Below are 140,788 nucleotides of genomic sequence, written 5' to 3' on the forward strand. Positions count from 1 at the left end.
ACCTTCATGCATCCGAGCCCGATAACCATGGAGGCTCCAGAAGCGCTGTAATGACCACGTCAGTTAATGTAAGTTGCCTGGGAGGAGCAGGGGCTGAGCTCAGAAATGGATCTTTCTCCTGGTGTTTCTGCACTTCAGTGGGAAAGGAAGACTTTTGTTTTGTTTTGTTTTGTTTTCGAGGTGATGCTGCTGTTGATTTAAGCTGAGAAAATGAGCCTGATGGTAGAAAACAGAGTATGGGTGTGCGAACCCCATCCCTCGGTGCTCTAAGCGAAAGAGGATAAATACACAGCGGTGCGGCTGTGTCAGGTTCTCTAACCAAGTAATGGGATCTTCTCTATGGAGCAAAAACCCCAATAATTTAGTTTGTGGGTTTTCTTGGTGTATGTATGTATGTGTGTGGGAGGCTGGTATGTTGTTGTTCTTTTTGGTTTAGTTTTTTTCTTTTTAAAAAAGGCTGCTTTGGACAGCAGGTCAGGCAAGGCAGCTTATTTGGCTTTTTTTTTATTTATCCCGAATTTTAGCTCAGATGCGATACCTAATATTTTGAAGACAAATGTGACATGAAATAGGATCTCTCCCATTTATAGACAAGCAGCTTGAGCTCTTCCCACCTGCCCGTCCTTGAAGGGCAGGTTTTAGAAAATGGAAGTTTTGCTCCACCTTTCCCCCACGGTCCCTGCAGGGTCCCAGCCTTTTCCTCTTTCTTTGACCAGAGCTGGCACTTTGCAGGCAGTGCCCATTCCGCTTCCCGCAGCCTCCCCTCCTCTGCCGCTTTCAATAATTTATCTGCAGGAAACCCATCTTGCCAAGGCACCAGCCCAACACGTGCCAATTCCCTGGGAAAACTGTCAAAAAAAATCAGGAATAAAAAAAAAATAGAAAGAAAAAGCCCTCTGTGAAATTCATTTTGGTTGGAGGCAGCTCCCAGCAATCAAACGTATTAGTCGTATTGTCGGCATGCGGTGGTGGCATTAACCGGCTCGCTCAGCGCACGCTGGCGTTGAAAGGCTCATAAATGTAATGAAGTCCCTTTGACACCTGCTCCTCTCCACACTTTAAGCGTGAGCCATTGGTCTGCAGGGAACCAGGGCTTTAAAAATAGAAATTATAGTAATTGTCTGCTGTGTTATTGGGAAGATTGTAATAAACGTGGAGCACAACACCACGGTGCCATGAGCTGAATGCTGACAGGATGCATAAATTGCTCCAGGTTTTGATTTTTATTTTTTTCCCTCTCCAATCTCGCCATCTAACAAATCACATAAATCACTGTGTGTTAACGCTGTGTTTCTGGAGGGTGGGATGGATAGAAGCACTTGGGGACCTGTCACCCCTCCCCTTTTCAGCCGCGGTGTCCCATCACCTGGGGACATCACTCTGTCCCCTCTCCCTGCCTGCCCAGCAGCCTCCCTCCCTCTCCACCACCCCCAAACTCAGGGGGGACAAAAGGGTCCCCAGCTATTAGTGCATCCTCTGAGAGGGATGGATGAGGACCCCCAGCCCCTTCTGCTGGGTTTCAAGGCGCATATGGGGCTGTGGTGGGACATGTTATGGGTGCGTTGTCCCCTCGTGTCCTTCCTGTCCATTGACCAGGGGGAGCATCCACTAATGTCCTACCTCTGGAGGGTTTATCCATGGATCCTCCTCATTTAAGGATGGCGCAGGAGCTGGATGGATCCCCCTCCAGATGGACCTTGTTGAGGATACTCCAAAGAGCACACGTCAAAGAGAATTTGTGTTTAGTACAGAAAATCCGGGTTGGGAATGGTCCTTCCCACCTGCTGCATTCTCCCTCCTTCCTGTTATCCCAGGAAGAAATGTCCCAGCCCATAATATTGTAATAAAAAACAAATTGCCTTGTTCCCAACTTACCAGGCTCTGATCCACCTCCCTGCTCACTCTCCAACCTTCTGCACAACCCTGGCATTTGCTGCCGAATGAACCTGCCCACAAGAGCATCTATTTTGAGATGTAGAACCGGCTCCTTGACCAATTCAGCAACTTCATTGACAAGTTTAACAAAATCCCATTGCTCTTTTTCTGTCCATGTTTCTTTACCCCACTGTGGAGTCTCCAGCTCTCGCTGCTCCCACCCTGGGCACAACCTGATTTCAAAGCCCCCGACGCTGGGACACAGAGCCCATGCTGCACCCCAGAGGTGGCTGCACTTCAGCCTTCTGCTACCGTGTGGCATGTTGTGATGTTTAATTAATATCGAGCTCTTTGAAGTCCCTGATGTTACTTATTCATGCCCGTATTCCCTGCAGACCCTCCTGTTTGATGTCTGTGTTGCAGGGGTTATTTAGATGCAACCCTCTTTGTGTCAAATTGAAGCGGAGAGGTTGCTCTTTAGGGCACTGCATGAAAAGTCACCCTTCCCAGACACAAAATCAGTTTGGTTGCAAATTCAGAGATTTCTGAATATCTGCTGGCTACTCACCCAGGTGCTCACAGCACTTCTGTGGTGTAAATCCAGATAAATCAGTTCTGGCCCTAATAAGCAATACCTCAGACATAGCTGTTTTCTATCTTAGGGCATCACATCTGGGTGTTTGCCCCTGTGTGGTACCCAACCAGCAGAGAGTCCTTGTTGTGTCCCAGCATGTGGAAATTAATTTAAGGTTGCTAAATTTGAGCACTGTGGGTTGAATGGTAAAAATCGATGCAAGAAACCTCTGCTTCAAAAATGTGGGAAAGATTTCCCTGCCACCCGGGTATTCGCACAGAGCAGCAACCACGGGTGAGGTTGTCCTTTAACAATGATTTTCTTGTTATCTTTCAACAATTATCTTTTCTTTCCATTCCAGATGAGTTTAGAAAATGATGATAAGAGAGCACGCACGCGATCGAAGTCTATCAGAGGTGAGCAGCTGGTGATCCCGCAGCGCGGGGATGTTTAGACCTGAGCTCCCTGCACTTTGCTTGTTCCAAATAAGCTTTGATTTTTCACGTCCAGGCTTAACTCTAAGTTATGCCCACTGTCTCTCCACCAAAATTTGTCTAGGAAACTTTACAAGTCCTCGTAACATTTAACCCTCATCCACTACACCCAGGAGTAGAAGAAAAAAACAAGTGGGGGTGGGGTGGGGGGAGAAAAACGCCTTTGCATGCTTTGCTTTAGGGGAATCGCAATCACCGGAGCTTCAGATCAGTTCCTGGGGCTTTCATCACACACACTCTGGCAGCAGCTTTGAAGTTGCACATCTGAGAGCGCATGGCAGAAGCTGTGCGTGCTGGAGAGGCAAACAGGGTTGTCCCTGGCAGGGACGTGAGGACAAATGGCTTGTTAATGGAAAGCTTGATTGCTGTTTATTTTCCAACTTTAAAAAAAACGTGCAGGTCTGTCTTTGGGTGCTTTCTGTCTGGGAGAAGGTTCTGGTACAGAGCACAGGGTGGCACCTCGGGTGGTCCCATTGCCACGTGTGATGGTTACGGACTGGCTTCTCCATTCTGTTTCCTTTTTGTGGATGTGGATTTGATGAATTTTAGAGGTGGCTGGAGGAGAAAAACAAACAAGGCTGGCTGAAAAAACACAATAGCCACAGGGACCGCAGCATCACCACACAGCCGTGCTGGACACCTCCCTTTGTCCTGACCCACCTTCCTCCTTGCTCTTTTCAGCATCCACATCTCTTTAAAAACAAAACCCAGATGCTGCCACTTGTGCTGAAATGAGCTCAGCTATTTGAGTTTCATCGCTTTGTTGCACATACATAAAGGTGCTTGCTCAGGTTGCTAATGAGTGTGCCCGGATTCTATTTATTTTCTCGCACCCTGCCTTCCCCACACTCGAATCTGGATTTCTTGATGTGAAAAGGTAATTTATTGCATACACCCTGGGACTTGCCACTGCCTCCAGTTTGTTGAAGCTTGTGAGTCATCCCACCGGGAGCTGGATCCCAGGAAACCAATTAGCTCAAACAAATTGAGCAAACGTGTTATGGTTTTTAGCCCAGGCAAATTTAGACTTGTGGGTATTTTTTTTTCCCCCCTGATTATTTGGATTTCTGGCTGGATGTAAGGTTTCAGTAGCAATGAGCTGTTGTTGTACGTTTTTATTTTAAGCAGTGACATGTCCTCTTATTCACAAGTGGGGAATAATCCCTAAAATCCCTACAAACTGTTGTTGACCCTAAAAGCCAAGTAGCACATCCCTATCACGTGTCTGAGCATAGTCAGGGGCTCCCACATCAGTTCGGTGTGACAAGGAGAGAAAAACGTGCCTGTGTATGTTAGAGGTAAATGTGGCCACTGCAGCAAAACAGTAGTGAACTGTGCAAACAGTAACTGAGGGGCATATTTTACAGGCAGACATAGAGACGAAGGCACAAGAGAACTCAGTCTTTTCTTAAAAGTGTTAGAGTCATATGCATTTGTATCACTATAGCTCCATGGACTTTGAAGTCATCATGTATTTAGAGAGAGATGTGGTCTCTGCTGCAGCGAACATGCACTCACATGCTTGAAATTAAGCACAGCCATGAGGATTTACAGGCAGGATTATGATTTACCACAGGCTGGCATGTAGTAAATGATGGCAGGATACATTTTCCCTTTCTTTCCCAAATGGGATGTCTGAGGAGGCAACAGAAATGCAGCAGCAGGCAGGAGAAGATCCCCAGGGGAGGGGGATGTCTCGGGGGGCTGAGCATCCCTCTTGTGTTTTTGACCTTGTATTTGTTTCCATTGCTGTGTCCTGTCCCCTCGCCCAGTGCCCACGGAGCTCATCGGCCAGGAGGTGAGGTAAGGACCCTGCTCCTCGGTGCCGGGAGGGAGGCGGGGACCTGTGCTAGGACTGGCTTGGGAACTGGGAAATAAGGGGGTGAAGGGCTTGCTGAGGAGCTTATATTGGTGGTACTTGCGTCCAAGTTCTTGGGGCACCACTTGACAACACACATCAGAGGAACCGTGGGAGTTAAAGGGATGAAAACACAAGCTCTGGATGGTTCACATTAGACGCTCTAGCCATCCTCTGACCCACCTTAGGTCTAAACCCTGGCAAAACCTGATGCGCACCTTTTGTGTTGCAGGGTCGTTAGGAACAACATCCTAATAAGCAGAGTTTCTTCTCTATGTATTTTGCATCCTCTTGTTGCCCCTAAATGATGTTGTCACATCACTTCTTGTGCCAGATGCTCCTCCGTTGGCCCTACATCCCCTGTTGTGTCACCGAGCTCCTGTTGTCACTCAGCAGCGCTGGCATGCCAACAGCAGCAGCCAAAAGAGCCGGACCAAGCCTCTGCAGCCCAACAGAGTTTCTCTTTATAAATATCAGCCTCCCCCATCCCTAAGCTCCCTTTAAACCCTGCACAAGGGCTTACACAAGAGGTAGGAATCTTTAACCTGGACTGGCACTAATAGCAGGGGATGCCTCTCCTAGCAGCCTCCGTTTGAAAGCCGTGTGTGTCAAAGAGTAATTGGACCTTATCCAACCCAATTTCAGAGCATTTCTGCTCTTTCGCTCTCCCATTACTCCGGAGAGGCAGGAGGAATGAGCAGTGGACAAGCCACTTCTTCAACTTTTATTGCTGAACACTTGAGCGGAGGTGGTAATTGGAGCAGGTGACATATATAAGGGGCAGGACAGAGTGCTCCACAAAGCCATCTCTGCAGCTGTCACCTAATTGCCTGATTAACTGGACGATTAATCGACTAATTGGAAGCAGAGCATCGTCTGCATAACAATAAGAGGCCCTTTTGTCAAGCATATGAAGGCTGAGGAGGCGGGGAGAGCAGGTCGGTGTGGTGGCTCTTTTGGGGAAGGAGAGCAGCTTTAATGGACATTGAAGCCGTTTTCCCCTTTTGGGACTCCTGCCAAAATACATGAAACCTCCCTGGAGGAGACCGGGGACTAGAAAGCCTGGCCATGTTGAGCATCACCTCTGTGCTGGTGTTTTCTAAAGGGATTAAATTAACCCACCAAAGCCCGAGACATCCCAAATCACCACCTGCTTTGGAAAACCTTGATGCTGAACCACCTGGCTCTTTCCTGCTCACTCTTTAGTGCAGGCTTCATTTCACCACCTCAAAAATGGGATGGGGGAATCAGCCTTAATTGATGCAGGAAAACTTATAAAAACCTGTAACGTCTTCATCAGAGCTGCTCTTGTTCCCCACTGAATATGGCCTTTTTCAGGCAAGTCACTGGTAACATAAACATCACTCTGTCTTTTGGTGCAGAGTCATTTAAAGTGTGTCTGGGGCTGCTCAGGACAGAGCCGCCTCAGTCAGGGCTGAGGGCAATTAAAATTAAATAAGACTTTCAGATCATCAGCAGGGGGAGCAGCAAAGGAGGGAGCTCCCTCTTCTAATCATGCACGTTAGCGGGATCAGATCTTTTTGTGTATGACCTGGGACGTTTTGCTCAGTGGCCAGCAGGACCCCAGGCATGGTGGGGCTCAGGTTGTGTGCACACTGAAAAATTTGGGAGCTGTTCCCTGAGTGATGGCATTGGAAGATGCTCAGGATCTTGGGTTGACATTGGGCCATGAGCAAAGGGGACAGCAGAAAGGGGGAACTTTGTCTTGGAGGGGCCAGGAGGTGCAGCTTACAGCTACACATCCACCTCATCTAGAAATTCATGTCCCCTTATGAGACATGCTGCTGTCACTTACCCTCTTAGCTTTACTAAGCTAAAGCAAGCCAGTCTCCCCAAAGCAATTGTTCAGTAGCCCTTTCCTGTCCCTGTTTTGGGTTGAATTCGGTTCTTTGAACGCAGATTTGACTTGTGCAGGGTGTTCTGGGGAGCTGAGCCATTAATAACTCACTGGTGCACCCAGAGCTGCTGCATCGATTAGTGCACTTGGATCCTCCTCATCTTCATCTTTCTGCAAGGACTGAGCTCTCTGCTGAGAGCAGGAATTCTGTGTCCCTAAAGCCTGACTTAGCACTTGGTACTTATTTAATATTTTCCTGTGTCTTTTACTCCAAGAATAACAGGCTGGCCAGATGCCCTCTGGGCTGGCAATGCCTTCTCCTTTTGTACTGTCATCAAGAGATTTCATTAGTGCTTCCAACTTCCCGGGCTGAGGGTGATACGGTGCTAAATGAGGTTATTAATCCTACATGACTCCAGGATTCCTCAGACGGCAGGCAAGTCACTTGGGCATCCTATAATCAATGCCATAATCTGGTTTTGCCAGAAAATGTTTGCTTTAATGCTTCTTATCTGAGGCCTTTATAGCTCCCGGAGCTGGGACTGATCGTGGCTGCAGGGGAGGTGTGTGGCCCCATGCCTAGGGATGCAGCGAGCAGGAACATGCTGCCGAAAGCTCCCTGGAAACCTTTAACTCATCCTCTTCTGCAGAGCAGCAGGAACAGATGTAGAGATTTGGGAGATCTGGTCACATAAATCCCATCTGTTCCCCCCAAAATTAGGTTCTGAGGTCGTTTTGCAGGTTTTTGTCCTGGTGTTCTCCATCCAACGTACTCTTGCTAAAAACTTCTCGATCCATTCCCAGCCTGCTCTTTCCAACAAGCCACCCATTTCTTACTGTAAAGAATCCCAGTTCCCTGATAAGCCATCAAACCAGTGAAAAGCCCATGTTTTCCTCCTGCAGCAGCAAAAAAGAAAACTGCAGAGTGGCAGTGGGGAGGCAGGGTGCTGTAGTTGTCTGCTTTTTTAAAAGCTTGCTCTTACACATGCAAATCTTTAATTAAACATACTCATAAAACTATAATGAACCGTTCATCTAATTAAATGGGGTGAGTCATTTCATTAATTTTTAGCAAACTGCAAGGCTGCTCTCCTGCCCTCCTCGCTTGGAATTCAAAGGGATAAGCTGAACCATTTGCGGGGAATTATTTTCCCTTTTGCGGTTGTTTTGTTCCTTGTGCACAGGATCTGTTTAACTGACCATAGTTTATACACTTCTAATTAAAAATGAATTCTCCGAGTCCTATTGCTGCTCTTGACGGTTGCCTGTTTCCCTCTCAAGCTGTCCAACCCCAGGCTGTAACGGCTCAGGACACATCCGTGGGAAGTATGCAAGACACAGAAGGTGAGGCTGGGTCAGAGGTATCTGGGGTGGAAAAATGCAAGAAAGGAACCCAAAGACAGACATTCACTGGAGAGAAGCTGGTTCAGAGCATCAACCCAACCCACCTGCCCCAAATCTGCATAAAAGAGCCCATTTTATGATAGAATCATAGAATGTCCTGAGTTGGGAGGGACCCACAAGGATAATGGAGTCCAACTCCTGTCCCTGCACGGCACAACCCCACAGTTCACACCATGTGTCTGAGGACGTTGTCCAGTCTCTTCTTGAACACTGTCAGGCTTGGGGCTGTGACACCTTCCTGGGGAGCCTGTTCCAGTGCCCAGCACCCTCTGGGTGAAAAACCTTTTCCTAATGTCCAACCTAAACCTCTCCTGGCACATCTTTTCTGTCTCTCCATCAGTCCAGGAGGGATCCTGGGGGAGCTGCTTCCCCAGGCTGCACAGAACCTTCCCACACACCCCAAACCAAGGCAGAAGTACCCGGCTCAGGTGCCTGGAGTTGACAGGAGCTGTCAGCAGGCAGAGATTTTGGTCTGCTTGGTGCCTCTATGGACAGGGAGGGGAAATGAGAGCCTGCTGGCTGCCTTGGAGGCTGTGCCAGCCTTAACTGATGGATTTCATCTCCCTGTAATGATGGAATCGGAGCAGTTGGTAGACATGTCCCAGGGGCTTGTTCTGCATCCCCTACCTGGTTTCATGATGGCACTTGTGGCTGTCACCAACAATGATGCTGGGAGCTGTTGGTCCTGCTACTCCCTGGACAACCACTGCCCGTGGGCCAGATGGTTGGAGTGAGCTCAACATCATCCTTGCGCTGACTTCTGAGCAAAGCTGACGAAGTTGCACAAAGTCAAGGTCTGAGAGCACATCTTCTGGCCATGAACGGTTCAAACAGATAAAAATCTGGGTTGTTGGATAATTATTTTTTTAGTATTTGTGTATTTGTCCCCCTTGCTTTTGCCTAACGGGTTCAGATGCCATAGCCGTGCCTTTCTCACTCAGCAATGCCTCCTCTCTGCTCCTTGATCCCATCTGCAGTTTACAAAGCTGCCCTCTGGCAAAGAAGAGGAAACTTCAGGATGTGGAGACCGAACATCTGGTGTCAAAGAGAAAATCCCATCCACTCAAGCTGGCCTTGGATGAAGGCTACAATGTCGACAGTGATGGCAGCGAGGAGGCCGAGGTGAAGGAGGAGTCCGGCTCTGAAGAGTCAGAGGGGACGCTGGAGGAGGACGAGTCAGAGGTGGTGGAGCAGGAGGAGACCCACAGCCCCGAGCCGGCAGAAGGTACTTTATCGTTATTGATTGCAGATGAATAAAGGGCAGAGAGTGTTAATAACCAGGAGTTATAGCTCCTCTGAGTTATATATAGGATGGGTCCTTCCATTATTACGTTTGGTGGAAGCACAACAGCAAAGCTCTGGTTAAGCTGAGAGGGGACATGCACAGATTGTCTCCGGTGTCCTAAAAATGAGAGTTTTTCCATTGAGGATGCTCCCTGGGGAAAGACCCATGGAAAGCACAGAGGAGGTGGCGGTGTGGCTCAGATGGCAGTGGGGACGGCGGCTGGGCTCCCACCATCGGTGCCTTGAGGATCTTGGTCACCTCTCCCAGTGCAGGAGTGACAGGAAGAGGAACTGGGGTCCAGCTGCTGTGTCAGACCCTAGTTTGGAGCCCCTGGCCTGGGGAGCACTGGGAACAAGGGGGGCAGGTGGCTGTTGGTGGTTGGGAAGCCATGAGCATCTGAGCCTCGTGAAAGCTTCCACGTGGAAATCCTCTTCCTACCTGCTGTTCCCAAGTGCAATAAATTAGGCTGCTCCAGGGGTATAAGAGCCAGGCTCTGGTTTCAATTAGGCTTAAGTAAGACAATGAGCTTCTATAATTACTTTATTTTCCTCCCTTTTAAAAATTTTCCTCCTTTTTTTTTGTTTTTCTCTTCCCTTTTTATATTTGCCTTTTTCCTTTTTTCTATTTTCTTTCTTCTTCTTTTCTCCTTTTCTCGCCTGTTTCTCCTTTTCTTTCCCATTTCCCTTTTTCTTTTTTTTTTTCCTCCCCTCAGAGCGAAGCCCAGCAAAATCAACCCATTACGGACAAAACACGGCAACAAGTACATCTGGGCCCAGCAAGGCCAACTACAGCAGCTATCAAGAAATAATTGCCAACTCCCTCCTCAACCTTGGCCAGATAGCGGAGGAAACCCTCGCCATTGAAGGGCAGCTGCCTGAAGCTGAGCTGCAGGTCTCCAAGCCACCATCCAATGTTGTGCACCTGGTCCATGAGGATGCGGGAGAGGAGCTGGTGGAGGAGGAATGTGACAAGGAGATCATCATCCAGACGGAGGATGCAGAGGAGGTCATCGAGGTTACCAGCGAACGCAGCAGTGAGTTGTGTCCGGAGCACCGGGACGATGCAAACTGCGAGGAGTCCTGCAAACTGCAAAAGGCTGAAGCAGAAGAAGAGGATGAGGAGAACGAGGAGGAGGATGAAGAAGATGATGAGGAGGAGGAGGAGGAAGAGGAGGAGGAAGAGGAAGAAGAAGAGGAGGATGAAGAGGATGAGGAGATGGCTCCAGAAGTGATCTGTGAAGAAGCTCCTCACACTTCTCAGGACACCCAGAAAAGTCACTGTGAAGGGCAGTTCAGCCCGAAGCCCGAGTACTCTGTCATTGTGGAGGTCCGGTCGGATGATGACAAAGATGATGATGCCCGCTCCCAGAAATCAGCGGTGACTGACGAGTCAGAGATGTACGACATGATGACGAGGGGGAACCTGGGGCTGCTGGAACAAGCCATCGCCCTGAAAGCTGAGCAGGTCAAAATCGTGCGGGAGCCCAGCCGGCTGCCAGGAGAGCATGTCAAGCACTTCCAGGTGGATGAGAAACAGAGCAAACCGCTGGACAGCATCCGAAAGAACTACTACGGCAAAGGTACTGGGATGAGCCTTCATGTGTCTCCTTCCTTCCCATCCCCAGTGAAAAAGCTGAATTTTTCTGCTCAGCACCTCATCAAAACTTGGTTGCTTGGGGGGTTTCACAGCCCAAAGGGTCATTTGGCCACAAATCCACAGTGCCCAGAGGGATGGGGACAGAATCACAGAGTGGTTGGGGTTGGAAGGGACCTCTGGAGATCATCATCCTAGAGGTCAATAGTGAATGTGCAAGGTAACAGTGTCCTCTACATCTCGGCAGGGGAATCGCCTGGCTAATTTTTTTGTTGGCTTTGAAAGTCTCAGCTTGGTCAGTGGGGCTGGTTTTAAAATCCAACTGAGTTTTAAAGTGGTGGTAGGAGTCTGGCCACAGCAACACAAGGGACATGGCAGGGGCTGCAGAGTCCCCTAGCCAGGCTGCCTGCTCAGTCACTGTGAGCAGCTCCATGCTCCCAGCCCAGTTAGATGCTAAAATTCACCAATTTTAATTTTTGAAATTTCCAGTGTGATGATTCCACCTCCAGTAAAAAAAAAAAAAACTCCAAACTCAAAGGTTTCTGTGTTTGACTGGAAAAGCGGTAGGAAGCATCCTCAGTGATTTTTCTCCCTCTTTCTTTCCAAATCACTCACCTGCTTCCCACTACCCTTTCCCCACAATCTCTAGATCCCTCAAGACCTGAGAAGCGAGAGATCAAATGTCCAACTCCTGGCTGCGATGGGACTGGCCACGTCACGGGTCTCTACCCTCACCACCGCAGCCTCTCTGGGTGTCCGCACAAAGACAGGATCCCTCCCGAGAGTGAGTACACGGTGGGATAACAGGGGTAGCTGAAATTACTCTGAATCCTTATTTCCTTAGGGGAAATTCACACCTGATGGGTAGAGCTGTCTCAAGGCCAACGAGAACTCCAAACAGTCCTGAACGTGTGAATTTTGTGACTGAGTCCCTAGCACAAGCCTGATGTTAATCCTTGGGGTATAACAGAGTATCTGGCATGGGACAGTGCTTTTCCAAATTGTTCCAGGATGCTTCTATCTGCCAAAGTGTTATTACTCTTCATAGGAAACGCTATGCAGATTACTAAGAAGTTTCTACCGTTCTTAAAGATTTTTAGCACCATCCTGTGGAGAATGAGGTCCCTTCTCTGAAAATCAAAGAGATGCTTTACAAATGATGCCCCCATCTCCAGAGGTGTGTTAAGGAGTTCCCATCTTGCACTGAATGTCACACATTTTTCCCTATTTGGGATATTGCATTGGGGAGAATGGGACACTCTTCTTTCTTGCTGTCCAAATGTGCTGAAGTTGTTCAGGATGCGCAGGATTGCTGAGTCTCCTGCTACACTCGCATCACTGTAAAATTCACAAGGTGCTATACTGAGATTCATCTATTCCACAGAAAATATTTATCGTCATTGTAACAGATTTTTATATATATATATATTTATATATATATATATGCATAGAGAGAGATTCTATTTCTACCTCTCTACCACCATCCTAAATAGCTTTCCCTGTACATATACATAAAAATCAATGTTGTATGTTTATGATAATGGCATAATAGACCAAAAAAAAAAAAGACCCCTTCCTTATCAGAAATTTCAAAGGTTGCAGGCCTGGCATAAACACAGAACTGCAGGAAACAGGGAGAAAGTACAGCTATCTTCATACAAGCTCGAATGCAAGAAAAAAATTAATAAATAACTAACACAAGCTGTGTGCTTTAGAAAGGCTTGCAAATCAAATGATTTTCTTTACTTTTAAGGTCAGCACTGCAGGAAGCAATAATCCTGAAGATTAAAATTAGAAAAAAAAATCAAACAAAGACTAGTCCTAAGGATAAAAGCAGAGATACAACTTCAATCACTTAAAACTACCTGAAATTAGGAGACCTGGCTCCAAACCAGTGGTGGGCAGGAGGGGCTGGGTGGGGGGAAAGCGGATTGCAATCAGCAAACGAGGAGAAAGCCCAAGCTGTGTGCAGAGATGCTAATCTAGTGCTGACCTGAGCACTGCTGCCTTGTAAATCTTTTTTTTCTCTATGCAGACGCATTCTAATTACAGCATTTCACGTTCCCTGATTTCTAGGAAACCAACGTACAAGACTTGATGATTTTGTCTTTTTTTTTTTTTCTTCTTCTTTTCCTCTGATTTTTTATCAAGTTGTTTTTGCTTCCCTTCCCTTCTCCCCTTCCCCTTCTTGCTCCGAAGTCTTGGCGATGCACGAGAACGTGTTGAAATGCCCCACGCCAGGCTGCACAGGACAGGGTCACGTCAACAGCAACCGCAACACGCACAGGAGGTACTGGCTTCATCTTCTTCTCCTTCATGGCCAGGGCAAGGATGGCAGGAGGGCAACCAGCCCGAAAAGCCTTGGCTTTGCTCTTGCACTGGGAGATGGTGGAACTAAGATGGGTGAAGTAGGGATGTCCCTAAGACAAAGAATAATATGTTGAAAGCAAGACAGGGTAGTGATTTCTGGCTGGATAATAGGGCAGAACAATGCTTCCAGGTAGAACTATGGAGCGGTAGATGCAGGTGGAGGTTCAAGGAAGAGGTATTTGGCATTAGGGAAGTAGAGGGTGTTTGGTGAGGGTGATGCTGGTGTGGCACTTGGCAGGATTTCTAGGAATTTCCACAGTATTGGGGCTGAAATTATTGATGAGCTGGGGATTTAGGTCCTCTTGCTGTAGGACCTCAGCCCAGATGTCATCAGGAGGGGACAGAGTTGTGTGTTGGGACCTATAATTATACCCCGTGCTCTGGCTTTGGTTAAACTTGAGCACTTTTACAAATGAGAAGGCTGAAAGTAGAGAGGATTGTGCACTTAAAAGCTAAAAACCTTCCAAAAAGCCAGACTAGCTTGTACTGTGGGGATGCACTCATGAGTTTATCGTTTACCATTCGTTGCACTTGAGCTTAATTGGCAGAGTGTGATGACTCTGCAAGTTCCAGCGTGTTCACAGGCATGAGGTGAGTTTGTGGTGTCCCTTGCTCAGCCATGCAGGAAGCTGCTGGATGCTTCGTCACGGCCATAGCTGCTAGAGGAAAATTGGGGAAATCTGCTTGGTTAGTGGAGAAGCTCATTTTGATGCAGACAGCAAGTGATCGCGGTGAGGATGAGGTTGATCCATTGATGTTGGTGGGTTATGGAGTGAGCTTTGGGCACAACACTTTGGGTTGAGACCCAGCGGATTTGGAAGCTGGAGATGGAGATGGGGATCCCTTGGTGCTGGCTGCTCCAGCGATGCCTGTGATGATTTGGGGTTGGCTGGGAGGGTGTGAGCTCTGCTTGTGAGGCGTTTTTACCTTCCCTGAGCAATCACCGTAAGATCCAAGCTGTCCTGAAGAGGCAGAGCCAGGCTCGTGCCCAGCGTGCGAGCCAGCAAAAGCCATTACAGCCCCTGACGTCCCCAGGCACCGGCGCGCTGGCAGCTGTGCACATCAGAAGTGCAAATGTTTCCCTGCAAGTGCCCCTCAGAAGGCTCCCTTAAAACAGCCTCTGCAAAAGATCCAAATAAATGCAAATCAAAAATGCCATTTAACTGCTAAAACCACTCCAAGAAATCAACCCATCCCCTTCTGCCCCTACTGTGTTCAGCCCCGGGACCTGCCTCCATGGCCCCCTCAGGCCCTGGGGATGCTCCAGGGCTCATCGTGGGGAGATTTGACACTCGATGTTTGGCTGCTTTGCTGCTTGCCAAGACTAAAAGTAAACTAGGATAATGATAATTAAAAAAACCCTTAAATGCAAACACTATTCTCATGGGCTCAGCGCAGCTCTGTGTTGCTGAAATGAGTGAAGATGTTCATGCTCAACCCTCATGCTTCATTTACTTCTCTTTTTTCTTCCTTTAAAAAAAAAATCTATATATATCTATATATATCTATATATATATATCTCCACAGTTTATCTGGGTGCCCCATTGCTGCTGCTGAAAAATTAGCCAAATCACATGAAAAGCAACAAACCCAGTCTGGTGATCCCACGAAGACCAGCTCTAATTCCGACCGGATCCTCAGGTAAATGGGACCACACTGCCCCAGCCCCCCCCGCGGGGCCACGCTGGCACCGGCAGCCGTCACAGCTCCCTCAGCTGCATCTAGATACTGCTGAGCCCTGTTATTATCATCATAGGTCTCGCCAAGGTGGGGAGATATTTAATTGATGATCCCAGGGAGGGCATTGAGGACAATGAATTGCTTCTGTAGCATCAATTAATGCTGAGGCTACAGGCCAAAGGGTTTTACTGGTGAAGCAGAAGGCGTTTGTGCCGATCGCTCTGCAACGCAAACTGCCAGAGAATGACGGCTATTATATTAGCATTATAAGTAGGGTGGGCTCGGGGAGGGGGAAGAGGAGATTTAGGCTACATATAAATCACTCCATGGCAGTTTCGCATAAGTCCACTCGCTATTCTTCCTTAGCCCGCACGTTTCAGAGGAGAGAAGCCTGCCACTCATTTCCAAACCAGTCGCATTTATTTTGTTATTTCACCCATCTCTATCTTCCCGGAAGAAAGGGCTGTCGCATATTAAGGATGTCCCTGATAGATTCTGGCTTCCGTAGCTGATGTGATTCATGAGGCTACAGATGGAATGTAATATGGTTAGTTATTTTGCAACGAGAGCAGGACAAAAACCACAGCACGAGCCCTGAGCAGCGCTTCCACAAAGGCATCCAGGTCTGATTAATTTATTTCTTTGCTCCCCGGGGCTCCTGAGCACCCCAGTGCTTTGGAAAGGCCATTTAGGGTGATTACTTATTTATTTGCAGCAGAGCCCACGCCGGGTGCTGAGCGTTCTGGGCGCATCACGAGGACGGTCCATGCTCCATGGAGCTCCCGCTCCGAGGATTCACTGGTGCAAAGAGGTCAAGGGAAGGAGAATAACAATAAGCCATTTATATACAATTTATATGCAAGACAAATTGATTCATGATAGGCAGCCCAGCATAAGCAGGGCTTTAAGAGGGACTCTGCAGGCAGGGGGGAGGCCCTGGTGCCTTTGCAGTGAACATGCAGCAGGGAGCGGAGCTAAACTGGGGTCCTCACACCTTGATGTGCCATCCCGTGGCATGGGTCCCATCGGTGAGGGATGCCCAAGTTTCTATTGCTGTTGGAAAATGCTGCAAGGATATTGTTTTGAATGGGATGAACACCTTGGTATTTTGCTTAAAAAAGAGAAGGAAAATAAAATGAAAAAAATGGAAAAAAAAAAAAAAGGAATCTAAAAGGTCCAAACCAGATGCAGACTTGCTGAGGGAGAGCAAAAGGGCTGTCACTGCCCCTCTTCCCCAGTAACACCTCAGGGACAAGATGCAGCCATGTGTCCCCATCACATCTTGTCCCCTCCCAACAGCCATCTTGTTGAGGGAAAGAGAAATCACTGTTGTTCATTGTTTCATCCTCAGGCCTATGTGCTTTGTGAAGCAACTGGAGATCCCTCAGTACGGAAGCTACCGGCCCAACATGGTCCCAGCAACCCCCCGGGCCAACCTGGCCAAGGAGCTGGAGAAATACTCCAAGGTCACCTTCGATTATGCAAGTTTTGATGCTCAGGTTTTTGGCAAACGCATGCTTGCCCCAAAGATTCAGACTAGCGAAACCTCACCTAAAGCCTTTAAATGTAAGTTGGGAGCAGGGATGGGATGGGTTTTGCATGGCTTTGGGGTGATGGGGGAGTCCTGGGGCTGAGCTGCTGGATCCATTGCGCTGCTGTGGATCCAGGGGTGAGAAACGAGGCTGGGGAGGCTGAGGTCCCAAGTTGTGCACCTTTGGTGGAGAGAGGAGCCTGTGGCTGCTGGAAAAGCTTTGCTTGGGGAGAGTGGCTTTGGCTTTGGGAAGAACTGCATCGAGTGCTGGAAACATTAATCTGAGCAACGTCTTTAGGTGGGATAAGTTACACAGTTGTCCTCAGTCGATCCCCGTTGCTTTGCAGTTCATATCTATTGATCTGTCTTGCCTCATCTGGCTAAATGGATTACAGTTTTCTTCTCTTCCATCTTCTATATGACCCATTCTGCCCATTTGTCTTCTCTGCCCTGCTCCGCAGCTCTGCTACCTATCGATCACCTACCTCCTGTCTCCCAGCTCTTTCCTAGCGTAGCCACCCACCTCTGCTCTGCACTGAGGACCTGGTGCTGGTTACAACACCATGCGATAAAAGCATGGGGGAAAATGGAATGGTTAAATAAACCCTCAGGGACTGCTGGGGACAAGAGGGAACCTGCATGCGGAGCCAGGCTGCACAGGCTGATGCTCAACCTCCTTCTTCCCTTGGACACCAAATGTGCGCCTGAAGACATTTTTTGAGGAAAAAAACATAGATTTTAGGAGCCCAGTTTGCAGAAGTCAGCAGCCTCAAGAGGGCTTTCTGTCTGGCTAATCCCACTTCCACAATCCTGTTTAATCCTGATGCAGCTGCTCTCTGAGAAGTGCTCGTACTTGAAAGCATCCTGGTTGTTGCACTACAATGCAAGTGCCCTTTATTACAGTACTAAATCTGTAAAGGATCAGACAATGAAATTGGATGGAGGCCAGAGAGCACAACTGCCACTGTCATCCTGGGTTAGGGCTGATGGAAAAGTAATTTGTTTCCCAGCACAAGTGATTCTCTTGCTGAATAGATTGTGTTATTTGCAATATTAGCGAAGAATTTTCAGGGTAATTGTACTGACAAAAATAATTCCAGCAGACCCACTAGGATAATCCTTTCTATTTTTTCTCATCACTTATTTTACTAATTTGCTGATTGCGAGTGTATAAGTGGTAGAAATACTTATGAAATGGAAAAGCATCGCTGAGCCTATGGTGTGAAATTGCAATTGGCATCTCACAATCCTGGATATTGTCAGGTTGGGCTGGTGAATACCCGCACCCTGCCGCAAAGACATGGATTAAACTGGACTCGAAAACATGTAGCCATACACAAGAATAACCATTTGGGCATACCTCCAAAGCGACAAGATGAATATGATTGCCAATCATAGTGGGGAAATCTGTTCCTTTCACTCATAACTTATTTTAAAGAGATCTTCATCCAGAGGGATTTATATTCCCCTGCATGTGTGTGCATAACTCCCATTAATGTCAATATGCATTATATACGCACACAACGAGGAAGAAAGCAGTTCTCAGGAAGATTAGCATTTTATAGTGTCTTATATTATGAGTTTGTAATGGGAAAAATGAAATCGCTTTGCTCTGTAGCCACATCAGCCAGGATTGTCTCGCTGCTTTGCCATTGTCAGGCCAAAGCTTGTGAGTCTTCCCTGGTGAAACTCTTATTGAAGGGGTGGATGTTTTTTTCCATAAAAAAGGGAAGAATGAAATGAATTAGGAATTCGAAGATTTTGCTAATTGATTCAGAATACAATCTTGTGGTTGTTCAAAATCAGATGATCCCCGGTTTGCACCCACTGAAATTACTGATCCAGATGGACTCTGTGTGGGTCAGGACCCTCCTGAATGGGTCCAGGTTCAAGATTAGGGCAAGTTTTATTGTGGGTTAACCCTGGGAAGTACTCGCTCTTTACACTCATAGGGTGTAAAGAGAAATTGTCTCTCCGGGATTGCGCTGCTGCACGGTGTGACACACAGTAACCGTGAGGTGCTGCGGCTGTGAACGGCTGTGTAATAAATCCTGTTATTCAGGCATATTTAAATGATATGTCAGCTGCCAGAAAATCCATATTTCACTGGTGTCTTCACTGGAAGCTCATATTTCATGGCCACGGTTTTGCTATTAATGTAATTTTTTATATTGTAAGTTTTCAAACGTGCTACAAGAAATCTTCCTGTAATTCAGCTCTGCAGATAGGTTATGAACAGTTAAAAAAAAGAGCCAGGAAGATTCTCTAAGCTTTCTTCTTTAACTGCTTCCACTGAGGAGTGTGGAAAACCACGCATGTTTTGGGGACTTGATGTCAGAGGCAGTTAATGAATTAAGTTTTCACACTGAGAGACGCTTTGCACGAGCCACAGCGAGGACCATTCCTATTGCACATCCCGGGCAACAAAATAGCCCATGAATGGCCAATAACCACTGAAACTGCCTATATATTATCTGTATTGGACTGACTTAACCTTTCAGTGCTGCCTGTGCCATGATACCTGAACCTTGTGTTGTTCCTCCTCTTTTTCTTCCAGCCAAACCTTTTCCAAAGGCCTCTTCCCCCAGCCACAGCCCCTCCGGCAGTTACGTGAAGAGCACTTCATCTTCCTCCACAGCCTTCGACTACTCCCACGACGCCGAGGCCGCGCACATGGCGGCCACCGCCATCCTCAACCTCTCCACCCGCTGCTGGGAAATGCCGGAGAATCTCAGCACCAAACAACAAGAAGCCCCCAGCAAGGTGAGCGTGGGGACCACCCCACCACCACGCAGCGGAGGGATTAAAATGAAGTTTGTGATGGGAGAAATACCCCTTTTTTACATTCCTTTTCATTTTAATCTTTAAACACTGAGAAAATCCAGAGACTCGTATCACCCTTTCACTCCCTGTATTGGGTGATGTGCTTTGGAGGAGGTAATCTTGGCTCTTATTGTGTTATGGAGATGCATCATGGTTCAAATTACCCATCTGAGACGAGCGCCGCTCCCAAGCAGAGTCTCAGGGCTGGTTTTAGTTGCTCGCTGGTTTGTATCTGATGCCATTTGAGATTCTCCAGTTGCACCCAGGCTGACCTCCAGCTGTTTTTCAGAGGAACATGGGTTTTCTAGAAGTCCCATATTGCACCCCCAGCCTTGAGCAGATGTCTTGGATGTTGTGGGGCATCTTAAATGGCACCAGATGCCTGTGTTCAAGCAACTGAGTCAAAATGCCAGATTGCTGGTAGTAGAAGAGTGCATTTGCATGGCATGTTTCTGAAATATTTATGAAAGAGCATCCCTTCCATTCTGTTCCTTTTAACTGACTGTGGAGAGGATGGGACGTGAATAACCTGCCCCGCACATGGCAAAAGCCAAATGGGGACAAGATCCCTGTAGGGAATTGCTGGCAGCTGTTCATGTTGGGCATGTTTCCAACCTTCCAGTCCATGGACATTGAGGTGGATGAAAACGGGACCCTGGACTTGAGTATGAACAAGCACCGCAAGCGGGAGAGCACCTTTCCCAGCAGCAGCAGCTGCAGCAGCAGTCCCAGCGTCAAGTCCCCAGATGTGTCCCAGCGCCAAAACAGCACCAGTGCCACGAGCAGCACCATGACCTCCCCCCAGTCCAGCCAGACCTCCCGCCAGGATGAGTGGGATGGGCCCATCGACTACACAAAACCAAACCGGCAGCGGGAAGAGGAACCTGAAGAGGTGAGCAGTGACTCTTGATGCTTAAATAACATCTCATGGGGGACTAAATGCCATGTGTGCTTGCACAGTTGCCCTGTTTGTCCCCAGAACCTCTAGTTTGTCCTTTGAGCATAGGAGAGAAGTATTATTAGCTTCATTGGTGCTATCAGACATCATCTGTGGACAACCAGGAAGGAGGCAGATGCTCTTGCCAAGGAAGATCCCACCACTTGCCTTCTCCTGGCTCTGCAGTGTTTTCTTCATTGTAAATACTTTCAACCCATTGCACCAGCGCTGCTCCTGGTGACGCTCCCCTATTTGCTCTCTGGTTTTGGACACTTCAAGGTGCTTGCAAAGGGCTCAGGGGTGTCAGCAATGCTGCACTAACAGCGATGAGCCTGGGTTCCTTTCCCACCGCGGCTCAGCAGCAATGACCACCACTACAACTGCTTTTTCTGGCTGTTTTCTTGCAGTCAGAGCCTGCCGCCCACTCTTTTGCCTCCTCGGAAGCTGATGAGCAAGAAGTGTCAGAGGAAAACTTTGAAGAACGAAAATACCCCGGGGAAGTTACTTTAAGCAACTTCAAGCTTAAATTCCTCTCCAAGGACATCAAGAAAGAGCTGCTCACGTAAGTTCTGCCTTCTTGGCTTTTCCTTCAAAATGTATAAAACATGTACCCAGCACAGGCAGGCTGGCAGGAGACAAAAGTTGTTAGCAAATACATTTTAAAAATTAGAAGTGTAGTTCTCTTTTTTATTGTGATTTGTCTTATCTAAGCAGTTCAAATGAAAGCTCAGAGAGAAACTCTCTTTTCACACAATTACAGATCATTGAGGCAAAGTACATTCCCATGTGGCCTTGAAAGTCTGCAGCGATGAGGGATCTTTCTGAGGAGCTTGGTGCTCTCAGGATTCATGGATGTGGAAACTTCCTCATAGAGCCTGTTCTCCCTGGTATTTTACTGCAATGATGTTCCTGGCACAGTGATGGAGACTGCCTGATCTCCTGCCCCCTCATTTGGGGACACTGGGCTGAAATGTCCCAGGACAGCCTGCAGTGTCCCAGGACATCCCTGCTCTCCCACATACCCCTGGCTTTGGGCAGGCAGCGTTATCAAGCTATTTTTGTAGCTATAAGGGCTAAAATAAAAAATCCCTTCAGAAAGCTGAAATCTGATGCTTTCAGGGAATAAACTGATTCCCGCAGCCAGAGCTTCAATATTGGCAGCACTGAGGCACTGGTGTTCATGCCACACACAGGCTGCCTTAAGTCTTCCACCACCAAGGAAACCGAGCAGCTAAGTATTTTGAATATCTTCTACACATTTTCCACAATTTTTTTCACTTTTTTTCAAATTTTTTTCAGGATCCTTGTGATCTTTTGGGAACAAAAAAGGGAGGAAAGGGAGCTGAGAGGGAAACAGCTGGTTTATTTGCATGCAAACATATGCACAAGTGCTGCGGTCGGATTGAAGGAGCCAGTGTTTGGGGTCTGGATGAGCCGCCCCAGCCAGACCGGGGGCTCGGGGTGACTGTTTCTTCCCAGCACTGACCCTCCTATTATTGTTGTTGCCCAGTTGCCCGACCCCAGGCTGTGACGGCAGTGGACACATAACGGGAAACTATGCCTCTCACCGCAGGTGGGTTGATCCTTCTTTCACAACTGGGACTCAAAGACAACATTTTAAAATTTTTTTTCGTATATTTTTTGGCCATGTGGATAGTTTGGTTCTGTTTCCTCCCCACCTTCTGTTGCCCCTCCCCCTCTCCCTCCCCACACCCTGGCCCTTTTTCTTTCTCCTTTTTTTTTTTTTTTTTGCTTATCCAGATATTCCATCTCTTCTCTTTCAGCCTTTCTGGTTGTCCTCTTGCTGACAAGAGCCTCAGAAACCTCATGGCTGCCCACTCTGCTGACCTCAAGTATGTTTGCGCTCAACTTGGAACTCCCTTTTTCTTTTATTTTTGTTTTTTCTTCTTTCCACCCTTTTTTCTCTCTCCCCCCTCCCTGGTCCTCTTCCTCTTGCTCTGCTTTGGCTTTTCCATCCCCTCCCTTCTCCTTTCAAAGAGCCGATGAAAATCCGCCTGCAAGGAGCTCTGATGGAGTCCAACCTCCAGCTGCTGCATTGAGAAGAGGTTTATTTTGGGGAGGGGGGATCACGGCAGCGACTGGAGATAACCCGGACCCCTGGCAGGTTTCCTTTGGGCACTGTAGAAATCTGTATGCTATTTTTTCCTGCATTTGACATTTTTTTCTCAAGCCTTTGTTCCCTAGTTTGTGCCACAACCCTTTTCATTCAGAATTTTTTGTATATCTCTCAAGTAATCCAAAGCCTAGATAAAGGCACACGCTTTATTTTTGGGTAGAGACACAGCTGGGAAAACACCACCAGGACACAGCAAAGCCAATGCTTTTGGAGAACCTGATTTTAATGCTAAATTTGAGGAACCATTTGAGATGTAGTGACAGAGGTTCCTGTTCATTTCCATAGGAGTTTGATTTGTGAGGGAATGGAAGAGAGAGCAAGAACAAGCAAACCTGTTTTTGACATTTTCATTCAAATATCTTCCTCTGAATCCTGTTTTGAGCTTTACTGCTGTCTTCCCAAAAGTCGTCATTTTCAGGAGGAGCTTATTCTTCACAGAGGGTTTCCCAAATACTCTCTTAGGTTGCTTCCCCCAAAGAAAGGTTTGATAGAAATTGTATTTAAAATAGATGGAGACACTTGGGGGACCCTGACCCCCCTCCACCCAACCTGAATCTTTGGGGGAAAGCTATTTGTGAATTTTTTTTTGACATCTCTTCCACAGAGCCAGCCTGCCTTTGGAGTCCAACTCTCCCCCGAGCTCCCCACTTTGCTGAATCCAGTTTCAGGATTATTTAGACACCAAAATATTCATAATTATAATTGAGGAGCCTCTACTGAGGGTAAAACCTCATGGAGGACTTCACATTGCACAGGCTCGTAATGAAAAAAATGATAACACCCTGTGTCCTATATATGTAAAAAGTGATGTCTGGAGTCGTAGCAGAGGCAAGTGGGAGCCCCTTTGGTCATTAGGGTGGTTGGTAAAGTCCCAACTCCTTTTGGTGGCCCGGAGGGCAGCATGGGTCTGGAACCAATGTGGGGGCTGATACCAGGAAAAATGTTCATTAACCGCCTGCTACTTATCACAGAGGTGGAAAAAGTAGCTGGATTAGTTGATATTAATAGAATATGCCAGTGGATGGAAAGGATGCGCATGATTAGCGCTAAGTACGCTTAATCATGCATTATTGGCGATATACATTTTGTAAGAACCTCTTAAGAGAGCTTTGCTGAACTGGTGTTTCTCCAACAGCCTTAAAGAATAGCCCAGTGATCAGGCAATTAGTGTTAGAGATATTAAAAGCTCTCCGGAACGGTGCCCATTTCCAGTAAGGGCCCCAAGATAAAGCAAAAGGGCTTGTTCCTGAGACCAAGCATCGTGCTGAGCTTTGCTGTGCAGCATCCCCTACTCCCCTTGGGCATCCGATGTCAGCGCTTTTTATCAAAATCCTCTGTAAACAAGGAGATTTTTGGCCAAAGCAAAGCTTTTTAGTGTTATTTCCCAAGTACTGCTTTTTTTTTCTAGTGAGAATGGGAACAGAGGAGGGAGGAAGAGGATTTGGAGATGATATTACAGATAGTGCAGTCGTACCTTTTCACAACTTCAGATAAGACCATGTCAGTGTTTCTATTATAAATTCTATTTCAGGCGTTAATATCCTTGTTATAAAAAAAGATGGCTCCAGGCTGGAGCATGCAATAAAAGGTCTCTGGAGGTATGATTTGTCTCCAGATAATTAAAAATAAAAATCAAATCACTTCTCTCCCCTCTTTAAAAGTCCTGAAAGGCAAAAGGAGTTTGGTGTTAGTGTTTCTATAATTTCATCCCACCCTGAAGCTAGAACAACAACAATAGTTTTGCTTTCTATTCCAACAGCTCCAAAGTGAGCAGCTGAGCATCTCCCACTCATCCCATGGCAGCTCCGTGGATTTTCTCCCCCTAGTCCTAATCACTTGACTCAAAAAGCCCTGGCTAATTGACACGTCCTCGGCGAGCACTCCTCGCCTCTTGTCCTTGTCCCCATGACAACTTTTATGTCTGCTGCATCACCTACAGCATTCGGAACAGATCTTTGCGCACATGATACTTCATAACCCCACACCTTCCTCGCTCCTGCACCATTAATGATGTGGTGCTGAACTCGTGCCATTATCTTGGCCCCTGCCAGCCTTTGTGCAGGTTTGTGTGATCACAGAATGATTCTCCAGGCTTTGCTTTCAACCACGGCCCAGAGAGCTGGATGCTTTACCTTCGGCCCCGTGATCACGGCTGCATCTTCAAAGTCCCCTTTGTATCACCAGCAGTTGAGGACTGAGGGGCAGATTTTGCACCGAAGCACCAGAAGCTGCTGGTGCATGATGCGTGGTCATCTGGTGATCCCCAGCCCAAGGTGCCATTGTCCTCCTGCATACACCCCTGTCCCTTGCCCATGGTGTTACGGAAGGAGGACACCCAAGGTTCACCCAACCTTCTCCCTCCTATTCCTCCATCAGAGATATCTGCCCATTTTGGACCCTGAGGACCCTCCTGCAGTGGGGTGTCTGTTTGCCCTCAGTGACATTGGCACCCACCAAGTCACCTGAGACCTTCTGTTGGGCTTCCCCTTCGTGGTGGCCAAAGTTGCTTCTTTGTCTAGAGCTGTAGGCTGTATTTCTGGCTTCTTGTCCATGTTTGCATCCAGCCCAACGGCCCTGGGTGGTATCTGCTGTCTCCTTATGGCTTCCTCAAGGTGACAGAGAGTGTCCTGGAGGTCATTTTGTGCCTATTGTCATCTCTTGAGCTGTCCCCTTTGTGAGGGTGGGGACAGAGGCTGGGACCTGTGACCCTGTGCTGGAGAGCAGCCACCCACCGTGCTCCCAACGTCCCCACTGTGTCACACTGACGTTCCTCTCCAAATCCAACATCGTGCAGCAATGCATCAACTTAGGTGCCATGGATATTACAGACCAGACCTTGTTCTTACAGAGGGAGAAGGGGCAGGAAGAAAAAAAACTCCCTCTGTGGTGATGGCCCCCAGATTTCTCTTTGAAATGAGCTGTCGCAAAGTGTCGATCCCCTGCTCATGTCCCCGGGCTAATCCAAGCATCTCTTTCCTCCGCAGGTGCCCTACTCCTGGTTGTGATGGCTCTGGTCACATAACAGGAAATTATGCATCGCATAGAAGGTAAGATCTCCCTTAAATTATTTTCTCTGTAACCTCTTTCTGTTTTGTTTTTCTTTTTATTTTTTTTTTTCCTGCAGTGGGCAGAGTTGTAAAGTTCTGAATAAAACATTAATGTTACTGACAACTGAAGCCTATTTTCATCTCTTTAATCTGACTTCTCTTTTTTTTTTTTTTTTTGATGTTTCCAGCATCTGATTAGAAGCTCCCTTCAACAGAATAAAAGACAAAGGGTCAGATTTTAGCTGATGCAATGTTCCTGCTAATAATGCTACCTATTTATGACTTCTATTATCACTTTAGAACATTAATAGCAGAGATCTGAGCCTTCTGTTTCAACAATTCCATTAAACATCGCAGGCTGTTAGCAGATATCGTCTCATCTAGACACCATTAATTACTGTCCATTTCTCTCAATTTTTTATTATATTTTTTTTTTCTCCTGACTTCTCCTCATGATGTGAAGCTGCAAAATGAGAGAGATCAAAAAATACTGTGCGAAATTCAAGGGAGAGATGACTGAAGCAGGGGAATAGGAAATGCAGTGATTCTGCCGCTCAGACAGGCCTTTCTTCTCTTTTTAACCACAGTCTGTCAGGCTGCCCTCGTGCCAAGAAAAGCGGGATCAAGATCACACCGACAAAGGATGATAAAGAAGACCCAGAACTGATGAAGTAAGTCTGGATGAAACTCCCGAGCGGAGGCTTTTCCTTGGCTTTGGCTCACACAGATTGACACGGGGGGAGCAGCATCCGTCCTGCATCCCCCGGCTCGCGCTGCTCTGAGCATCATCTGCCTGAGCATTTCTGCTGCTTTCCGGGGAATTTCTCCCTGATCCCAATAATGGTGTTGCGATTTTGAAATTTGCTTGGAAAAATCAGGTGATGGGGAGGTAATGGTGTATTTTTTTCTTAGTTGTTTTTGCAGATGTGAAAGGTGGGCTGGTAAAGCATAAACAGTTCCTTCCTACCTGTGCTTATATAGTTCTTAAAAAACCCCACCAGTGTTATAAGTGCAAAATCCCACGTTTATTAGGGTTTATTCCTACTGGGAACAGAGATTTTAAATATCTCTTGGTCTGTCTCAGGAGTTTTATTTGCTGTGAAATCCATTTATTCTGACTTCAAGCAAGCCTGAGCATCACAGGCTCAGGTTTGGGGTCTGTGCCTCAACCCCACACAGCTACAGGACATCAAAGCCTTTATGGCCGGGCTGGGGCCAGCACCGACTCCAGCATCTTACTTTTGGTTAACCCAAAGCATCCCCACTCACTCAGCAAGTGAAGGTGAAGACGGGTGAAAATAAATGTGGAAAAACTTATCAACACCTTCACAGAGTTTTTGGATGCCTGGGAGTGCTGGCATTTCCATCCAAACTCCTTTGGTTCTGCGGGCTGTCCCCAAATGCATCTTTTTTTCCCCATTACAGCCCTGGTGCTGGTCTTGTCCTTGCGGAGCTGAGTCCCTCCGCAGAGCTGGGGTTTGCCCTGGAGCAGAGACTGAGCTGGAGCATAAACTGTTGGGTGCACAGGAGCCCCAGGGGGGCTGCAGGAAACCGGGATGCAGGAGCCGTGGGAAGGCTCTTTAGGAAAGATGATATTTGAGCCATCTGCTCTGTTCTTACTCCTCGGTCTACAGGAAGGAAAGCCTCCTGGTTCAATGAGCCGTGCGATAATTAGCAGGAGTTAGCAGAGTTTATTAAAAATTAAGCAACCTACTTTAGAATCTGTGGGAAAAAAAATCCTGTTTTGGCTGAAATACACTGAATACGCTGGTGGTATCGTAATGCCGCGCCGCTGAGCAGTGACATAGTGAGGGAAAGGACAAGCAGCTAATGCTGCTGTGCAACTGCCAGCTGTTGCACATTTCATAGAATCACAGAACAGTTTGGGTTGAAGGGACCTTCCCAGCTCATCCAGTGCCACCCCTGCCATGAGCAGGGACATCTTCATCAGCTCAGGTTGCTCAGAGCCCCGTCCAGCCTGGCCTGGGATGTCTTCAGGGACGGGGCATTCACACCTCTCCGGGGCAACCTGGGCTAGTGTTTTACCACCCTGGGTAGCCTTGGGGACATGACGCCATTCCCCAAAATCCCATGGCAGGAGCAGGAACCCTGCTCCTCCAGAATGCCCAGAAGGAGCAGAAGATCCTCTGAGATGTGCAAAACAACACAGTGCAGCGGTCCCTTCACCACCACCTTCCCCCAGCCCTTGGAAAGCTCCTGTTCCACCTCCTGCAGCAAAATGTATCCGAAGCAGGTTCAGATGCTCCCGTGGCAGGTTGGGATGCTTCTGGTGCAGGTTCAGACGTGCCTGGTGCAGGTTTGATGTGCCCAGTTCAGGTTTGGATGCTCCTGGTGCAGGTTTGGATACTCCCGGTACAGGTTCGGATGTGCCCGGTGCAGGTTTGCATTAAGGAGCTTTGGCTCTATAAATCCATCCTCCGTCTGCACTGAGTGCATCTTGGAACCCGGCCGAGTTTTGCACATCGTCACCGAGGAGAAAGTCATTTACTCCGTGTTGTTTCTGCTGTTCATCCTTCAAGTAATTTGCTCAAGATGGGATTGAACAGATCACCTCAACCTCCAGCCCAGCCCTGCCATACAACGGAAGCGTCTGCCGCTGCCTAATTGATCAAACGCTACCAATGCTTCCGTTAAATAATAACAATTAAAAAAATATATATTAAAAAGAAGCCCAAGTCAGCTGTTTTGCACAATAAGGCTCTGGTTTATTTTTTTTAACAATGAAAGTGTAATGAAAGTTAAATTAACAGTATAAAATATGTAACGGTTGGACCGTAACGGCTGCGTTCTAACTGCTGGGGTTTGTCTCTTTCTTTCTCACTCTTTTTTTTTTTTATTCCCTTTTCCTCCTGAGGATTCAGTAATTTGCTCGTGATCATATAAAAGCAATGATGTTATGAATTTACTGAGGATCCTGCTGGCAGGGATATTATAAGTGAATTGTGCTGCATTTGCAGCTGATTAAAATTGAGATCAGCATTTTTCAAATTATCTTGGGAAAAGGCTGGGTGTGCAGCTCCCCCCGCTTCTGCTGTCATCTCCCTTTTGTACAAAATATAAACAATCAGGGTAATCATTTCTGCGGCGAAACGCAGCTTGCGATTTGCAGGAGCAGCTCAGCGGATATTTTGCTGGGGAAACTTAAGCCCCTAATTGCTTTCAAACCAAGGACACGGGGTTATTTTTGCCATTTCTTACCTATTTTTCCTCCCACCCCTGCTTTTTTTAGAGTAGCCTCCCTTGAGTAATAAACTTTTAAGTGTATTTATAATTGGCTAGCATCTTTAAACAAATGCAAACCACAGCAGAAACCTTAATAGATACACCGGGCTTTGTCGAATGGCTGAATTTAGTGAGTATATCATTAGATGGGGAGTTTTGTGAGCTTTTTAGAGGCGTTCATCATCCTCCTGGAAATTAGCAGCTTCCACCTCTCACACCTCCCATCCACCCTAACCAGTAAATGTTGGGGGCGGGAGGGTTCATGTGCTGGTTTGATGGTAATTCCCACTTTTATCCCCTTGCGAGAGCAGGTTGATCTCTCAGTAGGGCAAGAGGAGGGAATCACAGAGTCATTTGAGTTGGAAAAGACCCTTAAGATCATCGAGTCCAACAGTTAACCCACCCCTGGCACTAACCCATGTCCCTGGGAACCTCATCTCTGCATCTGCTCAACCCCTCCAGGGATGGTGACTCCACCACTGCCCTGGGCAGCCTGTTCCAATGCCCGACAGCCCTTTGGGGAAGAAATTGTTCCTGATTTCCAGTCTCAGCTTCCCTTGTGCAACTTGCGGCTGCAGGCTGAGCAATGTGCTGGGTTCATTCATCCTGTCTGGTGGGTTATGGGCTCAGAAACCTCTTGGACAATCTACTTACAGGAGCTGGTTTGCAGCTTTTTGGAGCACAAGTTGCAGCTTGAATGGTTCCCAGTGCAGGGGCTGGTCCCCAGGGCAGGGTTGTACCCCAGGGGCACAGACAGTCTTCTGGATCTCATTGACCGTGCTGGTGTAGGGTGATGAAGTTGATGACCTTGGGTTCCTCAGCAGTAACACTGGGCAGAGCCAGCTGTAAATGTGTGATGGTTCAGTGTGAGCATGTCAGGCTTGAGGTAACATTGGGATCCAAAGTCAAGTAGCCCAACCTGCCGTCTTTGCCCACAATGAGGCACCACACCCACAGTTGTAGACACTCTTAGCTCTTAATTTCCCATCTGCCATTTCCATCAACTAAGCCTGAAGCCCAGATGAGATCCCCAATGCAAAGCACTCTTCCCAGGCTCCCTTGTTCCTGCTCATCCCTCATTTTCTTACATCCCTCTTCATTCCCATGCTGTAAATGTTGGTAATTCCCTCTGCCCAGGTGTCCGGTTCCTGGTTGCGTTGGGCTTGGACACATCAGCGGCAAATACGCCTCTCACCGGAGCGCATCAGGGTGTCCCCTCGCAGCCCGCCGGCAGAAGGAAGGATCGCTCAATGGCTCCTCGTTTTCCTGGAAATCGTTGAAGAACGAAGGTCCAACCTGCCCTACCCCAGGATGCGATGGCTCCGGCCACGCCAACGGGAGCTTCCTCACTCACAGAAGGTAAATCCTGGGGTGGGAATCACCAGGAGAGTGACAATATTGCCAGGGACAGTTCCACCTGGTGGTAGTTGATGCTTGAGCATCGCTCAGCTCTTCATGAAGGCTCAGTGTCTGGTGTTTTTGGTGCTGGCCTCAGTCAGTTTGCTCCAAGGTTGGAGCCTCCTGCAGGGAAGAAACGCATAATTGTTTTAATATTGCAACAGTGAGATGTAGATTGGGCAAAATAATGAAAATTAATAAGACAATGTCCTTTTATGAAACGAACTTGGGCACCCCAAACAGGGTGTTTGACACCCAAACCAGCCAGACTCATCTCACTTTCCTCACCTGTCATGTCCTGTCTGTTAGGAAACAATGTGTTTTTAAATCTTTGTTCAGAGAAAATTGCTCTCGCTTCATAAATGGGGAGTTTTGTGGCATTATTCATAAAGCAATTTCCTCTGTACCGTAAAAAGCTTTTAGAAGAAGTGTCTCGCAGCATGAACTCCACCAAATGGTACATGCTCTTGTTGGGAACATAAGCACCTATAAATACTGAGAGTTTATGAAACCCATTTTTACTCGTTTTTCAGTTTGTCAGGGTGTCCAAGAGCTACTTTTGCTGGGAAAAAAGGAAAACTCTCAGGGGATGAAATTCTCAACACCAAGTTCAAGACCAGCGATGGTAAGGATTTTCACTCCTCTTGCCTTGTGGGTGTGTGTCAACGTATTGAGCCTGTTTATCTTTTTCTTTGCGGACTGGGGAGGTTTCAAAAACTGAAATCTGGCCTCAGATTTTCTAGCTTGTCACGTGCTATGAACCCCCATTTCTCGGTTGCTCGGCTATGGGGGGTGGTGTGTTACCAGCACCGCTCCCCAGTGACACCCTGGGAGGGAGTAGATGAAATGATAAAGGAGTTTCCAGGGTGAAATTCCAGGCAAAAAGAATTCATGATGAAATTGAGATATTTTTTGAAATATTCACTGGCATTTTTACAAATCCCTTACAGTCATTCAGCTGTTTTCACCTAGTCAGGGCTTTTAACCCCACAGATATTTCTGGATCTGGAATTTTGTTAGCAATGGCACTTTGCGTTTCCAGTGCTATTACTGAGATTTTTGTGGTATTTGACAAGGTTCAGGCATTTTACTTGGATACTTATGTAGTTTGGAACCTATAAATACCTGCTAAAAATACTCTGCTATAAATATTGTTTTATTTTATGAACCTTGGAATTTCTAACAAAGACATGCATTCGTTTTTCAAATGGCATCTTCCCAAACTCAGGACTGGAGAGAATGACCTGAGTTTTCAGGGCAATCAACCTTGTAGGGTGCATGGAGATGCTGGGCTCCAGCTGCTACACTGTCATTGGCTTTTGCATTTACATATTGACCTATAAAGTATCATTGAACCATGATGTTAAAAATGTTACTAAATAATAAAAAACACAGGTGAGATGTGCATCCTGTTATGAGGACACAAAGGTGAGGACTTTGCGAGTGGTGATGTCTGTGATTAGGATGGGCTCAGCAGAAAACCCAACATTTTTGCTTTGCCCATGAGCATTTGCTGAGTGCCCATGACCTCTCCTGCAGTTCTGGAGAACGATGAAGAGATCAAGCAGTTGAACAAGGAGATCAGTGAGCTGAACGAGTCCAACTCGGAGATGGAAGCGGCCATGGTGAAACTGCAGTCGCAGGTTTGTGCCCTCTGCCGCGTGCCCAAGACTGGGGACACATGGCCAAGCCATGGGTGGTGGTGGGTGCTGTCACATGTGGGCTGGTCACCCTGCCATGCTCATTGCTCTGCAGATCTCCACCATGGAGAAGAACCTGAAGAACATCGAGGAGGAGAACAAAATCATAGAGGAGCAAAATGAAGCCCTGTTCCTGGAGCTCTCAGGGTTGAGCCAGGCTCTAATCCAAAGTCTTGCCAATATTCGCCTTCCGCACATGGTAAGAAACTTTCAGCCATTGCAATCGAGGGAGCTGTGCCAAACCAAATTCGCTATAAGGCCTATGTACAATTAAAGTGGGAGAATTTCTCTCCATACGCCTATATGTTCTTTATAAGATCAGTACTTTTGCCTTATCTCTGAAGCTTGCATTGTATCTCCCTTTTGTTGTCATTTTTTGCCAATCTCCCTTTGTATCTATTGTTCTGTCTCATTACATCTGGGAGCATTATCACAAAATAGGAAACTTTATCAAGGGCATTCAGTGCCTTTTAGGCTAAGACAGCACCAGCGGAGATCAGGAGGGATTGGATTTCAACGTCACAAAGATCTTACAGCTCCTATTATAATGCAGGTAGTTTCAATTCAGTTTTGAATAGCTGGCAGCCAAAGAATAGCATTCTTAAAGAGAGTGTATTTTGTTTAATTTAACAAGGTCTAACAGCCCACAGCATGTTACCACAGAGTTACTGCAAAATGAAAAGACTGCATTAAAATAGTAAAACCACAAAAGGCTATTAATTACCTCCTTGCTATTCACAGCGATGTAATTACTGTTGTCAAAACCAGGTGTGTGGAGCGGGGCTCGTGTTGTTGGGGAATCTGTCCTCTTATAACTCATAAAGACCATCACAATGATCAGAGGAATGAGCTTTTGATTTATTTTTTCTGACATCATTTTTTGGGGGTGGGGGAGAGGGAGGTGCGGAATCTTTTTCATTGGGGTTCGTATTTAAATTCAGGCTGGTTGGAGAGGAGCCACCCTCCAGCAGAGCGGTTTTGGATAGCATTCACCCAGCTGTCTCACTGGCAGAAAACCGCTCGCTGAGTGCTTTTCTGTAAAGTATTTGACACATAAAGGTCAAATAAACTGCTCAGCAAATATTTTTTTCAAGGTTTCAGGCAACTCCAATTAAATCATGCCCACGAGACCTGTATGCTCTTTTCATTCCTGTTCTTTTTCTTCCTCCTCCCTTTCTTTTCCTCCCCGTTAACTCCAAGTTAGATATTTGCAAGTTTTCCACAATGCCCCTCAAAAGCGAAGCTGTGCCACAGCAGGATGCTGGTGCGGGCAGATGTGAGCCCAAGGTGACCGGGCTCCTGTCCTGGCTTTGCCTTTGATTCCTTCCGCGATGCTCCAGCAGCCTCTGCCTCCTCTTGTCCTCTAGCCCTTCATTTCCACAGCTTAATTCAGCCTCAAGTCCATCCAGCTGCCTGCACACGCTTAAGCTGATGCTGTTAATAGTTTCACGAGGCCAATATATATAACTAAGGACCCAGTTAAGATATGTCAGGATCAGGGGTTGCATGCTGAGATTCCCGTACGTACAGCATGGGCACAAAAAGACTCCGACCTGGAGACCCTTGGCTGTTGATGCAGATGGTTAATTGCAAATAGAATCATAGAATCATTTTGGATGGAAAAGTCCGTCAAGATCAAGTTCAACTGTTACCCCACCCCTGGCACTACTCCATGTCCCTGAGAACCTCATCTCTGTGTCTGTTCAACCCCTCCGGGGATGGTGACTCCACCACTGCCCTGGGCAGCCTGTTCCAATGCCCGACAGCCCTTTGGGGAAGAAATTGTTCCCAAGATCCAACCTCAGCCTCCCTTGGCGCAGCTTGAGGCCGTTTCCTCTGCTCCTGGCGCTTGTTCCTTGGGAGCAGAGCCTGACCCCCCTGGCTCCAAGCTCCTTTCAGGCAGTTCAGAGATCAGAACGTCTGCCCTCAGCTCCTGTTCTCCATGCTGAACCCCCAAGGTCCCTCAAAGAAACATCTCAACCTTCTCCTGCTGTACCGCTAACTCTTTTATTTGGCTTTTTTGGCTGCAGGAGCCAATTAGCGAACAGAACTTCGACGCGTACGTGAACACGCTGACCGACATGTACACCAACCAGGACTGCTACCAGAACCCGGAGAACAAGGACCTGCTGGAGAGCATCAAGCAAGCTGTCAAGGGCATCCAGGTTTAGATGGGGATGGAGACGAGGAAACAAACAGACTGTAAGACGGAACTTTCCCTCCAAGTATTCAGGTTTACAAGTTAGAAAACTTGTTTAATGAATGAAAAAAAACAAACAAACTTAAAAAAATAAGGACCAAAATGTAACCAAGAGGCCATTTCTGAGACATGGAACTGATCGAACTCAATGTTCTCGTTTACTTAACTTTGGACCTTCTTGAGAAAAGTGGGATTTTTCTACCTGGACTACAAGGTAGATGAGGATGGAAGGTTAAATTCTCCAATAGGCTGTGGGGCTTGGTAGCTGGTGAAGAGCAGACAGCTTTCCTGAGCTGCCACGCTCTCACAGAATTGATCCAAGGGTTGAAACGTTGCAAGAACAGGGTCTTGTCTGATCCAAGACTAGCGTAAGACTGGCTTAAACCCTCATGTTGTCTATGGTCGTATGTCCAGATCACCTGCTCACACATGAATTACGTTCTGTATCGCTACAAGTGCTGGAGCGGCAAGCTACCTGTAAATCTGAACCTGTGCTGGGCCTCCCAACCCCAAGCTGTTCAGATACCCACTGGGCACAGGACCTCTGAAGTATTATAAAGTAGCTTATTTTTATTTTCTGACAGAAATCCGAAGAGTGGTTCTGGATCTCCAGTGGAAAGCGCAATGGAAAAAAGGTTCTCAGGGAAGCTTTTGGAGTTTGCAACTACAGTATTCCTTTGTCTGTCTTAACTATGAGAATAGCTATTATGAATAGGCCAATACCAGAAATTTCATACAGAAGAATTCTTTAATGTGTCATGGTCCAGTGTATATGATTTTTTGGAAGTCTGTTTGATGACAGTTCTGGTTCTTTTCATTATTGTGATCATCCTTACAGCAGCGCAGTACTGCCAGTCCAGAGATCATACATCGATGCCAGAGAACGTTTGAGATTGTGATGAACAAAAAGAAAAGAAAAAAAAAAAAACCAACATAAAGAGAGATGTTAATTGATGGCCAGCAAAGTGCTTACCTACCCTGAATCAGTAGTTGATTTCTTAGAGATATCCACAGGGCAATGAGTATTTTTTGGTTTGGTGTTCTAAGTTTTGTGCAAAATCACAGCGCAAGCGCCATTCTGAAAAGACAAAAAACCAAGAGTATTCAGGTATTGGGTATTCTTCCAAAGAAGCATTTTGTAAGCAGCTTGGTACATGCAGCCCACTGTGCACTTACAGGACAACTCTATGAATGTCTTTGCGACGTGGCTCTCCAGCACCCACCCTATAGCGCGTGGAGCTGCCTGTCACCCCGTGAGTTTGCTGTCCCCAACCTTCGCTCCTGCCTGGAGCTCACTGTCTCCCTGCTACAAACGCTTTGGGAACAGAGCAGGGCACAACCCCCCAAAGGGGTTCCAGTGTGGGGTGCATCTGTGTCCCGCATCTGCATCCCACATCCTGCATCTGCATCCTACATCCCACATCTGCATCCCTCCTGGCAGCAGGGCGGGCAGAGGTGGGGAGGATTTTGCTGCCCCACACTAAAGGCAAGACTGTGGCATCGTTTTGAGCCCAATCCTGCAGATATTTAGGAAAAAAAATCCACAATTCGGTGAAGTCAGTGGATTCCCAGTGATGGCAGTGGCCACCAACTGGTGTTGTTCCCGCTGGGTTCAGTGGGGGCGGCTGGCACGGGCAGGTTGCTCACACACGTGTTTGCAGGATCAGACTCCACGAGTTCACTTATTTTAGAACCCATTCCAAGTGCAAAACTACAAAAAAGAAAGGGGAAAAAAAAATAATAATTTGAGGTGTTAAAAACACAATGTTCTTAACATGTAAATAGAGTCCAAATTGATTGTGACTGCAATTCAGTTAGTATTTAAAAGTAGAGAAATTGCACTTCCTGGAAGAAAGAGAGGAAAAAAAAAAAAGTAGCTAGTTTAATTATCCTGTAAATTATTTAATTTTGGCAAGATGTATGTAATTTACATTTACAACACCTTATGTTAACTTTTTGCTATTTATTTAACTTTTTTATTTATTAATTTTATACTTATTTTGAACTGGACACTGCACCATAGAAAAGAAAAGAAGCAAAAAAAAAGTTAAACATTTAAACTTTTGACCATAAAAAATGATATTCCAAAAAAAAAAAAAAAAGGAGAAAAAAAAAAAAAGAAAAAAGCCTATCTACAACTCCTACTTGTAATTTTGATGCAACCAAGTTATTTTTTATATATTTTGTTATTTATTCTTTTAACGATGGGAATTTTTTTAAAGATATTTTATAACTGAGACATTTTGATAATTTTTTGGTTTGTTTTTTTGCGGGGCGGGGACACCGGGGTGAACAGAGACTTCTTCCGTTTCTTTCTTTTTCATTCATATTGTTTCAGGCACTGATAACAGGAAATGAAAATTCTGTATTTATTATTTATTTAATATTTAAGTCGGGGGGGAAATGAACTGTGCTCTTGTTGTATATTTATTTTGTCGTTTGTGTGTTGGTTATGTGATGACTGAGTACTTGTTTATGTGAAGGAATACTGTTAATATTTAAATAATAAAGAGTCACATTGAAAGTTATAGCAGGCTACATGTTATTCTGTGAAAACGATACTGTGATCTACTTTCCTCAGGAAATGTATTTTGCAGACAGAACTTCCTTATGTACTGGCAGGGTTATTTCGTAATAAAACCCAGTTCTGTTTGTGACTTTAGTTCCTATGGTCTTTCTTCAAGCTGCTGCCAACGTCCCCGATGGGTCCCTGATGGATGGGTTTTGTCCTCGGGTGTGTGACCCCTCAGAGCTGCAGCCAGGGACCGTCCCCCCAGTCCTGGCTCTCCCCACCTACTAAACTGGGGGATTTAGGGGGAATCAGGTTGCACTAGGGGAGGTTTAGATTGGATCTTGGGAACAATTTCTTCCCCAAAGGGCTGTTGGGCATTGGAACAGGCTGCCCAGGGCAGTGCTGGAGTCACCATCCCTGGAGGGGTTGAACAGACGCGGAGATGAGGTTCTCAGGGACATGGGTAGTGCCAGGGGTGGGTTAACAGTTGGACTCAATGATCTTAAGTGTCTTTTCCAACTCAAATGACTTTATGATTCTATGAATTTAGGTTTGGTATCTCTGAAGGCTCTGAAGAATCAGCAGCTGTTGTCATCTGCCCAGGAGGGCACCTAAAATCCCACTAGTCCCATGATGGGGACAATCACAATTCCAAGTACAGGTATGGATTTTGGATTTATTTAGGCTGAAGTCCCTTGCCAAGGCAGGGAGCTGCAGGCAGCGATCCTCCTGCAGGATCTCACAGCTTTGTGCTCCTGCAAGTGATGTGCGAGCAGAGGAGGTGCCATCGGGAGCAGTGCAGGAGATGCCAGCCCTGGAATGGGACACCAAGACAGACACTTTCCCCTCCCAGATTTAGAAAAAAGCCTCGCCAAACTGATCTCTGAGGTTTAACTAAAATGCTGGGAGGTGGCTTGTTTTTGTTAACCAGATTTCCTCACTTAGATCTGTCTGACTGCGATGTTCACAGATTCCCTGCCTGGAAGAATGGAGCTTTTTCACTGGCTTTGAAGCTGTGGCAATGAAGCGAATTTCTCATCAGTCTCTGCATTGGAAACATCATTTCTGAAGTTGCCAAAATTCGGTTTTGCTGTGCTGCAGCTGTAGCTTCCAAGGTGAAATAAGGTAAATCACATTAAGGTCATTTGGAGCTGAGTGAGTTGGGTCAAATGGGAATTTCAGGCAGGTCCATCACCAAGAAATTAAATTCTCTGATTATTGAGCTGAACTTTCCTGACTGTCCCCCTGCAGAGGCACAAGCGCTGCTGGGTTACAGCAGGATGGGGGCAGCCACATGGCAAAGACACAAAGGTGAAAGGCAGACTAAAATGGAGATAAAAAGGTAAGAACTGTAGCCAGGAAAAATTGGAGCAAAGTTTGTGCAGAAAGATTTCTTAAAGCCTTTTTCAAGCATGTACATGTTTTCTTTCCCAGTAGACCTCTCAGCCCCAGGAGCTGTGGAGCAGCCCCAAGGACAAGCTCTCTGAGGCTTTGCTGGGCACAACTCAGAGTCAATGGCATTTTGTCCCCTCCACAAAGAGCTGCACATCTTAAAACAAGCAAAACAGGGTGATTCATGCAATGGTTCACCCAAACTGCCTGGCATGTTGTTTTTCTGAACGGCATGTAATTGTTTTATGGGGGATTTTGCTAGACTTTGCACTGCCAAGCAGCTCCTTGTGCCAATATTTGATTATGATGATAGAGTTAATAGACATGCTCGCTTGTCCTTTCTTAACGAATTGGCTGTGCCGAATAATAGAGCGGTTAGATTTGTGTTAAATTGCAGCTTTGGGAGCCATCACTGTGCGATGTTATCTTCTCTGAACTGGCGTCCTTTATCGCAGGGAAGGGAATTGGATGGGTTTAAGATGGTACGCTGTCAGTTTATGGGTGTGCTTCGGAGAGCTCTTAAGCCTCCTCCAACACGAGCAGGGTGAGAGCTGAACGGCAGAGGAGAGCGGGTCTTCTGCTTCAAGGATACGAGGGAAAAGATACTTGTCAGCATAGGGTTTTTTCTAAACATGTTGATAAATCATTGACCAACAAGAGTGTCATCTGGCCTCACTGATGCTGCTGTTAATTGTTAAAAGCTGCTAATGACCCATCCCTCCATTCTTCTGCTCAGGTGGTACCTTCTACTTGTTAACATTTACCCATCCTCTCCCAGACAGCCATGGGTTTTGTGCAGAAAAACTTTCTGCTTTCCCAGCCTCCTGCATTTTTTTCCTGATTTTTGTTCCTCCTACCCCAGAGCTCCTCTGGGTGAAGTCTCAAGGCCCTGTCCATCTCACCCCGCTCTCATGACCAAGGTGTCCTGAAAAACACACAGCTGGGTGGTCAGGAAGGGGTTGCCTCATTCTTCATCAGATTATTGGGGAGAGAGGGCAACTTGTCTCTTCAGAGCTGCCATTTGGCATCCAATTCACCCCCTTTGAGCCCTGGGAGGATGATGCTGAGGCTGGGGAGCAATCGGATGGGCTGGAGATGACACTGGAGCCAATGGAGCTGGAAACTGCTCCCTCCCAAGCAGCCCTGAGCTCAGCCTGGCTGGATTAAAGGCTCTGGCTCGCACTTGTTAACACACTCACTGCTCCTACACTTTTATGAGAAGATATATCCTGAAACGACCTCCCGCTTTGTACAGAAGGGCTCGTGGGATTGAGGCTGCTGGGAAGTACGCGGATGATGCATTCTTCAGACAAATAGCTCTCGTTATTCCAGATGCCTTCATCCCCTTCTTTCAGTGGGATGAATAAATCACCAATTGTTGTAAAAATGGTAGTATCAGATTTAAAGACATTTTCGACCCTGTCAACAAGGAAGTATAACAACCATTAAAGCCTGCTTTCGTTTATATAACTGCAATGCTCTTTTGTTTGAATGTCAGTGACTATCTGTGATAACATGGAGAAACACGAGCCATGAAGGGATAGAGCAAGAACAGATGCTCTGCCTGAGCTCCAGGACTAGCACGAAGGGCTGGACCACCCTGGGAAGACTGGTCTACACTAAGATGCGATGTCTGATCCCACAGCATCGTGGCCACCATTAACTCCAGCTTGCCCTTATTTAAGCCAGGATGTACCAAAACTCTTCCTTGCGCGGTAAGTCCCAGAGTCCCCCCAAACTGAGCACAAGGCATTGGCCAAATGATCTCAAACAGGGACAAACCCGGCTTTAGCATCACTGGGGAGCTGGGTTTGGCCTGAAGCTCACAAAGTCCAAGATCAAGGATCAAGCAGGTTTTGCCATTTGCCAGAGGACTCCTCAGGCTTCAACATTTAATAATCCAGCCCAACCCCATTGAGGCTGCTTAGCAATTAAATAACATAAATCCAGAAGCTAGATTAATAAACAGACCAGTCTGTCTAGAGCAGTCTACAGGGTGGGGAGATAAAACTGTAAAATATTTATTACCAGCTTGGGGATGAAGTCATTAATTTAATAACTACCCATTGCTTTGCTTCTTACAGTTGTTAGCAGTCTGAAGGTTACAGAAGATTAGGTGGGAAACTTAGGGCCTCCCTGCTGAGAGGAGCCTTTCCCATGAAAGCCGGAGCCCAGCTCCCCCATCTGTCACCCCGTTACGTTCTGAGGTGGTGAATATATTATGAAAATAAAAACAAAACAAAATTTCTGCTGGCCACATGGCAACCCTCCATGCAATTTAATGAGGACGCTGCCCTTTGTGCGCGGGGCCATTTTGAACAGCTGTGGAGATGACGGCAGGAGGATGTTCACTCACAACACGGCTCCCGGCAGCATTGCCAGGGCTGGTGCCTTTGGGGACCGACGCTTCGGCCGCCTCTTGTCCTGAGAGGTGGGGAGTGTTGTCAGAACCTCCCTCATCTGTGATTTCTCAGTGGGTCTTCATGTTTTCAGGAGAGGGAACATGGGTATTAGTTCGGTCCCTGCTGTGATGTGATATTGGGGAGCATCAGGGCTTGGATAGGTGCATCCTCTTGATCCTGGTGATGGATGGAGCCCCCCGATGAGCCTGTCTCCCCTGTTGACAGCCACAATTTGCAGCAATGCTGCAACAGAACTTGTGTGAGGGGAGTGAGTGAGGGTGTCTGTGCACCCTTGGCATATTTTATCATCCGTTTCATCCAGGGACAGCAAACACGTGTCATGCAAACAGAGGGCAGAGGGATAGGGTTTGAGCAGGGGTGATGTGTGACGTGAGGGGCCAAGATGCTGCTCATCCTCCCCAACGACCACACTGACAGTGGAGGTAACCGAATCACCTAAATAACTTAATTGAATTTTTAGCCTGCTTCATCAAATAAATAAAATAACTTTCTGGTTTCTGCGGGCTCCCACAAAGGAGACACTTGCACGAGGTTTGGGGGCAGCTCAAAGCAACCGACTACAAAACTGGGTCTCCAAGGTCCTGGAGATGAGAGGCTCTGGACAGGTGGGTCAATTCTGATGTCTTGGCCAAGACTTTGCATTACGGTTTAATGACATCAGGTTGTATTTTAGCACAGAGTGAGATTTTAGTGGTAGGGTAGGGAGGAGAGGGAAAGAGAGATAAAATAGTTGTGAATCAGCCCGGCTTCTTCAGTGCTGAATGGCACAACAGACCCATAAGATATTTCTGTTGCCACCAAAAAAGTAACAGAAATGTTTCTGCAGAGTGTTAACCTCAATTTTTCCCTCACAACATACTAATTTGCAGTTGTCAGCACAAGCATCTTTGTCCCGACCATCCTGCACACATCCTGCATGGGCAGGGCTGACTGCGGAGAACCTGCCCCGGGATCATGTCATCACATTTTCTTTCATCTCTCTTATCAACGCCAACATTCAGTTCCGCTCCTTATTCCCAGCCGTTATCACAAGGAGCCAAGGAAGTGCAGAGTATCAGCCAGGAGGGGAAAAAAAAAAAAGAACAGGTGAAATTCTGATGTTGTCAGCTAAAAGAGTTTCCAGATGAGCAGTGCCCACAAAGAAGCTGAATCTTGGTGATTTAGTTGCCAAATTTTACATTTGCTGCCTCTCCTCCATCACTCCTCCTGGCTGCGCGCTCGAAGCGGAGTCCTGACACTGCAAAGTGCTAATAGAATTAGTCTCCTGCTATAAACTGTTCACTGGGGCTTGTTAGTTCAATTGTTGATGCTAAATTCTTATCAGAGCCACCTAAAAGAGCATTAATCAAGAAAGGCTGAACTCCCCGACTGGGTCACAGAAATTTAATTAAACCCCAAGTAAAACTGGAAAATCATTTTGAAAAGAGAAGAAACGAATGCAAAACGCTTTTCATCCTTTGACTCTGCATCTTCGCAGTTCAAACCCTCAGCGTTGATTTCAAAGAGAGTTTTGCCAAAGCAAAGGCTGAGTGAAACACAGACAAAACTTCCCTCCGTGACTCCTTTAACACAAGGTCCTCATGCTCATGCATGGTAAATAAAATATGGAAAATCACTGATTAAGACCTGCTAAGGACAAGAACCCACAACTGCAGCAGAGCAGGATGCCCTTCCAGGTAAAACAGGGATCTCCTTCAGTGAGATTGTCTTATGGTTATTGGTTTATGGATTATCTATTTTTCATCTGCTGTGCAAAAAGCTCATGCAACAAACCATTTATTTGGTAGATTCAGAGGAATATTACTACCAGCATCAGTAGGACCTCACATGGGGTATGGTGTGTATTCTAGGATGTCTCTTTGGAAACAGAAAAGATTAATTTATCCTTGAACAGGTGTGAGGAAGGACTGGCAGGGTGATTAGGAGAACGGAGAACCTATCTTAAGAGAGGAGATTAAGAGAGCTTGGCTTGTTTAGCCTAGAAAAACAAAGGTTAAGAGGGGATATGATTACTCTTCATAAATACATTCAGGGTGGGAGGAAGGGGAATGATTTAAGTTAGAGGATAATATGGGTGGGAGATCAAATAAGGCTCATCTTGGCCAGGAATGCATTTCCATAGCAAATCTGAAGATGTTTTCCTGTTGCTGGAGGAGGGAGGTTCTGGAAAGGCCTTTTGAGCAAGACAGCTGAGCCCTCCTGGTTTTTAAGGAGGGGATGAACCAAAGTTGTGGCTGGTGCAAAGCCAAAGCAGGAAAATATGATACGGCTGCCATTTTGTTGATTTTTTAATTATTTATGAATCCATAAAATCCATTGATTTTTATGTAATCCATGAACCACTTGAAAGATCTGGGAATTATTTTCTTCCCCCATAAATATGAAAAGCTTGATTTTTGAGATTTTTATTTGGCAATCCTCTCCTAAATCATGGCAGACAGGCCTTAGTGAGCCAGGAGAGAGCAGGACACTGCACGGGGCTGCTCGGTGTCCCCAGCACCAGGGGCCTCTGGGGACAAGTTCTCCCACCCTCAGCCAGGCTTCACCATCTCCTGGTCGCTCTCCTTTGATGACGCAGTTAAGTGAGATGAATCCAGGTCTTTACGAGTCCTTTCTCCAAGTGGCAGCGGTTATGCGCGGTGCGGCACAGTGCAAATCATGACATATGTTCTTCCTCTCGCTTCAGCAATTACTCAGAGCCCTTTGACGAAATGAGGCGAGAGGACAGCTTGAGGAGACACACACACATCTGCCCTCTGCATGGGCAGGAGGATCTCGGGTGGTTTGCCGTCAGTGTGCTAATAGTACTTACTATTAGTGTAAATGCACATGTCTGTGTGTATTTACATATATACATAAGTGTGTGTTTATGCATGTATAGCATATGCTTCTGGAAGTGATACAGTGCCAAACTGACCAGAGCATATATTGCAAAATAAAAATAGGAAACAATGTCATCCTGTCACCCACCAAATTGTTGACTTAAACATCCACCTGTATTGTGAGGCTGAGGTCAGACTGCCTGGGTGACTACATCAGGGCTAAACACGTTTTTACAATTTGCTCTTTCGAATAAATAGAAACATCCCATTTTAACTGGCAATCGCTAAGATCGACTTTGGAAGTTAATTCATGCTGACCGATGCTTTAAAAATATTTATAAAATTAATTGGTTTAGAAAAAAAAAGGAAGGAGGAACTGTAAAACACAGGGAAATAAAGACAAGGAAAAACAAGATATATCTTGGCTTCAGCTTGCCCTCATGAAAATTGATTGTTCTCAGCAATTAAATATCTCAGCTGATGAACGATGAAGACCTGGTCGTTTTGTTGCTGAGGGCAGGGCCAGGGATTGCCCTTGCGCTCGGTCCCAGCCCAGAGGAAGATGCTGAGGTGCCACCTCCAAACCCTGCAGCGATGCCCGAACTGCTGGGGACACCTTGTGGTACGTGGCTGAGCAAGAGAATAACGCTGGGATTTAACCAGTGCCACCAACCCCAGCTTTCCCAGTCCTGCTCATGTTTTTTCCACTCTCAGAGGTTGCCGGGGCTCTTCAAGCTGGGGGCAGATGCCCACACACATTTGCAGCCCACGCACACGCAGGACTTGCTCATCTCTTGCCGACTCTAACTCACGGATAACAGAGCCCCAGGTGAGCTGTGAGGGTGTAAGGAAGGTCTTTTTAAAAAAGCCAGGAAAGAAATAGCACAAACAGCAATCACAGACCCATGAAATCATGAAATACCCAACCATTTTGTTTTTCTAAATGTGGATATATTTGCAATTTTATCAGACAACTTTGGGTTTCCTCTGGAGCTGGAACCCAGTGCTACGACCTACATGGAGGAGTTTTCAGCAAGAATTAAATTTTTGAAGAAAAAACACCATCTTCCTTCAGCTATTCTGTCCTCGTGGCTGTGCTCCAGCAGGTTTGGGGTGCAGGCAAAGACGTGGGGACTTGGAGTGAGAAAGCGTCTTCTCTTCGCGTGTCACCCTGCTAATTCCTGCAATTATCTGGAAAACGAAGGGCTGTGAGTCTCATCGACAGCACAGCCGCTCTAGCAATCGTGGGAAATTGTTTACCCAGCTTTTATTTTAACAATTTTTGTGCAAAAAAACCCCACCAATAAATAAACCAACTGCTGTTTTCCAAGCAGGGAAGTAGATGCTGACTGGAAGCCCTGGAATCACACGTGTAAGGAGTTTGTCCGTTCTGCCTTTGCAGATTCCGACCGCGTTGCTGTTACGCTCGAGCGCTTTCCGTATGAAAGGAGATGAGGCGAGCGCAATCCCGCGCCCCGGTTCGGTTGAATCAGCAAGGAGGAGTTTCAGCGCCTGCTCTCCAGGAATAATCCCATTCTCCTAGGCAGCTGCCTCTGCAAAATGAAAGTGCAGACATCTACAGAATTACCCCTTTGCACAGAGTCTGCTCTTATCATGGTAATGAAGGGAGCTGAGCTAATCACCTTAAAGCATAAATACATCTATGATGCTGATTAACTTTCTCCTATTTGAGTCTATTTACCAGGATAATTTTTTTTTTCTTTTTCCACTGCAGGCTTGTTGTGTCTGAGATAGCTATTTCTTCTTTTCACAATTAATCGCCAAACAACTTATATCAAGAAGCCTCTTGTCTAGACACATTTATTCCTTCTCCTTTTGTAGCCATAGGTACTATCAAGTCCTAGATCTAAGGCCGGTCCAGACAGCTTTTTCTGATCTGCAGCCTTAGAGGTCGCACAGCTCATGCAGCCTCAGCCAGCGCTGTGTGGGTCACTTATGAAGACAAACATAAACTTTTAAAGGATAATTTCTCTCATTCTGGGATGAGTGGGAGGAAGCACCTTTCCCCATGTCTTGTCGGGCTCTGCCATGTTGGTCATAACCACTTAAGGAGCCTACATGGCTGAGTAAAATCTAAATTAGGTGCCTAAAACTCAGCCAGGTCATGTCAGGGGACAGGGATCCCTCCACTGCACGAATGGCAAGTCAGATATTGTGGCAGTCTCACACTTCTCCATGTTTTCTTCAAGCCCCAAGTCCTGGAGTCATCTCACTTATTTTCTTCTCAGCGAATTTCTCCCTGGCATTTCTGGTTGCAGGAAAAAAAAAATCAAAGCACGCCACTCAAGTTGGATGTTCATAGGCTCAAAATGCAGAATATCAATCAGCTCCTGGAGTCATTCTTTTTTCTAAATTCCCGTGATTTTTTCCCAAGCCTAATGATATCAGAACATCTGGTGTTGGCTGCTCTTCCCGCGGGAGGCTGAGCTGCAGCACGAGGACCGTGCGTGCCAGCCGGAGCCTGGCACCTCCCCAGCTCCTCGGCTGCTCCTGCACCCCGGGAATCCCTGATCCCACCTCCCCAGCTCCTCGGCTGCTCCTGCACCCCGGGAATCCCTGATCCCACTTGCAGCAACGCTGGTACAGTGGGGGGTGTGCGGGGTGTCCTGCGGGGGATGAGGACTGGGAGAACTGGGAGCACTGGGCATCGAGCTGAAGGAGCAGGTGTGGAAACGCAGCCCTGGGCTGGGAGCCGGAAATCAGAAAGGGAAAAGATCAGGAAAAAGTGAGTCCTGGTCTTTATTTAGGCCTGGTCCGTATTTAGGCTGGATCTGCGGGTGCAGGTTGTTGGCCCGGTCTGTATTTAGACCCGGCCTGCATTTACAACCGGCCGATATCCCTGTGCTGCAGACCCAGGCCATATGTAAGCCTGGCCTGTTGACCCCATCTGCAGCTCTGGCCCATAGAACCTGCCGGGTCCCCCCACACGGAACCAGCGCTGCCCCCCCGCGCCCCGCAGTGGTACTGTCATCCCCCCCCGCGCCGGATCTGCATGGTACATCCCGAGCGCCTCCCCCCGCGGGCAGCAGTGGTGTGCTCCCGCCCCCCCTTCCCGCGGCGGTGGTACGCGTCGCGCATGCGCAGTGGGGCGGCCGGCGCTCAGCTGTGTTTACAGCTCCGGAGCGCAGCGTGACGGCCCCGCCGCCGGGCCGGGAGGGGAGCGGGAGCACCGGGCTGGGCCGCGCCGACCCGCCGCTAAGGTACGGCCGGGGCGGGGGGGATGGGCGGGCGAGGAGACCCTGCCCGCTGAGGTGCGCCCGGTCCCGGTTCGCCCTGACCTCACCGGGCCGCTGCAGCGCCCCCCCGCCGGCCCCTTCACCTCAGCCCCGGCACCCAGGGCCTCGCTCCGGCCCTGCGGCTCCCACTGCTGCTGGGGCTGCCCCGCGGGGCGGACACGGCGCCTTCCCGTGGCCTCTCCCCCGGGCCCAGCGCCGCCTGCCCGGCCGGCACTGCACCAGGGCCGCGCTGGGCTATGGGCACGGCCGGGAACAGCGCTGGGTGGGGAGCGGGGCCACCCGGGGGTGATCAGAGCCGGGGACAGAGTGGATCAGCCAGGGCTTCCCTAGACCGACCTCCTGCTCCCTCCATCACTTTCCTTGGCCTCAAGATGATAACGCAGGGAGTGATTGAGCTACATGTTGTGGGGGTTTCTAATGTGTTATTGGATAGGGTTAGAAGTGATAGAATTGAAAACTCTGCCGGGTAATTTTTTTTTTTATTTTTTTTTAATTGGTAAACATCCTCATGTTTGTTATTCATTTTGGAGTGTATTATGTCAGAGCGGGGATTACCCTGGAAGTCTTTTGGGGTGAAAAACTACGTTTTTGTGCCTTATGTGTTGTTTTGAGTCTTGCCCTGTGCATCTACTGTCCTTTGCCTTGGAAGAAATATCAGTGCTTTGTTTCAGGCATCTGAACGCAGCTTCTCATGTTCGACTTGCTTTTGTTTGTTCATTTTTCTGCTTTGTTTTTGTTAAAGGGGAAGATGGCAACATGCAATGGAAAGGATGTTTCAACACTAAAAGGCTACTTGGTTTGATTCCTGTGTTGTGATCTGCTAATGCTCATAATTTGTGGATGTGAACTTTGTCCCGGCTCAGATTTGTGGAAATCTGTGCTTCACTTAGAACTGTGAAAAGTGCAACTGTGCTGATTGTGAAGAGACAGGATTTTGTTTTAAAAAGTTTGTTAAAAATAAGTCCTGCTCATAGTCTTGGTTCCCACTTCCAATAGGAGAAGGGAAACAAAGTTGAATGAAGATGTGGAATTATCTGAAGAGGAATTTAAATGCTTGAGTTCTATGTTTTGCATATAAAACATGCATTTTATTGGAAGTAAGCTAGTGTCTAGTAAAAGTAATTGTTTCAGAAGTAACGGACACCTGTTTCAACTTGGGTGTTCCTTGATCTCATTAGAAAAATGTCTTCTGTATTGTAGAACATGGAAGAGTAATTATTGATCATACAGCTTAGTTAAAACCAGGTTGGACCAGTTGTCCCACTGGGGCTTGTGTAATCAGAAAGTATTTGTTTGGGATCCAAAGTGGAACACCGTTAAAGGCACAACTTCTTAGTCATACTTTAAAAAATGTAGATTTTTTTTAATAGCTAAAAGAGCTTAAGTGGAAGCAAGAAGCAAGCGTAAGAACAAAATATACCAAAAAAAATCAAGGGAGTCAGTGCTCTCAGGCAAGAGAGTGTTGTAATGCAGAATGTTATATAGAGTATACTGACTGAAGATATAAGCAGCTCCATGTATGCAGGTGCAACGAGTTGTGTATGTAAAGGAAAAAAACCCAAATTGGCTGGTGAACCCGCGTAAGCCTTCAACTTGACATCTTTGCAGTGTAAAGTAACAAAACACAATTATTTTTTGTAGAGAAAATGAAGGAGTAACTATAGAAAGGAGAGGTGTGGCCTTTTTTAAAGTTTTATTAATGGTTTGAAACTGGATTGATGTGTTTGAGGCAGGAATGTATTAAAAACTGGCTCAAGTTGCTTTCATAAGTATATCCTATTTTGTGTCTCTCTGCAGGTAGTCAGGATGGTGTGTTATTTGAGTAACTGAAATTTCCTTCGACTCCTGTAGCTTTTCTTTGTTTCCTCTGAATCTGAAAGTATATAATCTGCTCTTGCTGAATGTAACAAGTAAAACCCAACAATTTAGCTGTAGGCAGATCTTCTGGTCCCAGGAGTGAACTCTAAAGCTGCTGCTTCTGTGGTTGTTCTTGGGAGCAGAGAAAGGCATTGTAAATAAATGCATATTAAAAAAAAGAAAATAATTGTGTTTTCTGAAAAGTTGTTTTTTTTTATTTTAAGGTATGGATGGGGAAGAAAAGCTAGATTAATTTTGAGTAATAAGTTTTTCTATGTTCTTTTCCCCCTCTACCTTTTTCTTTAAAATCTACAGATATTTCACTACATTACGTGTATAGTCAAGGAAGGCGCTTACTTTCTGCCAACAAGCCTGAGTAGGTTGCTGGAGATGACCGTGCCAGTGAAGTCAGAATTGTTTTAACTCATAAATGTGTCACTGAAGAGTTTCCAAATTGGGGTTAGCTCATCTAGGCAATTCCACAGGCTTCAGTGGAAATTCTCTCTGCAGTTTCTCTGTTTTGTTAAGTGCTTTACTGATGCTGGTGGCTCAAGCACTAAGGATGAGCTGGGGGAAAGGGCAGTTGCTAAAGTGAGCTTGTTCTCTAGGTCAGAGGCTTTTTTAACCTCCGTGAAATCAGCATCCTGCTGCATGTTCCAAGAAAATGTAATTTGAGATTTTTCTGGTTCTTGCTGCCTGCGTCGTAGTCTTTTCATTTCCCCTTACTGCTGTTAGAGATGGAAAGTCCGCGTGCGGTAAGAATTCCGACAGACAAGCCAGACTTGCACTTTTGCCATGAAAACTGACCTGTAAGCAGAGGAGCTAGAATAATCCTTTACATAAAAGGGTTTGGTAGAACAGCTGACATGCTAGTAAAACATTGGTAGTGTTTGAAGATGGGCATTCCATGTTTAAATTGCCTACTGTGATTTTTTCCCCGCTAGTGTCAGGTACTAGATGCCAGATCTGCTGCATTTTTGTTTTCATTGTTTCCATGGGGGATGGGGGTCCTGGCTGTAATGTTTTTCTGCTGCTTGTGGTCCTTTACATACCTGAAGGTCTCTTTTGATGTACTTCATATACAGCAGCATAATTTAGTATTGGAATGCATGTTCTGTGCCTCATCTCCTTTTATTATTCCATTAGTTTTAGTGCTTATAGAAAACCGTTGAAGATGGGAGGTGCAGTGAGCGCAGGAGAAGATAATGATGAATTAATTGATAACCTGAAGGAGGCACAATACATCCGGACAGAGCTGGTAGAGCAGGCGTTCCGAGCCATTGACCGAGCAGATTACTACCTGGAAGAGTTCAAAGACAATGCCTACAAGGACTTGGCGTGGAAGCATGGAAATATTCATCTCTCAGCACCGTGCATTTACTCTGAGGTGATGGAAGCTTTGGATCTGCATCCAGGGCTGTCATTCTTGAATCTTGGCAGTGGCACCGGCTATCTGAGTTCTATGGTTGGACTCATCTTGGGTAAATACCTTTTCAGTCGTGTTAACTATTTACATTAGATTTTTAAAAAAGTTTTGAAATCGGGAGTGAAGCATTCCTGAAGTAATGAAAGTAAAAAGCAGCTAGCAGTAAAGAATGCATTAATCCAACTGGCCAATTTATCGGGATTCTTGAGGCCTTTTCTCTGGAAGTGCATGGGATCCAGATTTCTGTGGCGGTTCAGAACAGGCAACGATGTGACTGCACAGGTGGCTGTAGTGGATTCCCATAGGGCTGGACACAAACTTGGGTTTGTTGCCCCTTGAGCAAGAATCCAGCTCGGGAGCAAGAGTGCCACGTTTGAGCTGGGACTGAGCATGTCACAGGAACCTGGGACTACAGCTGCTCTGTGTCTGCCTTGTTTTTACACTGTCCTGTCTAGACTGAAACATATGTGAGATCCTGTGTTGACTCTGACCAACATACAGGTGGAAATAATCTCTGGAAAAGAGTTAGTGCATCAGAACTAACTTTGTGACCACATCTACAGCAGGTACAGATCAAAGTGTGAAAGTGCAATTATACAATTGCAGTTTGCCCTAACGCACTTCAGCCAAAACCTGTGTTGCTCTGGCTGCTAGGATAGGTAACAGGTGACCGTAGAGTGTGTGTTTTCTTTTTGTGGAGGTGTCAAGAATTTTAACTGCTGAAATGTTTTGTCAGGGTGAACCCTCATTCCCATCTCCCATGGCTTTTCATGGAATCATGTTTGTGGCTTGCTGTTAGGTTTGTTCACATTACCCAGGATGCCAATGAGCAATTCCAGGGCTTTTGAATTCTTCTGAATTTTTTGAAAAGTTAAGTCAGTTCTGGATAAAAAGTGTGAGTACCGAATAGCTTCTGTATTTTCCAATTTATTTTTGCTGTTAATTGAGGTACAATATATGGTGACTGTTCCTGGTTCCATTGAGGAGATTTTTAGCATATCTTATTTTAGTAGGGGGGTATAAAAATAGCGCAAAGATTTTTTTTTTTTTTTTTGAGGAATTTTTTAAAACACACAGGCTGTTGTTGCTTTGGAGTTTTCTCCAGGTAGTCAGTTTTACAGCAATAGTATCAGTGTTTCCCTCCTACAGAGGAATTTCCTTCATAGTTAAGAGCAAATCATTTGAAATGAATTGTGCAAAACAGCCTCATTTACTGCCAGAAATTGCAGGTATAGGGTTGCAGTTCCCACTGTAGTACTAAAATAGCTGACCCTATGCAGATGCTGGCTGCCTGACACTGAAGGAACAGTCTGTTGTAGGAAGTAACCAAAATTCTTTTCAACCCTGTTGGATTTTGTGGTGTTGCCTGTTACCATTATCCTCCTGTTCTAAATGTGCAGGTCCTTTTGGCGTTAACCATGGCGTGGAGCTTCATTCCGATGTGATTGAATATGCAAAGCAGAAACTGGACTTCTTCATCAAAACAAGCGACAGCTTTGACAAGTAAGAATGCGGAATGCCTGCTTGGATTCATTTTGTGCATTTGGCTTCAGTCGCGGCGGTTCTTGCTCCCACGTGGCAGCTCTGGATTCAGGGTAATCCGAGGATTCTGGCTCCTTAGGCTTGCTGAGCTGCAGAGTGTGACCTTCTAAGCTGATGTGTGTTGTGGGGGAGTTTCAGAAATTTTTGCAGTGTTTTAATAGCAGTTGTGTTGCAGCGCTTAGAGGCAGCTGAAGATGGTTACTTATTTTAAGAAGCACTTGCGGGTAGCAGCTTGAAACTTGCAAATAACAATAATAGTTCAGTTTGTGATCTGAGAGCTTGCATGGTTATTAGAAGAATATGAACTGATGTCTGTGGTAGCCTAATATGTTTTATCTGAGTAGAAGAAAAATGGCGTTTTAAAATATGAAGGTAGTTTTATGGTGATTAAGTTGGTACTAAAACTGCTGGGGATTTGATTTATCTTCTTCCTTGGAACCTCCATTCTGCTGCTGTCATAAGTAATAGCTTTCCAGCGAGATAACTATTGCTGATAGTAACCTCAGCAATAAAAGCTGTAGCTGTCATATTTTTGGATCCATCTCACAGTTTGTTCAAACAGTGAGGTAAAGCATCTCTGGATACCTGATAGTCCTCCTCTCATGGGAGGAAGAAAATTAAAGTCATTACATGCTGGAATTCAAACCGCTCAGCTTTGTGCTGTTACTGCTGTACTGGAAAGCTCCTCATTAGAGGGCTGTATTTTCCTGATGTTGGCAGCAGACCGAAAGTTTTCAGCTTGCACACAGATGACTGGATTGTTTTTTTTCCAGAGTCAGGTTGCTGTTGTCTGAAGAGGTGTTTTAAGGAAGACTTTTTATTTGTTTTCTCTCCAGACAAATATAGCTATGGAGGAAAAGTGAGCTGAATTCAGAAATAAACATGATTGGAATATTGGCATTGCTGAGAGAATTGTCTGCTGGGTTACACGGTTAGAACACTGTGTGCAGGAGCTGTTAGCTGGCTGCTCTCAATCTCTAGCATGCTTTGCAAAACCAGAAAGCTTCAGGAAGTGTTGAAGAATAAATAGGTGCTGTATTGAGCTGCCTCTCAAGATACCGGTAGAAAAATCTATCAATCAGCCCTTAAACGCAGGGCTTAAAGCTTATGCAGTTTGGGATCATATAAGAAGACCAGAAGCATCATGGAATCATCCATTTTTCTTTTCATCTGAATCAGAAAAGCTATAGGCAAAATCTCTTTTTTATAAAGGGTGAAATCACAGCCCTTTTGAAGCTACTGGCAAAACTTCCAATGGCTTCAGCAAAGCATATTTCTGAAGCATCAGGTGATAGTCCCCGATGGCATCTGAAAGCCATTTAAAAGCTTTTGAAAATGCAAAAAAAAAAAAACCTGATTAGCATTTGGAATTACAGGTCTAATATTTATGTCTGTGTATTATAACTGAGTCAGCATCAGGTGACTAAAAATAGCTCATTTTAAAGAGTTATATGCAAATCACATATGAAATTATTTATCCTTTGGAGATTTTCACCTGTGAATTCTCACCTCATTGTTCTCTGGTTTTGAGACGTCTAGCTGTGGTCTGTTCCAATAAAGTCTACAATATAGGGGCTTTGGAGGAGAAATCCTATGAAACTGTGGTTTGGTTTTTCTTTTCAAGTATTTTTCATTGTTTCATTTTTTTAGGAACAAAGAAAATAATTCATTTGATAAATTGTAATATTCTTGTGTGGTACACATCTTCTTTTTCAGATTTGAATTTTGTGAGCCGTCTTTTGTTACCGGCAATTGTCTAGAGATTTCTCCGGACTGTACTCAGTACGACCGCGTTTACTGTGGGGCTGGAGTACAGAAGGAACACGAGGACTACATGAAGAACCTGTTGAAAGTTGGGGGAATTCTCGTCATGCCTCTAGAAGAGAAGGTTGAGTGTCTTTCTACTCGTGTTTCTCTTGTTAATTCTGATGTTGGTTTAGTTGGTAGCTCTTCCTTTCATTTGCCCTTCTTGTAGCATGTTGAAGAAAATACGTACACTTCCTAACAGCTAAGAAATTCATAGTTCTGCCACTCTTTCACACGTACCAATCTGTCGTTGTAAATTGCAAATGTACTTTCATACAGCGGAAAAATGTCAGCAACTTTGTATAAGTTGTATGATCTCGTGCTGTACTGAAGGTGTAGAATTTTGTATTTTACCATTAACTGGCTTATGGAAGTGTGCAAATTGTCCCTATTTAAAGTGTTGGTGGTTTATTTTTAGTAAAAAGTAGGTATCTGCCCTATGTGTGATCTCAAGAATGTCATGCAGAGGATGTTTTTGGTGTAACGGTGTGTTGTTTTATTGGGCTGGGATGGCTGAGGTGCAGGGATCTGCTCTTTTACCACTGTCAGGGTAGCTGGGATGGGCAGAGCGCAGCGTTTCTTCCCATAAGATGCTGTGCAGTCAGTTTGCATGAGAGATTTGAGCTGGAACAGAAATCTGGCGATCTGCAGACTTCCTTTGAGAGTGAGTGTTATCAGTGATGGACACATTTTCTCAGTGGTCAGACATAGAAGTTGTGGTTCAGAATTGAGGAAGACCTGGGAAAGCAGAGTGAGCCAAACTGCCGGTGCCCAGAAGCTGTTGCAACAAATGAGGTTATTTGGAGCTAATCCTGGAAGAACTTCTCAATTTTCTGAAAATAACATGGGTGTTTCTCCTTTTTACCTAATTTTACTGTTGTAGCTTCTAGTACTTTAACCACTTGTCTGGGCAGAATAGTCATTGGTTCTTTTTTTTTTGTTAAAAAAAAAAAAATCTTCTGTAGTTCACACAATGGACGATAATCTCCTTGGTTTGTTTTAGTTGACTAAGATAACTCGTACGGGTCCTTCTGCCTGGGAGACCAAGAAGATTCTTGCTGTTTCTTTTGCTCCTTTGGTTCAACCCAACCACGCGGATTCAGGAAAATCCAGGCTTGTTCACTTGCGTGAGTACAGATATTCCTGATGATGGGGGAGGTTTCTTCTGCTCTGTGGTTATAAGCTGCACCTTGCTTAGATGTCACATTCTGTAAATCCTTTCAAGGAAAATGATTCCAACCGCTTCCTTCTTTGAACAGTTGAGGGACAGAAGTTGTGCAGTTTTTGGTGAGCTGTCTGGAGCGCAGTGGCCTCAATCTTTAGATTAAGGCTCCAGTGTAGAGAGGCCTCTTAAGAACATGTGAAGACAGAGATACTTCCATAAAGAGATTAGTCAGGCTTTGCTCATTTTCTGGGAAGGTGTCTTTGCATGACAAAAGCAGCTCAACAAGCAGTCTGTACTATGGACTATAAAGTTCAATACAGACTATGAAGTGCTTTAAAGTCCATTAAGTGCATATTTCAGCACACTTTGTATGGTGGATTTGTAGTGAGACCTTTATATATTAAGTGTATTTTTTTTCTAGTTCCTTCAGGTCACAGGAGCACGCACTTGTCATTGAAAGACGGGGTTTTGTTTCTTCCATCTTCAGTGCACAGATGTGTGTGCGTCAGTACATTTTTTCTTTATGCAGCATGAATGACTTGCGTTGTGCACTTTATGGGCTGGCAGCAAATAAGTGCACAAGACATAACAATCTTCCAAACTATTAATGTGGAAGGTATTTTAGTGCAATAACTTACTGTATCCTTCTATAATTACTTTTACCAAATGGTTTCCAGCCAGTCTTCACCCACTTAGTCTGAAGCAGGTTTTGAAGAGCTTGGTGAAGCTGAAGTAAATTCACAATAGAAAAACAATTTAATGGAAGAGTTAAATAGACTTCAGGTCTGTGGTAGGAAAAATATATTTTTCTACATTATTAAGCAGTCACAGTTTCAGTCACTAAGTCTGCATTCTTATAGTCTTTAAGACTTGTATCTTAAAACAATTGTGAGGACTTGACATCAAAATATGAAACTCTTTTTTCATCCCATTCTTTTTCTTCAGATAATGAGAGAAATGCATAGTTAAATTTTGTTTGGAAAGTTACAATACAGTTTATTTGAGTTGACAGGATTTGAATAGAGCTGTTTTTGTAATCGCAGCAGGGAATTCAAGTGGCCTGATTTAATTTGAGCGAATGCAACTTTGCCTGTGAGTACTCTTGAGGGAAGTGTCTCCGTATCTGTTAACGGTTTTCATTTTGTTTTAGCCCCAGTGGCTGTTCGCAGCCTCCAGGACCTGGCTCGCATTGCCATCCGAGGAACCATTAAAAAAATCATACATCAAGAAACAATGAGCAAAAATGGAAACGGGCTGAAGAACCCCCCCAAATTTAAACGAAGACGTGTGCGTCGCCGTCGCATGGAAACTATTGTTTTCTTGGACAAAGAAGTCTTCGCTAGTCGTATCTCCAACCCGTCAGACGATAACAACAACAATGAGGATCTGGAGGATGAGAGACAAGAAGACGAAGAAACTAAACCCTCCGAATTAAAGCCAGATCCCCCTGTAAACTTTTTGAGAGAAAAGGTCTTGAGTCTGCCTTTGCCTGATCCCTTGAAATATTACCTGCTTTATTACAGGGAAAAGTAATTTCCTTCTTTTAGAAAGTGGGAAGTAGGCAGAAAACAAAATACTACTTAGGGCTTGACAAATGTACCACTTGCTTGCCTGCTAATCTGACCACCCGAGGCAGTAGGTTAGCTGGGGAATGTGGCTGCTGTGTACTTCAACTTTAGAGCTTTTTAAAGTGTTTCTTCTCAGTTGTGTGCTATAGTTTTATCCTACAGCAGGGATTCCTAAGGAAGCGAGTTGGTGAAATGCTCAGCTGCTTATGAAAGGGGGATTTAACTGCCTGAAACTGACTACACAGAGATATTCTAAAAATCTCATGGCTGCTCTACCGAACTGCAGTTTTAAATATTCCTAAGCAGTTCCCCAAAGACCTTTGCTGTCTCTGCTCTCTCCCTCTAAACCTGCCATGTGTTTCCTGTGGTGTGTGTTTAATGGAGAATGAAGATTATTAGTAAAAACTGACCTGGCAAACCTTGTTTCTTCCAGAAATGTGAAAAAGCACAATTTTTAAAAACTGAAAGAATTTTTGGTGTTACCCTTGTGGCATCCAGGTTTTGAATGAGAAGGAAAGCATCAGCTCCCCTTTGGTTGGTCTCAGTTTTGCTTATCAACTATATATAATTTTTCCAGTGGAAGGTAAAAATGTTTTACAGAATATTGGATTTTTTTAATGGGAGACACCTGTTCTAGTGAATTAGTCTAAGAGATGCAAAGTTGTTTGGTTTTTTTTTTTTAAGTGATGGAGGCAAGTGAAGAATTGCAGAGCTGATCAGCTGTGATGGGATGGTCGGGTCGGCAGGGCTGGGACTGTCTCTGGAAATGTTTACGGAGTAATTCTGGGTGAGGAGGAGTGTAGAGAGGAGACACGGACCAGTGAGGTCGTGAAAGCGGAATCTGCAGATTTTGCTGTTGTGCGAGATTAGATCTGCTGGGCTGCACAGAGCGAAGCGCAGAGCGCTGGCCTGAGCGGAGTGGCTGTGTCCTGGTAAATCGGCCCCATGTAGTTTTGGAGAGAACGTGTAGAACCTGAAAACAGTCTAGAAAATCAAACAGACGCAGTTTGTCGGTGTTCCTGGCTGCGTGGCCCGGCTGTAGCGAAGGGGCTGGAATACAACGTGTACACGTGGTCCATGTGCGGTAGGTGGAATGAAGTTGATTGACTTAGTAGGTTATTTTATTCCTGCAACAATTAAGTAGATGCTTTAACAGGCTCATATAGAAGGACCTTCCACTCTGCAGTTCTGTGGATGTGAACTCTAATTTTTATTCCCAAGTCTTCCTGTAATGGGGATGGAAGGAGATACCGTGTTTAGAAGTATTTGGTTCAGCCTGTTTGAAAAAATCAACCTAAACTGGTGAAGGCTGGCAGGAAAACCTTGAGCTTGTATTGATGTGAAATACTGCTGGAGCTGGGGGGCAGGGGTGACAAACCCCCTCGCAGTAGGTACTAAAGCTGTGTGATGTTGTCCCATCAGAAGCACTTCAGTTGGTATCACTTTGATATCTTCTTTTATGCCATCTCATTTTCTGAGGAAGGATGAATGAAGATGGCCTTGCCAAAAATACACTGGGTTTTCAGTTAATGGTACAGAGTTGTACAACTTGCTTAATTATAGTGTTTCAAAGTTCTGTGTGGCTTTGAAAATAAACAGATAATTCTTGTACATCTAAGCCTGGGGTGGAGAACTCTTCCATGCTTAATAGGCTTTTTGTAGATCTTTGAGAATATTTCCTGTATGAATGATATGATAATACAGTGTTGTGTGGCCACTGCCACATAATACAGCGTGGGCTGTATTTTGCCTCTGGTTTCCTAAGTCTCCATGGCTGGTCTCAGTGGTACCCCAAGCTATCTTGTTCCCTCTGATTTTTATTTCTCGATGTTTAAATGGGGCAGTTCTGTGGCCACTGAGCTGATGGTTTCCTGTAAACACACAAGTGCCCATTTTGTAATTCTGGCAACTACAATAAATTTTTCTCTACAAATGAAAATACTGCATATGGTGGTAAATGGAGGCTTAGTAGAATCTCAGTGTAGCGTTTATTTGTGCTTCCCCAAAGCTGTCACCTCTCTGTTTATAGGGCATTTTTGCTTAATAGCTGTCACACTTGCCTTTCTGAATTGTGGCACAGCTTTCACACCCCTGTGTAGTACAGGGCACCTCTTACTTTGGCTACCAGCTCATCCTGCAGTTTGGTCATTACTGAACTTCTTTTAAAGGAGCTGCGTTAAAAATGACATTAAACTTCAGGTTTGTATTTGTTAACCAGGCTGAGATTCTGTTAAGGCTGACCAGTAGAGGGAGAATTATCTTTCATTTATCCCTGTTTGATTTTTACCTCCATCCCCCCCCAGTTCTAAAATATATTTTGTCAGATTTTTCACCAGATTTGCCTTTTTTATTACATTTGCTAGATTTTTGTAGCTTTCTATAAGATGCATAAAATACTGCTATTTTTCCTGGATAAGGTCAAATAAATAAATATATATACAGGAGATTTATGTTCTAGGTTGTCAGATTGTCCCCTTGTCCAAAACACCACAAATCCAAACAAACCCATAGTAGAAACTTTATGTGTAATATAATTGTGAAATACTATTGCTTATAGCCTATACATGAAGGGGAACTGTAAATATGTTTTCCCTGTGCACAAGCACTTGCACTGTAGTTTTGTATGCGTTTGTAAGACGGTATTTGTAGCATAACTGGTTTTGTGTAGTCTGTGAACTGTCTAGGAATTTTACCTGCTTTACGTGTTTCCTTTTGTCTTCACTGTAATTGTGTGTTACTCCTTATAGGTTTCAATACTGCAGTAAACTTGCAAAAAGAAATGAACTTCAAGCTGCTTTGATCATTAGTGTGTAAGTTGGAAGAATCGATGTGTAGAAAGTGGCGCTCGGTTGGCCCGAGGCATGCGGGAGCGTTACGCAATTTATTAACAAGTGTTTCTGTATCAATAAATTCAGTAAAGACTTTTTAGCCTTCTTAACATGGCTTTGCATCATGTCGTGATTAGAATACCTTGTAGGTAAGTACTTACCTTCATAATTGAAGATTAAAACACTAGAACACTAGAAAAAGCACTTAATAGTATGGTGCAGGTGTGTAGTTTTGGATAAGCTCCTTAAAATATAACCTCTCAAAAGAAACCTGCCCAGCTTGTGATGTCTAAACCTTGATGTGATGGAGTCATGCAAGGAAGATCTTGGAATTAGCACACGTAGAACTGACCTAGATATAATATATCGGAATGGTTCAAGAGTGAGCTCACTTACCTGGCTGTTAGACCTGCAGACAGCAGATATCAAGAGGTTATTTAGTCCATTTCTGTACTTCCAGAAATCGCCAAACCAAACACGTCAGGAGCTCCTTTACTGTGTTCTGAGCTGCAACTCCCTGCTTGTCTCTGCTCTGCTTCAGTGCTTAATTAATGTATGTTTTAAAGAGCTGGTGTTCAAGGCTTCATTTCACTAGTATAGAGAAGAATATTTTGGCTTCAGCTGTAATAGGAAACTTATCATAGCAAATACAGCTGTTGCTAATTAAATGTATCCATTAACCTTTATTCCACAAGATAATTGCCTGTAGTCTGTGTTTCTTCCTGTCATTTTTGTGTATGATAGATCTCCTTTTACGGCTATAACAGGAGACTAGCTCAGTGTTCATGTTTTCCTTCACATGATGCTTGCTGAAAAAAAAAAATCCTTTTCTGCTTTGGAAAACTATGGATGTGTCATACAAATAGCATCAAGTAAATTAAATTTGTCAGATAATGTTTATGTTCATAGTATAATGTACAACATCACAGTTCCCTGGGAAGCAGAGCTCCTCAGGGGATGTATCCCAGTGAAATCTTTCTCCTGGGGCAGAAATGATGGTTAAAAATAAAGAAGTGGGGGGGGAGGGAAAAGCCCCATTTGATAAGCAACCCCAACTTCTTGCGTTCTACTGGTGTGAAAAAGTCTGTCGGGCAGAGGCTGGAAATGCCGAAGTTCAGGACACAAGTGTTACCTTTCATTCCTGGTGCTTGGGAGTTCACTTTTACTTCTTGTTCAGAGCTGCACGCTCCTTTTTAAACAGTTTGTCATGGCGGTAGAAAATCAACAGGTAATTGAGCCTCTTAGAACATGTTTTTGTCAGAAAGGGCCGAGTGGCCACTAGAGGACACTCTGCTCTAAACCATCAGTTGGGTCCACAGGGGAGCGGGGAGGAGCTGAGGGAACTTGCTGAGATTTCAGAGCCACGTCAGGGCAAACAAACAGCAGGTCACCTGAGGACCAGACGCAGAAAACCCGCAGTAAGATCTCCTTTTATATCTGGGAAAAAACGTAACTTTTACCATGTAGCGCATGGAATTTGTAAGTTGAAACCCCCCAAACCCAACACTCTCCCCAAATGCTCAAGTGACAAAGAATCTGAAGGGAGAACTTGGGAGGTTTAAATGTCACTCTTGTTAAATACTATTTTGTCATGTTAATTCTATTGCAGTTTACAGGTTAAAGCAAATGTGCAGTTTGGTGGGAAACTTTCCTTTGATCATCCAGGTAATGTGGGATGCGGCCGTGTTTGAAATTCCTCAAGCACTTTTATATCCCAATGAGCATTAGTGCGTCATGCACATGCTAAGCCCACACTTTTAGGATACTGTATAGTGATAACCTAAAACAAACTGGTTTCACTCTAAGTGTGGGTGGTTTGTTTGTTTGAACAATAAAAGGTGATTAATTCTACTGGAAACAAGTCCTCCCTTTTGCATCTCAATTTTAGCATCCAATGGGGGAGAAAGAAACTGAGGTCTGCATTTCCTACAGGTCAAACTCAGTCGATTTCATTGGAGTTTTTTCCCCTCTCCACTGCTCAGTTGCCTTTAATTTCTCTCAAATCCTGACCTACTTCCAAATGACGTCCTTGTTGAAAGAAATGACACCAGCCAAAGGTCTTTGAAGTGAATCAGCTTTTACTCTGCATAAGACACTTTACAGAATGCTTTCTATCAGATGTGGGCGGTTTTGTTTGTTTATGGTTTTCTTTAAATATTATTTATTTGCAGGTTATTTATCTCTGTTGGCGATCTCCCTTTTAAAATCACCTCTCTAGGATTCCACTCTCATGTCAATGGTTGGAAATGTATTTTTGCTGGATGTTGTAACTACATGTAATAAGAGACAGACTCTATCTTAAAAATCTTACTGCCTGATACACTTGACAGGCGGTTAGATAAGGTACTATCAGTTTGCAGAGACTGTGCTGAGCCAAAAATTTTGGCTTAAAAAACTTGACCCTGGGCCGTCTGCCCTGGGAGCACGAGGTCATTTTTTGGTCATTGTCCACAGAGGCGCATCCTGCAAAATGCTTTCAGAGAAACGCCCGAGGAGAAGGTGAGGAGTTAACTGGCTGCTCAGAAAAAAGAAACAAGGCAAAAATAAATCACAAACGAAGAGTTTCTCTTTCAGCACCACAATTAAAGAGGGGTGGGAACAGTCTGATCTTCAGTGATGTACATAATGGCAGGGGAGGGTGGGCGGTTGGACTGTCAAACTGCCTTAATTTAATTGCAAACACATGCTGATGAGTCCCCTCCTCCTGGACCTCAGGGCTGGGAAACTTTTTCTTTCCTTGTCAGCTCCCTGCAGTTCAGAATTGAGGCAAATGCACTCCAGCAAACACCAGCCATGCTCACGAAACCCGCAGCTCTCCCAGGCTTTTTGTGTTTTCTCCTCCTGCCCAGTTTCTCCTGCTCCTGCCCCAGTCGCTGCCTGTGCTTCAGGACCACAGTGCGATGCATGCATCTGATGCTGGAAACCATCCCCGATATCCCGCCCCAGACAAACATACTGTGAGTAACAACTTCATTTTACTGCCTTCTCACCTGCTTGGGTTTAGAAAGAAAAAACCAAGGCAGAAGTTTTTATCCTCCTTTTTTTCTGCAGAACTCTCTGCATCACAGACCGTTTCATGCTTTTAAACCATGAAACAGAAACGGCTTCTTTTGGCATCGGCTAACTGTTAACAGGGTAGTCAAGGGAATTGAAAAAATTAATAAGAATAATGCCAGGGCGGTCACTGGAAGCCAGTTTGGGAGAATCTAAGGTCACGAATGTTAAGCTGAGCTTATAGAAAGGTGCTTTTCTAATTAAATACAACCCTCTTTCTTTGCTAGACTTCTAAGTCCTGGTTTTCCAGTTTCTGTCTGAACTATGCAAGCCAAACTAAAGGCTTATTTGGAAAGCAATAATTGTGTCAGCTCCCAAATTCCTTGAGAAATAAAGTACCTGTTGCAGAGGGCGCTGAGTCCATTTGAACAGAGGAAGTGGAGGAGAAGGGCAGGTAACGCTTGGAGACTCCTGGGCAGCTCTTTCTGATCCAGAAGAGCAATTCACTGTGATTCTGAAGTAGTTAATCCTCAACTTAAAGGTGGATTTAAGATGCAGTGACAAAATACTTCCCTTTGTGCTACTCTTAGCTGATCCCTTGGTTTGAAAGACCTTTCTTTGTAAAGAATAGGAAAGACTTGTCAAAAATTTCTCTCTATGCTCATTCTCTTCAAACTGCTGCCGACTTGTAAAACTTTTTCAACGCTAGTTTGAGAAGTTTTTCTTTGTGCCTGTAATGAATTTGGTCTCAGCCCGAACATCTAAACGAGCATTTCTCCTGCAAGTATCTCGCTGCTATTGCTGGTGCAGTTTCTCTGCTGGCAGCCAGAGGCACTTGGTGTGGGCAGGATGCCGGCGTTTGAATCGCTGCCACCCACATGTGCTTTGGTGGAGGGAAACCACAGAGGTTCTGGTATTAGTGGCACACAGGGAAATGTCTACACTTGCTACAGCTGCCAAAAATACCCTGTTGGGGAAACTGTTTGCAGCTGGGCTGCTTGGGAGTCACCCTGACATGGGGCAGGTCAGAATCTGGACTGGTTACTCTGCAGTGTGGAACTGGTCAGTGCAAACCGAGTAGTGATTATCTGCTCCACAGCAACTTGCAGGGGCTGACTCTCCAAACTTTTTCCCCCTCATTCCCCTGCATCTTGAAATATTAAAATATTTTAAATACCCATACACTGCTTGATTTTAGCAAAATAAATAGTTTCTCCTTGTTTTAATGTGGCTTTTTATTGGGGAAAAAGTTTGTTTCATTGCTGAACTGGGATATTTCTAGACTTGGTAAAGCTTAATTTCTGTTCTGTTGGAAAGGAGACAACATTTACTGCTGTACTGGACAGCCTGAGCGTGTTACTGGTAGAGATTTTTCGAGTGCTGTGGTCACCGCCTGTTTTTCAGCACTGGAATATGGTGTATTTCTCAATGCCCTCTGGAAACAGCACAGGTCGGGAGGCTTTGTGTGGTGTGCGGCAAGTGAAAATCCTGACTTTCTGGCCATCTTGAAGATCTAATGTATGTAAATGCATTTGCCAGCTAGCATCCCATTGTATCTGTTACAAATAGCATTTGAATAATTAAACTTTTTAAACTGTGAAAGATCAAAGAATGCTTCTTAACCAAGCCGCTGACTACTCCAGCTTTTTGGTATGTTAATCTTTCTCCTGGGAAGACCCTTGTGTCAGAGAGAACATGCAGAATTCTAGCAAGAATAATCTTGGTCGTGGCATTGTTCTGAGTAGAAAATGTGGGATGGTGATATTTTCCACATTTGCACTTTGGTACGAACAAGACCTGTGAGTGCAGATACAAACCGCGATCCCGGGCTCCAGCTCGGTTCCCTCACCGAATAGCTGCAGTTTCCAGATGGAGTTTGCTTTGAAGTTGGGGGTTTGGGACTTTGTGACCCCCGGGACTCTGTGCCACCCTCTCCCCCAACCCTGGAGGAGCGGGGAGCTCTCCTGTCCAGCACACGCTGTGCTGCAACCAGCCCCGTTGGCAGCTGGTCCCCCCGGCGCTGTCGCCAGCTGGCGGTAACGTAGCGCAGCCCATAGCCCTTCTCCGAGCGATGCTGGGATTGGCATGGAACCAGTTCCAGGATTGATGAGCTGTTACTGGCACCTCTTTGGTCACCATTTCCCTCCTCCCTTCCCAATCCCAGCTGGGTGCAGCTGAGGATCTGGCCCAGTGTCTGGTTTTAGCAATAGACTATTTATCTCTGGTAATGAAGTCTGTTTGTTTTATCCCGAGCAGAGAATAGGATGGCAGGAATGGCTACACGTGTACAGATAAGTAAGCTATAAAAATTCATGGTGTATAACTGCAAACGTATTTTGGCTGCTGTCTGTTCAACTGGAACATGATTATCCAGATGTGATCTGCTGGTTACCACTGGGATTCAAGCAGTTCTTTTTGCCAGCAGCCCAAAGAAGAGAACAGCTGCGGAACATACACTCAGAAAATTTCAATAGGTCTTTAACCTTCTAAGCCATTAGTTCTGCAGTGTGACATTTAAAACAATAAACTTTGAAATGTGTGGGCATGAGTAGAAGGAACCCATGGAAAGAAGTTCCCCTCTGGCTGGCAGCGAATGGATTGCAATCCAGTTATCCACGGGTGATTCTCCCTTCTGCATTATGCATAGCACTTAATGAATGAGCTCGTCCAGAGAAACGCAGCCGAGGGCACAGGCGAAGGCGGGCGCAGTCGCTGGGGTCGGAACGCGTCGCTGGCATGAACCGAACGTGACCCAGTTGTTCACAGACCTGGTTGCTAATTGGGCAGTGTGAGCACCGCCAGCTTCACAAGTTTCATTTCCCGTCATTGTGGTGCTGCTGCTTTGGTGGCCGCTCGGTTCTTTTCTTCCTCCCGTGGGTCATTGGAAGGCTGTAGTAGGACAGGGTGTAGCTCTTAAGGGGCATAGTCTTGAGAAGGAACTTTACACATTTGCTGGGGAAAGGCTGATTGAGCAAATGAGTTCTTGGAAATGCTGCTCCCTTTGTGGTCTCTGTCCTGTGCTGTGGGTTGAAGAAGGGATTACTCATTTCCTCTGCGTGTGATAGTCTCACACACAGCCATTAAACACACACCCACGCGTTCTGGACATACCAGGTGTGATCTCTTGCTGTCTTCTTTCACTCTACTATTTTATCTTCATTAAACCTTTTAGAGGTGACCAAAGTCTTCTGTGTATAGATTTCCCTTCATTGGAAGGAAAATGGGAAGGGAAAGTATTGAAAACATATTTTCCTTCCTAGAAACATTGCAGAATCTTTTGGTGACAATATCCAAAGTCTTGGGATTGTAGCTCCTTGAAGTGTTTAGAAATGCTGCTTTTACTGAGCTTCACAGTGTTTCATCAGCTGGTTCCCTCTTGAGTATTTGCGTTTTCATTGACCTTGCCATGTCCTTCTCCCCATAGGCGTACCAGGGTTTTTTCCTGTGCCCTTTAATGAGAAGTCAGTATCTTTTGGTGAAATAATGTGTGTATTCTGGGTAAAGACTTAAATGTTCATGTTCTTAAAAAAGAAAAAAGTTGACACCTGTGCTACATGAGACTTGATATTAATGAGTGCCCCAGCAGTGTGTTTTTGCTGACGTGTTGCTGCTGCTGCTTGGACTCTTCATGCTCCAAAGTTTTCTTTTACTCCTCAGATGTGTTTGTGGCAGCTGAAATCTTCAAAAGCTGTTTTCGGGAATGCCTGTGGTAATTCCTTAATTAAAATCTAGTGTGCCCATCCCCAAAACTTCAAAACATAAGCAGCGTGGCAGTGCAGCCGCCTGTTCGGCAGCATCTGCATCTGCTCGCCCTTCGGTGTTTCAACCACAATCGTATAATCTCATTTATTAGTCTTTTCATGCCGAACATTTTTTCCTTCCTCTTCGCTCTTTGAACAGTCAAATCTTGATGTCTTAAGCTGATACACTCCAAAATAGCCAGGACTTGGAAAAAAACCCGTCCCTGAGCTCCCCTGCGGTCTCATCTGTCTGGCAGTGATGGCAACGCTCTGCTGTCCATGTAAGGGCTGGGAGATGACAGCTGTCGTTTATTAAAGCCATTTGGGGACTCGTGTGTGAGAGGGACATTCCTGAGCTGGGGAGCTGATGACAGTGAGCCTGGAAGACACTATTTCCATCTCAGCAAGGCTGTTTTCCCTTCCTGCCGGGACCAGAGCTGTTTGGCATGACAGGAGAACCTGACCGTGATGCTCTGTGGATGAGTAAGAGAAATGAGCATCGTCTCGATAGATGTTATAGCTCTTCTTATATATTGGAAGTTTGACTTAAAAATTGCATTTCAGATGTCTTTCACATCCTGCCTTCCCCAGGAAACGCTGGAAGAAACCTTAGTGTCTTATCTCTTTTTGTAGAACAACCTTTACTCTCTTTCTTTGTTCATAATGGTTGGGTGGCTGCCACTTACTCAACCAGTTCTGGGTGAAACAGTCCAAAACCATCAGCATCATTACTGTGCACAATGTTTTTAGCACAAAAGATGCTCCGATGAAACAAACCCAATAATTTCTTTGGAACTGCAGTAAAATACCCCTTGTAGCTAATTATCTGCTTAGTTAACATAGTAATACATGATTCTGTAAAAGCCTAAATAGATTAAACAGCAATGGAAGTTTCTTGTTAAAGCAGTTGATTGCTTTATATGCTAATCACTGTTAATTATTTAACACAATGCTTTCAGGAATGATTGTTCCGATAGCAGCTGAGAGGATCAGAAAGATTTAATTGTCACTCTATAAAAACCTGTTTCCCCAGCCATTTGCAAATTCTGGCATTCTGGGACAGCCTCTGCGATGGGGTTAAGAGTTCCCAGAGGCAGCAAAGGTGAGTTATTTCAATAGCACATCCTGGATTGTTTGCATATTCCAGCCCAGTTTCCTGTCAGAACTGTGGTGCTTTGGGTTTGGTGAGATTTTCTCCAAACTGTATATGATGGTAGACAAGGATCTGGGCTCCTGTAGCAGCAGCTTTCCCTTGTGGAACAGTATCTTGTAATCCTGGACTGCTGGCCTTGAAAACATGGGGAAGGGTTAAATCACAAGGGATATATTTTATTTTGATTTTTTCCCCCCATTTTGCAAATTCTAAGGTTGGAAGAAGCCGGAGGAGCGGGGCAGCCCGGCTGCCGGTGCACACAGCAGCTGCACGGGCTGGGGTGGGAGAAGCTGTGTGGTGGGTCCCCGTAGAAAATCACTCTTGTTCCTGAAAAGAAATGCAAAGTTTCCAGAATGAGTGCCCTGGGAATAGAGAGAAACAAGTGTCAGAGAGGACAAACTCTGCAGGGAATGTTCTCAATCCAATACACGCAAGGCAGGAATTCCCCTGTGCCGCCCTACGTGGAATTTGTTACCAGCTCAGCTTCAGGCCAAGGCAAGGGCTGGCATGAAGTGCTGGGGATGAGCCAAAGTCAATTTTTGTTTTATTTTTTTAAATGCATGAGTAAGGAGGAAGGTGTGTGTTCCTCTGAGCCTCCAGGGATTTTGCTGTACTTTTTTACCGCTTTCTGGGATACAGGGAATGAAATAGTCCAGCCCTTCTGCCTCCAGGGCTACCTAAACCATATTGTGGTTAATGTCTGTCTCAGCTGCAGTACACCTGAGTGTTTTATTAGCATTGCTGTTTAAGGTATTTTTTTTTAAATGCAGAATCTGCAGTTTTAGTCAGCGACAATTTGCCCAATTCTATTTTTAGCCATGTTCCGACATAGTTATTCTATCTATGGCTAAATAAGCCATTTCAGTTCTTTTCATTGCCATGTTTTCCAGACTTCAGATCATTCCCGTTGCTTTCCCCTGGATTCTCTCCAGTTAATTCCCATCATTTCTTGAAATGAAGTGCTCAGGGCAGACACGTGCTGTTTCAGCTGCCCTTTGTGTCTGTGCGGAAAGCTGCCGCCTTTGTGTGATGGAGAGCAAAGCAGAGAGTAAGCTTTCCAAAGGAGTGCGAGACAGCTGAGTTCCAAGCCAGGGGTCTGGGGACTCATTGTAAGGTCTTATCTGGAAAAGAAAATGGAAGGAAAATCACAATTTTTCATTAAAATAATAGGCTAAATTTTACAATGTGCTCCTTGGGGGTGGTGGAGGGAAAACGTTCCTGCGTGAAACCAGAGCCCCGTTGCTGTCTCAGCAGTGGCAGGAGGCATCTCCACCCAGCTCTCCATCCATGTGCTTCTTGGCAGCAGGAGCGTCACTCAGAGATGTGACAGCCAGGGGACCTCTCTGAGTGACTGGGGTCACTCCTGCCCGGCTCAGTCACCTGTGGTTCTGGGTTTTGCTTTTGGTTTCAGCTGTGAAAGCTTACAAGGGGCAATGGGTACAAACTGGAACACAGGAGGTTCCACTTAAATATGAGAAGAAACTTCCTCATGGTGAGGGTGGCAGAGCCTGGCCCAGGCTGCCCAGGGGGGTTGTGGAGTCTCCTTCTCTGCAGACATTCCAACCCGCCAGGACACCTTCCTGTGTAACCTCATTTGGGTGTTCCTGCTCTGGTGGGGGGACTGGACTGGATGAGCTTTCGAGGTCCCTTCCAACCCCTGACATTCTGTGATATTCTTACGTGCGAATGCTGGGAATTGAAAGATTGCAGTTGTCTTTGTTCATTAAAATAGTGGTATTTTACACTTCACTGCCTGCTTCCCGCTGCCTTCCATGAGCATCAACAGCTTCAGCCCTGACCCATGTGTATTTCTTCCATTTATTTGTAACGTTTGCTATTAACTGTACCCACTGCCTGGACTAATTGCACAGCTCTCTACAGGCCCCGGGGCAGGCAGAGTTGGTGTCTGTGTGTTACAGTATATAAATCAAGTTTGTGTTTCTTCAGCTTTTTTCATGGCCTGGTCTTTCCTCATTTCATTTAATGAGGCTGTGGACACTAGTCAGCACATTGTACTATCACTTGTGCCAATGCTTAATTGTATTTGGCTTTACGGTGTCAACCATTGCCTTGAAAAGTCCATACAGATATCCTCAAATTCACATCATCAGAGGGAGAGACATGTAACACCTTCCAACGACAAGAGCAAAAAACACACTTTGAAGCAATGCAGGTAGAGCCAAACACACCAGAAAGTATCAAAGGTAAAGTCGCTGTTAAAAACTGCAGTTCCAAAGGGTGATCCTTCGGGACTGCAGTTTGCAGTGGATGAATAGTGCTTGGAAATTACAATTCAAACACTTTTTTTTTTTTTTTTAAACATTGAAGCTGTATTCCTTCCTGCCCTCTCACTCTGCCTAAAAAGTAAGAAAACTCAGTGGGAACTTTTTAACATAACTAGCTTTGCAAACTGTTAAGCTAAAGAAACGTTACATCTTGAAATCGGCTTTACTTACTGTACTGTTTTCGAGCTCAAAGATGTTTCAGCCCCTGTGGATACTCACTGTCGGTTTGAGTTCACAGCCACCTGCAATCAATGCACCTCTTTCTATTCTTCATTTTGTAAAGGCCACTGTTCTTGTTGGTGCCTGCTCTAAAAATAAGTGCTGAACTTGTAGCTATTTGTAGTAGTTTTGTTTTAAACTCTGCCTCCAATTTCTCTGTAACTTACCACCAGAACGATGGGCAATTCAGCATGTTCGTGTCTTTTTGTGCCTCTTAAAGCCTTAAAAGGCTGCCTTAAAATCAAGAAATAGCTGCGTATTCTCTAAAAGTGATAGATCAGGCAGTTTAGGATTAATAATAATAAAAAAAAGAAACTTCATTGTTGAGCTTTGGATAGAAACTATCAGCAAAAGATACGTCAGTCTTTTGTGTTTTGTTGTAATACACCGATCGTGGAAGGTGCCAAATCAATGCACATTCCCTATAGAAGTGTTTCTACTTGGTTAACCAAGTTAAACCACTTAGCTCTTATTTTATTATCTCATTAGGAATCAAAGCCCCTTGTTTTAGGGCTCCAAGTCGATGTAGTTACATGGACAGCCCCTGAAAATTGCCAGAATCCCCTGGACTCCACTAATTCTAATTGAAGTTGGCACAAATTTGAAATGCAGGCAGCGATAAGCTGTTCTGAGTCTTGGAGCATTGCAGAGCACAACGTGAAATGCTTATTATATGAGGTTATTTAATCAGATTTAACCATTTTAGGGCAAAGGTAATTTTGCTAGGGAGTTAAAAAATGGGTCCGTGTGACGGCGTGCATTCCTCTGCAAATCAGTATGAGATGCAAGCGTAATTGCACATGAACTTGGGGCACTGAGCAGCAGACATTGCCCTGTGTTCATGGAAATAATCACTTGAGGCCTTTCAGTCTTTGGTTTTCTATGAAATGAAAATGAATTTTGTAAGTGTAGGCCTGTCTCTGCAGACACAAGCAGACCCTGGTCACTGTCCCCGCTCCTTCTCCACCCCCTTCCCTGCTCTTTGGCTGCATTTCTCCAGTTCATGCAGGACGGACTCCCCCAGCAGCCCAGCTCCCTTCCTCCTGTGGTGATGCTGATTGCTATATAAATTTATACAAATATAAATTGCTCATATCACGAGTGCACTGATTGTATTTTCCACTTTCAGAGATTTACGTTTCAACCACATCAAGGAGATACAACCTGGAGCCTTCAGGAGACTGAAGAACCTCAACACGCTGTAAGTTCCTCCTGCAGTGAGGATATCCGTTTATTACTTATGTCAGTACTAGTCCCCATAATGGCTTAAAGGTGGCCTTGGGCTTTTAATTATTTCAGCCAAGGTGTGCATATCCAGCTAAAGCTTTAAAACCCTCTCTGTTGTACCCTGGATCGTGTTTCTTACCCTTTTACATTAAATTTGCAATTTAATAACTTTCGTTTTGGCAATTAAAAGTCCTGTCACTGCTCAAGGCTGTTTCAGCATGTGTGGCTTTAGAGCAGCCTGTAAAGACAGTTCTGGCCCCAGATCAAGACAGCAGAGGGATGCATTAAAATCTTCCTTTCCACATTAGTTGCTTGACATGACTTTGACTCAAGTGAGAGGGCATCCTTCCAAATGCTGTCTTGCCACTCTGCCTTGCCCTGGAATAAATGTTTACACCTGCCCTACTACAGATAGCAGCAGCAGTAGAAGGTGATGCTGTATGTTTTGTGAGCCAGCCGGAGCAGGCACGCTCATGTTGGTATGAAATACAGCTCTACTAATGAGTTTCTCACTCTACTCAAAGCAAACAGTGGGAGCCTTTACTGCATGTTTCCAACTGTAGGGCCGAGGGTTTGAGGATAGATATGAGCATATCTGCACCACGTGGCCAAGGAGCTGAAAACAAACAGCTCCCAAATCAGAAACAGAAGCTGTGTCAGCTCGGTGCTGTGCTGGATGTAATTGGCCTGTTGAGACTCAGATGTGATTATTTGAGCTGTAACATGGTGCTAACAGCTCTAAGATTTCCAGGTCCAAGCTCAAACCTCTGCAAGGCAAACCAATTAGCTTGGGAGCCTGCACGTGCTCAGATTTCCTGGGTTTATACATTCACAGACCCAAACGGCAAGAGAAATTCCAGATTGTTTTTTTTCTGTGTGGCCTTGAGAGATCTGAAGACCCTGATCCTGTAAAGATGACAGTGCTGAAGGGCAAGAAACCTGGGCAATGAGGAGTTCAGTCAAGTGCAAGAAGTTGTAGGAAGAGTGGGAACCCAGCAGGACTGTATCGTAGAGCCCTGTTCAATAGCTGTCTTTTAAAAATCAACATTTGCTAAAGATTGTCCCACTGCGTGTGGGGGAATAATTGGCCAAACCCTGACTTGCAGAATCGTTCCAAGTACCCTGGTTGTGACCCAGGTCTCTGCTCATAGCACTTGTGGCCAACAAGTACACTGGCAGAAGACTTTATTTGCAATGATCTGTTCATGCAGCAAATGAGAACAGCCTGTGTTAGTCTCTCAAACAGCACCATGCGGTACTGAATTACCAAAAATAATAGAGAGAAAGGGTGCTTTGGATGGATTTCTGTCGTTTGAGATAGTTGCATTTATCACCCTGTCTGAGCCTAAAATATCTAGAGAGAAAATAAGAGTGTGATTCCGTAGGGTTTTACCTGATCACAAAGCTCTGTTGAGGCATCCTGGTCTCCAGACCAGCTCTCTGAGCCCTGGAGCTCTCCTGAGTCGCCAGAGGAAACCATTCCAGATGATGTCAGCCCTGGGAGATGCAGGCGGCTGTTTGGCAGCGGGCTCGGCAGCACCGCCAGGCTCGTTTCAGCCGAACCCTGGGGAAACTCGGCACGCTGGAGAGCCCTTCACATGAAGAGACACTCCACCCAACCTGCGGAGCTTTGTCAGAGATCCCAGTTCCTGCCGGTTTGAGATCCCAGTTCCTGCCGGTTTGAGATCCCAGTTCCTGCCCTGCCAGTGCCTGGTCTAGGCAGGTCCCCGTCAGCTGCAAGATTTCTGCCTATTGCCACTCTACTTAAAGCTAGATATAGATACACAGCCCAGCTGAGGTGGAAAGACCTGTCTCTCTGTAATACCTGTTTACGCTCCGTGAATTTGTTCAATTCTTTTTTATGTCTGTCTCCACACCCTCCTGGACAGGGAAACCAAGGACAGCAAATCCATGAACAGATACTAAAGGGAATAGGCATGAATGTACCTGCGACATCCCTAATCTTATGGTTATGGATGCTGGGCAATAAGAGGAAGGTGTTTTGCACAGGCAGTGGTCAGGCTGTCCTGCTTTCCCTAAATAGTGTTCTATGACCATTGTCAGATCTGAAATAATAGACCAGGTGGGGAAAAAAATGCAGCAATTTTATATTTGAATTCTGAATATAAAGTACTTTTTCAAGTGAAACCTTTCCATTTAGATAGTAATTCGTGTGCTTGGTTATATCTCCTGGTTTGACCAGCAAACTGCAAAAATCAGTTATCCTCCCACTGGCAGTAGTTAACTCCCATGGGTGAGGAGCTTGGTAACTGAATGAGAGAACCTAAAACCTCGCACTCCTAAAGCAAATTTCTCTCTAGGCACTTTGGTTTGTGCAATTGCTACATCAAAACTAACAAGAGCTGAAAAATTTACTGATGTTTCTTAGATGGTAAACTTTTGCCTGAGGACTCATATAGGTCTTCAAGTGATAAAGAGAATAAATCCTTTAAAATCCCTGGGAGACTTGCTGCGAAAGTTTGGCCAGAATATTTGAAGCAAGAGGTTTGGAGGACAGAGTAGCTCGGGTTCCATATGCAGAGCTCTGAGTGTGCAGCTTTTTGCCGTGGGACTTGAACAGAAGTCCCTAAAGCAGATAAATGATTTTCAAAGAGCCTTTTTCTACAGTGCTTGTGCCTGGCAGGGGAAGGGCAGGAGATTCTGGTGAAGTTTCTGTTCTGCATCACCTTTTGGGCAGGATGGCTGTGGTATATCCAAGTCTGACAGTTTATAAACCACCCTGATAAGGAAACCTTTGTGGCCTGGGTTGGGTGTGGGGAGGTGAGATGTGAGACTGACGGAAGAGGAGCCTGACGTGAATGTCCAGTGGGACTTTTCAACAGTTCAAACCTTCCCCTGCCTCTTTTCTCTCCCTGTTGTGGGGGATTTGATAAATTACAGAGCACTACTTTAAAATTAAAAGCAGGAGCCCTGTTTGTCAGTGGAAGAGATACAGTCACCACAGGTAATAATCAATTATCCTAAAGCCTGCACCATTTGGAGCTTGCTTGTTAACTGTCTGCAGTGTTACATTGGCGAAGTCCTCTTGGGCTGAAGGTCTTAGAATTTGCAAGGTTTCCTCATTATTTCCTATTGCCTCTTCTCAATCCCTGTGCAGATGTTGATGTCAGGATCTCCTTGGTGTATTTTGAAACTGTTAATATGCAGGGAGAGGGAGGGGGAAAAAATGCTTGTGTGCCATCCACAAAATACCCGCAGCTCCTCAACAGCTGTTCTGCTTGTTTGCCAACACCAGCCTCATCGCCAAACCCAACATGAGCTCACAGCAGGTGGGGGACTGTGGAAAAGAGAAAACACATTGTGAGCCCGTGGTGAGGCACAGAGTTTTATTGCTTTCCAGTCTTTGCTGCTTCAGGTCATCTTTGGGTGGGATGGATGACAACACCCTTGTGTGACCGTCCCCTTCCATGTCCCCCCTGCCGTATGGGCCCAAATGGGCCATTGCTGTATTTGCAAACCACGACCATCCCAGCCAAATAGTTGCTGCTACTTGGATCTCTCCAGCATCATCTGTAGAAATGTCCAGCTCTGGGACCAAAGCACTAATTCTGGACTTGCCCAGTAGGTATTTTGTTTTGCCCTAGAGAACTGGGCTTCTGTGGAGACCGCACGGTGGCACATGTTTCTGCCTGTGCCCTTGCCCTGTCAATATTGTTGCACATTTTATTTCTTTTTCTGCTCAGGTGAGAATAAAGGCAGTTCTGGGGAGCTCTGCAGCTCCTTTAGCTGCTGCTTGTGAAGGGTTCCAGGATGAAGGATGGGGGAACATGGAGCATCTGTCTTGAGCCCTCTAGTAGCTCTTGAGAGAACATGTTCTGTCAGCAAGGAGGGGATGTCAGAGCCTGCTTGGATCTCAGAGTAAAAGTTTCTCCCTCAGATATGGGAAATGCCTATTCCAGATCATCCTGTCAACAATGGAAAATGATGGCTGAATGTTAAAGTCACTTTTTCTCCCCCTTTAAATATACTACATGATGATTTCTGTTGATAGTGGGAGGAGAAAAATAGCTGTTATGTCACAACGGCTGTAGCATGTCGTTTGTCAAAAGGAAAGAGGAGATAGTTTGAGTCTGAATTCTGTACTGTCACATCATTTAATACGTTTTTGAAGACAGAAAATGACCTATTTAATGCAACTTAAGCCTGTGCTTGGCAGCCCAGAGAGAGGGTGGGGAAGGGAGAGGCAGTCAGGACATAAAATGTGAAGGAAACTCAATGTAAAATGTTCTCTTAGTGAATCTGGGCCAGATCTCGTGGTGCTTGTATATCTCAACTCTCCCAGAAGATTTTTTTCAGGAATAAAACCTGTGTGAATGAGTCCACCTACTCATTTGGAACCCAGTTCACCAGCTGGCAGGAAGGGGAATGCCACATCATTTTGCTATCTTTTGTTAAGCTCCAGGAAATGTACTTCTGATACTTTTAATTTAGTTTGTTTTGCTACAGGGTATGCTCCAGACATGCATCGATAATGATCTTTCCATCTTCCGTCTGCCAGAGCATTTGTTCCCAGCAGATCTCAGCTTTCAATCCCCTTTAACGTTAGCAGGGATTTGGGTGGTTTTGCTATTGATTGCAGCTGGGATCAATACCAAGGTCATGCCAGGACTCTGGGTGAGTTGCACAGGAGTCAAGGAGCAGACAGCTGTGCAGAAGCCATCTGAAGTCTTTCTAGGAGCCAGATGTGCTGATTTCTCTGAAAGCAGTGTTTTGGAGTATGTGGACTGTGAAGGACTTCATAAATTATCTCACTTTTGAGTTTTTTCCAGGACACATCCTATTACAATGGGGAATCCTGAGACAGGAAACAGAAATGGCTTCTTCCATACGCTTTTTAACCTCCAGTTGGGCAATGAACAAATTTTTAAGTATCAGACGATGAGATAAGAGGCCTGCGTACCACATGCCATCTGAACTTCCAGAATCTGTCTTGTCTGGCTTGGATCACTGATTACACCCCCTTGAACTGTCCTAAATAGCCAAGACAACAAAACAGACTAGGTTAATGCTTTTAAATAGCACCAAAACGCAGTCACACAGCATGTTGCATTTTGAAATCCCATCTGGACTTCATTCCTTGTCTAAAATCATTGCATTAAAGATGTCCGTGAAGGATTCCAGCCTGTTGTGGTGCGTGGGGCTGCTTGGGCTATTGGTGTGACCCTGTGTCAAGGACCTGGTTGTCATCTCTTGTTCCCTAAGAAACGAGCAGCCAATGCCGGTTGTGTAGCAGGGGATAGGTGCTCACATCCATGGGAGTGACGTCAGAGCTGGCACCTGTCTATCAGCCCATCTCGTGTCCTCAGAAGCGGGGCCAGGAATCAGATAATGGAGAATAAGCTGCTTTCCTTCTCCCCTGGCTGTGGATGAAAGCGAGCTGACGGAGGGCAGGGAAGGCAGCATGCATGGCTGGTGCCTGTGTTGTCTTTGTTCTGCGGGTAAATAGACAAAATCCCTCTCCCACACTGCTCTCAAGCAGTTATTTCCAGTCCTTGGGTGTTCAGTTGTCAAATAACTCTTTGGGTCGGTGTTCAGGGGCTGTATTTCCACTCAGCATATCTGACTGTCAAAGCAGCATCGTGTGTTCCAAGGACCTGACATCATTTTTGCATCCTTATGAGTGAATTTGGGTTGTTTAACCTCAGCCGTGTGTATCCTTGTTTCCAGCTGTGCTGAAACCTTCCAGCAATTTTCTGCCTTAACCTCTTTGGGCTGCTTGGCCACAGCCCTTGGCCACAGTTTGGTCCTGGCACCTGCATCCCTGGGAGCCGAGCAGCTAATCCAGAGGATGGACAAACCAAGGGCAGGGAGACTTTTCTCAAACCCTTATTGTTCTGACTTCCAAAAGTTTCTTTGCACTCAAGTTTCTCATGTGCTTTTTGGACCCTTGATGTAAAACTCAGCCTGAGAGCAAGGTATTGGAAAGCTGGTGTGACTCAGGTGCTTGGCAGTAGCTTGTAAAGCTATCACAACACGTGTGTGTTTCTGGCACCTTTTATCTTTGCATCCCTGAGGTGTTTGATTTTATCTGAATCTTCTTTTCCCACACATTTTCTTCCGTTTCTCCCCACCCCTTTGTCTTTTCTCTCCACCCTTTACCTGCACAAACTGTTCTTCCCAGGAAGGGACCTTTGCTGGCAGTGCCGGGGGCTTCCTGATGCACCATCTACACTGTTTTCTCCAACAAATGGGGGCAGAAGGTTGGGCTTTGCTGCCGGGAAAGTGCTCAACTGTCCTCTCACCTGCTGTCTGGTGGCAGATCATTTCTGAGGAGCACAGTCACCACAAAAAAGAGCTTGTAAAATAGAAAATGCACATCCAACACGTGTTGAATTTGACCCAATGTTCTAAGGTCTGGCTGCTTGCAGAGGGAGTAGCAGTTTTTTCTCCAACATAAGAAAGAACAAATCTTTGCAGTACATGGTCACAGCTCTCCTCTCCTTTTAGGAATTTTAAGAATAAGTGTAACTAGTGAAATCCTTGCTCTGAGCTATTGAGCTATAAGCTCCACCAGCTCTGAGCATCAGTGGGATCCCACAGCTGAAGACCCGCAGGAGTGTGGTTGGGCAGCCACCATCAATAGTCAAATGTTGTATATTAAAGTGCTATTTATAAGTGATTTATTTGGTTGTCTCGGTGTTGGGCTTGGCAGTGGTGGCAGCAGAGGTTTCTGGAGCGTTCGGCTGTGAGGTTATCGCCGTTGCAGTGGTTTAATAACCAAAGCTGAGCTGTTTCTGGTCGTTGGCATAGGCCATCGTTTGCGTGCACAGTCACGGCAACTGCACATACATGTCAGAGATTGCTTGCCAATGCGGTTTTGCCCATCAATTTTGTATTAACATCTGGCACAAGGTTGTCAAGATCAAAAGGGGCTGTCTCTGAATAGCCTCAGGTGTCAGATCTGTGTTTATTTATTTTTCAATTGCACATATTTGTACACAAAGTGATTAGAACACAGTGTTACCATTTTATAACTCCCCTGTGAATGGGTATTGTAAAGTGTGTTGATACTCTCAAAAAACTGGCTCTGCTCAAATGTTGTTGAACACAAATATGCACCTTCACAAACCATTGTGGTTGTACAGGGGTGGCAGCAATGATTTAATTCCTTCCTCCCCTCCCTTCTGCCTGTCTCCCTCCTCCCTTTCCTGGCCAAAATTGTAACTTTGGGATGAAAACCACTGTGGCAAAAGTAAAGAAAAATTTTTGAACACTGTACATATTGGAAGCAGTTGACACCTCTGGGCAAGAAACCTCATTGACTTAGCTGGTGTGCGTACCCAAACTTTGACCCCTTTGAATCTTAAGCTCTACAAAACACAGGTTCAGGGTTGTTTTTAGTGGGCATCCAGGAACACCAATGCCACAAGTCTCACACATGCTGAATTCACTGGTTGTGTTTCTCTTTCTTGATTTGAACAGGCTGCTGAACAATAATCAGATAAAACAAATTGTGAGAAGATCCTTTGAAGATCTGGAGAACCTCAAATACCTGTGAGTTGGTAGCTTGGTGGTTTCTTAAGCTCTTTGACATTGACTTCTAGTGCTTCCCAGTCAAGAATGTGTTTTCTCTGCTCAGAATTTCTGGATGTCAATGTGAAAGCTATAAAACATTGCCCTTGAATCCAATCAGAAAGCTCTGCTTTGTATTGAGGTCCACAGGTCTTTCCTGTGTCTTTTTAAAACACAGCTGCTGATCAGTTATCCTAATGTGTTTTTCTTTCTCTCCTTTTCAAAGCTACCTTTATAAAAATGAAATTCAGAGCATCCAGCAACATGCCTTCAACGGGCTCCATTCTCTGGAACAGCTGTAAGTACAAATGAGCTTTGTTTGCTGCTGAATGCGACGTGTGTAAGAGCTGATTTATTGGCTCCTCTGCCCCAAGTGCTGTGTTTCCAGTAGTGGAGAGCACCAGACACTTAGCATGGAGTAGGATGAGGCTTCTACTGTTTTATCATCCAGCTTTGCAAGACTACGCTGGCGTCATTTGAAACCAGCTGGTCCCAGCACTGATTTTGGTCAGTTAATACTGAGATATCTTCCTACTGATGTCCCATTGCAGTGATGCTCCTGCAGTCCTTATTTGCTCCCCTTCTGTGTACGACAAATCTGTGCTATTTAGCCAGTCAAATAAGTTTTGTTTTTTGACTCCTAATGCTCTGAGTTCAAGGTGAGATGGGGAGACTGAGGTCTAACTCTTCTGAAGTGTCTTGCTAAACTGAGATTGGATTTTTCATCCCAGAGGTTGTGATATTTTATATGCATGTTTGTAAACATATGTATGCATGTGGAAAGAGTGTGAGTGTGGATATTTGAAGTATAGGAATTATTTGCATCACTGGAGAACCGGCACCAAAGGAGAAACCATTCCAATTAATGGATTGTCCCTGATGGCAGCATTTATAGGGCTGGAATATAACTAAAAATGTTGCTGTAAGAGGGATGGGATCCAGCTTGTTCTCCAGGCTGGCAGCAGGAGTAGACAGAGCATAATGGGAAGTTTCAGGCAAGCTTAATAACAGGTGTGCTGCCAGCCTTGTGTACAGTGTGGCTTTTATCGACCAGCTCAGCAAGGGTACCTGGCAGAACACATCGGAAGCAGATACCAGCTCAGCTATGCTTAGAGAAGAGAGGATGCTGGCTGCAGTGATATTTTAACAGTAAGCGTTCCAGACTTGATGTCACGAATAAAAGAAAAAAACCAAACACAACAAAGCCACAAAACCAACAAACAACCCTCTGAAAGGCCCATCTGTTTTCAATCTCAGGCAGGCATGGTTCCAAAAGAATTAGCTCTGCTCAAATCCTACCCCATTTCCCTGTTACCCCACAAGCCAGCTTTTCAAGAAAAAGTAAAACCCAGTTGATGGACAGTATCAGATGCATTCCTCAAGGTCCAAAGTAAGGACAGCAGACATCCAAGACTTATTAAAGCACATATATGTCTCCCCGCTGTTGCCCTGCACTGCAGAATCTGAGTCACCATCTATTGGTTTGTGCTTGGATAGTGGACAATTTATCACTAATCCTTCCATTACAAATCAAACAACCATGTGGCAGCTTAGGCAATTATTTCTCGATGCAGTCAGCTACAATAGCAGAATGAGTATTTGTAGATCCGTGATTAATCGCTGTCCGCTGTGAAATTCATGCCTGTGTATAATAAGGGGAAAGACTTTAGGCAACTTTGAAACTGTACTGAAATTAATGGGCAGTAATGTGTTAGTTATGCCAGTGAATGTCACAGGTATCATGGGGTGTTGTTCTGCAGACCCCAGTTTTCCTTTGCTGGTGGCTGGGGGAATTGAGATTTTAGTGGAACTAAACCCATCAATCTGTATGAGCAAGAACTGGGCTGTTCACATTGATGTGCCACTTAGACCCAAGTGTTCCAGCTGACGGCACAGTCTTTGTCTTTGGAGGCCTGTGCCTTCCCTCTGCAGAAACAGAACAGCCCAATGGCAGCTGTTTCCAGATGTTTGTGCTCTTGCTGAGTGGATGACATGTTGGGAGCCCCTGTTAGAATTGCACACAAGTGCAGGCTGGAAGAGACCTTCGGGTGCCTCCAGTCCCACCTTCAGCAATAAGCAGGACCAATTTTAAAGCTTTATCAGGTTGTTCAAGGTGTTTTTATACAAATTCATTATCAGCAAGCTCATGATCCCATTCAGAAGTACTGCAATAATTAGGCTGGGAACAAGTGCCATAAGAGGAAAGCTATTTCTTAACTCTCAGCTAGCCAAGGATGTGTTGGGCAATGCCGATGGTTGTGGTCTTAGGCCTCAGGGAAGAGCAAGCCTGTCCTCCTCTCAGTGTGTGTTTAGTTTATTAAGAGCAAGAGTAAATAGTTGACAGAATAGGGAAAAGCCAGAGTTGGCTGCTGTGTTTGCACATGGGAAGTGAAGACATCAAAGTGGGTGCTGCTTTCTCTGCATCTGCCCTGAGATGTGTGGTGACCAAGTGCTGGGTGTTGGTGGATTGATCTGAAAAGATCTTCTCTTTCTTAAATTGCAGATCTGTAACCGTGTCCTTTGTGTTTGTCTGTGTGACAGGTACCTGCATTTCAACCACCTGGAGAGCCTGGAGCCAGAGACTTTCAGTGACCTGCCTAAACTTGAAAGGCTGTGAGTAAAGATGGGACCTTTCTTGTGAGGAGAAGGGTGAAAAAAACCTTATTTTGTGCAACTGTTTTGATGTGATCTCCAAAATGGAGGTAAATGCAAAAAGAAACTTCCTTGAAGAGGGAGATTTTAATTTGTGAGGTAGAAGAGTTACTGAGAACAAAAAGGGAATTTCCTGTGTTGTGTTATGTTCACATTTGTACCCAAGCAGGGGTAAATCTGCAGAAAGCCCAACGGTTGGCCAAGCCAACTGACGTTTTACTCTGACCATAAGGTCAACATTAGTCACTGTTGGGCACTGTGTATCAAAAAAAAAAGGGTGGAAAAGGAATAAAGTCAGAAGAAAGTCCAACAAGAAAAACATGCATCCTCTTGAAAGCAGTTAGGAAATGAATTCCTGTGTCTCCTGCTCCCTGGGTTTGCTTCTAGTAATGATGCAGCAACTAGGACAGAATTTCCCACAGTGGTTCCCACTGGGTCCTGAAACCACCAGACCCTTCTGTGCTGCATGGAAATGTGCCTTATGTCCATACACGCTAGGAAAAGAAAATCATGGGATCCAAACACCCTGAGGAAAACTCAGACCTGGATCTGTACGCTATGGCTGATCTCAGCCTCTGTATTTGATCCAACAAAAATTCTGGATTTAAATTTTAGAGGGAGGTTTTTCAGCATCCAGCTAGGCTGAACTCACACATACATGTGTGTGTGCAGACATTTGCATGCAACCTGTACTGCTTTTGTATTTCGTTTGTTCCACCATCTACTAGAATTTCTTCCTATCTTTTGTCTATGAGTTTTAGATGTCACCAACATAATTAAATTTCCCCCTCCGTTATGTGAATGGAGAGTTAATTATTCCATCTTAGTCCCCACTGAATTTTAGCACTATCAGGGTTTCTTTCTAAGAACTGGGGAGTTTTACCTGTGTGCTAAGAATCTGGGAGGGAGATTTGATCAGAGGCTGTTGTTGTCTGAATTAGATTTACTTATGGATTTGGGTTAATAACTATGTTGTAGTTATTCAGCATCTTCTGCTGGAGCCTTACCGCAATGGAAAACTGCTGTGTCTTCTGCAGGGGGGACAAGAAATGGTCCCTTCAGTGCCTGGGTCAGCTCCAGTTTAGAAAACATCGGGTGGGTCCAGTCTGTGGGGATTTCATGCCCTTTCTCCTCCCTTTGCAGAGCATGAAGCAGATTAACTTTAAGGTTCCAGTTTAAACCTGTTACATCACATCTTGAGTCACCGTTTCCAGTCCACACCCGCTCTCCATTTTGGTGCATTGTATTGCACTCGCAATGAATGAAATCCCTATAGCTCAGGGAAATAAACACTGTAAATGTTTAAGTTCCATTTTAATGAGCAGCCCTTGTATTTAAACTGAGTTTTGACCTGGGATGTTGTCGTCCTTGTAGTGTGAATAACTGAATAATGTTTTGGCATCTGTTCTCCCATTGCAGATTCTTGCACAACAATAAGATTTCCAGGATTCATCCAGGGACATTCTCTCAACTGGAATCCCTCAAACGGCTGTAAGTAAAAAAAAAACATCGCCTGCAAAGAGCAATTGTTTGTCTTTGATCAGATGGCCAGGACCTGAGGAAAAATGTGCCCGGTTGGCAAAATTTGAAGTTGTTGCACTTCTAAGGCCACGGCTAAGTTTATAAAATAGTTTTGATTGGACATGAGAGCTGATTTAACCACTTAGTAGTTTCTTAATGTTAGTGTCTGATTATAATCTAATAATATATTTACAACTCAATAATGCCATAGGAATGAACATTCCTGGAAAGTCCTTACAACCATCTGAACCTGTAGAACATCCTTTGAAAATGTAGGGAGTGCAGGTTACAGATATGACATTGGTCATGCGTTCTTATCTGTATCTAACATGGAAGGGAAAACCATAGTCATAAAAGGAAAGGCTTTTTTTCTGGCAATCGAAAATACTCAGAGGAGCGCCAAGGTGCACGACTCTCCTCTCATGCAGGAATGCCCTGGTGTGTTATTCCTACATAGTTTACTTGTTGCTTGCTTAAATGTCCCAGAGCTTTGCTTTGTTTGTCTTTTGTGAGCTCTGGAAATAAGTTCTATGATGTATTTTGAGGACAAAAAGCAAAACCTAAAGAATTTTGTTTTTCTGCCATGATTTTAAACCAGAAGAAAACAATGTGTTTCTCACTGCAGCCCTCTGTGATTTCTGCCAGCAGGTAAAATGCTTCACTTCTGTTTAACAGAGAATAACTTGTGAAATGTTGTCTGTATGTGTCAGAGGAAAAGGTTTGGTGTCTATAAAATACTCCATTATGGGCTTGTGTAAAATATCACGTTCTCAAATATTTGTCCCTGAAAATGTTAGACTTTTCTTCATTTTTTTTTATTTTTTTAATGGCCTAGGCCCATCTCCTGTAAAACCATCAGTGGGGAAAGAGGCAGAAACTAAATCCCCCTGTGGTCTGTATTTATCCTGATGTGTAGAACAAGAACTGCACATAGAAGTGAGGTCGGGAGAGGGAAAAACACTGGTGTGCTGGGAGGTCACTGGGGCTCCATTCAGCATGGTCCAGGTGTACGATGCAGGAATGAAAGTTCTTCCAGTTGTGCAGGAACGCTGCAGCCTCAGGCAGCTGCTCACAGGAGACTGATCTGACGCACAGAGCTTTTTGAGCTAGGAGTAAAAGAGCGTGGAAAGCTCTAACAGGGGTGGTGTTATCTGCTGCTCTTATAGATTTCAGTAAAGGTTCAAATCTCCAATATTTCAGTGTTTCTCTTTGCCTCAAGCCAAAAATGCATAGTCTGTTTTAATAGAGTAATTTTAATTTGAAACTGGAATGGCTGATGAGTAATGTTATTTTTTCAATGAAATCTTTCTGACTTGGTTAAGCATCCCATTTAAACATTGTGGGATGAAATATCTCTAATATTCATTTGGGGTGTGATCAAATGCGAGGAAGAGCAGCCTTCACTCCTTCACTCCAGGGTGCAGTTCGCCTCCCGTGTCTTGTGTAAGGCGGTGGCATTCGGGACCTGGGGAATGAGCAGCTTTTTCCTCGCTTTTGCAGGCGGCTGGACTCCAACGCTTTGCTTTGCGACTGTGACTTGATGTGGCTGGCGGAGCTGCTGAAGAAATACGCGGAGCAGGGCAGCATCCAAACCGCCGCCACCTGCGAGGCCCCGCGGGACCTGCACGGCCGCTCCATCGTCACCCTGACCGCCCAGGACTTCAACTGCGGTGAGTGAGCTCAAACCCCTCCATCCACCACCCCCAGCCCATGGAGTTGGGTTTTGGTTTAGGAATTGTTTCCTCTGCCCTTTTTCCTCCCTCTTCGCCATCCCTGGCATCCCGCTTTCTGCCTTCCTTTGCTGCTGAAATGGGAAAGTCCCAGTTGGGTCACACGAGTGATCAGGATAATGCAGAGAAAGCAGACAGTCGTGTGGGAATTGACAGCAGCTCTATTTTGGCTGCCAAGTGTCTTGTTGGTTTTTAGGTAGAGTAGGGCCAGTGAAGGTCTTACTGAGGCTGGTGGTTAAACCAGCAACCAGAAGAAACATCCCACATTGGGCTGAACAGAGGGGTAGAGCTGTGATGGCTGGAAACACAACTGAAAACCAAAGCAAACTCTTAATAGATACATTGCTGAATGTTTTGTTTGACTGTGCTAAGTGCTGGGTTTGTTAAGCTGCTCTTCCTTAAATTTAAATAATTTCTCACTAAAAAATGCTATTTTGAAATGAAAGGTTTTGGTCTGAAAAATTCCAAAGTTCAATATGTCATGCAGAGAAAGACAAAACTCTAACTTTTAAGTGCGGGATGGTACAAGCACCGTCTGTGGTTCCCTGATACTTCAGTACTGGTAGATTCAGTCAGAGATGTTCCCACTCACCCAAGCTGTTAGCATCCCTCCTGGATATGCCAGTCCAGCTGTGTGTGGCCATGCTGTGAGCCAGATGTGTGACATCAGCTGGATTTTGAAAAACTGTCCCATGAATTCTGCTTTTTTTCCTTCTTTTTAATCTTGACCGTTTCACAGCTCAATTTAATGCACCGCCATGCAAAGAGCTGAATTGGCACAGAGTCTGTAATCTCGAGGGACAGGGAGAACAGGAAGGGTGTAGAGAAAGCAGCTGGGAGCACATGGGGTGGGACCCAGTGCAAGTGGATGTGCTGCTCAATGAGCTTGGGCTCCAGGCACACACCCGGTGCCACGGTACAGCCGTTAATGTAAATTTGTTCTGGTTTAGGCATGGGCACACAGTGGGATGTCTGTCAAATTAGCCTGAGCACCTGGTGGGAAGACTTTGCTGGCATTAGGTTTTTATGCTGGTGTTGTGCCAGCTGGGGAAGACAAATGATGCATAATTCAGCGTAAAGCTCTAATGATGCAGGCAGCTGATATCTGAGTCAGTCCGAAACCTGCTGGCATCAACTTAACGCACCACTTTTTAGCAGATGTAAGCAAATCTGCACTGGATCAGTGTTTTGTACCATGGGGCTGTGGTGGGTTTAGTCCCACACTGGTGTTGCCAGTGGGGACACATTGCCGAGCCATTCACTTGTGGTCTAAGGAGCAAGGGCACAGACCTTCCACTGGAGAAGGTGACAGTTTCTCACTTAATCTTACAAATAATCCAGCTGGTTTTACTGGATTACTGGTGAGTGTACAGATTATTTGATGGGCAAGTATTCTGCTGAATAGAGATCAAGCCCCCCAGACCACACACATAAATTCCTTAGTATTTTAGTATATCCTTTAGATGTTTAACTTGCTTCATGCTTGAGTATATCTTAAAGTGAAGCACATAGTGAAAAGCTTGGTTGAACAGGGGTCAGCTGGTGAATTAGGGGCATAATGGATGAAATCCAGTCGAAAAGGTGTGATTTGCAGAGAGCTGGAACGATGTTCAGATGAAGCTGAGAGCAGGAGGCTGACAGGGGCAGAAAAACAGCCCAAGCGAGGACGCTACCGACTTCTTCCATTATTTTAGGGAAACCAAGAGGGGCAGCTACAGTGAACCAGTGTTCAGCCAGCTCTGGAGCTGATTTGCTGCCCAACTTACTGACAATAAGAACAACCACTTCGATTCTCCAGGGCTTTTATCAGGCTCAGGTGAACGATGCTGTTCCCTCCCTGATATCAGTAATTTTGCCGATGTTGGTGGGAAGTTTTGAGGTGGCTCTGAGTGATGTTGTGTCCAGGGCTCTGCTGGTACCTGCTCACTGGGAGCTGCAGAACGGCTTGTAGGTGGTTTTGTGCTGCTCTAGACTGGAATGTGTTAAAACTGTCTTTTGCAGAGAGGCCTCGCATAACCTCAGAACCCCACGATGTTGACGTCCTCTTGGGAAACACAGTTTATTTCACCTGCAGGGCAGAAGGCAACCCAAAGCCTGTGATCATTTGGCTGCACAACAAGTAAGTCACACAAAAATGGGCCCTGGAGTAGCAAAGTTTTCCAAGCACCAAGCTCTTCACTGTAGTTTTGTAATTACAAAAGCTGTTTCATGCAACATAAAATATAAAAGAAAAAGGTATTTCATTGGTTGTATTTATTATACCTTCCTTTTAATAGTGTTCTCTGGCGACCACATAACCCATGTGGCGTTTCCATCTGCATTTGAAATGTTTCATCTGCATTTGTGATGGATTCCAAGAGCTTATAACTTTCCCATAAACATACTCTGCAGGCTGAAAGCTGTTGTCTTTTGATCAGAAAATAAAATTAGTATGTCGTGTTGCTCTCAGCCGTCATGTTTGCCATTTTATTAACTGCTGAAATGCTTCTAGCTTCTAATTTTTTCTTGCTGAAGGCCTAGCGTGCTGGGAAAATGGCTTTTTTTTCGAAGGGAAGAATCATGGTGCTCCACTGACAGACCTTGCAAAGCAGCGTGTAGATTATCATTCTGTACAGCAACACTGAAAAGGTATGCAGCTGTGCCAGATGCCAAAGCATTTCTGGGAAATGCTACACAATGAAATATTCTACACTCAAGCAGTTGCCCACTGTGGAGCTGCAGTTACTTTGCTGCTTTACGAGCATCTTGTCTGTGGAAGCCTGGATAGGGCTTGGTTATTAATAAAAATGATCAATGTGTGCTTCTCCAGCAAACTCCCCACCAGGCAGAGTTTCAGCACAGAGCAAAAGTTTATGGCTGAGTTAAGTCCCCTGGAAGGAAGGTTTTGTTAGGGAAATGCTGGCAGGCTCCCAAAGACAGCATTGTCAGAGCGGTAACGATAATAAATGTTACGCAAACGAGATATGACTAGAGTGGGGAGACATCAGGGGAATTAAATAAATGCCCAGCAAGCATATTAGTTTTCAGAGTGGATTCAGCCTTTGTCCTAGGGGGGGAGAGGTCCCTTCTCCCTTTTCAATCATCTGCAGCCATCCAAGATTCCTTCGCGCTGGGACAAATGGAACGCAGCAGTGGGACCTTCTGCTGTGGGCTGGGATCCAGGAGTCACAGGTCACTGTAGAAAGGAGGAAGATATTTCACAGCTCTTGAGTTGGGTTGGAGTCCAAGCTGTGTTGGGGTCCCACAGTGACTTACTCAGAGATTTTTGCCCCCCCGCAAAGAGGCCTAGAAATCGCTACACACAATAACGATATTAATTAACTGTTATATTTGCACTTAGTAAATAATGAGAACAAGCTTTCTGGGCCTGGATGTCCTGACAATAGCAACGATGCTCTTGCGTGGGAACAGTGTGCTCTGCTGATGGGCTGTAAATGTCGTATGTAATCAGTGGTGAGAGACAAAGCTCACCCAGGGAGCTGGAGTTCAGGGCTGTAAATCATAACTCATGCTATAAATTTCATAAAGTCTCATCATAGCTCCAAGGAACACCGATTTACTGCAACACATGCAAAGTCCCACTGCTCCCAGCAGCTCAGGGAAGACCACCCATCTTTACTCCTTTCAGATTTTGCCTGTTTTGTGTCTGTTTTTCAGTAACAAGATTGACATGAAAGACGACAACCGCCTGAACCTGTTGCAAGATGGTACCTTGATGATCCAGAATACCAAGGAGTCGGACAAAGGCATCTACCAGTGCATGGCCAAGAACATCGCCGGGGAGGTCAAGACACAAGAAGTCGTTCTGCGCTATTTTGACACTCCATGTAATTGAGCCTTGTGCACCACTTGAAAGCCAAGCTCAGATTGGGGCTAGGACTAGAGCTAAGTCAGAGTCAGTCTCAGCTTTTTATGTGCCAAGATATTCTTGGTGTGCTGGAGAAGAGTGGCTACAGCGTAACATGGTCTGAGCTTTAGGGGGTTCCTTCATGGGAGTGGGAGACTGAGGGTTTAGAGATCAAAGGTAATTTGTGCCTGGGGTGGGAGTTTGGGGTTAATTCTGCAGCACAGAGATAGCGGGGCGAAGGGGACACAGGAATGGGGATGCTCCAGCCCGAGGTGACCGGGATGGGGAGTTGGTGGGAAGAAGCGGTGCTGGGGGAATTGCTCACATGGAGGATTTGGAGCTCAGGGAAGAGCCAGGTGGCTGCATGAGATGTCCAGGCAATTCCTGCCCATAGCAGAGCAGGCACCAGGGTTTCTGCTTTCTGACGTACTCGTTTCCTTCCAGCCAAGCCCACTTTTGTGATCCAGCCGCAGAACACTGAAGTGCTGATTGGGGAAAGCGTCACCTTGGAGTGCGGGGTCTCTGGGCACCCCCACCCTCGCATCAGCTGGACCCTTGGCACGGGCTCTCCTTTACCGCAGGATTCCCGTTTCGCTATCACCAGCTCTGGAGGACTCTTCATTCGGAACGTCACCTTCTTGGACCAGGGCCAGTACAACTGCAATGCCAGCAACACCGAGGGATCCATCCAGGCAACAGCAAGGGTCATAGTGCAAGGTGAGGAGTCCCAGGCTGATGACATTTCTGGGATAAATTGTTCAGTTGGGGGGGGTGTATTTAAGCCCCATGACTGGTTCTGCTTCTGTGAACTGAGAATTAACCCAACTTTGCTGCCTGAGTTTTTCCTGCTGCTCTCTCGCTTTCCATTCCAGATTCTCCCAGGTTTCTGCTCATCCCCACTGATCAGACAGTAACTGAGGGACAAAGTGTGGACTTTCCCTGCTCTGCCGAGGGTCACCCTCCGCCTGTGATCACCTGGACGAGGGCAGGTACGGCCTCACTTGACTTGGGGCTTTATTTTCCTTCTGTGCCCCCATCTGCGGGGTGTGGATGAGAGCAGCCCAGCTGCTGGTCCAGGGCAATGACTGCGAGTGGTGACACGGGGCAGATGGTGATCAGCACAGACCTGGTCACACTGGGAGGTATGTCAAGGATCACCAAGGATGGTGTAAAGCAGTGAGGAAGGAGCCTCTTAGATCTCTGACATACTAAGTCATCATGTCAGAAGGAAGGAGTGTTTTTCATTGAAAAAGCCTCAAACATCCTTCTGTGGTGGCTTCCTACCTCTTTGAGAAGGCAGGTCTGGCCACTCCGAATCAGTGGGTATCACCAGGTACCAGCTCTCCATCATTATAGTTGATTTGCTCCTCTTGGGGAGCACATTGCAGGAGAGCACTGCTCACCACTGACACCTCTGGGGTTTCTTTTCACTTTGGAAAAACTGCTTGGGACCAACAGGTGCTGGTGAACTTTTAAAGGCTCGGATGATGGTTAGTGCTGGCTCCACTGAACTGATCCCTTCCAACACTTTCTGGGACAGAAGCCAACAATGCCTGGCCCAGAGGCCCTCCAACTTTTCCTTATGCTTCACAAGCCATAATTAATGGTTTAGCGCTGTGGAGAATTCATGGCTATTGTTTCCCAGCCTCCACAGCTGACGTGGAGTTAAAAAGGACCAGCTAAAATTCTCCTCCAGCAGCATGTTCTTCATCTCCTTTAACCTGTTTTTCTCCACCGCTCAGATTTCAGAGGATATTTCTTAAAGATGTGGAAAGGAGGACAGTGACAAGAAGTAAAATTAATATAATAACTGCTGTGTAGCCACGTTAGCTTGGTCACCCGGTGATCCAGAGATCAGCCAGGCTTTGCAGTGCTGTCACAGAAGGGATGCTAAGAGCAAGACAAGAGAAGTGATGGACCATTGCTCATTCTCAAAGCCACTTTTAACAGTGTGGGGAAGATTCAGATTCCTTTTGTTACTTGGGATGAATAAATAGAGCCCTTATTTGGAAGAAAATGGAATATTAAAAAAAAATAAAAAAGACGCTAAGCTGAGAAGCTCTAATAATTTTTTGGAGGTTTGGTAAAGCATTTTAATTTTGAACTTTTCTCCTTAAATAGAGGAAATATTGAAACAATGCAGTTTCCAAACCAAAGAAAATCAAAATACCAAATGAAAAAAGGCAGTGCTAGATGTTGCTATGTATTTGATTGAACAGCCAGCTTGGACAGTTGAACACAGATCTGCTATCCATCAGGGGTCAGTAAATCTGCAGTTTGCACGAAGAAAAGGATTACGAGGAAAGAAAAAGGGTACAAGCCCCTTTCCAGTTGCTTAGATAAGAACTCAGTCACAATCCTGGGTGTGGGAAGAGCAGACAATTAACAAATCACACTTCTTGTCTGACCAGGGGGGCCGCTGCCAAGCGACCGGAGGCACAGCGTCCTCTCCACAGGCACCCTGCGGGTGACCAGGGTGGCTTTGCATGACCAAGGCCAGTACGAATGTCATGCCATCAGCGCCATTGGAGTGAGGACAATCCCGGTACAGCTGTCGGTGACCCCCCGAGGTGAGGCTGGGGGAATAAGGGCTAGAAAATGGGTTTATAAAGTTCATGTTAAGGTATAGAACACGCTGTCTGCCAAGGCGGGGAATTGCCCTGGTTCCCATGGGATGGGATTTTGCTTTTGCCCATGAATGGCCATAGAGTCCTGAGAGCTCCATCAGTTGGTGGGAAACTTTAAAGAGGTTTCCAGAGTGCCAAGATTTGTAAATTGGAAGAAGCTGCTTCAGTTTTCCTCGAAAATTTATCTGGTAGTCTAGAAAAAGTACAACCAGGGGAATGAAACTCATCCGGTGTGGCCAGGGAATGGGCTGGTATCAGTTGGCATCTGCATGAATAAACACCAGGGTGGGGTTATGGGATCTAAATGACCTTTAATGCCCATCAGATGAGATCCGAGCTGGCCAGTTTGAGTGAAAAATGGGGCTCTTGAATGTGTTTGGGAGTTGTTTGTAAGGAAATTATTTTGGTAAAGGAAACAAAGAATTTTTGTCTGAGAATTTACAAAAAAATGTATTAATTAAATTCTTAGTAATTTTTCTTTTTTCTTACTATTTTTAAATCTTAGCTTACCTACAGGATGAATTGCAAGATTATTTTTAAAATGAAACATCTTGCAAAATACCTGATTCCTGATTTCTTTCTTCAGGAAGATTTAACTCTGGCTCCACATACATTTATCTTAAACATGAGCTACCAGGCCATGGGTTCAACCTAAACATAGGTATTCTAAAATCAAGCCTCTATAAAACACAAGTCACACAGGAATGCTTTCAGGTTTTTATTTGCTTTTTTGTTTCTGTATCAATAATTGCTCAAAATAAGCAAACATCCCTACTTGTTTGCAAACATGGCAGAATTTTGCTGATAGTAGACCTGGGGGGAAAGAAACTGCCTAGAAACATGAAATTAGTGATGTTTCAAGCACAGAATTCACCAAATATTTGAAGACCAGCAAGATAATATAATTCTTTAATCTCACCTGAGTAACACTTGCCAGAGGATAGTTCCTGAATCAATTAATGATCCTTGTTTCAGCTTGAGCATCTTTTCTAGAGAGCCTTTGAATTAACTGTTTTAAATGACAGGGAACCCAACACATTCCTATGTACTTGCCCCAAGTAAAGACACACAGGAGCAGAAAATAATGAACATAAATTACAGAGGACTTGGTAGAGAGACTGAGACCCCTTTGAAGAGCCCTTGCAAGAGCAGAAGGAGCCCGGCAGCTCTGGTTTGCCTGTGCTGAGATGTTTTTCGTGCAGATTTCTCTTTTTTCATTGATGCATTTGTTTCACTTGTGACTTTTTTGAGCAGTGATACCCGTGTTCCTTCACCCCCCGCAAGACGTGGTGGCAGAGACGGGCCAGGACGTTGCCATTGCCTGCACTGCCCAAGGAGATCCACAGCCAACCATCACCTGGGTCAAAGTAAGAGATGGGCAGGAGGAAGATGGTTTTTTCTCTTGAGGGTGGTGAGAGCCTGGCCCAGGTTGCCCGGAGAGGTGGTGGATGCCCCATCCCTGGAGACATCCCAGGCCAGGCTGGATGGGGTTCTGAGCAACCTGAGCTGGTGAAGATGTCCCTGCTCATGGCAGGGGTGGCACTGGGTGAGCTGGGAAGGTCCCTTCAACCCAAACTGTTCTGTGATTCTATACTATCTTGTCCTCCATGGGGGCATTAAACAACTCTCTTGTTAAACATCTCTTCCAGCTCAACTAGTTAAATCAGTTTGTGCAGTACACATGGAAGAAATTGTGCTTGATTAAAATTTAAGGACTGATATTTCCACTGATTTAGCTTTTTTAATGGTCTGAAAGAATTGCTCCTTCTCAAGCTCAAAACCTTGCAACGCACATTCCTGTTTTTTCTTGTTCTTCCTTCCAAATGAGTAACTTGAAGCCAGTGACCCTCCAGGATGTTAGAAACATTTAATTGACTATTCCTGGAAAAAAATGAAAATGGATTTCTTTTTTTTTTTTTTTTTTCCCCCTAAGTAGTTTGTCCTTATTTCCAGGATCCCCACTGGTGGAACTGGATGATGCTGGTTGGCTCCAGCTTTGATGAGGCAAACCCACGATCCCTCACAATAGCGCTGCAGCCTGGCTGCTCTTTTCAAGAACTCCTTAGGTGAAGCTCCTTAGACGTTTTCTTGCTGTGCTGTAGTACAACACCTGTGACCTTCCCTGGGACCTGCCTTACTTTTGAGCACAGTCAGGCACAGGACAAATTAGAGGGGAAAATGCTTGAGCCCCAGAAAGATGTTAAGAAACAAGAGAATTAAGAAAGTAAAATCTGAAGCCCCCAGCCAGGTGGAGAGGTTGGGGTTTGAGGGAGCTGCTGCTGGCAGTGCTTTGATCAGCGATGCTGCTCAGGGCCTGCAAAACCTGGTATCTGCAGCTGAAGGCCAGCAAAAATCCATCAGTTTCAGGTTGTCCCATAACTGAAGACTTTTAGGCTTATTTATGTGCTGTGAAACTTCTGTGGCAGCACCAGGGCACAGCGCCAGCTCCAGCCAGAGCGTCTGTAAGAAGTGCTGAGAAATGCCGTGAGTGCCTGGAGGTGGCCCAGGGTGAAGGAGCCGAGCGAGAGCCTCCTGGCAGTGGGTCCAGGCAGGAGGACATGTCCTTGGGTGGCTTTCTGCTTTCTCTGGAAGAGCAATGCTAACATCTGGTGGCCACATCACTTCATCGCATCCATCTGCGGGTTTGCTGAATGGGCTGAGGGCTGGGATGGTGGGATGCTCTCCACACCCTGACATGTTTTCTGTCTTTTCACGGTGCAACAGGAGGGCATCCAGATCACGGAGAGCGGCAAGTTCCACATCAGCCAAGATGGGACCCTCTCCATCCACGACCTTGGCGTGGCTGACCAGGGCAGATACGAGTGCATAGCAAGAAACCCCTTTGGCTTCACCTCCAGCGCCATGCAGCTCTCCATCACTGGTAGGGCATCTCCTGTGCTCCTCGGGTCTTCTCCTCCTCTTGTGTAAGGAAGGGCTACATTGTGTTGATGCCTACGCTTTGAACATATATCCGTATGAACATGAACATCTTATTTCTCCAGCTTCTTTGCAGACAAATCCCTTGCAGGCATGATCAGAGTCACTCTGTTGTGTAAGCCCGAGCATCTCCAAGCTGCTCCTCGCTGTTTTCTCAGCTGAGCTGCAATTTCTCCCTGTAAAAACAAAGTTGTTGCCTTAAATTGCCTCCTGCAAGCGGAGCTGTTGGTGTGCATGTAGTTACTGCCTCTGCTGGGAGGGAGAAAATTAGTAAAAAACTTATTAAAATGTGCCAACACGCTCACAAGTTTAATGGTTAGACTTGATGATCTTGAGGGTCTCTTCCAACCAAAATGATTCTATGATTCTAAGTCATCTGACTGTAACCTCGCACACCAGGGGAGGGCAGAGGAGAACGACATTGTTGCTGCAAATACAGGGTTTAAAATGTTTGCTCAGTCTCTTGGGGATGGGAAATTAGTCGCTCGTTTTAAAGTTCCCACTCTGTGCATTAGGGAGGTTGTGATGGATAAAGAGGTCAAGAGTGGAAATTGTACTTGTTAGAGGGTGAGGAAGAACTGGCAAGGGGGAAAAAAAAAACAACAAAGCCAAGAAATAAAGTTAAAAATATAAGTAGAGAGCTGTTCCTCAAGCACGCAGGAACAACCAGCATGAATATTGAGTAGCTTATTAGGTGAATTTAGTGTCATTTTCTATACAGGGATTGTGTGCAAGGAGCTGAGAATAATCTGAAATGTCCTTGTTGTTTGAAATTATTCCTGAGATAATTTCTGTGATTTATTCTTGATTGGTAACTCATTTTCCAGCTGGCTGTCACGTACATCAGTAGCCAAATGGGAACGGATTTGTTCAGCTGTGACAAAGGCCCTGGCTTAAAAAATGCATTCTGTAGTAATTTTTAAGAATTCATGTGTTTACTCCTGAAGGTATTCAAGCAACAGCTTTCTTATTTGTTTCAAAATGATGTGTTTGATGTTTTAACTCTAGATTTGTACTGAATTAGAAGTGTTCCACAAATGGAAAATTAATGTATGAGCAACACATTCAAATGAATTTTAGAAGTTTTCTTTGTGGGAAGTAAATACATTATTTTGGGTTAACTTCCTATGATTTTTTTTTTTTTTTTACATTTTCTTTTTCCAGTTTAACCACCAAACAAAACATGCATTTATTTGCAAAGCCATACAGGAGCAAACTGTGAATATGTGTTCCACAGCCATCTCCTGAGAAAGCCATATGCTTTTTCAGACAGTTAATTTCTTCTTTAGAATATCTGCTTTTGAAAACAGAAGAAGTTTCATGATGTTTATGTTGTGAATGGAAACAGAGTTTGACCTTCAATGGAGTTACTGTGGGGCTTGTATCTATATACAGATTTTTCTTGAGCTTGGAAGATAAATTAATATCAAATTAAGAATGTTTAGTTCTTTCTTTCTTCTTTGGGAAGCCACGTTTGTTGGTCGGAGCGGTGACACGTTTGTGGCCACGTCGATCCGAGAAGCCATCAGCAGCGTGGACCATGCCATCAACTCCACACGCACCGAGCTGTTCAGCAAGTAAGTGTGTGAAACACCACGATCCGAGACTTGGAGCAGAAAAGAGATAAAAAACCAGGGAATGAAGCTTTCTCAGATCTCATTTTATCATTGACAATCCACAAATGAAAGCTAAGTGTTGTTTTGGGTATTGGAGGTTGAAGCTGTACCATGTAGAAGTGAGGATGTGATAGAGCTTCATAACAGGCATTTGGGATTCTGGAAAAATCTCATACATTAATATCTGATATGCAAATATCACCTTTTATGTCACTTATATCTGTAACATAAATTTTGTCAGCTGGAGCTGGCTCCAGAGGCAATGCCTAGAAAAAAAAATAATCAGTATCGTCATATCATAAATGCAACTGACTTTGTGCAGGGTGAACAGAAATATATAGTTTGAACCCTTTCCTCAATGAAAAATGACTTCCTGAGTGAATGGTAATTCCCTCCTCTTCCACTCCAATATATGTTTTTATTGAAAAGATAGATAGTTCATATTAAGCCCAAAACCTCTGGGTTTCAGCTGTTGGAATGTGAAAAATAATTTACTATAGCAGGAAAAAAAAAATAGAAACGCTAAGGAAATTAAATTTGTGTATTTTTCTAGGGAAAAATATCCTTTCTTTAATCATCTGCAATATGCAGGCAAGCCTCATCATTATTATACACTAGTTTTGGGGGTCAAGCACTGGGCCAGGCTCAGAGCCTGACTCCTGCTGCCTGTAGAGTTGATTCATTTAAATCTTCAGTCTATTTATTTTAATGTTCCTGCATCACTTCTGCCTCTTGGAAACAGACGCCCCAAGACACCCAATGACTTACTGGCTCTTTTCCGTTACCCTCGGGACCCCTACACCCTGGAAACAGCCCGGGCAGGTGAGATCTTTGAAAGGACTTTGCAGCTGATCCAGGAACACGTGCAACAAGGTCTCATTGTGGATATGAATGTCACAGGTATGAGAGATTTTATTTTCCTGCTTCACTTTGTGCATTGCATTAAATTAATACAACTGTGTGTAGTTATGCAGAAAGTTTAAAAAGTGCAATTTCGAGTATGCCAAGAAATGTGTTGTCTGGGTTGCAATTCTTACATCTTGCGATTTTCATAACAGCCAGAGGTCTTGAGGTGACTGAACCAACCCCGCACTTGGGAAAGTATTTCCATTCCCTGTTCTGGTAAAGATTTCTTGGCTGGCTATAAAGCCCCAGTCTTTAAAAATATTTCACCACCTGACTCCCAAAGGAGTGCTGTGGTGGGTCTGAGGTTCAGTCCCCCAGCAGCGCGGCCAGAGATGTTTCCTGCCCTCCAAGTGGCAACGAGAAAAATACTGAAAACTGAAGTATTTGGGTGCTGTAACCAAGGAAGGGGATATCACTTTGTCTTTCTACCACTTAGACCTTTTAGCTACAAACTCAGATGGGTTCCAACCACTCGGGTTCCTTTTATTGAGTCAGGATAGCAAGCAACAGAGCAACGCAACAGTAAAAATACCAAGGGAGGTCCAAGCACCCAGCAGCTGAGCTCCAAACTTGTTGACTGGGACCTCCTTTATATACAACAGACATGCCCGCACGCTGCAAGTTTCTACCTATACTTGTGAGTCACTGTGTATGTTTGGGGCTCGTAAATATTTTTGCCTGCCTGGATGTGCTCCGGGCTGTGAGGAGCCTCTCTCCAGGCTGCAGGTCCCGTCCGGGCTGGTTGTTCTGCCAGCCTCTCCCCCTCCTCGTCCCATCAGCATCCGCACAGCACAGCGTTATTCAGTGTTATTCAGCGCTTTCGCACGACGTAACGCCCTGGCAGTCACCCGCGGCTTCCCTGCAGCTCCTCACGTAGGGTTGGGATGGTTGATGGTGCTCGAGGTTGCAGTTATAACCCAGAGAGATGTAAAATAAACCCAGGATGGAGACCAAGATCAGTCACAATGTTTCTGTTTCTACCTCTGTGCAGTTCATACTAAACTCTTTTCCCCTTTTATTTCCTGGTATGGTGCTATGCTTCATTTAACGTTACACAACTGACATGGCAACACCAGAATCAGAGACCTGACCTTTCTGTGCCCGCCATAACAGTCCCAGCAGCAGGGGCCACCCAAAACCCTGACATGGGGTGGTGGGAACATGATGGCTCCAGCGGCCGTGGTCTGACCTGGTGCTTTGCCTTTGCAGGGTATCGGTACAACGACTTGGTGTCCCCCCACTACCTGAACATGATCGCCAACCTATCGGGCTGCTCTGCCCACCGCCGCACGCCCAACTGCTCCAATATCTGCTTCCACAAGAAGTACAGGACCCATGATGGGTCTTGCAACAACCTCCAGCACCCAATGTGGGGTGCATCTCTCACAGCCTTCCAGAGGCTCCTCAAACCTGCCTACCAGAATGGATTTAACCTCCCCCGGGGCTTTTCCTTGGCACAAGATGCCAGGGGGCTGCCCCTTCCTCTACCCCGCCTTGTCTCCACCACCATGATCGGGACTGAGACCGTCACCCCCGATGACCAGTTCACGCACATGCTCATGCAGTGGGGACAGTTTCTGGACCACGACATGGACCAGACGGTGGCAGCCATCAGCATGTCCCGCTTCTCAGATGGAGCACCTTGCAGCCAGGTGTGCAGCAATGACCCACCTTGCTTCTCCATCACAGTCCCGGCCAACGACCCCCGCGTCAGGAACGGGCGCTGCATGTTCTTTGTCCGCTCCAGCCCCGTGTGCGGCAGCGGGATGACCTCCCTGCTGATGAACTCTGTCTACGCCAGGGAGCAGATCAATCACTTGACGTCTTACATCGATGCTTCCAATGTTTACGGCAGCACAGAGCAGGAATCGCGGGAACTGCGGGATCTGAGCAGCCGAAAAGGGCTGCTGAAGCAAGGGCAAGTTGTGGCCAGCTCGGGGAAGCATCTCCTTCCCTTTGCCGTGGGGCCGCCCACAGAGTGCATGAGGGATGAGAACGAGAGCCCCGTGCCGTGCTTTCTGGCTGGGGACCACCGTGCCAATGAGCAGCTGGGTCTGACAGCCATGCACACGCTTTGGTTCCGGGAGCACAACCGCATTGCCATGGAGCTGTCGGCCCTCAACCCCCACTGGGACGGAGAACTCCTGTATCACGAGGCACGGAAGATCGTGGGTGCCCAGATGCAACATATCACCTACGCCCAGTGGCTCCCCAAGGTCCTTGGGGAAGCTGGGATGAAGATGTTGGGTGAGTACAAAGGCTACAACCCCAACGTCAATGCAGGGATTCTCAACGTCTTCGCCACTGCTGCCTTCCGCTTCGGCCACACCTTGATCAACCCCATCCTGTACCGGCTGAACGAATCCTTCCAGCCCATCCGCCAAGGCCACGTCCCCCTGCACAAGGCCTTCTTCTCCCCTTTCAGGATCACACAGGAAGGTGGGATCGACCCCCTCCTCCGTGGGCTCTTTGGGGTTCCTGGGAAAATGCGGGTCCCCTCTGAACTCCTCAACATGGAGCTGACGGAGAAACTCTTCTCCATGGCACACTCTGTCTCACTGGACTTGGCTGCTATCAACATCCAGAGGGGGCGAGACCATGGCATCCCACCTTACAACGACTTCAGGGTCTTCTGCAACCTCTCCTCTGCGCAGGAGTTTGAGGACCTCAGAACTGAGATCAAGAACTTTGAGATCAGGGAAAAGCTTAGGAGGTACTGTAGCCTGGACTTGGGAGCATCAAAATCACTGGAGATCAGTTGGTGGAAAGTTTCTGCTCCTCCCAGGAGACCTATCAAATAACCTTCCCAGATATCACTCCCCACAGATGCTAAGATAGGGTAATAGCTGTGGTTTAAGAACGGGGTAAGACAAATGAGATCTCCCCAAGTGATCGGTCTGGTTCTGAGTGGAATGTCATCAGACACTGCTGGGGTGGGGTTTGGGAACAGGTTGAGCCTTGAAGCTATTTTCCAGTGAGACTAAACTGCATCCTATCTGCACTGGCTGCTTCTTTCCACGGCAAGGCCTTCATCCCACTGTCTTTTAGATAAAGACCATTGTAAATATTGTCCTTGCATACAAATATGAGTTCCTTGCATACAAATCCCTATGATGTGATCAGATTTATATTATCTCCACTCTTTGATCATCTTTTAACTTCTTTTATTTTAATATCTTTTATCCTGCAGCTTATATGGGACTGCCAAAAATATTGACCTGTTTCCAGCACTGATGGTGGAGGATCTTGTCCCTGGTACCAGAGTTGGACCAACGCTGATGTGCCTGTTAACCACACAGTTTAGAAGGCTGAGGGATGGAGACAGGTATTATCAGTGGAGTCAACCCAGAGTCTTTGGTATTCTGTTTGGGGGGATTTGCTCCCTATGGGGAGGAACAGAAGCTATAAGTTTTGGTTATTTCTTGTCTTACAATACGAGGCAGGCCAGCTCATTTGTAAAAGGACTTTCCACAGTTACTGTCAGTGTGTACTTTCCTGATTTAACAATTTCCGCTCCACCGCAAGACACTGGACACTACTGGGAATGTGCCCAATGTCTTCTGAAAATGCTAGAAAATATCCGCAGGATTTTCCTTCTAATTTCCATTTGCTGCTTGTGTGAATAAGACACATCTTTGCCTGGTGATGCAGGAGCATTGTTTCCCCATGCCCCTGTTTCAGCAGATCTGAGTCTTGGGTTCCCCTGCATGGGCTGTACCTGCTGCTGGGTTCAGAAAAGGGCAGTCTCTGTTCAAAACCACCTAACACCAGAATAAAAGCTCCTTTTGAGGTGTGTGGGTGCTACCACAGGTGAAGGGAAACTCTCCTCCCAGTCTCACTTCCCAGCCTCTTCTCCTACCCCTGAATCACGCTGTGATTACAAACCCACTGCAGGTTTTGGTACGAGAATCCCGGAGTCTTCACGCCGGCGCAGCTGACTCAGATCAGACAGACATCCCTTGCTCGTGTCATCTGTGACAACAGCGACCACATCCAGCAGCTCCAGAGAGATGTCTTCCAGGTGGCCTCGTACCCACAGGGCATGGTCGGCTGCGAAGAGATTCCTGCGGTGGATCTCCGCTTGTGGCAGGACTGTTGCGAGGGTGAGGAAGGAGTCTGCTCCAGCACTGATTGACGTGGGGACAGGTCTGGGTGACATTTGTCACCTGCTATGAGCTTATAGGAAATGCCAGGAGCTGGTTTCACGGTACATCATGAGAACAGTGTGCCAGCAAATGGTTGCAAAGAGAAGAATAAGAATAGGAATAAAGAATGAGTAGAATTGCAATGGAATGGAATAGAATTTGAATATTTCAGTTGGAAGGGACCCACAATGATCATCTAGTCCAACTGCCTGACCACTTCAGGGCTGATCAAAAGTTAAAGCAAATTATGAAGGATGTTGTCCAAAACCCTCTTAAACACTGACAAACTGGGGGTATCACCCACATCTCTGGGAAGCCCGTTAACTTCACTGAATGTGGTTAAAGGCTTGCCTGGCTGAGGGCTTCTGTTTCTAGCAGCCGCCTATAGCTCGGCCTTGTGGGGAGAGACTAAAGCAGGACATAGGCACAGTGATCCCCTCGACATATCACTTTAAAGATTCATTTGGGAGTCTGTAAAACTCTGCCATTAAACCACAGATCTTACCATGGTCCCTTTGTGCTATATCCCGGCCACAGATGTCCAACTGAGCCATGAGAATCCATGTATGATGTGTGCCCTGTTACACACCTTTGTCGCCTCCTCCCCTCTGGCACAAGAGATGTCTGGGTGGATGGTGGAGGAGGAGAAGGTGGATGGTGGAGGGGACCAGCACTGCCTTGTGCTGACTTCAATCTGCATGATTCTGCTTTAAACACCAATGCTCACTGCAGACTTTCCATTCTTTCCCAAGACTGCCAGACACGTGGGCAGTTCAGGGCTCTTTCTCAGCGGTTCCGTGGCAAGAGGTCTCCTGGCTTCAGCTACCCAGAAGAAAACCCTGCCAAACATCAGCCTGCCTTCCCCAGGTGTGGTATCACCGCTTCTTTTACCTCCATTTTATGAACTATAAGAAAAGCATTTAATAACTCAATCCATTCAGGCCTTTGCAGTTGGCATTCTTCAGAGGTCTGGAGGCCAGGAGTGTTTTAGCAAAGAGGTGCTGAGCTTGGTCAAAGTTGTCCAACACTTTAGTGCAGAGCCCAGCTCTGCTATTTAAATATCTGGGCTGAGTGGCCGGTTGGCATCTCTTGTCAGCTGGATCTGGGAGTTGGGCCCTTCTGTTCGGTGCTTACTTGGAGGCTGATGTTGGAGAAGGCACAATCATTCTCTCATCTGACATTTGCATAATCCCTTTCACTTTTTATCCCTGACCCCAGGAACGAGGCACTTTCTCCAAGCCCATCATCCAGAGAGAATCTTGAGTCTCTTGTGGCTGAACTGGAGAAGACAGTTGCTTCTCTACAGAAACAGGTAAAACTTTGTGCCTCAATGTTTGTCTTCTTGTCACGCCGGGAACAGGACTTAGCTATTAGCTATGGGCAGCCTCTGTGACTTCTGTGCCCTTCAGAGCCAAGAACAACCATCTGATCGGAGGAGACTAGCAGCAGGTACAGGAGAGGTAGAGTAAGGAGAGAAGAGATTAAGCCTGGCTTTGTGAGCTCAGACCTCTGCAACCAAAGAGTAAAACACAGGTTTGAGCCTCAGTGGAGGTTAACTTGAGCTGGCACTTTCTTCTTGGATTTGGGACAGGTTAATGATGATCTGCACAAAGGTGCAGACTCAGAGCTGCTGCTTTCTCCTCCCCACCAGGTGAATGCACTAGAGAGCCAGCTGAGGTGGCACCACAGTAACATCAGCACACATGGACAGGGGAAGAAGACTGGAGACAAATGGAGGAAAAGATGACGATGTTGCCTGTTTCTCTAAGGTCAGTGTGTTTCTTCTGGGCTGGGATCCAAGAGGTGCATCAATGTGGTGCTGCTGAGCATGTAGTGGGACACCTGAGGAGTCTTCACATAAAGACTTGCAGAAGGGGATGGAGCAATCTGGTGATGAATGGGACAAGAGGTAATAGGCTTAAATGCAGCAGATTAGACACTCCTTCCTACCAGTAATGATTAGTGACTCACTGGAATGGGTTGTCTGGGGACACTGTGGCATATCCGTTCCTGGAGGTCTTGTAAGAACCGGTTTGGCAAAGATGGGGAAAGACATAAGTATAGCATGGACTTGGTGGACTGGGTGAGGTTCTCCTGAGACTCTGGGTAGGTTTCTTCTAGCAACACTTAATATCCCAACCCCAGATCCAACAGCCTCCACAGGACCTTTGTGGGGAGAGATATCACAAAGCTCCATGATGGAGTAGATGGACTGGTCCCTCCTCAGGGTAACCAGGACATCTGGGCAGATGGAGTAATCTATCATTTGCGTACATGTTGGCAGAGATTTCCCCCTCAACGTGAGTCACAGCGCACCTCTCTTCCGTAGGACCAGTCCTCTGTTTGCTCAGCTCGAGCCAAGAAGTTGAGGATGTTCAAGCTCATGTTTAAAGTCACTGTCACCACCTTCCAGCCTGGGGATCCTGCTCAGCTGTGCAGGGTGCTGGCAGAAGCTGCACAACCTCTAGACCTGTGTTTTGGGACACAAAGAGCAAAAACTGAGCTCCCTTAGGCTGCGTTCCATGGGGATCCCTGCAGCCTTGAAAGAGAGGATGAACAGCTTGCTGGCACCTGCCAGTCTGGAGGTGTTTAAAGGCTTTTACATGTTGCAAATGATTACTCCAGGGACAGGAGCAGAGGAGTTATGCAGAAGTGTTGTTCTGCCAGGCAGTCTGTACCAGAAGTCAGATTACAGGAGAAGGTGAGCAAAGGCTGGTCTGTGTTAGTAATCAGCAAAAAGCAGAAGGGGAAGCCTGGAGACTGGCCACACTGTTTTCCAGTCTAATTTGGTGTGTTTGTCCCTATAGATTTTCCAGTTGAACAGTGACGCCCCTTTAGAAATTTGATATAAATTGCTGTGTGTTGTGTGAGTTGTCTTTTCCTTGCTGTTGTTTGCAGATCCTTGAAGAGCCACTCTAGGGTTTACAGGGTCCCTGGAAAGTATTTCTGTGGTTTTAAAGGGCTCTGAGCAACCTGAGCTGGGAGAAAATGGCCCTGCTCGTTGCAGGGGTTTGGACTAGATGAGCTTTGAAGGTCCCCTCCAACCCAAACTGTTCTGTGATTCTGTTTTTGTGCTGCGGTTGTGCACACCCCAGACCTGCCAGACACTGCACAAACATCTCTCTCTGCCTCCAGCTGCCTCCCGTTTAATTTTTTTTACCTTTTTTTCTGCCATTTCAGGTGCCCTGTGACCTGCACTCCCCCTCTCCACCAGCCAGTCCAACCCACTCCTAAGGGCTCAGCAACAGCGGCCACGAGCCCCAGCGATGCTCTGCCTCCTCTCGCACCTCCTGTACTGCTGCCTGTCCCCGAACAACTGTACTTCTGCCTGTACTGAACCCTCTGCACTGCCTGTCCACCATCCCTACGCCTGTCAGCCACCAGGGGTGGGCTCTGCCCTCTTGGATGGTGACGGACCAGCCATCTGCTGAGATGCCACTTTCTTCTGCAGTCCCTGCAAACAGAGGATAATTGAAGCTGCTTTAGTGCCACCGTTCTGCTCTTCTCCTCTTCCCACACAACGCTGTCGTCATTCACCACCTTTTGTCTGAAATGTCCCATGGGCACCCAACTGAAACAATTCATTAAGAGGCAAAACCTTCCTTGAATGCGCTGTAGTGCCAGGAAGCATCTGGAGAAATCTTAAAAAAAAAAGAAAGAATAAACAAACATGAAACCCAAACCAAACCCTCAGCCATCTTCTGATGCCAAGAGAAAGACCAAAAGGAACCTGAGGGCCCTGGCACTGTTTGGGCTGAGCTTGCTGTCCCTGCCAGCCCCGAGGGGGTGACCTCAGGGCTTGGGGAAGTCCCCCGGCTGTTTGGGTGCTTCAGGACGGGATGCCAGACACGAACCGCAGCCACCCGTGGTGCTGAGATCAGCTGCTGAGCTTTGCCAGACATTGGGTACCAAGTGGTGCATCCTCAGTGACGTGACCCTGCGAGTGACCTACTGTCATATGCCCAGTGCTCAGAAACATTTTCCTTGCTGTGACCTTAATTCTCCAACTTTCTGCCCCTTTAGAGGTTTAATTTGATTTATATTCTGCTTCCTTTTTTTTTTTGTTTTGTTTTGTTTTTCCAAAAGGCTCTTTGTTGGAACATGTATTTGGACTGTAAACATAACAGAACCTGGAACAGAACCTCAGATGATTAGATATACTGGGCCCTCTCATTAGTGGAGAGGAGCTGCTGGTTTCTGTCAGTTCGTATGGGAGAACATGATGTGCGGTATTTGGCACGCGGATGAATGCAAAGTGCTGTTTGTGTTTAGTGCTCCCAGGTGCTCTGCAGCTAAGCCAGGACCATGTAACCAGCTCTGCAGAACAGGTTTGCTGGTTTGGTTGCTCTTTGGAGGTGCTTTTTAGTGGTGCTAGGAAGTCCCTGTGTATCCACCATAGCCTCAGATCTGTTTGGACAGATTGGTTTTTAATATATCTTTGTAAGCTGGTCACAGGGACTAAAGAGAAAATACTTGATCCATTAGATATCTGTGCCTTCCTTATCTTTCCTCTGTCCTCCCACCTTCCTTCCCACAGTGCAAGGACCAGAAACTTTGGTGAATGTGCTTGTTCTTCTCCACCTTTGTTGTTTTTTTTTTTTAATTTTTAGTTGTGTTATAGTACCAAAGGGATTCAAAGCAGCAGGGATGCTCATGGAACTGAATAGGAAAATAAAAAAGATACTAGAAAAAGGTTGTGATTTATCTCCTGTTTGCTGACGTGGGACATGGCGCCGTGCACGCGTGTCCTGTGCAGACGCGGGTTTGCAGCGATGAGTGTGTGTCATGCGTGTCTGGTCCGTTCAGCTCGGAGGCAGCGTTTAGTCCTCAGGGCTGTTTGTCATTTGGAAGTACTCTTTCATTTAGGTGCAAATCCAGGTCCAAAGCCTCGCGCATTATACTTCAGCTGCACTTGTCTATCACTTGTACCACTAGAGAATCTCATCTGGCAAAGGTCAGTAAAGGTAAATCAGACTCTAGCCTCCTGCAAACCACAAGTTTACCAAGTCCCCAGTCAAAACAGCAAGGCATAAACGTTCAGTGCTTAATCTAATCAGATAATCTCTGAATGCATAACCAAGCAACCCATTTTCCTCCTGATGGAGCGGGAGGTGAGGAACAGACTTGTCAGAAGTGCTGCAGAGGGGATTTTCCCTTCCCCATGTGTTGCAAACCTTCCTATGCTCCATCCTCCCCACACTGAAGTGGGGAAAACACACAGAGAAGTTACAAATACCTGCATGGCAGCAAGTGAGGCTGTTTGCTGGGCAGTGGGGAAAGATCTCGGGGGAATTAACCAAGTATTCAGGTGCTACTTTGGTAAGTAGGGAGCAGAATATTAATGACTTTTTTTCTTGCTCCCACCTGTGCAGCAGCACCCGGAGCAGAGCCTGCTCATTGAGCACTGTACTGCCCTGTGCCCTTCGCTGCCTGGTACAGAGCAGGGATGAAGCTGAGCCCAAGCCCAGATATAGAGATCCAGCTTTTGCAGGTTGTTTGGGCATCATGGGACACCCAGGACACAGCAAGGCTAGAGCTGTTGACCCAGGTCCAGTTTGCTCCTCATACACCACAGGCTTGCAGTCTGCATGTCAGACCGCTACAATAAATTTTCCTTTTCCTTTTTTTTTAAGCAACCTTTTTCAAAACGCAACTGCACATCCAGAAATGAGGTACCCAGACCAAGTATAAGCAAAGGAGGATCAAAATAATGGGCTTGAAGCCAGAAGCAGAATTGCCAGGGCCAAAACTCTTGGTAATTAGATGGAACAGTTAAGTGAGAAAACCCAGGCTGGGGCTGGGGGGCTGGAATTGGGATTTCTCACCAGAGCAGCAATCTGAAAATGCACGTGCAAGATGTGGGATGGAAATCTCTGTTCCTTTGGCCACCTTTGCTGGAGGCTGAGCAAGCACTGGATCCCAGTGGATCTGGGAAGTGGATTCCCTGGAGATGCTCTGCAATGGGGAATTACCGGGAAGAGGGAAATGCTTTGGCAGGGTGAGCCTGGGAGGCCACTGCAGACAGAAAGGAAGAAGGATCTTGTGTTATAAACCCCACAATATCCACCTGGCAAATATCCAAACCACTTCAGATCTCCTCTAAGGTTATTTCCTTAAATCTGTTTTAACTCTCACGCATTTGTGGATGAAATTATTTTCTTATGAATCAAAAAAATATCCTCCCACATAAGTGAGATCAAGACTATTAACTGGAGTCAGACACTTATCACAAGAGCTGCTTGAAGAACAGAGACCTGTGTTTACCGGGGCTCTGGCAACAAGCAGGAGAGCATGCTTTAAAATAATAATTTAAAAGAAAAAAAAAAAGAAAAGTCATTCTCCTCTCTGGAGAGCGGCGAGCCCGGCTCCAGCTGTGCCCGGCTCCCAGATGTGCCCGCGGGTCTGAGCGTGGGACTCCCTCCTGCAGACTCATCCCACCTGCAGACTCGTCCCACCAGATCAACCAGTTTCACTTTCAGAAATAGGAAGTTGGTCGGGAAGGGCCCAGACGCGCGCGAGGGACGCGGGACGGCAGCATGAGCCGCCCGGCCGGTGCCGTGCGCCCGGGATCGCCCCCTCCTCCGGCCTCCAGCAACGTGGTGGCTTAGACCACCCCACCCACCGCATCCACCGGCGATGGAGCAGTTTGTCCGCAAGCGTTTGACCTTCTTGACATCCTTCTGGAACAAGCTCCGTCCCCGCTCTGTGCCGGAGAGCTGCTCGCTGGGGTATCTTGGTTCCGATTCCATTTCGCTGCACTCGGAGCCAAACTCCGTTTCCTTCATCCCCAAGTCCTCTCTCTGTATCGCTTTATACGCTTTCACAGCCCGGAGCGCGGACGAGCTGAGCGTAAGCGCAGGGGACAAACTGCGTGTCCTCCGAGAAGAAGGAGAGTATGTCTTAGCCCGGCGGCTGCTGGGGGAACCGGCCGTGGGCTACGTCCCTGCTGCCTACGTGGCCAACCTCAGCCAGGGCACCTCAGCTCATCGCCCGTAAGTACCCTGAGCGCTGGGGGATGGAGGCTGGACCAGGGTGGCATGTCCCTCTGATGGAGGCTGGACCAGAGTGGCATGTCCCTCTGTGGCAGTGGGGAGCAGGAGCTCCCTGTCCCCTGCTTTTGCCACCAGCGGTGGTGGGACCGAGGAGGGGTCCCTGGTGTGGAGCTCCTGCAGCTGACGGCAGTGGGGTGGGGGTTTTCAGCACAGCGAGCAAGAGCTGGGGGATGTACCCAGGGAAAGAGAACCTGGTCCTCTTTCCTGGGTGCATCACCCTGGCACAGGATGGGGTGGCTCTGGGCTTGGATTCAGTGTGATAATGTGGATGGGCGCAGCTATGGTGCCAAATAAATGGGTTCCAGCTCCTCTTCCCCTGTGTTAAAGGGGAGGGAGGGAGCTGGGGAAGCTTATGCTTGAGTCCTAAGAGCCCAGGAGTTGTGGGGTGAAGCAGTTTGGGTTGGGACCTGCTGGGAAGCCTGGAGCTCCGTAGGGATAAATCGTGCTGCTGCCATTCATGTTCTGTTAACCCAGGGCTGGGGCTCCCTCCTTGCTGGTGCCTCTCCCACCTGATGTGGAGCTCAGGTTGATGTCTCAGCTGGGGAAAGCCCAGGCTCATCATTGCATAAGGCAGCCTGGTCCCGACATGCCGGGCAAAGCGCCCCAAGACACAGCAGGTCCTGAGACATGCTGAGCAATGGGGAGCGTGGGGATGGGGGGTGTAATAGCCCTGCAGACACCCCTGGTGCTCATGCAGTGCTGCCGGAGCACAGGGGTGATGGAAAGGATTCAGGGGGGCTGGGGAAGGTGCCCTGAATCCAGGGGCGGTGATTGCAGGTGGTGGGATGGGAGAGAACCCCCCCCTTGCTCCCCACCCTGCAGCTGCTCTGGGGAAAGGCAAAGCCAGTCTGGCTGGGACCAAACTGAGGAGGACGGAGGGGTCGGGTCCTGCCTTGGTCCTGCTCACAAAACAGCTGGCTGGGCAGCAGCTGAGTGTGCGTGTCTGTATGTTCACACACAACCTGTGTGCAGCCCCATCCTGAGGCTGGAGGGGAAGGGGATGCTGCCATGCCAGAGTGAGCACACAGCTCGGGGCTGGGTGGTAATTTGTTCAGCTGTGTAACCCCAGCATGTATAATTCACATAATTTCCTGCACAGCTTCTCAGACGCTGCTGATCTCAGTTAATGACGAAACCCTCAGCTTCTCACGTCCTGGCTGTGTTAGGATGGAGCAGCCTCTACCTTCCCTTACTGTGTGCCCGCTGAGGACCCAACCAGCCACCCTGCCTTGTCACGCTGGAGATCTCATGACAAATCTCAGCACTGATGGGGCAGAGAAGAAAGATCTGGCTGGGTCCTCCCTCCTGGCTCAGTGCTGCCAAGGTCCCCAGCCAACGCTGCCGCGTTTGGAGCAGCAAATGGCAATTTCCAGAGATATTTTCATTGATGAAAACACTGAGACCTGGCCAGCTCAATGCAACTGTGAGCAGACACTGCTGGAGCAAATGGTTTGTAGACAGCAAGCTGCGATAAAATGCAACGTATTCCTGCAAAAACGTTGCAACTCCAGGTGATGATGGTGTGAGCAGGGTGACACGTTTACAGACTCTGAACCGCTCACTCGGTGGCTGCTGGGCAGAGCAAATGGTGGGAAGGAGTAAATCCTGCTCAGAAGGTGCAGAAGTCCCCGGGATAGATGCAGCCCCATCCATGTGCCATCTCTTTGCACCTCTAACTGCTCTGCTCTTCTCCCCCAGCTGGTACTTCAGCAAGATCAGCCGAAACGAAGCTGAACAGCTTCTCCTCTCACCTCCTAACCAACACGGCTCCTTCCTCGTCCGGGACAGCGAGAGCAGCAAGGGCGAGTACTCTCTCTCAGGTAATTTAGTGGCAATTATCAGAGAAAATGAGCAGAGGGAAAGGAGCCAGGCTATTCCTTAAGGCAGCTCCTGGCTCGGTCAGCACCGGGTGAAAAACATGGAAATACATTTAAAATGCTTTCCAGCATCTTGTTAAAGTGAATCAACTGCTTTCTAAAAGAATGGGGATAGCTAATAGATGCAGGTTTGGATTGCTGAGTTATTGTGACAAAAGAAAGTATGTGTCTCCCATCCAGGATATGAAAGCCATCAACAATTCACAGCAGCTTAATGATGGTTTTGTAGCGCTAAGTCCCAGGATTTCATTCCAGTGGCTTTTGTCATCTGAGCATTGTCTAAAAATATGCCACTGCGCCAGATTGCCAGAGCCTGGGCTGCTCCCACGCACAGAAATCTGAATTCAGGGAGTTTTGGGTCGGGCAGTGCCAGTGTGACCAGGTCCCGTCTGTGTAAAAACAACCTGGAGAAATTCCCGGTGAACCCACATCCCACCCGTTGCCCCCCCGGCTGCAGAGGGTCTGTGGGAGGTTGCCCCCGATACTGGTTTATCCACCTTGAGCAGCAATGAGCTCTGAGCAGGTTGTTTCTGTGGGAATTATTCCTGCTAATAAACTAATCATCACTGCATCACTTCTCCAGTCCAAATGAGCTCTGCTTGCCCATGGCCAGGAGTCTTCTGAGCCAGGAGGTGGGAGCAAAGGGGGCAATTGGGATGGGATGTGACACCCCAGGGGTGAGTTGGGTGGCTTTAGGGTGAATTAATAGACCGAATGCCTGCAAAGGAGAGAAGGTGTGAGTCAGGAGGGAGGTGGGAAGGAACTGGTGATTGTACAGGCTGAGTTTTACTCCCCACAGTTCGCAACCATGGGAAGGTCAGTCACTTCCGAATCTGCAAGAGCCCCAGGGGCAGCCTCTACATCCAGAAGGGACGTCCCTTCCCCAACATGGAGGAGCTCCTGGCCTTCTACACCGAGCACTGGAAGGTCATCCAGAGCCCCTTGCTGCAGCCCTGCAGCCCCGTGGTACGTACACCAACAGTGTGGCCAGGGCAGAAAAAAAGGGAAGATAAATTAAGGAAAAATAGGAATAATTAGTCTATTTGTGATTAGAGCTTTATTAAACTAAATTTAAAGTACACCACTAGTATGGCTACCAGCATCACCTTTAATTAGAGATATTAAGGCTGCACATGGCTCTTATATGTATTTTTGACCAGCCAAAATGCACAGGCTTTCCTGAAATGTCTTCTCCATCTCGAAGACTAGAAACCATTTTGTTGTACACCCCTTCAATACTGTATCTGGAAATACCTGTGCTTCCAATTTTTTTTCCTAGAGTATAAGATGACCACATTATTTTAATATTGTTTTCAGGCCAATTAGTGTGGCAGCCATAGATCCAATTAGAGTATTAATCCCATATTGCCGGCTCATTTCCTGATTAGAATTCCATCCACCACTTATTACTTAGAAATAACAATTAAGCATGTGCATAATTTGAGAGAGAAATTGAAAGGTGTAAGATAAAAGAAATGCTTAATGAGCTGAAGTCTAAGTCAGCCGTAATATGCAATAATACCCATTTACTCATTTTTATTTATTGGTGGAAATAGAGAAAAGCCACATTTGAGGTCTGATGAGGAGAGAATTATGACTTGAATTCCTAATGCTCCATGTAGTCTCCAAAAATCTCCCCTCTCGCACATGCTGGTTCCCAGCAGAGGGGATGCAGAGGATGCCCTGCGTGTTTTGTGCCCCCAATGAATCATAGAATCTCAGAACAGTTGGGGTTGGAAGGACCTTCAAAGTGCATTCAGTGCCACCCCTGCCATGGGCAGGGACATCTTCACCAGCTCAGGTAGCTCAGAGCACCATCCAGCCTGGCCTGGGATGTCTCCAGGGACGGGGCATCCACCACCTCTCTGGGAAACCTGGGCCAGGCTCTCACCATCCTCAGGGGAAAAAATTATTCCTTATATCTAGTCTAAATCTCCCATCTTTTAGTTTAAAACCATCACCACTTGTCCTATCACAACAGGATACATTTAGCAGAGGAAAAAGCGATACACAGGCCGTAACACCAGTGCAATGCAGGTGGTGGAGCACCATGTCCTGCTCACTCCTCTGTGGCCACCAGACCTTGGTGGGCACCAAGAGCTGGTGCGGGCTCCACCAGCAGGTCGTGCCCAGTGGCTGGTCCAAGCGTGAAATGCCCCTTTCACAGACTCCTCCCGAGAGGGACGGCTGGGAGCGCCCGCGCTGGGAGTTCACCCTGCGGAGGAAACTGGGCGAGGGCTACTTCGGTGAGGTGTGGGAAGGGCTGTGGAGGAACACGGTGCCGGTGGCCATCAAGATCATAAAAGGTAGGTGGAGGAGCAGATGTTGATAGTGGCCAACTGGGTCTCTCGTTCACCACCTTGTTGTTCGCCTGTTTTTGTTTCCTGGTCCTCTTGGTTGTTGTTTGCCTGTTTTTGTTTCCTGGTCCTCTTGGTTGTTGTTGTCTACCTTATCAAGCAAACTGTGGTAGGATGTGGCAAGCAGCCACTGGACTACTTCTGTGGATCCACCTAAGCTTGGGTTGCACCTTTATAACATGGCTCTGTCCAGTGGGTTTGTGATAATCATGTCAAGTCCAGTGGGTTTGTGGTAAGTCCTGGTGGGACTACAATCCTGAAAATGGGATCCAAAGCCCCATGGAAAACACCTTTTGGGTGTTTTGGTCTAAGACACAGCATGTGCAGAGACAAACTTTGAGAGCAGGGGTGGGCTGTGAGGAAGAAAATAGTCCTCATCCCAGCTGGAGGTGCTAAGCTCCCAACATCCACATAAGTAGCTCTCAACAGCTGTGTTGGCTTTCTCCCCCAGCTGACATGAAGGCAGAAGACTTCACCAAGGAGATTCAGAACCTGAAGCGCCTGAGGCATGAGAAGCTGATCCAGCTACATGCCGTCTGCTCACTGGATGAGCCCGTGTACATCATCACTGAGCTCATGCGGAAAGGCAACCTCCACAGCTACCTCAACAGTGAGTCCTGGTGCTGCTCTGTAAAAGCTTTTTGTGCCCCAAAATGGCCCTAAAAACCCAAGTGGGGACCCTAAGAGAACACTAGCCTGGTTTTGGTTCTGTTTAGATCAGCGGTAGTGCAGAGCAATCCATGGGTGCTTGGTGGAGACGGTCTTGGGTGACTCCAAGACTCTGTGTGGCATGATCCTTTTGGTGTCCATGTGGGCTGGGTCCATATCAGTCCCTGGGAGCCCAAGCATGTTGGTAGGGGCCTTCATCCCTCCTTCTTCACCCATCCGTGATCTGCCAGCTTCCACCAGTGCACAGAAACCCCTCTGCTCTGGTTGGGCAACTTCATTAGGAAAGAAATGGCCAAGCCTCCCACTGGTTTTATTCACACACAGTGCTGGTCATAGACCATGGTCCACCCAGCCATCAGTTTATTTTTCTTGGCCTTTCTTTTCCTGACCGGGTAATCAGTCTTGAAGGGAAACAAGACAAACAACTCCCACCTTGCTAGATTGCCGTCAACGCTTGGATTATCTGGGTTAACAGGTCCTGAAGGGAAGTCCCTGAGCACCTCCCACCTGCTCAACATCGCCTGCCAAGTGGCAGATGGGATGAGGTACCTGGAGGAGAAGCATATTGTCCACCGGGACCTGGCAGCCAGAAATATCCTGGTGGGAGAGGAACTCACCTGCAAAATTGCTGATTTTGGACTTGCCCGTCTCCTCAAGGTTGGTTGGTGGGATGCTGTGGTCCCTCCCATCACTCCAGGCCACCCAGTTGCCCTATGTTGCAGCTGTTTCCCTGCTGTCCCCTTTCCCAGCCCACAGCCCCAGCAAAGCCGCCCAAACAGCGGCTGTGTTCAGCAGACCAGCCCTCGTGACCCATCTCCCATTGTTTTTCAGGATGACATTTATTCCACCAGCAGCAGCACCAAAATCCCAGTGAAGTGGACGGCCCCGGAAGCTGCCAACTACCGCACCTACTCCCTCAAGTCCGATGTCTGGTCCTATGGGATTCTGCTCTACGAAGTCTTCACGTATGGACAGATCCCATACGAAGGTAGGACGGACAGCCCCCTCCAGCACCACTCTGTCCACACACTGGGCAGCTTGTTCATGGTCCCCAAAAGCCAACGTCATGAATTGTTGTATTGTCCCTTCTACAGCGGATGTAGAAGCAGCTCCAAGAGCACAAGCAAGTTATTGTCCACTTTGGGGGTTACTTAGAATGTGTAGATGAGGTTCTTAGGGACATGGTTTAGTGACGGTCTTAGGTTAATGGTTGGACTCAACGATCTTGAGAGTCTCTTCCAACTGAAATGATTCTATGAGGTTCAGTGCTTGCAGGAGGGCGCAGGAGATGCGGGTAGGAAGGTGGTTCAGGCTGGATGATCTCCCACAGCCTCTATTCTACCAGCTTCATGGCAGAGAGACACCATTTCACAGCAGCACCAGTTGACATCTTGGCCCATTGCAGGGATACCTTCAGGACATCCTTTGGGGCTATTAGATACAGGCGCACCTTCTCCTTCCTTGCAGGAATGACAAACCAAGAAACTGTACGGCAAATCACCAGGGGCTACCGCCTTCCCCGGCCCAGCTCCTGCCCTCCTGAGATCTACAGCATCATGCTGGAGTGCTGGAACGGCAACACGGAGGAGCGGCCCACCTTCCTGGCCCTGCGCGAGAAGCTGGGCTTCATCTACAGACGGCTGCTCAGCTCCTTCTCCTGAGGGATCCCTTCCCACCACCCTTCCTGCACAAGCCCCTCCAGGCCAGCTCTTGCCAACCGGTTCCTTCCTTCTGGTTTTGCCCTCTGACAGGGCTCCAGGAAAAGCACATCTACCCCCAAAAAACAGCCCGTGGTCCCTGTTGGCCAGGATGCAGGGAGGTGGCCAAGGGAGAAGGTGATGAGTTGTGGAGAACCCATGGCCGGCGCTTCGCTGTGTAGCAGCCTGGAGAAGCCACAAGGCAGTGAAGGCATCACCCAGAGTTTACATCTTCAGCCAGCCGGTGGGGTGGGAGGTCCCTGCCGCCCCCCGCGCCAACGTGAAGGTTTGCAGTTTGTGGTCAGTTGTGGCTCTGCTTGTTTTTTCTCGTAGTGTGTGTTCGGTGTATTTATCAATAAACGTGTGTGCATCCACCCACTGAGTCCTTGCTGGATGCTCTGCCCTCTCTACCCAGGAAATGATGGTTCGCAACCAGTCCTACTCTTGCAACCCCAGATATAACCATCTTCATGTCTCTTTTGTCTCCGTTCATCCAAGTGTGTGTCAAACCTTTGTGTTCCTCCTACAAGAAACTAAAGGACTGAAGCCATGTGTGGCAGGTGATGGATATATTGCATGTCAAAGGGCTGGGACATGTGTGGTGTGGGCACAACAGGGTGGTTGCAGCAAGATATTAAATTTGCAGGTCTGATTGCCACCAGATGGAGCTAAAAAATCAAGCTGGAGGAGGATGAGGGTGTGTGTGGGGTCAGCAGGGCTGGTGTGGGGAGCAGCGTGCATGGCTGGGGTCCCTGGGGAAGCCAGGGTGACATGGGGACACGGGCCAAGCCAGCGCTGCCCATGGGAGCTTTTCCTTCCTCCTCTGCAGCTGCTTTAAAAGCTGACCTGCTGCCTGGGCTTGCCCTCCAGCGCGGTCTGCGGGGTTCTGGCATTTGTCTGAGTCATCACTTGCTTTCTAAAAGCAGAGTTTGGGGCGGGGGGGAAGCCCAGATTTTCTCACCTTCTTCCAGGATCTCAGCCTGGACTGGGCACTGCAGCTGTCCCCTGAAGTCCAGGCTGCTACGGGCTCTTCCCAAAATCCATCTCAAAAGTAGAGCTGCTGGGGCATTTCCGAATCCCCCCCTGGGTGGCCATTGCAAACCCATGTTGTTAAAGGCTGTTCTGCTTTCAGCCTGGCATGTGCCCTGTTCGCAGATTCAGCTTGACTGAGTGGGATTTAAGAAAAAAAAAACAAAGAGTGTCAGGCTAACGCAATGTATTTATTTGAGCTGCATAGTTTGTTTCTATTTTAAGGTCCCACATTGGTCTTTGAAGGGTAACGGGGAAGCAAAGCTGCTGGAGGGAAAAAAACCTAAAAAATCCCTGAGCAGCAAGAGGCAGGCAACGAAAGGAAATATTTCTTACTCCAGGACTGGAGCGAGAGGTCCTGTGAGGACTGTGGGGTGCCACAGGGGCTGCCGCAAGGGCTGAGAGTGAGTGAAAAGCACCAGCTATTTTTTGCCCAATTATGTGAGTTAATCAATAGTCAAAATGCAGCACGAGGGAGCAGAGGAAGGGATGTCTGTCCCCGGGGGTTTGGTGCCATGGGTGGTGGGTATCCCTCCGATAGAAACCTGAAGGACTGTCCTGAATCTCATGCTGAGACTGGGAGCAGACCAGAGCAGGAAGATTTTGCACCTTTAAATCCACCCCTGCCAGGGCTTTGTTTGCCTCCAGCAGAAATGAGGACTTTGCCCCCACACTGTTTGCTCAGTGCTTTACTGAGCAGCACTCCACAGCTCTCAGGCTGACCAGAGAAGGGCCAAACTAATTCACGGAAAAAAATCAGCCAAAACATCACTTTGGGCAGTAGAACACATGGGCCAGCTGGGCTCCCAGCCCAGTGCATCCCCCGAGGTGCCAGCCTGAGATCAGCCCCACGAAATGCAAGCCCTGAGCAAGGCTCATCCCTTCCTGCATCACAGAGAGCTCCCTCTGCTCTCAAACCCTTCCCCAGGCACTCTCTGCACTCATGGAGCACTGGAGCAGGGCAGTGATGTGCTGGGAGCAAAACCAGTTTGGTGCCAGCGAGGACAGGCTGTGCAGCCAAGGGTGGGGGAGGCGACGGCAGAGCCGGAGCTGCTCACATGCAAAACAAACACGCGCCGGTGAGTCACGCTGGCAGGATGGTGCCATCTGGAATTACTGGATCCTGCTGGAAGTGCTGCGGTCGGACACTGTGATGTGTCCCTGCCCAGCCACACTGACATGGAATCAGAATGGTTTGGGTTGGAAGGGAACTTCCCAGCCCCCCCAGTGCCACCCCTGCCATGAGCAGGGACACCTTCACCAGCTCAGGTTGCTCAGAGCCCCGTCCAACCTGGCCTGGGATGCCTCCAGGGATGGGGCATCCACCACCCCTTTGGGCAACCTGGGCCAGGCTCTCACCACCTTCAGTGAAAACAATTTCTTCCCTATGTCTGGCCTTGATCTCCCCTCTTTTAGTTTAAAGCCATTGCTCCTTTTCCTGTCGCAGTATGCCCTTCTAAAAAGTCTGTCCCCATCTTTCTTATTGGCCCCTTTTAAGTACAAAACAACCACAATAAGGTCTCCCTGGAGCCTTCTCTTCTCTAGGCTGGAGACCCCCATCTCTCTCAGCCTGTCCCCATATAGATTTTCCACGTCCCTCATCCTTTTTGTGCCTACTCTCGCCCCTCTCCAACAGGTCCATGTCTTTCCCATACCAACATCCACAGCTCTGCCCTCCCACCCTGGATGAAGACCAGTTTTAAAAGGCTGCTCGACTTTATTAGTTGCCATTGTACAAGTACAAGGTAAATAAAACGTGTTACCAAGCTTGTGCAGAAAAGGGTGTCGTTGCATTAAGGAAGAGTAAAAAGGCTGGTGTGGGAATCGCTGGGGCTTTGCTGTGCTTTCTTTTTTTTCTTATAAAGCAGCACTTTTGACTACTCTACAGGGGAAGGGGCTGTACCCGCCGGCTCACGACAAGGGCCCGGAGCTGGGCTCGCTGGCATGACGCCTCCGTCCCGCTCCTGGGGCTGCCATTGGGCCACACGCCATGGGTCCTGTTGTCACCTGCAGCGCTCCCAAGCTGCAAGACAGAGCAGAGGAAGGGTCAGGCCGACATCAAGGTATTTAATTCTGACTCTGCATTTATTTTTGCGGTGAAGGACTTGGTGCCCTGGGCATGAAGACATCACCCATCGGGTCAGGATGCACCTCAAGGGACGCACCAGGGATGTCCCCAGCTGCCCTGGGTGCTGTGTTAGCACTTCTCTGCATCATCTCATCCAGGGAAAGGACTCACCTCTCCGGGGATTCCGACACAGTTGTCATGGCTGGGTGAGTTGTCTTCCCGAAGAAGAAGCTGGCCCACCAGTGGCCGGGGTCGGACTTGGGCAGACCTGGGGGAAGGTTTGGGTCAGTGCAACCCACTGGCCCCAGTTCCATCCCACAGGAGAAGCTGGGGCATCTCGAGTAAGATTTGCAGTGGAGGGACTGGGAGCAGAGTCCCCCCATTGCTCCAGGACAGGGGGCACTTACCTGGGGGATGGGGGATGACCTCCCCAGAATACTCAGAGCTGCCGCAGGAGCTGTTGCTGGATGTGGAGCTCAGGCGCCCTGTGGAGACATCATGGCCATCAGAGCCACCATCGACCCTTGGTCATGCCATGAAAAGTGGAGCACAGACTTGGTCCAGCTGTCCCTGGGGTGACAAGGCTCAGTCTCATCACCAACTCCCTCTAGCACCTGCCCAGCTTTAGTGGCAAATCAATAAAAACCACTAGGAAGAACACAGTGGAGGGATGACAGGCTGGCTAACAGCAGGAAGTAGAATAACACCTAAACACATATGTAGGAAAACACTTGCAGTCCCAAGGACATTATTTAATGGTTTTGCATCTGTATGCAACACTCTGGAGGCCTTTGCAGATAACTTGAGGTTGAGAAGATGCAGATTTCTGCATATAATCCATGCAGGTTTAGTCCAGTTGCTACAAGCTTGTTACTAGTTTCAGCTCAAAGGGAATACTTTAATTTCCTCTGGTTTAGACAATCCATTAATCCAGAAAGTCTCTTCCCTGGAGATGTACCAGCAGCTGCCATTGCCTGGACCTGTTTTACAACTCATTTCAATGGCAATGGTGCAAGATGCATTTAAAACCGCCACTAACCCCCACCGACACCTTTAATGACAAGTGAAGGAGATTGTGAGACCCATCTCCAGCTGGTACAACTGGGCAGGGGCTGCAGTGGCCCAAAGGAGGGTCCCAGCAGCAGGAGGGATGGCTGGTGGCTGCCCCGGTTTGTCACCAAGGAGCCTGGCAGCTCTCCTGGGGCATCAGCTGGAAGCTCACACCCAACATTGGCTTCATCTCAGCTGGAACCATGTCCCCCCAAGCCTGGCAGAGGATCCTGTCCATGCACCCCCCATGCCGAGCCCACCCCGAGCTCTTACTTCTGTAGTAGTTGTGTGTGGCCATGAGCGAGCCACTCGATGGGATGGATGCCATGGTTCTTGATCTTGGTTCTTGTGCAGATCTAAAACCTGCAAGCAAAGGGGCAGCCGTCATTGCAGAGGGGCCCCCGCAGCCCCCCACCTGCCCAGGGCCTGACCTGCACCCAGCCACAAGAAAACTGCAGGAGTTTGAATGGTCCCAGTGTGATTTCTCCACAGATTTGACATGTGCACCATCACGGCGGCCCCGCACTGGGGATGGAGGTTAGTGCTGATGGTGCTACACACGGTTTAAGTCTGCAGCTGTAGACCTCTTACATGCAAAGCCAAAATAATTTCCTCAAAAACGTCTGCTCGCACAGAGCCCAGGGCTGGCGAGTCTGCACAGCAGCTTCCCTGAGCGGGTGTTTTGCTTCTGTGCAGAAATCCAGTTCCCTTCACCGCATCAGCAGTTGGGAGTTACGAAATCTCGGCCAGAGGTTGTGTAAGTAGCAAAGGAGTGTTTTGCTCGGGGCGCATACCGAGGATTTTCGTGCAAAGCGTTCCAGCCCCAGCCTGTCCCCAGCAGCACAACCACCCCCCGCCCCAAGCTGCAGCCAAACCTGCCTGCCGTGCACCGCCATGCACAACACATCCCCAGCTCCACGGGCAGGAAAATGGCTCTCCCTGGCCCACAACATGCCCACTTCTGTGCTGGAGAAATAGTAATATTTTTTTCCTCCTGATACAAAGCACCTCCCTGCTCAGACACTGACTCTTCCCACGCCTCAGAGTCTGACCCTCTCTCTTTCAAGCAAGCTCAATCAACGGCGCCGCTTGGCAGCACAAGGCACAGTCCCCTGGGCCTGCAGGAGGACACCGACCCCATCGCCACCCGCGAGAACAGCAAAAGCACCGTCCTGTGAGTACCCAGCGCCCCGGGACCCCACTATCCCCCGAGCACCCAAGTCCTCCCTAGCTCTGATGAGGCTCTCCTTGGTCTAACGATAGACCCACTCGTTGGATGTCCTGTTACAAAACGTCCTCCACGCACTCACATCCCGGTTAATACAGCAACCCCTAGGTGGGGAAACTGAGGCACGGAGCCATCTCCCAGAAGCTTCACCCCAAAAGGACTCGATGCAGCCTTGCGGCTGACCTTTCACAAAGCAACCTTCCCTTCCCCCCCACCAAATTGCTACGGGCCACCCCGTTTGCCCCCCCGCTCCCGCCCGATCGCAGCGCACCTTGGCGGGGGTGGCGGTGGGGGGTCCAGCGGGCGGGCACTAGGGCCGCGGGGGCCTCTCGGCGGCGGCGCCGCCGCTCCAGGAGCGAAGCGCCCGCTCCGCACGGCGTGAGCCGTGGCACTGTTGGCTCCGCCCCCCGGCCTTATATAGCTCCTCGGGCCACGCCCCCGTGGGGGTGCGCCACCAATCGGGATGGGGAGCGCGTCCCGGGGCACGTCCCTTTCCTGCGAGGGGTGGGGCCTGCGCAGGAGCGTGTGCGCAGCGCCGGGGGCTGGGGCCGCGCTGGGCTTCGGTTGCGCCACGACGAAAAGGTTTCATATAGCAGTCGAATAACACTGGAAATTCGGAGCGAGGAGATTCAAAAGAACTCAAGTGATACGGCCTGATGCCAGCTCTAAAATTCGAATGAAAATGAATCAAAACATAAATATGGACTTGAAGGGATTCCGAGCTGGCTGGGCTGGAAAAATATTTTAGAGGAAAGAACCTGCAGCAAGGTCTGAGTACAACCCACACCAGTATACAACTCCTCTGTGTTTGTATACCGGTATAATTCTGTAGAGGTGCTGGTCTAAACCACCGGTACCGCAGGGTCCGAGTCCTGGAGAACAGAGGCAATGCTGTATCTATGTAAAATTAAAACAGAAACCTTACAGAAAATCGCTTTCTGCATGGAATGGAAATGTGGTTGAGAACACAGAAGTGAATCCAGTTTTGTGAGAGCAGCACTCTCAAGTAGCACAAGAGCTCTGCGTTATCTCCACAAAGGCGGTTTGATATTTGCAATAGCTAAAGTGTTATTAATTTATTGTCTCTCCAGAGCTCAGTAATCTTTCAAAGCAGAGTGCTCCAGCCCGGCACGCTGAGGGTTTGCAATAAAATCTCACAGTTTGGTGCAGCTGTGGGAAGTGGGGATTTTGGGAGGTGATGCTCTGAGCCATTTTAGGATTCTGAGACAGGGGGGAGCCCATTGTAGCACAAGCTCTTCAGGTGATGGGACTCATTTCTCCTGTGTTCTAGGTGTGTTCTAGGGCACAGGCTTGGAAGATTTTTCTGGCCTAGAAGTGAAAGACAGAAAGGCTAAAAATTGTGTGCTTCAGATCTGAAAAATTACTTTTGTTTTAGTGAAGCTGCTGTAATTTCTCAGGTTCCTCCTCAATTCCTTCCTGAGAGGTGATTCCCTGCACCCCAAGTCTCTTTAATGATCTACAGAGCAGTAAGAGTAAATTGATATAGAGTATACTTTATAATGGAATATATTCTTCCCAACTGGTACAGGATGGCTTTGTACCCTACAGAGCCTGAGTGGGCTAATTGCTTTAATTAAGGATAGAGATGAACAAACACTTCCCAGTCCCTTTGTGCAATGACACCACTTACACCCACGTTTTGGGGCTGCTTTTTAAAGAAGCAGCTCATTAAGCAGATCACACCAGGAGCATGATGTTGCACCTATAGTGACAGGGGTTGAATGGGTGGAGATCAGTCTCTGTGTGCAGATGAATTCCAGCCTCCAGCAAAATGTGTCTTGCTCTGCTCTTCATCCCAAAGCCACATCAATTTCTCCTGAGCGAGGCAGCGGGAGCAGTGCTGGTGGGACAGAGCAGCCAGGGGGGATAGGTGGAGCATCCATCTAGTTTCCCAGGATAAAGCCCATCCTGAGTGTATTGAGGAGAAGATAAATTTTGTTTGTATTGATCAAGAACCAGTAGTTTTGAAAGCAAGCAGATTACAAGATTTTGATAGATTTTCTCTTTGATTTTCCTCTAATTAGAGCCTCTGAGTTAACTGCAACTCTCCTTGCAGTTTGCTTTTGAGCAAGGTTCCTGTGTTTTCCTTTTTTTTTTCTTTAAATCTGTCTCTCTGGGCTCCAAGTTACAGATGGAAACTGGCTTTTGTTATCTGCTGATTAGGTGTGTCATTGGGAAATCACCTTTCATGTCACATTTTGTGCTTGGCAGAAAATCTGGAAGCCAGCAAAGGCTGCAGAGCTGCAGGAGCTGCTGCGTCTGGATTCCATCAGCACTCACGGGACATCACAGATGGGACACCCCAGTGCCCAACGAGGCTCAATGCTGCTGCCAGATTTCCTCTGGGGATGTGACTTCTTGGTGGCTTCAGGAATTTGGTGAGGAAGTCGCCACGCAGCCCCTTCCCTACCACCCTTCACCCAAGCGAGACGGCAGCGCTCACTCCAGGCACAGCAGAGATACAAACCTGAGCTCCGTATAGTGCCAGAGCGCCCGATCCTGCACCACTGAGGGTTTTGCTTAATTCTCCCTCTCTCGGGGACATCTCTCAGTGAAGGGAGCAGACACGACCTGTGCTCACGCTCTGCCCTCCTGCTCCTCCTGGGCTGTGTTTTCCCTGCTGTGTTGCTTGGTGCTGGGTTTGGGACTTGGGCAGCGTCCGTCCGGTGCAGGCAGCTGCTGCCACCTACGGATAAAAAAATATCCAAAATGTTCACCCCAGATACCACGTTAGGATCATCCTGTCTCTGCTTGGAGCCTTTGCTGCCACACTGGGGTCAGAGCAAGAGCAACCGTGAAAGCAAACTCATGTCGTGGCCTGACGTAGGTGACTTGGGCATGTTTAAATTAGAAAAGGGGATGTCCTGGAATGCAATAAGTGACTTTCCTTAAGTACGATATGTGAGCAGTGCATTTTACCTGTTGGCTAGAAATTGTGCTCTGCCTTTCTGGAATATATGCAGCAAAGCGACCCAAGTGCCACCAAGGCAGGAGAATGAACCGAAGTGAGATCAGTGCGGTGACGGGAGCAGCTCTGCTGTCCTCACCTGCAGCCTGTGCCAAGGGGTGCAGGCATCCGGGGCATGCTGCTGTCCCATCGGGGTGACACCAGACACCGTCCCCAGCTGGCTGGGTGGCCAGAGGGCTTGGGCATTTTGTTATCACCTCCCAAGTTTATTTTTAAGCCTCTGGCTCCAATTTAAAGGTATCAGCAGCATGCGCTGAGTGCAGGGCCTCAAAATACTCCCCTCCTCGTCCTCCTCCTTCGCCTGCCTTTCTGTCCCATCATTTCTGTCTTCGTCTCCCCTCTCCAGGTCTGCATGGGCTGAAAAACCTTCTCACATTCACCATTTCATGAAATCTTCTCCTGTTGGGTGCCTTGGGCAGGAGCTGCTGCCAGGCAAACACACAGAGAGAGGAACGTGTCAGCACAGGGCCTGGACAGGTTGACCTCAAAGCCAACCCCCTGTAAATGTGCTCTAGAAACCTTTGGGAGATGCAGTGGGGAAACCCATCCCATCTTAACCCCAGTTAAACAGGCTTAACTGGAATGGGAATGCCTGTTTATGTGCACCGGTGTTGGCACTTAGACTTGCCGCGGGATGCATGTTGTACAGATGAGGATGACCAGTGTCTGGGTGTTTTGAGCTTGTCCACTTCCAGCAGACAGTAAATGCTGAAACATATGGGTGCAAATCCTCCAAAACTGGTGTGGAGGCAGCTGAAAGCCCAACCATGGGAAGAAGGAACCCTAAGAGTGTTCACCCCTTCTATAAAGCTGCTCTTTGGAGAACACCCGCTGCCCAGCACACTCTGATCTGCTTTTCCATTGGCTGTTGCATGAGGCCAGCGCAAGGCCCTGCCTTTCTGCTTTTCAGCGAAAATAACTCTATTGCTTTGCAAGGGAAAAAGGAAGAAAATAGCAATTTATAGCTAGATTTTTCCCTGGCAGGGCTTCTGGGGTGACACCAGGGCAGGCATCCCCCATGGCTGCTGTCTGCTCTGCCCAAACCGCCGCCTCCAAAGGAGTGTTTTATAGAGACAAAAACACAAGCGCTCAGTTCGCTGAACACGTTACTCACAGGAAGAAACACCCTCAGTGTGAAGGCAAATCCAGGCAGGCAGCCCGGGGTGTTCGCATCCCAGATACATACAAATTACCGGCGCTGCAGATTATTCGCTCTCCCAGTCACACTGTGCAGAACCTCTTTGGAAAAAAAAGAAAAAAAATCTCAGTTATTATGTCTGGGCAAATGGGAATTTTGACACAGTTTAAAGCATCAGGTCCTAATCTGGGGGCTGGATGGAGTGGAGGTGATGATGAAAGGGGTGGGAGGTACCCGCCTTGCATGTATGCAGCCTGCGCAGCCCTTCAGGGGGGTTCTATTTTCTTAAGTGACCCCAAATCATTTGGTGATTTTTTTGGGGGGGAAGGAATCGAGCTGAAATAGGATGTGCAGGAATTGTTTCAGCTGGGACCTGAATCTGAAGCCAGATGGATGGAGACAAAGCGCTAAACTTCAGCTGCCCTCAAATTTTGCCCACTCATGTCTCTTAATTCACGTAGCTGAACATTTGAAGACAAATTGCCATGTTTTCCAAGAAAACGGTTCCACTTGAGCATGATAATTGAACTTGATGGTCCACAGGGACCTCATGTATTTGATGAAACCCTTTTCTCCGGGCTGCGACCTGGGCGCACAGCTGTGACTTTAAGCTTCTCAGAGGCCGGGCATAAGGTGGCTTAACCGAGCCAGGATTAGCCAGGTCTGACAGCCCCCTCTCCTCCTATGTCCCGACCTATTTATAGTCTGATGTGCCATCAGGCTCAGTTTCATTCTAGAAGTAAAGCCCAGTGCACTGCCTGTTTCTCTTTTCCCTGCCTGGGAAATGGGGTGAAAATCCCAGTTCTCTATACTGGAGAAGGAATGGAGAGAGGAGAGGTCCGAGCAGCTGAGGGACGCGGGATTTACTCCATCTCCACAAAAGCTGAAGTATCCATCAGCAAACACAGCCTCTGCCCCGCAGCCCTTGCATTAAAAAAAGGGGTTTATTTCTTGGCAAAACCACTAAAACATGGGTGTGAAGAATGAGGGGTTTATATGCCCATCTCTCCTCTGTGTTATCACCCTTGATGTCCATCCCTGGCACATCCAGACCCACTGGGTCAATCCCTTTAACTGCTGTCTTGGATTCTTCCTCTTGGAAGTTTCTTTTATTTTTTCTGGCACTTGGTGAATTTTATGTTGTGCAAGAAATGCTACATAAAAGATACCTTTCCTATCATATTTCTAAGAAAATACCAGTGAACTATAACATTTAGAAAAAGAGTAAAATCTCCCTTTAAACATTAGTGGAAGGTTAGTAATATCTTCATCTGCATGATAAGTTTGTAACTCTTAGACTATGAAGGTAAAAGTACCCAATTTAGCTGTTAAATTCACTGGAAGGATGGTCTGAGCCATAAAATTGGCCTGGGCTATTACCTAGCTTAATTCAAAATTAGCTCACTTTTGACCTATATTGGGCTTCAGGACACAGAAAATTTTGCATTAGCCTTGTAATTGCACAGCTGACACAGGTATAAATATTCTCACCACTACATGTTACTTTTTTAAGCAAAGAAACATTCATGGTCTTACCAAAGGAGATTACTTATGGTTTCCTTGTCCTCCTAGGACCTGAACCCCATCTCCTGTTAAATGAAATTATGATAATAAACCACAGATACTTGAGCAAGCAATACACATGTTGCAGGTGCAGAAACCTGTTTTTCTCCCTATGTCCCTCACTTTGCCCTTTGTTCCTGGGCTAAAGCATTTCCACCAAGGCAGAAATGTGGGCTTGCCCCATGTGTGCCTTGCAGGGACCCCGCTTGTCCCCATGTGTGGGACACAAAAGCCCTTCTGCACCACTGGCCCCACTTGGTGGCCCTGGGCCCCTGTCCCATGCCAGCCCTGTCCCTTCACCCACAGGCTGCCAAGAAGGACAGTTGGGGCTCCAAGCCCCACTTGACCTCCATCTCTCTCACTTCCCCTGGACCAGGATATCCAGAATTTCTCCTCAATTCCAAAAAGCCCTTCCTTCCATCTTCCTCTATAATTCCTTCCTCCTACCATCTCTCTGTGTCCAATCTCTCCATCTCCCCCATCCCTCCATCTTCACCTCATGCCTTCATCTTCCATCCCTACATCTTTCTTGTCTCTCCTATCTCTCCTTCTCTCAAGGAACAAGTGATAGGACGAGAGGAAATGGCCTCAAGTTGCACCAGGGGAGGTTGAGGTTGGACGTTGGGAACAATTTCTTCCTGGAAAGGGCTGTCAGGCATTGGAACAGGCTGCCCAGGGCAGTGGTGGAGTCACCATCCCTGAAGGGGTTGAACAGACACGGAGATGAGATTCTCAGGGACATGGGTTAGTGACAGTGTCGGGTTAATGTTTGAACTTGACGATCTTGAGTGTCTCTTCCAACCAAAATGATTCTATGATTCCACCTTTTATCTTTCCACCTTCCTCCCAACCCTCTGTCTTCTATCTTACTGTCTCCCTCTGACCTCTGCCATCCATCCACCCATCTTGCCATCCCCCCACCTCCTACCCCTCCACCTCTCCCCCACCCCTCCATCTCTCCCCCACCCCTCCATTTCTCCCATCCCTCCATTTCTCCCATTCCTCCATCTTCCTGCCATCCCTTTATCTCCCATCCTTCCCCATCCCTCCATCTCCCACCCTTCCATTTCTCCCATCCCTCCACCTTCCCTCCCTCCCAGCTCCGTCTCCCTCCTCCCCCCGCTTCTTCTCCCTCCTCCCTCCTCCTCCTCCTCCCCCCGGCGCGCCTCCTCCTCCCCCGCCCGGTACCGCATTGCCGTAGTGCGGGGGGGTCGCTGCATTGCGCTGTCGCCGTCAATAGGTGGGCCCCTCCCGGGGAGATAAAGCCGCCGGAGCCCAAGCTGGCAGCCTCTGCCGCCCCGACCGCCGCTCCGGTAAGAGCTCCAGGACCCCTCCGGGCGGGATGCGGGGGGGAACCGGGCTTTGGACGGGGGGAAACGAGGGGTCCTTCCCCAGGGGGTGCGGCGAGTGGGTGAACCCCACCTTGTGCTGTATGGGGTGGGGGGTACCCCCGGGTAGGGAGGGAGAGGATGGGGCTGGGCCATTCCTTCATCCCGCAGGTGCATCTGCAGGTGGGAAAGAACCCGCTGCTTCCCCCACCCCCAGCCTTTAGCTCCTTAAAGAGAGAAAAAAATCAATAAAATAAATCCCCGTTCTCCCAGGTGCCCCTGTATCTCCCACCCTGGGTGCTGGGGGTGCCCCCCCGGGCAGAGGGACCTGCTCTTGGCGTTTGGGCATCTCAGCGGAGCTGCAAAATGGCCAAATTCATGTTCAAGGACAGAGAGGGACGAGGCAGCTGGGACTCTGCTGCCCAGGGAGGCTTTTCATGGGGATATTATTGCCCGCATGACCGGATCGCTATTAGAGCAGCAAACTCCTCCTGACCTCGTTTAGTTTTATGGGCAGATTCGCAAAATTGGATTTTATTATACGTCAAATTAAAGCTCCTAATTGTGCCGGGTTTGTGTAGCAGAACCATGGTAACGCTGGGAGATGCCAGAACAGCACCCCGGATCTATCGATTTGCGGTTTTTGCTTCCTCCCCCCCGTTTCATCCAGATTCATGGCACCAAAATATAATAAACCCCCCCACTGCAGGCTCAGCCCGCGCTGCCCAGCTCTCGGCAGCCCCGCTATTTGCAGCCCTGCTCGGGGGGAGCGGGCGAGAGCTATTTTTGTCCGTCCTGTTTTGCGGACACCATGTTGTCACCCAAACTCTATGTGGCTTGGGAGAGCAGCGTGCAGGGATGGGCACCCACAGCTCCTCCCAGGGCACCCACAAGATGGAGGAAGATGCCCTCAGTTTTGGAAAGAGCGAGAAGGTGGCAGGAGCATTCCTGAGCTGAAGAAAGGATTTTTCCGGGGAGGAAGGGCACCTTTGAGGCAGTGATGACGTAGCTCTGGGAACTGGGGGTCTCCAGGAGGGTGAGATGCTGGAAAACGTGGCATCTCGCTGCGACTTGGAGGCTGTACGTGGCAGCCAGAAATAGCCTGGCTGGTCTCCTCCGGGGGCGAGCTGGCTCCAGCCCATCTGGCAGAGCTGCCAGCCCAGGCCAGGCACCCCCAGTCGTGATGGGGCTCGTGGTCCAGCGGGAAGGTGGGGCGAGGGGAGGGGAAGCATCACTGATGGGCTGGGAGGGTGCTGTCACGGGGGCTCTTTTGACCCTCCTGCCTCTTTCCCCCCACCTCACAGCCTCCCCGAAAACGCAGCCGCGTTCCCACAGCCCTCCCCAGCACCGCCAGCCCCGCGTAGCCCACCAGCATGGGGAAGGAGAAGACGCACATCAACATCGTCGTCATCGGGCATGTGGACTCTGGGAAATCCACCACTACCGGGCACCTCATCTACAAATGCGGGGGCATTGACAAAAGGACCATTGAGAAATTTGAGAAGGAGGCTGCCGAGGTGAGGAGACCATTCCCCCGCCGTGCCCCCTGCCCCACACTCCCACCCACAGGGATGCTCCACGTTGATGCCCCACGGGCAATATTCCCCTTTTCCTGGTGCTGTCCTTCTCGTTCCTTCTCTTTCTCCCTCTGTCCCCATCTCTTTTTTTCCCCTCTGAATCTTCCCAACTCCTCTGATCTGGGATAATCGGCAGTTTGGGCACTCACCACCCTGTTCTCCGGAGCTGGGGGGCTCCCTGCCGAGGGCTTTTAATGAGAGCAGGGGCACAGTGAGGTCTGCAAGATGAGCTTAGGGTTCTGCAAGAGCCCCAAACCGTGGTGCTTCAGGGCATGAAATTCCCTCTAAATATTGGGCATGAGGAGGAAAACCTGATAATCCCTCAGTGGCTGATACAAGACTCTCTGATTTTCACTCCGAAACATCTATTTCCAGTGCCTGCTGGGGACAAGCATCAGCTGGACCACTCGTTTGATTCATTTGGTTTAAAAACCCTATTCCTTTTTTTTTTTTCTGAAGCATATGGTCTGGCGTGGAGCTTGATTGGTAGCCTTTAATACAGAAAAGCTGGCATGAAACATGAACATTTAAGTTAAAATCTTTTGTTTAACGCTTATAATGATGGCATTTGGAGCAATTTAATAGTGCACGCATTTAGCAGGCTGTCCCTCACCACCAAATACCTATAATGTGGCAAATACAGAGATTAAAGAGGATAAATAGTCTTAGGGAGAAAAATGTGAACTGGAAGCTCTCAGAAATTAACGATGGTAAATTCTAGAGAGGTGGGTGAGCCAGGAAAAGCCTGACTGTGTTATTGATAGGGCAGATCTGCTCTCAGAAGATGGCTTGTCGTCATCGTTACAGGAATCGTTAATGCAGATATCCCTCTATTTATTTATTTATTTATTTTCCCCCCTGGACAACATCCCACATTTCAATGCAAAATAAAAGGGTTTATAGCGCTGCCACTCTCAATTAGACATTTTGCTGTCTGTCTGTCTTAACCCTTTGAATATGCCAATAGCATCCAAGCTAAACCACCCATTTTCCTGCCTCACTGTCAGCCCTTTTTTTGCAGCCCTTACACGAAGGGCTCTTTCCCTTGTATAAAACGATCTCTTTCCCCCCTGCTTTAAAATGATCGCTGATATCCCTGCGTGTATTTCCCCAATTTACCTACAGATCGGAGATGGTGTGATTAGGTTATTGTAGATGTGATTGCGGCTGTTTTAATTGAACAGACACTTTCACTGACTTGCCGGAATACTCGGGGACTGGGAGCTGCTATTAATAGCCTATTGACTGAGCTTCCAGACTCCATTTTCTGGTGCAGGGCTGGGGAAGGCTTTTCTTCCATTAGGTGGCATTCGCAGGAAATGGAGGCCTGTGTGCACCCAAAAAACAACAAAAAAAAACCCCCAAACAAACACCAGGGTCTGATATTTTATTTTTAAGAGAAAAGGGTAAGGATTTTTTTTTTTTTAATTATATATATATTTTTTTTTTACTTGAGGGCAAAGGTAACAGTATCTCCTAAAGAAGAGTTGTTCTATTTAAAAAAAAATACCGTTGTTTGTGGTCTCCAAATAGAAAACTGTCCCTCCGCTGGGGTTTGATGAAGGAAAATCAGGCTGTTCCTGGCACTGAACAGGGAAGGTATTGTGCAAAGCTCGATAATACCCTGTTTTTTTCAACAACAGCTCTGGGTAACTGAATACACCCTGTGAAAGGAGGGAAACTGTTTGCTAAATAAAGGATCTCATTTGTCTTCAAACTACGTATGTTGGGGGGGTTTCCACACAAAATGACTGTTTTTTGTGTGTGTGGGGATGCGGGTGTCCGTGATAAGGTGCTGATTCCCACTCAGCCCTCGCAGGAGATCCAGGGTCTGCTCTGTGCCTCAGTTTCTCCATCCAAAAATGAAGGAACAGGCTGCTGAGTGAAAAGCTGTGGTATTTGCTGATTGACTCCTGCCTGAGAATTACCCATTACTAATGCCTTGCCCAAAATGCACCGTTCCTTGGTGTATCTCCGCCAGCTCCAGCAAATGATGCCCCGCCCTTGTCCCCCATTTCCATGATGGAAAGGGTTAAGCTCCCAGCTCTTTGCCTCCTCATTAAGCCCGATGCCAGGAGGATGCTCAGCAGCAGAGATTTGATTCTGGATTTTTACACCCCCCCACTGCCCTTCCTACAGGTGCAAGAGCTCCCGGCTGCCCCATGGGGATGGAGCATCACCCCTGAGACTGGGTGTCCCCTCCCAGGAGTGGGGAGCAGCCCCTGACTTTGGGATTTTGCCTGTAATCCTTCAGAGCAAGCTGCAAAGTCATCGCAGCCCTCAGTGGTTACGTAAATGGGCCGACACTGTTAATTCCTTGATCTGGAGCAAGGCGAGCCCGGGGCAGAGCAGCCCTGGGGCAGGACAGGTTCAGATGTGATGCTGCCTTCGCCTTCTTGGTGAGGAGCATCACTGAAGCATTGGCTGCCTGCAATCAGGCAGTGCTTCCCTCTGGAGAAGTGATTTATAATGGGCCATAATGAATTTTATGCATTGATGCTCCAAAAGAAGCTGTGGTTGCAGAGAACACGAGGATGGATGGGAGTGAGATATCGCAGCTATGTCCTTACACAGCAGTTAGAGCCCATTAAATCATCCACAAATGACCTGAATTCCATTTTCCATCTTAAAAAATGCCCCTTGCATCTGAGGCCAAGAGCTGATGATCAATGCACATTAACCCTTTGCTTTGACTGATCAATGGACACAGCATGGTCACCAAGGGGTGGTCTTCTCCTGCCACGTCTGCACGTTGGCAGGATCCCAGCCCAGACTGGGCTCACCACCACCATACTGGGGGATGAAATCCAGCTGCCCCAGTGCCAGGACATCAAAGGACACTGACCCAAAGGAGACAGGGGTTCACAAGTGGCATCACACTTTTACCAAGGAGTGTGCTTTATCACAGGACAGATTTACTGTAGCTGATGTCACCCAGAACGGTTTTGTGCATTATGATGTTGGCTGAGATTTTGGCCATTTGGCAACAACAGTTGGTCTGGCTGCGGCTCACAGGAGCTTTTTGTGTGAATTCACACACTCTGTGGCAAAAATCAATCACATTTCTATTCTGCTCTTAGCAACCATCTCGCATTTCATTTTCTTTTAACCCATCTCCTCCTACACCCCTGTCACTTGTGGGGTCACTCATGCAGCAATGACCTTTCCCACTAACCAGCTGTCTCACCGATTTGGTTAATAGGTTAAAATGCAACACTAAGAAGCTTTCCACCATCAATGTAGAGTTCTGTAGCACCGTGATTTCCCAGCACCCGTGCAGGACCATGGCGTTTCATGGAGTAGACCTCATGGGTCACTGGCTCCAGCTCCTGCCCATCCAGTCCCACTCACAAATTCATTTCATGGCTCTTCTTCCAGCTTCTCCACCATCCAACTGAGGAATGTGTTGAGAACAATATCTCCCTTCATCTATATTTATCAGTAAATAGATAATTGCTGTTGGATTTAGAGAATTTTGCCTTCACTGTTTGCAATGTGACCCTAGGTGAGCTTGGATGTTCCCTGGAGAGTGGGTTGCCAGCGCCAGTGCCATGGGCTTGGATTTCTCACCAGTTCTTTCCTTTGTGTTGGTCAGATGGGGAAGGGATCCTTCAAATACGCCTGGGTGCTGGACAAGCTGAAGGCCGAGCGTGAGCGTGGCATCACCATTGACATTTCGCTGTGGAAGTTCGAGACCACCAAGTACTACATCACCATCATTGACGCACCTGGCCACAGGGACTTCATCAAGAACATGATCACTGGGACCTCCCAGGTGAGGAATGATGGCAGGGGCTGCAGGAGGTGGGAGGCTGAGACTTCCCAGTGAGCCCAGGGTCATGTAGGTGCTGTTGGAGTCCTTTTGGAGGTGGGTGGCTGAGACAGAAGACATCAAGTGGCTTTAAGCAGGGTCAGTGCAAGAGGCTGGATAGCACCAGGGGACCCAGCACACCATGGTCCTGCATCTCCCTGGGCATCTGGGAGAAAGGGCCTCCTTGTCACATAGAGGTGATTTCTCCACCCCATTCTCCCTACTTGGAGGAGGTGGGGATGAATCTGGCCTCTCTGGGAGGTGGATGCTATGACCTACAGGCCTTTGTATGAGGGTGTCTCCCATATAATTTTATCCTCAACCAGCTGAGGTATACAAGAAACTTCCAACAATCCCTTAGACTCCATGGGTGTCCTTCCCTTTTCTCAAACCAGCTCTCTTTGTCCAATAAACCACATCACATTGCATACTCCATGGTCTACCCTTCTAGGGTAGGGCAGTTTCCCCTCACAACTCTACAGGACATTCCTGCATCACCCTGTGGTTGATGGGTGCTGGATGAGACTCTCTGCGTGCCCAGCGAGATTCATGTTGTGATGCCAGCTGGGCTGCACATGGCTTTCCATCAAACCTGTGCAGCTTCTGCTGGGGGCTCTGAGTACAGAAGTGAACCAAGGAACACAGTTTGCATGTCTGGAGCCTCCCACCCAGGGTGGTTATTTGCAAGACTGCAATAGGGTTTTAGATAAGGCCTTGGCTGTGCAGCCCTGGATGATCAAGGTGAGGTCCTAGTTAGAGTCATGCTACGTGGAGGGACCTATCCTGGTTTCCAACCTGCGTCGCAGAACCTTTGCACAGCTGGCAAGTTTGAAATAACAGAGTTAGATGAGTTTTGAGGTAGATCAGCAGGGCTAAGGGTAGCAGCTGGCAGGAAATCTATTCAAGACAGGCTTATTCGGAGTAGTGTTCATCTGGGACTGACTCAAAGTTCCCAGGGGTGTCACCAGGAGCAGAGCTCTCTGGGGACAGCAGCAGTTCATTACCTCTCTCCTCCCAGGCTGACTGTGCCGTCCTGATCGTTGCTGCTGGCGTCGGTGAATTTGAAGCCGGCATCTCCAAGAACGGGCAGACCCGTGAGCACGCCCTGCTGGCTTACACCCTGGGGGTCAAGCAGCTCATCGTGGGCATAAACAAGATGGATTCCACAGAGCCCCCCTACAGTGAGAAACGCTACGATGAGATCGTCAAGGAGGTCAGCGCCTACATCAAGAAGATCGGCTACAACCCAGCCACAGTTCCCTTCGTGCCCATCTCAGGCTGGCACGGGGACAACATGCTGGAGCCCTCTCCCAATGTAAGTGTGTGTTGTGTTAGACTTTTCCCCACATCTTGATTATTCCCATCCAAGCTGAAGCTGATCTCCATGCTCTGAAGGCCATGGGCACATTTCATGCACCCGTCGTGTGTAATGGCCCGTGTTGCCAGCATCGATGTGTTTGTCACATAGCTCTGATTGTGCCCAGCCAGGATGAATGGGCCACTGTTTGTGGGCATGCTGGTTGCTGTACTGTGGCCAGACACCCCAGCAGCTAAGCACAAGCATCTCCAGATGATCTGCATGGCTTTGCTTCTGGGATGTGATTTCAAGGTTTCACATCGTCAGTCCCATGGTGACATTAGAGCCACTCGCAGCAATCGTCACTCTCAGCAGGATGTAATGTGTGGTTTTAGGGCATTGTTTTCTGAGGGAAATAGCACAATCTGGTTACAGTCTTGGATTGATTCCCACCGTGCAGCTGGGCTCCTGTGTGTTGGGTATCAGGCCCTCTTCCCCATCGGTGCTGTATGCTGCTGTGGTGGCGACACGTCCAGCTCCACTGCTGGGACCTCACTTCTTAAGGTAGCCTTTTTTTGAGGAGGTACCAGGTTTCCCATGCCAAAACCGTGGTTTCCTAGAACATTCGTTTGGGGCTGCTTCTTGTCCAGTTGATTTTTACAATGCCTCTTGGTGTTGGGGATGGTGGAGATACAGAGGAAGGATGCTCTGAGTGAGTCCTTGCCATTATTTCATATGACAGCAGGGGAGAAAGAAAAGCTTGAGGAAGGACAAGGACTTCTTGGCGGACAAGCTGCCAATAACAGTTATGGGAAATTTGATTTTTAAGGGTGGTTTAGGACTTCACCTGTGGATTACAGGTCAGGGATCTATGATGAGGGAGGCAACATGTGAGTACAGCAGCAATCGAGGGAGTTCAGGGATCACAAGCCTGAGCTTGAGGAGCACTGCAGTGCATGAAACGCAGCTCACAGCTTTGTACGGGAAAGGGGCTGTCTTGGAAGGAAGGAATTTTTGGGGTGCATGGGAGATTCCTGTCCCCTGCAGAACAGACCTGGGGTAAAGGTCAACTGCGGCCAAGCCAAACCCAACCGCATGGTTCCTGGGGGCCTCAGATCAGACAGACTCCAAATGTCAGCAGCTGCTGGGCTGGGAAGATGATCCCGAACAATTCTCCTATTAATAGGTTGTGGAGGGGAGGCACTGATCAGGATGGGGTTTGCTGGCCCCCTTCCTCTGGATGGGTCTCAGAGAATGTTTTCAATGCGATGGGCTGCCCGAGAGAAGGCAGGAGCCGAAATAACTCACTGCTCTGCTGTAAGGAGGCAGCTGCCTCCAGGGTGGGTCCCCAGGAGCTGCCTGAGGTGGGGAACTGGGAAGAAAACCTGGCCAGCGGTCTGGATCAGCATGAGCTTTGCTGGAGAGGGTGCAGGGTCCTCCCCATGCTGTGGTCCCCAGGAGGTTGCCATCCTGCCTTTGCCAGGACACCGGCTTGGGACAGGCTTCTCTTTCCCGTCTTGCACCCTATCTAGGAAAGCTGGAGCAGCAAGCTAGTGTAGATATCTCTCCTCTCATTCCTCACCTGAAAAAGCTCTGATTTTTTTCACTCGCAGTTTCTGGCAGCATTTCACTGAAGCACAAGGCAGTCAAGTGACTTGTCTGTCTGTCAAGGGACTTATCAGAAAGTGGGGATTAGAGCCATGACGTCCCAGCAGCTCCTGTCACCTCTGGGCAAGGGAGGTGAGATGGGATGTTGGGCTGGAGCCAGCTCTGCATGGAAAACTCCAGCCTATGTCCCTGTTCTATAGCAGCCCGAGGCCAAGTGCAAAAAATTATGGCTGAACTATGCTTGCATCAAAATTTGACATTTGAGAGGTTTTTGGCAAATGGGCTTTTACATGAAGTCAGTTTTCTGTTGCTGCAGCTGGCAGAATTGGGCCACTCAATGTGTTTTGGGAGATTTTTCACTCCGTGCGATGCAGCAACGCAAACACGCCCGTTCTGTGGTGCAACGGGACGTGGTGGCCCAGGGCTGCAGCCTCAGTGTTGGGGGGTGTGGGGTGGGTGTGTTGGGATGCTCAGGGACTGAGTAAAATCAGAGAAAAGCGACTCGTCTGTAACATACACATGGGGTGCAAAAGCATTGGAGCTCAGTTGTTATTTAGGGGGGCTTGAGCCTGCAGTTTAGCCTGTCTGGCTGCAGGCTTTGGTTGGATCCTGCTTTTGCCATAGGAGTGATGGAAGAGAAATTGCTCTTTGGGAAACAGATTTGGGGAATACATAAGAGGTGTTTTACTTGGGTGGCCTTAGGAGGCAGCAAGACCCATGGTTTGTGGATGCTTCTCAGCCTGGGGGCACACTGAGGTTTCACAGAGTGGATTTGCTCCCAAAAGGTGTCAAAGTGCATCTTTATCTGATTCCTGGGATGTCAGAAGTTTTCTGGATAAAGCATCAAAAGGAAAAAGGACAGCTCTGAGTGCCAGGTGGCACAGGGCAGAGGTTGCCATGTCTCCAGTCCCCAAACTGTACAAGGGCAGAGGGATGGGAGCTGTGGGGACATGAAGGTCTGAGTCACCGTGTGCATCACATATGGCTCCATCACTGACTGGATGGATTTATCATTTCGATGAGCTGTTAGCCTGGTGCTGGCACTGGCTGCGTGATCTGGAAGGATCCCTCCGCAAAAGTGTCCCCAGGCTTCTCCTGCCACTGTCACCAAGGAGGGCAGTTGGTGTCAGACATGACCCTCCAAGGGATGCTGATGGGGATGTGTTCGATGCAGGCTGAATTCCACAGATGGACCCAGCTCTTCCCACCTCCTTCCCAAAAGTGGAACAGACTGTGGTATGGGAAACCAGCCTTGGCACAGCCATGTCCTCCAGGGATGGTGTGAAACTGGGGACACTTTGGGGGTCCTGTTTCACCCCCAGCCCCATGCCCGATGCACCGTGCCTCTGGTGTTGGAATCTAGGGGAAAAGCCACATCCATAGTGTGTGCGATGGAGCTGGGGCATTTTACAGATGAGTGGGAAAATATTGTTTAAACCTCTCCGTGTGAAAGGGGAATGATCTTGCAGACTCTGATCTCTGTTGTATCAGGGTTGTTTCAAATCCAGGACTGAATTTTTCTCGTTAGCAAGCCCTACAGCTTCCAGATGTGCAGCATCACCCTGAGAAAGCACTGTGATTCCTTGCATCAAACCCTGGCCTCTGCTGAGCACATTTCCCTACCTCTCTGCCTCTTTTCTCACCAATTTTAGCTTCAAGGGGGCAGGAGCAGAGAGCATCTGTGAAAAATGATCCTGCCCCTCGGCAGCCCTAGTGCAAGCGCCAGGTTTCCACCATCCTCCCAAGCCAGGGTTTAAAAACCAAGCACTGGAGGGGTGATACCAGGAGGGAGCAGGGAGAAGGTTCTGGCTGGGGCTCACCTTGAAGAAGCTCAGTTCCCAGGAGTGAAGGTTGGGTGCTTTGTAGCTGGGACTTAGCTGGAGACCTTGTGGTTCCTGTGCTGGAGAAACCTTTGCTGGAGGGCAAGATCCCGGCAGCTGGTGCAGCACCCGTGGGTTGGTGTTGGAAATGGGGGCTGTGAGTTTGCTGGTTTTAGCCACTTCCATTCTTTTTCTCCTGTTAATGAATGTTTTCCATGTTTCTAGGACAGAGGGGGGAGATTGAGCAAGGGGGTGCAGATAAGCATGCAGGGATGGTGAAGTAGAAAGAGCTCCTCATTCCTGAGGTAAAGCCAAGACATGGCTGGACCAACTCCATGAAGATTGTCATGGTGGGACATCTCTGGGGGATCACCTCAGGATGCTGAGGTCGGGCACACTCAGTGCATGCTGTTGCTGATCTCTTTCCAGATGCCTTGGTTCAAAGGCTGGAAGGTGGAGCGCAAGGAAGGCAATGCCAGCGGGGTGTCCCTCTTGGAGGCCCTGGACACCATCCTGCCCCCGACGCGCCCCACAGATAAACCCCTGCGCCTGCCCCTCCAGGACGTCTACAAGATTGGAGGTGAGCAAAACCCTTGCCACTGTCCCTCCTCCTGCTGCTTTAACCAGAGCCTTCATTCTCTGGGGATTTGGAAATGACATTTCCAGGCATTGGGGAACTGAAGGGATTGAACTGTGAAAACGTGAGATAACGCTGGAGAGAAGTGTTAGCTTCAGGGCAGAGATTCCGTTGACATACCCAAAGGTGCCTGAGGACTGCAGAGGAGCAGCAGGTTTGTGAGCTCTTCCCAAGGAACTGGTGATGCCAAAACGGCTGCGGATTTGGGTGTCCCAGAGGTCACAGCCGGCAGAGCAAGTTGGAGGCAGCAAAAACGTGGCACCGATGAGGGACAAGGCTAGCGGAAAGAGCCACCCGTGAGGCTGGCATGTGCCAGCTTGGCCACGGTCTGCCCATGCTTCCCAAATGTTGGTGTCCATCACCAGCACCTCCATCTGCGAAGCTGGGCTGCAGCACCAGCCATGTAGGGAATGTTTCGACTGGCGCATCTCCTGTCCCCTCTGTGATGGGGACACTTTTCTGAGCTATAAATACCCCTGAGCTCTCTAACCTGCTGGCAGCAGCGGGCAGCCCTGCTGACTCCCCGGCTGCCGGATCCGGCAGGTGCAGCCATTTCCAGCCCTTTTCCACGATTTCCCAAGGACACGTGTGCTGTAGACACCAGGCAGGGATTGAACATGGGTTTTGTTATAGCAGGATTTTGAATGCAGTCTTCTGTTTGCAATGGAGATGAAAGACAGCGAGCAGGTCTGTGTCCTCCCCTAGCTCAGCTGGTGGAAAGGCAGATATGGTTTTAGCATTAGGCCAGTCCTTAGAGAGCAGAGACACCGTGGGAAGCGGGGAGGCGGAGAAGCAGACAGGTCTAGCCAACCTCCCCAACCTCTTTTCGAGGTTGTTTCTCTTAATGGTTATTCACCTCACTCCAAAGGTGAGTTTTGCCAAAGTCTCCTGATGACGGGGTGTAAAACCTTCCCTTCATTTAATTAGCTACCCTCATTTGCTGGCAGAGCTGGGCCTTATCCCATGGTGCTGGTGTGTCCATCAGGGATGTGGAGCGTGTTCTACACACACTATGATGTGCCCGGTGCCCATGCAGGAGATGCCACAGCTCCTACAAAGGAAGAGCTTTCAGGGCACATGGATTGCTCAGGGCCTTCTGATTATGACGTTACTCCTGTGGGTGGACTCATGGTATTTTTTAAGACCTTAATGTTGATCTTGCAGCTAAAAACTGCTTTTTTGGGGGGGGAAAGAAGTAAGCGTGGTCTTTGGTACAAACCACTGGAGATATCTTGCTTTTGCTGCAGCCAGGTTCTGGCTACAGGTTACATTTTGCTCTGGTCTGTCCTTGTTTCCACAGGGATTGGCACAGTCCCTGTGGGCCGGGTGGAAACTGGCATCCTGCGGCCTGGCATGGTGGTCACCTTTGCACCTGTGAACATCACCACTGAGGTGAAGTCCGTGGAGATGCACCACGAGGCCCTGAGCGAGGCTCTGCCTGGGGACAACGTTGGCTTCAACGTGAAGAATGTCTCTGTCAAGGACATCCGCCGCGGGAACGTCTGCGGGGACAGCAAGTCGGACCCACCACAGGAAGCAGCGCAGTTCACATCTCAGGTGAGCAAAGCTGCTGGTGCCACTGCGCATGGTTTGTCAGCATCCTCTGGCTCCCAGCCCTGCCCTGACACCACTCTGTTCCCCAGGTGATCATCCTGAACCACCCTGGCCAGATCAGCGCTGGCTACTCGCCTGTCATCGACTGCCACACTGCACACATTGCCTGCAAGTTCGCTGAGCTGAAGGAGAAGATTGACCGACGGTCTGGCAAGAAGCTGGAGGACAACCCCAAGTCCCTGAAATCAGGCGATGCGGCCATCGTGGAGATGATCCCCGGCAAGCCGATGTGTGTGGAGAGCTTCTCCCAGTACCCACCCCTCGGTAAGGGAACGGCTCTTTTGTGGTCTCCCAAAGAGGAGCATAGAGACTCTGTAGGTGTAGAACTCACAGCAGATGTGCTGAGGCTCTCCCAGTTAAACTGGGAAGGGAGCTAAGCACCTTTTGTTGCTCCCAAACATGTTGAGGTTGCAAAATCTGGCTCATGAACTGTGTCAGGGCTGGTGGGGTGGGACAGGTTCTCTGCTGAGTTGGGTGGCTGTTCCCAAAGGCAGGGCTGGATTTTCCCTCTGGGATCAAGAAGATCTTTCTTTCCAGGTTACTAAATCCTGATAGTTTCTGGATGCAGAAACATTTCTCAGCATCCCCATCTCTGCCCTGAAACAGAGCTGATCAGGAGAAGAAGGAAGTTTGCTCAGTGGAGGTCACCTTGTAAAGCAGGGAAGTGCCGTGCTTTCCATGGATGGTGTTGCACGTCTGGAAGCTTTAGCAACACAAGGAGCTTGCAGAGCAGATGTGATTTAAGCTTAACAAATAGTCATTTAAACAGAGGAGCATCAGGGCTAGCTTGGCAGCCAGAGCAAGGGTTGAAGGCTCAGGGCTCATTCCTGCAGGAACCTGTTCCAAGGGCAGGGGTGACAAATGGCACCATGAGAGGTGGGTGTAGATCCCACCATCACCCACCCAGAAGATCTCAGCCTTAGCGGGGACCAAGTGGCCACGTTTCGCTCATGTCCCCCCTCTCTCCACCCCTCAGGCCGCTTCGCTGTCCGTGACATGAGGCAGACCGTGGCCGTGGGTGTCATCAAGAATGTGGAGAAGAAAAGCGGTGGGGCTGGTAAAGTCACCAAGTCTGCCCAGAAGGCCCAGAAGGCTGGCAAATGAATCGTGGACTCCCAGTGCATCGCGCAGAAACCATCCCTGACACCAGGACGCTGCCACCGTCTCCCCCGGGCGCATGTGTGCACATCAGCTTGTAAGAGTTTATATGTCAACGACTGGATGCTCACCATTAAGGTCCAGTGGAAATTCTTTAAAAGGAAAAGCATGTTCCAGCGTTTGTGAGGCTTCATGTTAATTTTACCAATAAAACTGGTACAACATCCACAGTGGAAAAAAAAAATAACAAACAAACAAAATACCCCAAAAAACAAACTAAACCAACCAACCCAAAAGGTGCGGAGCTTTGTGTGTGTGTCTGTCATTGAGAAGGGCTGGTTTTGGTGGGCTTCCTGTAGTTCCACTTAGAGCAGATGGTGGAGACAGGCACAGACGAGGCTGGGATGGAAATTTGGAGGCTTTGGAGGAATGAGGAGAGTTTGGCATCTGTATTCAGGGTGTCACTCAGTGCCCAGCTCTTGCCTCTTGACTGATGCAGATGTCCAGTCTGATTCCCCCAGCCAGGGGCTGCTCTTACAGCAGCCTGGGTTTTGATACTGTCCTTAACCTGCTCAACCTTCTAATATCAACTATCAGGGCCGTTAATATATTCTTTTTCCATGCAACATAAGATTAAGTTAAATCTCTAAATTTATGCCATTTGAAGAGAGAAAATAGCATTCCCCATGCCTCCTGCAAGGGCTGGCAGCATTGCTTGTATTCTTTACATCATTTTGGGAGAAGCATCCAAAGCTGCCTTCTTTCTTCACCTTGCTTTGCCTCACATGTGGTGGGTCCCCGAACCCTTTACAAGCAACATGACAGGAACATTTCTCCCCAACTGAAGTCATGTGCTGGAGCCCAGACATGACTCAGTACTCCTAAGAAGCCCCCAAACTCATGGTCTTCACCCAGGACGGTGTCTTGGCTCACCTTGCAGCCTGGGGCAAGGTCTGTACCTCTCCCCACCCCACCCAGCATCAGCTGCCCCAATCCAGAGGGTTTTGAGTGTTTAAGACTGACCAAAATCCAAGAGCCAGGTGCTTGGAGGGGGAGTGGGTGGGAAGACCAAGAATGGGGATGAGTGGGAGTTGGTACGGTGGGGCGGGGAGGTGGAGGGATGAGGTGTGACATGCTTCTGGGGACACTTCCAAGGGACGATTCCTCTTCAAAGGTGGGGTTAGCAGCTGGGGCATCCTGAGCTTGTCTGTGCTCCTGGCTCAGATTTTAGAAGATGCCACAGCGTCGGGAGCAGATGCCATGCACGGACCCAGCATCATGTGAGGTTCTTCCCAGGAGAGCTCCAGAGGAACAAGCATCATTACTGTTTGTGTTGCAGGAGCCCTTAATGATCCTAATTAACATGTGACACTCCACAGCACTAAGTGCCCCAGGCAGAGCCTCAAGGAGCTGACACCAAGCTGAATTACAGAGAGCATGGCATCAAGCCCCTGTCACCTGCTTCCCCAACACTGTCTCCATCCCATGTCCCAGCTGACAGCAGATGGACACGTAACAGCTCACTGAACCATGTTCCCAAAACG

At 47.4% G+C, this 140,788-nt stretch overlaps 6 protein-coding genes across 6 annotated transcripts; 5 read left to right on the plus strand and 1 right to left on the minus strand.

Annotated features, from left to right (window-relative positions):
* Positions 1 to 2,810: 2,810 nt before the first annotated feature.
* MYT1 (myelin transcription factor 1) lies at positions 2,811 to 33,978 on the plus strand (the record flags this gene model as incomplete). The annotated part of the gene is made up of 21 exons (XM_082065454.1): positions 2,811 to 2,865; positions 4,716 to 4,746; positions 7,941 to 8,003; positions 9,041 to 9,288; positions 10,061 to 10,927; positions 11,591 to 11,725; positions 13,141 to 13,231; positions 14,839 to 14,952; positions 16,343 to 16,557; positions 19,080 to 19,285; positions 19,968 to 20,237; positions 20,690 to 20,844; positions 21,793 to 21,855; positions 22,067 to 22,135; positions 25,404 to 25,466; positions 26,054 to 26,137; positions 29,847 to 30,068; positions 30,641 to 30,732; positions 31,647 to 31,750; positions 31,863 to 32,006; positions 33,838 to 33,978. The coding sequence occupies 21 exons, from the start codon at positions 2,811 to 2,813 to the stop codon at positions 33,976 to 33,978; spliced, it is 3,432 nt and encodes a 1,143-aa protein (XP_081921580.1).
* A 12,271-nt stretch (positions 33,979 to 46,249) lies between these two features.
* On the plus strand, positions 46,250 to 57,510 carry PCMTD2 (protein-L-isoaspartate (D-aspartate) O-methyltransferase domain containing 2). The gene is made up of 6 exons (XM_082065330.1): positions 46,250 to 46,377; positions 49,417 to 49,751; positions 51,097 to 51,199; positions 52,955 to 53,126; positions 54,048 to 54,171; positions 55,360 to 57,510. Exons 2-6 carry the CDS (start codon positions 49,445 to 49,447, stop codon positions 55,740 to 55,742), a joined length of 1,089 nt encoding a protein of 362 aa, XP_081921456.1. The 5' UTR covers positions 46,250 to 46,377; positions 49,417 to 49,444; the 3' UTR covers positions 55,743 to 57,510.
* A 3,888-nt stretch (positions 57,511 to 61,398) lies between these two features.
* On the plus strand, positions 61,399 to 104,423 carry LOC309445961 (peroxidasin homolog; the record flags this gene model as incomplete). The annotated part of the gene is made up of 23 exons (XM_082065279.1): positions 61,399 to 61,562; positions 70,126 to 70,197; positions 77,667 to 77,738; positions 77,983 to 78,054; positions 80,298 to 80,369; positions 81,828 to 81,899; positions 83,430 to 83,599; positions 85,661 to 85,778; positions 87,317 to 87,486; positions 87,951 to 88,223; positions 88,379 to 88,495; positions 89,918 to 90,076; positions 91,388 to 91,500; positions 92,858 to 93,014; positions 94,539 to 94,647; positions 95,429 to 95,586; positions 96,802 to 98,305; positions 98,783 to 98,917; positions 99,487 to 99,695; positions 100,490 to 100,604; positions 100,956 to 101,049; positions 101,389 to 101,506; positions 102,918 to 104,423. 22 exons carry the CDS (start codon positions 61,399 to 61,401, stop codon positions 101,482 to 101,484), a joined length of 4,221 nt encoding a protein of 1,406 aa, XP_081921405.1. The 3' UTR covers positions 101,485 to 101,506; positions 102,918 to 104,423.
* A 1,950-nt stretch (positions 104,424 to 106,373) lies between these two features.
* LOC309445974 (tyrosine-protein kinase Srms-like) lies at positions 106,374 to 113,383 on the plus strand (the record flags this gene model as incomplete). Its single annotated transcript, XM_082065295.1, has 8 exons — positions 106,374 to 106,729; positions 108,488 to 108,609; positions 109,466 to 109,632; positions 110,834 to 110,972; positions 111,475 to 111,633; positions 112,168 to 112,349; positions 112,524 to 112,680; positions 113,160 to 113,383. 8 exons carry the CDS (start codon positions 106,374 to 106,376, stop codon positions 113,351 to 113,353), a joined length of 1,476 nt encoding a protein of 491 aa, XP_081921421.1. The 3' UTR covers positions 113,354 to 113,383.
* Positions 113,384 to 116,115: 2,732 nt separating this feature from the next.
* On the minus strand, positions 116,116 to 119,166 carry PPDPF (pancreatic progenitor cell differentiation and proliferation factor). The gene is made up of 5 exons (XM_082065395.1): positions 119,036 to 119,166; positions 117,810 to 117,899; positions 116,894 to 116,971; positions 116,658 to 116,754; positions 116,116 to 116,441 (listed from the first exon to the last, which is right to left on the minus strand). The coding sequence occupies exons 2-5, from the start codon at positions 117,862 to 117,864 to the stop codon at positions 116,330 to 116,332; spliced, it is 342 nt and encodes a 113-aa protein (XP_081921521.1). The 5' UTR covers positions 117,865 to 117,899; positions 119,036 to 119,166; the 3' UTR covers positions 116,116 to 116,329.
* A 6,447-nt stretch (positions 119,167 to 125,613) lies between these two features.
* On the plus strand, positions 125,614 to 139,540 carry EEF1A2 (eukaryotic translation elongation factor 1 alpha 2). Its single transcript, XM_082065110.1, has 8 exons — positions 125,614 to 125,767; positions 127,087 to 127,299; positions 130,955 to 131,134; positions 132,189 to 132,485; positions 136,325 to 136,475; positions 137,833 to 138,089; positions 138,176 to 138,410; positions 139,123 to 139,540. The coding sequence occupies exons 2-8, from the start codon at positions 127,156 to 127,158 to the stop codon at positions 139,248 to 139,250; spliced, it is 1,392 nt and encodes a 463-aa protein (XP_081921236.1). The 5' UTR covers positions 125,614 to 125,767; positions 127,087 to 127,155; the 3' UTR covers positions 139,251 to 139,540.
* The last annotated feature ends 1,248 nt before the right edge of the window (positions 139,541 to 140,788 follow it).

The sequence above is a fragment of the Streptopelia decaocto genome, assembly GCF_964273445.1.
Source record: "Streptopelia decaocto genome assembly, chromosome: 14".
NCBI classification, from domain to species: domain Eukaryota; kingdom Metazoa; phylum Chordata; class Aves; order Columbiformes; family Columbidae; genus Streptopelia; species Streptopelia decaocto.

Coding starts and splice junctions, on each gene's coding strand:
- PCMTD2 (XM_082065330.1), top strand. CDS start 49,445: ATGGGAGGTGCAGTGAGCGCAGGAGAAGATAATGATGAATTAATTGAT. Junction 53,127..54,047: donor TCATGCCTCTAGAAGAGAAG/GTTGAGTGTCTT, acceptor GGTTTGTTTTAG/TTGACTAAGATAACTCGTAC. Junction 54,172..55,359: donor ATCCAGGCTTGTTCACTTGC/GTGAGTACAGAT, acceptor ATTTTGTTTTAG/CCCCAGTGGCTGTTCGCAGC.
- PPDPF (XM_082065395.1), bottom strand. CDS start 117,864: ATGGCATCCATCCCATCGAGTGGCTCGCTCATGGCCACACACAACTAC. Junction 116,972..117,809: donor CACACACAACTACTACAGAA/GTAAGAGCTCGG, acceptor ATGTCTCCACAG/GGCGCCTGAGCTCCACATCC. Junction 116,755..116,893: donor GGTCATCCCCCATCCCCCAG/GTAAGTGCCCCC, acceptor ACCTTCCCCCAG/GTCTGCCCAAGTCCGACCCC.
- EEF1A2 (XM_082065110.1), top strand. CDS start 127,156: ATGGGGAAGGAGAAGACGCACATCAACATCGTCGTCATCGGGCATGTG. Junction 138,090..138,175: donor CAGCGCAGTTCACATCTCAG/GTGAGCAAAGCT, acceptor TCTGTTCCCCAG/GTGATCATCCTGAACCACCC. Junction 138,411..139,122: donor CTCCCAGTACCCACCCCTCG/GTAAGGGAACGG, acceptor TCCACCCCTCAG/GCCGCTTCGCTGTCCGTGAC.